The sequence below is a fragment of the Phocoena sinus genome, chromosome 10, assembly GCF_008692025.1.
Source record: "Phocoena sinus isolate mPhoSin1 chromosome 10, mPhoSin1.pri, whole genome shotgun sequence".
Taxonomy (NCBI): Eukaryota; Metazoa; Chordata; class Mammalia; order Artiodactyla; family Phocoenidae; genus Phocoena; species Phocoena sinus.
Genome location: NC_045772.1, coordinates 48,567,612 through 48,683,746, shown reverse-complemented (window position 1 = coordinate 48,683,746; position 116,135 = coordinate 48,567,612). Strand labels below are relative to the sequence as shown.

Genomic DNA, 116,135 nt, shown 5'->3' with positions numbered 1-116,135 from the left:
TGGACTCTACCCACTAGATGTCAGTAATACCACCCCCGCCCCCAAGTTGAGACAAGCAGAATTGTCTCCACACATTGTCAAGTGTCCTCCAAGTTAGATTCAGGGAAAGGGGAGAGGGGTGTTGAAGGGCAGAATTGCCCCAGTTGAGAACTGTTGATCTGGTGGGAAACAACACATTAATTACAGATGAGTGTTAGGGGTACAAAGCAGACAGTTTAGGGCTTCCCTGGTGGCGCAGTGGTTGAGAGTCCGCCTGCCGATGTAGGGGACACGGGTTCGTGCCTCTGTCTGGGAAGATCCCACATGCCGCGGAGCGGCTGGGCCCGTGAGCCATAGCCGCTGAGCCTGTGCTCCACAATGGGAGAGGCCACAACAGTGAGAGGCCCGCGTACCACAAAAAAAACAGTTTACTATAGTGAATAAGGATGGGCTCCAGAACCAGATTTCCTAGGTTTCTAATCCCAGCTCTGCCACCTCCTAGCTTGTGACCCTGGTTAGTTTCCTCAGTTGCTTTACCTGTAAAATGGGAATGATAGTAGCATCTACTTCACAGGAGTTAAAGAGAGTGAAGTACATGGCCAGTGTCATCCTCCAGGTCAATATTTTTGTTGCTTTTTATTTTGTATTTTGCTAACAGAAATGGGGCTGTGGTTTTGGCAAAAAGCACCATTGTCTCCCATACAAAATAGTAACTGCAGCTTAGGAATGCAAATCATATGTAGATTGACTTTTCTGGTACTTAAATGGACAAAAATATTAAAATAATTAAGTCAGAAAACTAATGAGTCCCTTTTTATGTCCCCAAGGATACTTGGAGAAAAGCAAATTTTTGGAGAATAACAGTGGTATTTCACGTAATTTTTCTAAAAAGTGTAAAAACCTTGTTTTAACTTGCATGTTGATTCAGTTCTTTTCCTTAAATATATAATCTTTACCACACGTGGATATTATGAGTAGGAAGTTTTATGAGAATAACTTTGCTTTGCTTTTTTTTAAATCGTCTCTAGATGTGGGGCAGATAGCTGAGAATCAAAACTCATTACTGCAACATTTTTTCTTCTGGTTTGTCTGTCTGTGTCTTCATTGAATTTAATCCCCATCTATTATTCTGCCACTCTTTAAATCATGGAAATGTAGAGTTACAGTATTTTATAATTAATACTCCTACAACCTTATCTTAGAAATAATCATAGTGTTTGCAGTCTTTTTTTTTTTAATTTTAATGTTATTTTTTGGCTGCATTGGGTCTTTGTTGCTGCACATGGGCTTTCTCTAGTTGGCGGTGAGCGGGGGCTACTCTTCATTGTGGTGCGTGGGCTTCTCATCGCAGTGGCTTCTCTTGTTGTAGAGCATGGGCTCTAGGCGCGCTGGCTTCAGTAGCTGCGGCACTCAGGCTCAGTAGTTGTGGTGCGCAGGCTCAGTAGTTGTGATGCACGGGCTTAGTTTTAGTTGCTCTGCAGCATGTGGGATCCTCCTGGACCAGGGATCAAACCCTTGTCCCCTGCATTGGCAGGCGGATTCTTATCCACTGCACCACCACCAGGGAAGTCCCAGTGTTTGCAGTCTTTCTCTCTCAAACCAGCAGTGAGCCTTAACAAATTGTGACTTATAAGACTCAAAAATTTTTAAATCTGTTCTATAATTTGTTACAGTGCGTCAGTACATCTGGTATTTTGTGAATGTATGAGAGAAGTGAAATAGAAAACAGAACTAAACTTCTCTTCCCTTAACTGACCATTGAAAGAAGAACGTGTGAGTCCTTTTTATGATATTGATGATACTTGTCAAAATTCTAAACCTATTAATGGAGCAACTAAGTTTGTAGGCTTGACATTAATTTATCTTTGAAAGGTAGAAATAAAATACTGCTGAATAGGTCGGTTTTCTAAACGCTACGGGAGTAATCCATATGTTGCACATACTTTGAACTTGTTCCCTTAAAACACCCTTTGTGTGGCCTATAGATTACCGACCTTAAAAATTAAAGATTTTTTCCAAAATTAGGTATATCCACCTGATTTTTGTATCTTAAGAACCAACAAACACATTGAGTATTGCATATTTACCATGGTTCAAGCACTGTTCACTATGCTAGTGTGGATACAGCAGGGATATTCTGCTCACGTGGAGCTTACATTCTGTTGGGAGGGGGGAGTCAACAAATGAGCAAAACTCAATTGGTGTAAAACAAACTGTCTCAGAACTTTCTATTTGGGACAACTTAATGATTTTAGAAAAGCATGGTATCGTTTTTAATATGTATATAGATGTTATCATTTGTAGGCAGTTAATTTCTCTATTCTGATTTATTTGAAAGGGTGTGGAGAGAATTTTTACGTTTTGTTATATTACAAACCTAGTTTAACCAGATTTTCCTGATACAGTGGCTTAAATAATTATCCATATTCAGCATTTGGGTCAAAATGCAGGTTTTTTTCCTGAATACTAAACAAGGCAGATCATACAAGATTTTAATGTGAATAGAGTATTCACTTAAATCAAAAGGGTACAGCAGTTTTTTAAATAGGCAGAGATCAAAGCCTTCAGTGTTTTTGTCATCTACCATTATTACCCATTGAACTTTCTATTTATAGTGTGGTAGTTTATGCCCCCTGGGAGCACTAAGTTCAGAACAGGAAACTCTATTTCTGTCAGACGTGAAATGTGCTGTGTTTGGAGAAGAGGGGAGTAGGAAAAAGTAAATGAGAGAATAAACCCAGTCCCTGCTGGCAAGGTGCTTTATGTATCAGTGGTGGGGAAGGCCAGTCAGAAAGTATCTCATAAGCAAAAATCTAGTACCTCATATCTAACCACAGAGAGTTCATGCTCCATTATCCACACTAATCCAAGTGACTAAGAGTAAAAATTGTATTTTGCTTGTATGGACTATTTGATTTATATTTCTATGCGTTTTACTCAGGTCAGTGTTAATTAGATTCTCTGAGCAAATCAGCCATTGATGGAGAACTGCATGGCTGGCAGAAAGAAATGAGTGTCTTTCCATACTGGAAATGGAGCAAGATCAGATGGCTACAGCATAGAGTGGGAGCAATATGACTCATCAGCAGATTTTGACAGCTGTGTGAAAGATAGGAGGTGAAATGGTCGAGCTGGAGGTAACCCAGCCAGCTTGGAGGCTGCTTGGGTGTGTACGCATGAAGTGATAGCGTTGGAGCTGTGGTGAGGAGAGCCCACAATGTTTTAAAAAGGAATAACTGGAGAACTGTTTAATGGCTTAGATGTGGGAGCTGAAGGAAGGAGTGAAATACCGGGTTATATGAGCCAAACCAGAGGGATTGAAACCAATGATGATAAAATACAGAAGCCAACAAGGAATCGTGGTTTTTAGTGCATGAGCGAAACAACTTTTTGGTATGATGAAGTTTATTTTAAGTGAAATGTTTTAAAGGGTATCTTCTGAGGAGAGGTGGATTTTAACAGACTTTGAAGTCATTGAGATACAGGAGGCAACTGAAACCATGAGTGTGAATGAAATTATTTTCATAAGGATTAAGTATAGAGAAAGAAATATAAGAAAGCCTGGCCTCAGTGGGATGGGGAGGAGAAAGGTTGGAGTGCAAAGGATTGCTGTTACAAAGACAAGGGCGTAGAAGGCAGCAAATAGCCTTCTATAGCCAGGGAATACAGCATTCTTAATGGCAAGACAGTGTCCCCCTCTACTTGGTTTACAGTGGTAAGGCCAGCAGTAGTTCATTCTCTCGTTGCATCATAATTTATATCTGTCTCTTTATATACTTCTTGGTGGGAAATTAGCTACTAATCTAAGGAGATGATAGGATAGTTTTAGAAATACCATCCTCGGATTAGTACCAGGTCTATGGATGTCTGTTCAGCAACTACAGGCACACCTCAGAGATATGGCAGGTTTAGTTCCAGACCACCGCAATAAAGTGAATGTTGCAATAATGCAAGTCACAAATTTTTTAGTTTCCCAATGCATATAAAAGTTAGGGCTTCCCTGGTGGCGCAGTGGTTGAGAGTCCGCCTGCCGATGCAGGGGACACGAGTTCGTGCCCCGGTCCGGGAAGATCCCACATGCTGCGGAGCGGCTAGGCCCGTGAGCCATGGCCACTGAGCCTGTGCGTCCGGAGCCTGTGCTCTGCAACGGGAGAGGCCACAACAGTGAGAGGCCCGCGTACTGCAAAACAAAACAAAACAAAAAGTTATACTATACTGTAGTCTATTAAGTGTGCAGTAGCATTATGTCTAAAACAAACTACAAACCTTAATTTAAAAGTATTTTATTGCTTAAAAAAATGCTAGTCATCATCTGAGCCTTTGGCAAGGTGTAATCTTTTTACTGGTGGAGGGTCTTGCCTCAGTGGTGATGGCTGCTGACTGATCAAGGTGATGGCTGCTGAAGGGTGGGGTGGCTGTGGACATTTCTTAACATAAGACAGCCATGACATTTGCCACATGGATCAACTTTTCCCTTCATGAATGATTTCTGTGTGGCATGCAGTGCTGTTTGATAGCATTTTACCCACAGTAGAACTTCTTTGAAACTTCAAGTCAATCTTCTCAAACCCAGCCGCTGTATTATCAGCTAAGTTTATGTAATATTTAAAATTCTTTGTTGTCATTTCGACAGTCTTCACAGCATCTTTACCAGGAGTAAATTCCATCTCAAGAAACCACTCTTGATCCACAGAAGCAAATTATCAGCCGTTGAAGTTTTATCATGAGATTGCAGCAATTCAGTCACACCTTTGGGCTCCACATCTAGTTCTAGTTCTTTTGCTGTTTCCACCACATCTGCAGTTACTTCCTATACTGAAATCTTGAACCCCTCAGAGTCATCCATGAGAGCTGGAATCAACTTCTTCCAGATTCCTGTTAATGTTGATATTTTGACCTCTTTACCCGAGTCAGAAATGTTCTTTCTTTTTGCTTTTCCATTATGGTTTATAATTCCCTTTGGTATACAGTAGGACCTTGTCTCTTCATTCTGTATATAATAACTTGCATCTGCTAATCCCAAACTCCCAATTCAACGCTCCCCGCTGCCCCCTACTGGCAACCACAAGTCTGTTCTCTATGTCTGTGAGTCTGTTTCTGTTTCGTAAATAAGTTCATTTGTGTCATATTTTAGATTCCGAATATAAGTGATACATGGTATTTGTCTTTTTCTGACTTCACTTAGTATGATAATCTCTGGGTCCATCCATGTTGCTGCAAATGGCATTATTGCTTTTTTATGGCTGAATAGTATTCCATTGTATTATATGTGCTACATCTTCTTTATCCGTTCATCTGTCAGTGGACATTTAGGTTGCTTCCATGTCTTGGCTATTGTAAATAGTGCTGCTGTGAACATAGGGGTGCATGTGTCTTTTCCAGATATAGTTTTGTCCAGGTATAGATCCATTAGTGGGATTGCTGGATCATATGGCAACTCTGTTTTTAGCTTTTTAAGGAACCTCCATACTGTTTTCCATAGTGGCTGCACCAATTTACATTCCCACCAACAGTGTAGGAGCATTCCCCTTTCTCCACACCCTTGCCAGCATTTATTATTTGTAGATTTTTTAATGATAGCCATTCGAATCAGGCATGTTCTTTTTTTAATATATTTAATTATTTTTGGCTGCATTGGGTCTTCGTTGCTGTGTGGGCTTTCTCTGGTTGCAGCAAACGGGGGCTACTCTTCGTTGCCGTGCGTGTGCTTCTCATCGCGGTGGCTTCTCGTTGCAGAGCACGGGCTCTAGGTGCGTGGGCTTCAGTAGTTGTGGCTTGCGGGCTCTAGAGTGCAAGCTCAGTAGTTGTGGCACACGGGCTTAGTTGCTTCGCGGCACGTGGGATCTTCCTGGACCAGGGCTCGAACCCATGTCCCCTGCATTGGCAGACAGATTCTTAACCACTGTGCCACCAGGGAAGCCCAGGAATGTTCTTAATAGCATCTAGAATGGTGAATTCTTCCCAGAAGATTTTCAAATTACCCAGATCCATCAGAGGAATCACTATGGCAGCTATAGCCTTATGAAATATATTTCTTAAATAATAAGACTTGAAAGTCAAAATTACTTCTTAATCCATGGGCTGCAGAATGGATGTTGTGTTAGTGGGCATGAAAACAACATGAATCACCTTGTACCTCTCTGTCAGAGCTCCTGGGTGACCAGGTGCATTGTCAATGAGCAGTACTGTTTTGAAAGGAACATATATATATATTTTTTGAGCAGTAGGTCTCAACAGTGGGCTGAAAATATGCAGTGAACCGCGTTGTAAACAGATGTGCTGTCATCCAGGCTTTACTGTTCTATTTATAGATCACAGAGTAGATTTAGCATAATTCTTAAGGGCCCTAGAATTTTCAGAATGGTAAATAAGCATTGGTTTCAACTTCAAGTCACCAGCTGCATTAGCTCCTAACGAGAGTCGGCCTGTCTTTTAAAGCTTTGAAGCCAAGCATTGACTTTTCTCTAGCTATGAAAGTCCTAGATGGCATCTTCCAATAGAAGACTGTTTTGTCTACATTGAAAATGTGTTGTTTAGTGTAGCCACCTTCATTAATTATCTTAGCTAGATCTTCTAGATAATTTGCTGTAGGTTCTACATTAGCACTTGCTGCTTCACCTTGCACTTGTATGTTATGCAGATGGCTTCTGAAATCTCAAGAACCAACCTCTGCCAGCTTCAAACTTTTCTTCTGCAGTTTCTTCACCTCTCTCAGCCGTCTTAGAATTGAAGAGAGTTAGAGCTTTGCTCTGGATTAGGTTTTGTTTCAAGGGCATGTTGTGGCTGGTTTAATCTTGTATCCAGACCATTGCAACTTTCTCCATATCAGCAATAAGGCTGTTTAATTTTCTTATCATTTGTGTGTTCGTTGGAGTAGCACTTTTAATTTCCTTAGCACCCACAATTTGCCTATCTGGTACAAGAGGCTTTGGACATGCCTTCCTCACTAAGCTTAATCATTTCTGGCTTTTAAAGTGAGAGACATGCAACACATTCTTTCAGTTGAACACTTAGAGGCCATTGTAGGGTTATTAATTGGCCTAATTTCAATACTGTTGTGTCTCAGGGAATGGGAAGGGCAAGACAGGAATGGCCAATCAGTGGAACAGTCAGAAGACACACAACATTTATTAAGTTCGAGGCCTTATATGGGCATGATTTGTGGCACCCCAAACAATTAAAATAGTAACATCAAAGATCACTGATCACAGATTGCCATAACAAATATAATAATAATGAAAAAGTTTGAAATATTGCAAGAACTACCAAAATGTGACACCAAGACACGAAGTGAGCAAATGCTGTAGGAAAAATGGTGCCAGTAGGCTTGCTTGCTGCAGGGTTGCCACAAACTTTCAGTTTGTTAAAAACACAGTGATCTGCTAATTGTAATAAAGTGAGGTATGCCTGTATGAAGTCTGTTTCAGAGCCAGTATTGACAAACTTCTTTTAAATTCAGTTGTACCACGTCCCCAAGGCATCTTTCAAATACATGTCATTGAAATATTTCTCCACCTGCATTTCCAATGATATAAACATGTTTGTTCCTCTTTTAAATGGCACTTTGGTGTTTTACCCGCAAAAATGCATTAGGGTGGTAAATTATTATTTATTAAGTGGGTTCTCATATGTTGTCGACTTGTTTCTGTTATTTTCTAAAAAGACATTGGTGTCCTAGCTAAGCAGTATGTGTTAGTTCCTACCTAGGGCGACTATAACAAATTACCACAAATTTGGTGACTTAAAGCAATAAACTTTCTGTGACGGTTCTGGAGGCCAAAAGTCCAAAATCAAAGTGTTGGTGAGGCCTCGCTCCCTCTAGCGGTTCCAAGAGAGAAGTCATTCCTTGCTGCCAGCAGTCCTGGGCATTAGGCCGCAATCACTCCAGACTGCCTCCATCTTCATATCGCCTCTGTCTCTCATCTGTCTTTTAAGGACATTTATGTTGGCATTTAGGGCACAGCCGGATAATCCAGGATAATCGCAAGATCCTTAATCACACCTGAAAAGACCCTTTTTTCAAATGAAGGTAACATTCACAGGTTTGGGGATTAGGATGGGAACATATCTTTGGAAGCCTTTATCAACCTACTACACAGCGTTTTACTGATTTTGCAGTAACAAAGACCAGCATGGGTCTACTCTAGGATAATCCGAAACATGCCAAATTGAATCAGCAGACCTAAGGGTCTCCCTAGAGAGATCCCGCCTAGGAAAGCCCCAGAATTAAGCTACTCTGCAGGGATCCTTCTAAGGGAAACCTAAAGTCAGAGGAGACCTTCATGAATCAATAAGAGGTCCGGTCTGGGCTAGTTCCACAATTCCAGAACCAATATAGTGTCCATGAAATGCTGTTAATCATTATCCCACTGAATTACCTTCCACTTGGGTTAGCACACATCCAGTCTAGCCGACATTTTATATTATTCAGTGATAACAGAAACTTCCCCCTTCTACTGACTTACTATTACTATTTGTAAACTTTATTTTCTCGGCTTTTCATTTCTAGACACAACAAAAAGGGTTTTGCCTCCACCTCACCCCCTCACCTTCAGTCAGACATACATGATTCATATTAGAAGAAAATGAGTGCTTCTGAAACCAGTGTCATGATTTAGATTTTATTCAACCTCTGCACTGAATTGCATGTTTCTTTTACTGCCTTTCTTTCTTTGTTTTTAGAAATGGGAGCAATGGATGGGCACAAGAATTAAATGATAAAAATTCATTTGGTTGGAATAAAGTACATTGAACATTCAAGCAAATAAGGGATTAATTCAACCCAGTGGCATTTGGGGGTTTTATATTTTTTAGTACATCCTGCATTAGGTTTCTGTGAGGTTTCTCAAAAATGAATTTGAACCTTCTCCAGATAGGCCTTATCTGTTCGTTATTTCTGGTAACTATTTGAAGTAATGGTAAAAGGGGACAGTAACCATCTGTGGGGTTTATGTGTTTAAGATACAAACTTATAGTTCCCAGAAGTTCATTCAGTCATTCTCTATCAGAACTATTCTGGAAAAAGTTCTCACTTTGTTCATTTATTCCTTTGGGTTTTCTGACTTCACTAAAGCATGACTTGGATTGTGCAAAATTTTCACTGGAGACATAGAGTCTATTTTATTAGACTAAAAGACAGTCATGATTCTTGAAATGCATCTTGGGCTCCTGCAGAAGCTAGACCAGCTGGTAATTACTATGTCAAACACCTAACGGCTAGCTCTTAACTTGTTCAGAAACAAAGAGATGATACTAGCTAGCTACCACCATGCCATTAATTTCATTCCACCAGTGCTGTCATAGAGGATGGCACTAAAGAAGGAAGAGGCACCCATCACCCCTCCCTTCATCCTTCCATTCTGAACCAGTACAGGATATTCTGATGGGCAGGGCATCCTCTCCTTAGCAGGATGTGGCTAATCCAGATACAGAGTTAGCCCTGGGCCCCCTGCCAAGGTTCTTGTTCAGGGAGGGTAAAGAGGACAGGTCTCAGGATGTCATCCAAATAAGTAAAATGTCAAACCATGTCAGCCCTGGAAAGTGAAGACAATTTACAGTGCCACCTCCCTGCCCCACTGTCAGCCGGAAGAGAGCTATAGCTACCCTAGAGTTCATCTCCCCAAGGCTATTACATCATAAGGAAGTACTTTTTTCTTGGCTCAGTTGCTTGTGAAACTCACTGAGAGGAGCAGTAGAATTAGTCACCATTGGCTCAACTGCTTTATCTCACTTCGAGGAAGAAAGGTAACAAATTCTAGGAAGCAAAAGATTTTTGTGACAGGTTTCCTTGACCTGCACACAATAAATTCAAAACCACCCCATGAGTTAAACCAAAACATATTCAGTATCTAGCCTTAAACCTAGTTTGACTATAACATCTCTTTTCCAAAGGAAGGTAACCTGTGGAATGATAATGATTCCAGAAATTGTTGTTATAATTATGTAATAATTTTTATTTTTTAAGCTGTTATTACATAATAACAATCTATGGAATCATCCCCAAACATAGACTATTTCTCTGCTCTCTTTTCCTGTCATCCTATCAAGGTGAGAGAATCACAAATAAAAGCTTAAGAAACCTGTTACCCATGCTCCCCAAAACCAATTTAAATGCAGAATGATGAAAGAATAAGAAAAACCAGCAAGTGATAGCTGAATTCTTGTTCTTTGGCATGATGTTCTGATGAGAAACTTGGGATTCAAGAACTCATCAACTCTGATAGTTTAGAAGTAATAACAATATTAGTTATTTCTTGGACCCCTACCATGTGCCACCCACTGCTCTGAGCACTTTACAGGTTTTTATTTAGCCTTCAAAACGATGCTATGAAATAGGGGATATTAGTGTCCCCAATTAGTGCTAATGGATGCCTTAAATCAATAGAATAAAACATAAACACTAGAAAAGGAAGTTATTATAAATAAATACTTGAAAAGCTCAAAAAGTCAATTAGAATTATTCAGGAACTTAGGAAGGTAGCTGGATACAAAATAAATATGCCAAAAATCAATAGCTTTTTTTTTCTATATTCACAATAAGCACTTAAAAGTTGATAGGAGGGTAAATATTGTAACAGACAAAAATTATAAATGTCTCAAGGAATAAAGTAAACAAGAAAGAGCTACTAAAAAGTCATTAAAGAACATAAATCAAGATCTGAACAAACTATATTCTTGAATGGGAAGACAATATAAAATTATTCCCCCAAGTTAACATTTTAATGTAATATGATTCCAATTTGAATTTCAACTGGTGAAGTTTTGAAATTGAACTAAATGATCTTAAAGTTCAAGTGAAAGAAGAAATAACATTAAGGGACTTCCCTGGCCCTCCAGTGGTAAAGAATCCACCTTCCAATGCAGCAAACGCGGGTTCGATCCCGGGTCAGGGAACTAAGCTCCCACATACCACAGGACTACTGAGCCTGCACACAACTAGAGAAGCCCGTGTGCCACAACTAAGAGCCTGCCTGCTGTGACTGAGACCCAACACAGCCAAAAATAAATAAATATTTTTTTAAAAGAAATAACATTAATTAGTAGAGTAGAACTGAGTCCAGAAGTAGATTCTAGTATATAACATTAATATATGACAAAGTTGTATTTCAGTAAGAAAGAATGTTTCTTAGTAAATGCTGGCACAACTAGCTATCCATTTGAAGAAAATGAAAGTGCAACCCCTATATCGCACAAAAAGCAAATTCCATATATATTAAATTTTTTTAATTAAATATAAAGTAAAACAAAAATAAATCTAAGAGACTGGAAGCGTAGTCTAGAGATAGGGGAGACTTTCTTAGCCAATTTAAGAAACTAAAAAGCTATTTTTTAATTAAAATATTTTATATATTTATGGGACTTCCCTGGTGGTCGGTCCAGTGGTTAAGAATCCGTCTTGCAATGCAGGGGACGCCAATTCGATCCCTGGTTGGGGAACTAAGATCCCACGTGCCAGGGGGCAACTAAGCCCGCGCACCACAACTAGAGAGGAGCCCGTGCACCACAACAAAGAGCCCACACACCACAACGAAAGATCCTGCATGCCGCAACTAAGACCTGAAGCAGCCAATAAATAAATATACTAAAAATATTTTATATATTTAAGATAATGAAATTAAAGAATTTATAGATTTAAAATTTGACAAAATATATTACAAAGTTCATGTGGGAAAATATAACAAAATATATAGGGTTAATATCTATAAAATACAAAATGTTCTTAAGGATTGAGACGAAACAATCCAAAAGAAAAATGGGCGAAAGATATTACTAGGCAGTTCCGAAGAGAGCAAATTCAAATGGCCCATAAACATTAAAAAAAAAATGCTCAAACTAACTTGTAGACAGAGAGGTGCAAAACAATATACCAAAGAACCCAACACATGGGGAAAATTTGCAAAGAGATAACACTACAAGCCCAGAAGAGAGGTTAGAGGGCAAGAAAGGAGTCATATATTGCTGATGGAAATGTGCCTTGTAGAGCCTTTGGTAAGCAAAAATTTTAATTTGCTATCTGCCATTACCTATTGAAAGTCAAAGTGGGCTTATTTGACCCAGCTATATCCTACTCCTCATAGCTACACCAAAGAAATAAAAGTATATATATATATATATATATATATATATATATATATATATGTACTTTACTGCTACAGTGTAGTAGAAAAACAGAAATAGGGTGAATGACCATCAAAAGAATGATTAAATAAATTATGATGCATTCATAACATAGAATATTATGCAGCCATTAAAAATGAGTTTGAGGGGATTCCCTGGCAGTCCAGTGGTTGACTCGCCACTCTCACTGCGGAAGGCCAGAGTTCAATCCCTGGTCGGGAAACTAAGACCCTACAAGGCAAAAAAAAAAGTTTGATTTTTGTTTTTTTAATTAATTATTTATTTTTGGCTGCGTTGGGTCTTCGTTGCTGCAAGCAGGGGCTACTCTTTGTTGCGGTGCAAGGGCTTCTCATTGCACTGGCTTCTCTTGTTGCGGAGCACGGGCTCTAGGCACACGGGCTTCAGTAGTTGTGGCACACAGGCTCAGTAGTTGTGTCTCACAGGCTCTAGAGCACAGGCTCAGTAGTTGTGGCGCACAGGCTTAGTAGCTCCGCGGTATGTGGGATCTTCCCAGACGAGGGCTCGAACCCGTGTCCCCTGCACTGGCAGGCGATTGTTAACCACTGCGCCACCAGGGCAGTCCAAGTTTGATTTTTAATGGTTGATTTAGAGGGATTTCTATGAGGTATTTAAAGTGAACAAAGCAAAATACATGGAAGGATTGTGTTATGTTTGTGTGTGTGTGTTACATGAGCCTGGGAAAGGTACTGAAAAATACATCCCAGGTTGTTAACATGGTTTTAGAGGAGGGGAGGGTTGAGGAGGTTAGAGTTAGGGGGATCTGAGTAGATAAGGGAAGAATAGCAAAAATACAGCTGTGGGAAAACAAAACAGGATCATAAAGGCATAGAGAATTCCTCATTGTCAGTGTCAAGTAAATAACAGTTTCTGGAATATAAATTTTAAAAGCTATATGAATCTCATTGCTATATGTAAAATATGAATATCAACATATGGGGGAATAATGTGCTATAACAAAAATAACTGTCCTAGCCATAGTAATATGGATGACTTTTGAATTATTTCTTTTTCCCTAACATTCTTATGCTATCTTTAAGTAAAAAATAATTTAAAACAAAATTAAGTAATAACTTCATAGCTAAATCAGAAAAAAATAAGTCATCATTCAAAAAGCAAAAGGAGTTTAACTTTCTTCTGTTACCTGAAATTCAATCTTCTTACACAGCTGAAGAACTTCAGTTGATCTTGTGAAGGACAAAGAAGCAGAAGGACTCCCCTAGGATGGCAGGCAGTTTCCTGAAGATTAAACTCAATCTTTTAAAAATTGCAAATAGGAAGCCAGGACAGATTTCTAAGCACAGACGTACCTAATGCCCTTTCGCGGCACAGACTGCAGCTTCCTAACAAGTTTCAAGGGCAGTGTTCAAGACAGACGCAGGTTTTTCTTGGCATTATGGTGCACTGCCAATACTTACATTATATCATTTTATGCTTTTAAATGCTCTTCTATTTATAGAACCTGCAGAGTTGGCTCTTATATGTCAATATGTTTGTAGCTCAAAATATCCTCAAAGTATTTACAAACTAAATATACTACATTTTCAATCATTAAAATAACCCCTTGGGACTTCCCTGGCGGTCCAGTGGTTAAGACTCTGCACTCCCAATGCAGGGGACACAGGTTGGACCCCTGGTTGGGGAACTAAGATTCCGCATGCCGCACAGTATGGCCAATAAATAAATAAATAAATAACCTCTTGAAAATTGTGTTGTTGTTAAAGAATAGATTTATAGCATACATTTTCATAGATGATCTAATTAGAAGATATTTACTTACAGAAAAAGATAACTGTACATATATGGGATCCATTCAAGTTTTTAAATTACTTGTTATATTGTTTCTCAAAAGGTTTTCATTTAGATAATGATGTGTTTGTTTTCGCTGTGTTCTTTTAACCCCTCCCTACCCTCTTCCAACTCACTGGGTATGCAGCATCTTTCTGACTGTCAGACACAGAGACCTGGACAATGACCTGCATTTGGTAAAGTGGACTGACGGCTGAATGCCATTATCTGTGTTCTTAGCACCATAGGAGCCACCGCGTGGATTCTTATGCAAACCCTAGAGAAGAGGAAAGACCCTCTGTGATGTGTGAGGTTGAATTTCCCGCCTTCAACCCACCAAACCAGGGAGGATGAGGGCTCAGTCAGAAGTAAGACCATTATAAGAAAAACAATTTTTAATGTGACTTTTCTTAGCCAGTCGAATTTATGGGGTAAGGTTCATGCTAGCTACCTTCTCTTCATATTAAAAGCTAAATAGAGTATAAATCATGCTATTTAGAGAAAAGAGAACAAAGCAATGCTGTCTCAAAGGCGCTAAGAAATCATTCATCAGGAATGCGAGTGCATATTTGATTTACAGAATTTCTTTGCCAAGCAGAGAAGTATGCGAAAACAGCAAAGCAAAATGCAGAAGCTGCAATAATAGTTTCGTTTAGCTGGAGCATGTCCTGTATCAACAGGGATTAACGATTTTAGTTTTTTGATCGCCCCCAAGATCATGTTCACTATTGATGACAGCTAAGATGTCTGTAAAGAGTCACTGCAATTGATTTATTTGTCCAGCAAACTTTTTGTCAGCAAATTCACTACCACCTTAAAAATGTCACTGACTGCTCTATGCTTTCAACACTAGAAGCACAAGCTGCAGTGAAAACTGTATGGAGCTCACCCTTACTGTCAGAGTTCTAAGAAGCAATAACATATTTATGATTTCATGTTAAAAATCTCCCAGACATCACTGTTTAAATCACAATTTAGCAATAACAGAGTAACTTGAAATTATGAAGTTTTACATTTCACCATTCTGTTTTCCTCTTCACATTGAACAAAATTTGAAAGGATTAAGAGGAGAAGCTATAACATATAAATTATTCAAGAGTTCTTCCTGTTTTTAAGCTCCACAAGACTGAGATGACAACTCTTTTGAAGTGGTAGAGAGTACTGTGAGGTATCTATATATGATAGAATATAATATAAATGAAAATAAATTCAGTCTGATTATATAAATGTAGATATTCTTATTAGAATATTTGTTGAGGAATTGAATGCAGTTGTATTGATTGGAAATGACCCACTCATTCAAAAAAATTTGAGCACCTACAAAGTGACAAAAGGTAGAGATGAATGAAACAGATATGGTCCCTGCCTTCTTGGAGCTGAACAAAAGAGCAAACACATACTAAATATTTACTATACGTGGTGCATTATAATATTAGTCTATGTTTATTATTATAGACCAAACGCTGTTCTAAGTGATTTGTCTGTGTAAACTCATTTAATCCTCAGGTAAGTACTATCATTTATGTTATACGGAAACAGAGAGGTAGTTTGTTCAAGGCTCCATTGATTAAGTGGAGGAGCCAGGATTCAACCCAAGGAGTCTGTGTTCTGTGCCACCTCTCAAATTGCTACATAATTATACTCCAATAAAGATGTAAAAAAAAAATTGCTACATAAATAATATTTAATCACGAGTACAAACTTCTGAGGACAGTACTCTTATCTCAGTTTTGCAGAAGAGAAAACTGAAGTGTAAAGAGGTGAAATAACTCATCAAATATGAACTAACAAGACCCTACCCACCACACTACACTACACTACACTCTCTGCTTTACAGGCAAGATAGACACACAAGGGTCAACTAGGCTCCGTATTTAAACTTTGACCGCATTTGACCTCAAGGTAAAGCATTTTCCTTCAAACCAGATACTAACCCCACCCCACCCCCAGCAAAAAATGTCATATCGGAAAAGACATAATGTACTCAATTAATAGCTTTGTGCTATCACCACCACGACCACATCCTTTCCTAGACTCCTATCGATGTCTCAGGAAGTCCTTCCATTAGCATTTCTCCTATATGTGAGGTTCCGATAACACATCTGAATCTTCGAGGGCACACAAGGTTTACGCTCCACACTTAAATATTTTTTTACTCCCCTGATTCATGAGCTTCTTCTTCTTGAAATTTAACATTTTTTCTATCTTTTTTGCTCCCTGATCTCTCCGGACCAAACTCATATCTTGCAGATTCCCCCTAAAATCCATTCGAAGCTCTGTTTTCCTTCCCATCACTGATGTATAACTGCTTTACAGCATCACTGCTACTTATGCATGAAATGTGTGTCAGCATTTTATTCTGACTACCAAGATCTGATGCATCTTGAGCAGGAAGCCAAATTAAATAAATAATTTTGGATTTATTTTGGTTTATAATTTGGTTTCTATGTTTAAGGCTAAAATATTTCCTTGCACAATAATGTGAAATGTACCTAATGCCACTGAACTGCACACGTGGAAATGGCTAAAATGGTAAATTTTATGTGATATACATGTCATCACAATTTTTTAAAATAAATAAACAAAAGAGCTGAAAGAGCTGGTCGACATCAAAAAGGAAAAGAAAAAGAATAAAACATTGCCAATCAAGCCCTAATATCAATTTACGAGATCTAACGGTTTTACCTCATAACAGGTTTTAAATAAGAATATTTTAAGAAAATAATGGCCAGGGAATTCCTTGGAGGTCCATTGGTTAAGACTCCACAGGGACTTAAGATCTCGCAAGCCACAGCACGACCAAAGGAAAAAAAACAAAACGCCAAATTTTATTTGGTGACTATAATGGTGATCTAAAATATTTATGTATTCCAAGTTTGTGATCAATTATGTATATTTGAATAGGTAAGTTTACATGATTTTTTTTTCTTTAATCAGCAAATGTCCTTTTCCCCAGTCAATATCTCCCAGCTACAAGCACAGTGCCTGGTACATAATTGACACTTGATAATTATTTGTGAATGGTTGAATAAAGGATTCTTCAGGATTATAACCACTGAGCTACTTTATATGGAGAACAAAAGGAGACTTTGCAATTATATTTATATTTATCAATATAAAGTATTCGTTATTTTGAGATCTTTATATAAACAGGGAAAAATGCTTCTGCATCAGAAGTGAAAAATAAGGATTGGAATTAGTTCAATTCAATCTATGTTACTAGTGTCTCTTTCTCTATGTCTTAAGTTTGATGTTGCAAAATGAACTGATAATTATTGTAAGAATAAGATAATTTTTGAACATGTATAATATGCCACACATTTAATGCCTGGTACTATTCTAAGGCTTTACACATATTAACTCACTAAATCCTCCTAACAACTTTATGATTTCATACTATTTTTACACCCAAAAAGAATGAGGCACACACTTGCACCCAAGGTCATGTAGCTGGTATGTGGTGGAGCTAGGATGTAACCCAAGTCAATCCAACTCTCAAGTCTGAGCTTTTGACCACTTTGCTCTATTGCTATTTTTGTGTTTAGTCCTCACAATTACCCTAAGAGAATATTTTCATTTATAGAGGTGGGGTTTAGAATAGTTAAATAGCTGATAAACTGCAGAACTGAGATTTAAACCTGGGAAAACTGATTTCCAAGACTGCTCTTAACAGGCCAGCCAATATTGTCTCCTGAGCCAAGCTAGGTCTTAAAACCTACATGTGGTTTTGGTTCAGCCAAAAACTGGTATTTGCATTTAATTCATGATTCATGTTATTTACTATACTTTTGGCTTGTGATTCAATTTAGCTCAAGTCCATGACCTGAAGTAAATTACTTAATCTTACTGTAATTCTACTTCTTTAGATAAAAAGAATATTATGAAATTTTAATAGCATGTTTGCAATGTTTTGAGCTCAAAGAAGAAAACTGCTGTTTTAGAATTCGAACATGTTAAATTTCAGATACTCTGTATCCTCAAAGTGGACATGCCCAGTAAGCAATTGGATGTATGAGTCTGGAATACAAAAGCAAGATATGGGCTAGAACTATAGATTGGGAATCTGGGAGGAAAGAGTTGGTAGTTTAAAGCCTGAGGATAGTGCAGAGTTGAAGAAAAGAGAGCTTAGGTCAGAATTCTGGAGAAAATGAATTAACATTTAAGGGAAAGGCAGATTTCAAAAGCCCACATTGGAGATTAGTCAAGAGAAGCCAGAGAAGACTTAAAAAAGTTCATGAGGAAAGTCATGAGACCTAGGGACAGGACTGTGTCAGAGAAGAGAGTGGTCTGCAGTGTCAAATGCACCCAAGATGATGAGAGATGAAACACAAACTTTTACTGACAAAGAGAGCATTGGTGACCTTGTTTGGAGCAGTTTTCTTTTAGCAGTGAGGGTTGAAGTCAGACTGTGTTAAGTTGCATTGTCAGTGTAAATAGAGACAAAGTTTCCTCTTTCAAAATATTTGGCTAAATTAACAATGTTGCAGATGAAAAATATTTGATATGATTAAAATGTTCATACTGTTAAGTGAAAAAGCATTTATAAAACAGTGTTATAGTCTGATCCCACTTGTTCCAGTTATCTATTGCTACATAACAAGCCACCCCAAAATGTAGTGGCATAAAACTGAAACAGAAAGGAAGGGGGCAGGGCACATTAAAAGAATGCCTAACCATTGAGGACAAGACATAAACTGGTTAGAACCAACTAGGTCCAAGATGGCAGAAGATTCAACTTCCAGTAGACCTTCAGTCTCATACACTCATTGTAATTGTAATACATTAGCATCTAAATGACACACCCACAGATGCCATGACAGTTTCCAGGCCTACCATAAAAGGCCAAAAAGTGGGCCGTGGCCCAGTTCCTGAAAATCCCCGTCCCTTCCCCAAAATAGTTGGAATAATCCTCCCACTTGTTAGCCTATGAAATTACTCAGTCATAAACTAACCACCCCATATTTCGGGGCTCACTCTCGCCTTTTGAGGTGGACTGCATTCTGTTTATGGAATGTGTCTCTCTCTAAATAAATCCACTCCTTACCTATCACTTTGTCTCTCACTGAATTCTTTCTGTAACGAGACATAAAGACCCTGAGCTTCATTAAGTCCTGAGACCAGGTGTCGGATTTCAATTAAAAGTGGGTTCAAGGGTTTCCCTGGTGGCACAGTGGTTGAGAGTCCGCCTGGCGATGCAGGGGACACGAGTTTGTGCCCCGGTCCGGGAGGATCCCACATGCTGCGGAGCGGCTGGGCCTGTGAGCCATGGCCGCTGGGCCTGCGCGTCCGGAGCCTGTGCTCCGAAACCGGAGAGGCCACAACAGTGAGAGGCCCGCATACCTGAAAAAAAAAAAAAAAAAAAGTGGGTTCAAGTCCCAGTCTGAGTTCTGGCTGGGTTCGAATTCCATCCGAGTTGTGCAGTTTCGGTATGGTGTTTATGCCTACTAGTCGATTGTTTCAAAAGTGAACCTCAGTGCACTTTTTAACAAGTGTTCCCTCTTTGCATATGAACTGAACACTAAGCTAATCCTTTGCCCAAAGCTGCTCTTCACTTTTATTGTGTGCCTTAAGGTCAATCACTTCAAGTACATTACATGAATAAAACGCTTTGGAATTCACTTGCCAGGGGACACATGGCAAAAACCTGAAACACTGGCTCATACTTTGAATAAACCTGGCTCTGGCACTGACAAAAACCATTAAGACCACATTTCATTTTCCATAAGAGAAAAGTGTTCTTCTGTACAAGAAAATTAGGATATGGGAAAAATGAGAGAGCACTAGGGTGAGACCCAAGTAGTTATTGGAGGAGGAGAAAATTAACATTTCGATGAGTACTATGTGCAGTGCACATCTGACATCTCGGTTTTTAAAAAATTTTTTGCGGTACGTGGGCCTTTCACTGTTGTGGCCTCTCTCATTGCGGCACACAGACTCCGGACACGCAGGCTCAGCGGCCATGGCTCACGGGCCCAGCCGCTCGCACACAGGCTCCAGACACTGAGGCTCAGCGGCCATTGGCTCACAGGCCCAGCCGCTCCACGGCATGTGGGATTCTCCCGCACCGGGGAACGAACCCGTGTTCCTTGCATCGACAAACGGATTCTCAACCACTGCGCCACCAGGGAAGCCCTGACATTTTGTTTTAATCCTCCCAACAACTCTTCGATAAAGGCGTTACCTCTGTTCTACAGATGAGGAATCTGCAGCGCAGGGATTTCGAGCCTAGATGGAGCCCAAAGCCACGTTTCTTCAAAACCCCACGTCGTCTCAGCAGAAATTAGCAATGAAGAAGCCTTCCTAGAATGACATTTCCCAGGATTAGAGTGGAATGTAAATGCCTAAGGCAAAACTTCGACTGATTCCTTCAGGGCCAGAATATTCTTTTTGCCTATCCTGCACTTTGAAATAGAGGGCAATACCAACATCTTTTATGCTTTTTTAAGACAGGTGATCCTTTTCTCCTTAATAGGGAAAAATACCAAGTAAAGAACAAATAGCCATTATGGAAAACAATTTCAAAAACTGTAGGGGGTTTACACTACAGTTCAAACAAGGTGAGTACAGTAAGAGAGAGACAGGGACCCCCGAGGTGTAGCGCAGAGACTGCACGTCAGAATTCCAGGTCCAGGCTGTTTCTGACAGAGAATACCAGGAAATGACTTCACATTTTTCTAGACTATCAATATACGTCAAGTATCCCAGCAGGATAATCCAGGCGCCTGGACCACGCCCATAAATGCCAGTCAAGCAAAGGGGCGGCCGCACAGCGAGGCGAAACGCTCCTGCCCCGCCCCGGTCCTGCCCCGCCCCGCCCAGTGACGTCAACCGCCGGCACACCTTTGCTCCTGCGCAGACCGGACAAACGGCGGCGGGCTGAAGAAGTCGCGCATGCGCCGAATGGGAAAGTTGTTCCTTCTCCCCTCCCGCCTCTCGCTTCTTTTTTCTACAGCGGCTTAGCGAGGACGTGCTTCCGGGTCAAAGGATTTGCTTCCGGAGAGCGGGAAGGCTGAAACGCGGCGGTTAAGCTGGGACTGAGTTTGCAAGGTTCTCGGTGGGAGAAGGCTATAGCCATGGACAGGTCAGTTCTGGTGGTGACGGCCGAGCCCGGACACTTGTCCCTCCAGGGTGTTGGAGGAACGAAACAGGTGAAATCCGACTCCCAGAGGAAGCCGACGAGGGCCCGGGTGCTGACCCTAGGACTCCTTTTCCGGGCTGGGGGGACTGCAGCTGATGGGAGAAAGGCCGCTTGGGTCGGGAAGGGATACGGCTAATGATAATCTCCTGGTTCGCACGGCGGCTCTGCCATCTACTCACTTTGGCGCAACATTTTTCGCTCCTGGGTTGGGCGAGGTAGGAGGTGGCCCGGCATTCGAGATGCTGAGTGACTTGCCGTAGATCACAGAGCCAGTCAGTGATGGAACAGGGATCTCAGCCCAGACTTTCTGATTACAGGTTCCAGCACCATAGTTACTGAGTTCTTTCTATGACCCTAGCACTATGCCAGACATCTGCGTTAAAGATGAGTTATTCAAGGTTCTTGGCCTCGGGGGAATGTGTAGTGGAGGAGACAGCCGAGCAGTACGGAGCGATAAGTGTTTTGTACTGCTCTGTGGGAAAAGAAATGGGGAGCAATGAAGTCTCCCTGTCATGGGAGGTATCAGGAAGACCTCTCAAAGGAGAATACTTTCTAGTTGGTGTTTGAATAGTAGCAGTAGCCTACACTGAGTAACTTAAACGCTTTAAATATATTATTAGCTAATTTAATCTTTCTAACAATCCTGTGAGGATAGCTACTGTGATCCTCTTTTTACACCTAACATTGGGGCTAAAAAAGGTTAAGGAACTTGGTCAGTTAGGAAGCTAACAAATAGAAGAACCAAGTTGCCAACCTGGATCTGTGTGTCTCTAGACTCCAGGAGGCTGTTTGATGAGTAAGTATTCACCAGGTAGACCAAGGGGGCAAATGTAGGCCTCTGTAAAAGAAGCAACATGTACAAAGGTGTAAGGATATGAAAGCGTAGCTGAATGGTTACGTGCAGTGTATGTTTGTATGGAGTGATGTTTTGGCTGAATATAAGGCTGAACTGGTAAGCTGGGGTCAGATTGTAAAAACCATGCTAGGAAATTTGGACTTGATTCTGTAGGCCAGAGATAGCTATCTGAAGATTTTCAAGTGGAGGAAATGCATATTAAATTCTTGTCTTAAGATACAGGCCTCTTAATTCACACAATTTATTTTCTAGACTTTGGGCAGAGAATGACAGGGGCATTGTGACTACAGTAGTGCTGAGACAGGAGACACCCTTAGTGTAGTCTGGGGAGAAAAAACTTGAAGGATCATTTCTCTCCAATTTACTAGATTTCTTTTTTACTTAGCCTCCCAAGTCACTAACTTAAATAGTGGTATCCATGGTTTGAAGTATTTTGGAAACTACAGAAGATCCTTTTAAGAGTTCCTGCAGTTTTAGGGACCTCAATCCAAAGAGGAAAGGTTTACCTTCATGAAGCAGTTATCTAAAACAGTGTTATAATATAGATTTAGATTCCACGTGTTAAAATAATTCCATAGGAGAAAATAACAAGTAAGTATTTGAAAGTCATAGAAGTCTTTGTGCAGGTAAAATTTGAGCAGGACTTTGAGGGATAAGCAGGATTTGGAACCATAGGGGCATTGTCAACAAAAATATCAAAGACTTGGCTACTGGGATGATCTGCATCTTGACTGACTTAGGATCCTTCGGTCCAATCATGATGATAAAATTTTTTTGCAAATGCTACATTCTCATTTCATTCACATGAGCTTGATTATGCCATTTTAGGAGTGGCTTTGGAGAGATGGCATCTCCTGTGATCCGGGAGGCAGAGGTGACTCGGACTGCACGAAAACAGAGTGCTCAAAAAAGAGTTTTAAGTATCCTTTGCATTTTAAGCATGATTATAAAAATTGCAACATGTTCGGAATCAGGATTATAGACTTTTCTTTTTATGAGAGATATTAAACACTAGCTATAATAATAAAATGCTATGGACATTAGTTTTAGGTTTGTTTTTTTTTAAACTTCCCAGATGTGTTATTTTGTAAGTATAATGCTGAAATTCAGTGAGATTCATGTTTCCCTGAAAATAAGGATGTTCCATTTTACTGCTAACCATCATACTGTGTTAGCTTCTGCTGAGATTAGATTTTTTTTATTATTTGAAATCTGACTAACAACTTTTAGTTCAATGTGTAGTAACCTAAGACTGATAACGGAGAATTTAAAGGGGAGAGGGAATTATTTACTCTTTGCATAGAAAATGTGGTAGCCATAAGATACTTTGCCCTTGAAAAATGTATTCACATATTTTGTATAGTGTAAATATGGTTCACTCTATCTTTGATGGTGTCTTTTCTACATGAAAAACTTTTCTTAACTTTTCCTGTAGTTCGGGCATCCCAAGATGAAATTTTTGCTAATACTACACCAAGAAACCAGGTTATCCCGCGAACTCCCAGCTCACTTAGACAACCTTGTAAGATTTTTTTTTTGCTTTTAAAGCATTTAATAATGATAATAATAATAGCAACTAATACCATAATATATATTATATTTTATAAATTATCTCTAATTAAGAATAAATAATAATGATTGCAGTTACTATTTGTTGAACTCTTACCATGTGTAAGTCACTATTCTTTACATAAATGCATACTAACTATGACATAGGTATTATCTCTATTTTGCCAAGACTGAATGTGAGACTTAGAGAAGTTGATTAACCCAGATAACATAGCTAGGTAAGTATGTAAGTAATGGAACCAAAATTCGAACCATAATCTGCTTACTCCAGGGCCCATGTCCTCTATACTATAGTATGCTTTATAAAATTAGAATTTGGCAAATTCATGGACTCATTTGTGTCCCTTTTTTTATGCTCAGTTGTGCTGTAATGAAATCATCTCTGTTTGCAGTAAAGTTTTTCTTGGTGGGCTCAGTAGTACCAAAAATTCATGTTTAGAAAAATAAGTTGAATCTTCGTATGATGGAAATGTTAATATTGAAAGTATTTATTTGGTTAGAATCTAAATAATTGAAAAGTGAAAATTATTCTTTATTGTTTGTTTGCTTGTTTTCTTCCATGATCAAGGCTCACGCATTTCGAATTCTTTTTACTAACCTCTTCCTAGTAGTTACTCCAACAAACCGAAGCTTACTAAGGCAGCCAGATGTTTTCTGCATTCTTGGAACTGGAGGGAGGTCTCCTCGGCTTCCACAGTCTTCAGGGTTCTTGGGAAATCTGTCTATGGTATGTAGAAAGATGGAGCTGAAATTTTCTTCCTTTTTATTAACGTAAGATATTTAGCTTAAAAGCTTTTAATGAGAATTGAAGTCTTATTTGTCATAAAGTAATTTGGTTATGTTAATTGAAATCAGGTTTTGATTAGAAAGACTTTCAGAAAACTGAGACCCTTAAGCATACTCATGTCATAGGTGGAAGCTGTGGCACCAGCGGCAGTTAGTTGTCTACAAAATGTGTTAATCTGACAGTTTGCTGATCAGAATAAATCAATTCTGATTGGTTGCTATTGGTATAAAAACTGAGCCCAAGAAGCATAGAAGAGAAGGAAGCCAGGAGTAATCAATGAAGACTGTCATAAGGAAGGAGGACAAAGCATTAAAGGAAAGACGAGAAAATTTTGGGAGAAGCAGATGAGACACTCTTTAGGAATCACTATGGTACAATATTTAAAATAGCAAAAGAAATATCTTATAAACTATGATACAGAATGACTTGACCTAGGTGCTTAAAATACCCTATAGAAAAAGAAAGAATTGTGTCTAACTGAGAAGAAGAAAATGGAAGACTTTTGTTGGAGTAGTAGAGTATTATGGCCCATTTAGTTCCAAAAACAAGATAAAAATGGCTCTTTATTTGGCTCTGTGCTTTTTTTTTTTTTTGCGTTACATGGGCCTCTCACTGTTGTGGCCTCTCCCGTCGCGGAGCACAGGCTCAGCAGCCATGGCTCACGGGCCCAGCCGCTCCGCGGCACGTGGGATCTTCCCAGACTGGGGCACGAACCCGTGTCCCCTGCATCGGCAGGCAGACTCTCAACCCCTGTGCCACCAGGGAAGCCCTGGCTCTGTGCTTTTTAAAAAGAGGTTTTGCATGTTAAACCTCTCCTTGTCTTAGAAGGTTAAATCCATCTTAGCAATGTTTATTACAGTCTTATGAATTTTAAGAGTGTTAATATCTAACAGTGTTCTAGTCATTGAACAGTTTTACTTTGCTTATAAAACTGGTTTATTTTGGCAATGTTTATTCTTATTCTTCTTAAAAACATGAGTGAATTGACTGCTTCTGGGTTTAAGCAAAAGAAAATGAGTTTTATTATTTACTGCTTCAGAACTGCAAGATTAATAGTAAAATTGTTACTCTTTTAAAGGCCAGAATAGAGTAAATATGTATTGATTATTACAAAATGTTTGGAAATTACTTTGTAGTCAAAGATATTGTCTTGATTTGTTTTGCCTATTTTATTTTATTTTTGAATATTTATTTTCCTTATTGTTTTGGCTGTTTTGGGTCTTAATTGGGGCACACGGGATTTCTGTTGGGGCATGCGGGATCTTTTCGTTACGGCGCGTGGTCTCTTTGTTACGGCGCGCGGGTTTTCTCTCTCTAGGTGTGGCACACGGGTTTTCTCTCTCTAGTTGTGGTGCGTGGGCTCCAGGGTGCGTGGGCTCTGTAGTTGTGGCGTGCGGGCTGTCTAGTTGAGGTGCGAGAGCTCAATAGTTGTGGTGCATGGGCTTAGTTGCCCTGTGGCATGTGAGATCTTAGTTCCCTGACCAGGGATTAAACCCACATCCCCTGCATTGGAAGGCGGATTCTTTACCACTGGACCACCAGGGAAGTCCCTGTTTTGCCAATTTTAATATCAGCTGTGAGACGTGGTCTTAGATAGCCCTGAAGGAAGTACAGTTATTTGCTATGTTGATTTTACCATGTGTCTACCTGCCAAGATTTGTTTATGGACCAAAGTATTTTTCTGAATGCAGGATATCACTGCTGTGTAAGATTTTCAGTTTGATCTTTATGATAATGATGATTAGTATCCAGAAGGGAGTAAACTATCAATCAGTCTTCAGTAGCTGCAGCTAAGCTCTCCTCAGCCCATAGTTACTACCTCACTAATATATAGGGCCTCAGCACCCATCTTTAGCATTTTTCCTTGGGGAGACTGATTTAAAGGTACATTTTTATTGTTGCTCATGCCTAGATTTTAAGTAAAGATAAATTTTAAAAAGCTTTTTATTACTATTTTTTAATATGTCCAAAAATACAATAGTAGAGTAAGCCTCCATGTATTTATTGCCCACCTTCAACAGTTATCAGCATATGGCTGATCATGTTTCATCTGTACCCACAAGCATTTCTCCCACATTATAGTTCCCAGGTTTCACACCATTTTATCCATAAATACTTCAGTAGGTATCTCTGAAACATAAGGATGCTTTCTTTAACGTAAGTACAATATTGTTAACACATCTAACCCCTCCCTACACACACACAGAGTAATTCCTTTATGATTTCAAATAGCCATTTTATGTGTACTTTTTCCATTACAATACGTATTTCATTAAGTGTTCATACTTCTTCAGTTGTGTCAATTTTTTTTTTTTTTATTACGGTACGCGGGCCTCTCACAATTGTGGCCTCTCCTATTGCGGAGCACAGGCTCTGGACGTGCAGGCCCAGCGGCCACGGCTCCCGGGCCCATGTGGGATCCCCCCCTGGACGGGGGCACGAACCTATGTCCCCTGCAACAGCAGGCAGACTCTCAACCACTGTGCCACCAGGGAAGCCCAGTTGTCGGTTTGCTCAAATCAGAATCCAAACAAGCTCAACACATTGCATTTGCTTGGTATGTCTCCTAAGTATTTTAATCTATAAGTTCCTCCATCATTCTTTTTTTCTTTACCATTTATTTGTTGTAGAAACTGGATCGTTCATCCTGTACTATTTCCCAAAATTAAAAAATTGATTTGAACTAGTCCTAGAGCAATAGAACTAAAGCTGATAATAGTTTACTTATTAATATCAGCTTAAATATTACAAAATGGAATCTTTATTGGCTTTTTTTTTTTTAAGTATGGAGTAGTACAAAGAAGAAAACTAAAAAGCTGGGACTGGGACTTCCCTGGTGGTGCAGTGGTTGAGAATCTGCCTGCCAATACAGGGGACATGGGTTTGATCCCTGGTTCCAGAAGATCCTGAGCGTGTGCTCTAGAGCCCACAACGACTGAGCCCGCGAGCCACAACTACTGAGCCCGCATGCCACAACTACTGAAACCCATGCGTCTAGAGCCTGTGCTCTGCAACAAGAGAAGCCACCACAATGAGAGGCCCGCGCACCGCAACGAAGAGTAGCCCCTGCTCACCGCAACTAGAGAAAGCCTGTGCGCAGCAAGGAAGACCCAGCGCAGCCAAAAATAAATTAATTAATTAAAAAAAGAAGGAATATACTGCCTTTTTTGAAAAAAAACCCACCAGGACTTCCTTGGCAGTTCAGTGGTAAAGACTCCAAGCTCCCAGCTCAGCGGGCGCAGGTTCAATCCCTGGTCGGGGAACTAAGATCCCACATGCCTCATGGCATGGCCAAAAAAAAAAAAGCCATGATTTCCTTAATAAAATGGTCCCATGGCTCTCTTTTAAAAGTGAAAAACACATACCTATGGTCTTTAAAAGGTTTTAATAGTATTAAAGTCTTCATTCACTCAGCAGCAATAACCACATTACTTTTCTGTATCTTCCTTTTATTTTTTCAGGTAACTAATCTGGATGACAGTAATTGGGCCGCTGCATTCTCATCACAGCGTGCAGGGCTCTTCACAAACACAGAGCCCCACAGTGTAACAGAGGATGTAACTCTCAGTGCTGTTATGTTACGGGAGGACGATCCTGGAGAAGCTGGTAAAACTTCGTTTGTAACAGTAGCTTGTCGTTTTACTAAGATCAAGGAAATTATCTCCTATTCCTGAACATCATAAAAAAATATTTTTGGGGGCTTCCCTGGTGGCGCGGTGGTTGCGAGTCTGCCTGCCAATGCAGGGGACATGGGTTCGTGCCCCGGTCTGGGAAGATCCCACATGCCCAGCGGAGTGGCTGGGCCCGTGAGCCATGGCCGCTGAGCCTGCGCGTCCGGAGCCTGTGCTCCGCAACGGGAGAGGCCACGGCAGTGAGAGGCCCGCGTACCGCAAAAAAAAAAATTTTGTTAAGCCAACTAGTTATGGTAATGGTTACGACATTTGATGTAGCTCTAGGAGGTTGAGAACCTCACGTTAGTTCTCAGTTGGAGCGGCATTTTGCCGTTTAATCTTTCAGTATAAGTAGTAGCCTGTTAGGGTATTAGACTAGTCTCTAATATTTTTATTTCCATATTTGTGCTGTTGAAAGAGCTTCTCTTTTTCTTTTGGTTTAATTTTTATCTGACATTGTTGACGTGTTTTATTTGGCCTGGATGCTAGTGTTGTTTCTTCAAACAGTACTGTGACTATTCTAACTTTACGTTGGTTATTACCATTCCCTTCTGAAAAAAAAATCTGCTTTTAGTGTCTCTGTACCTGCACATTATGACATAGGTTCTTCTTCATTTTATTATTATAAGCTAACATATATGAGTGCTAGTCAGTATGCTTACCACTGTATGAACACTAACTCCTTTCATGGTCCATTAAATAGATACAGTAACTGTTTCCATTTTCAGGGAAAGGAAACTGCTGCTTAAAAGGATTAAGTAACCTGTTTGAGCTCACCTGGCTGGGAAGTGATGGCACCAGGATTTGAAACTAAGCAGTTTGATTCCAGAGCCCTTCTCTCTCTCTCTTTTTTTCTGAATAAATTTATTTATTTATTTATTTTTGGCTGTGTTGGGTCTTGGTTGCTGCGCACAGGTTTCTCTGGTCGCGTCGAGCAGGGGCTACTCTTTGTTGCAGTGTGCAGGCTTCTCATTGCGGTAGCTTCCCTTGTCGCGGAGCACGGGCTCGAGGCGCGCAGGCTTCAGTAGTTGCAGCACGCGGGCTCAGTAGTTGTGGCTTGTGGGCTCTAGAGCGCAGGCTCAGTCATTGTGGCGCACAGGCTTAGTTGCTCTGCAGCATGTGGGATCTTCCCAGACCAGGGCTCAACCTGTGTCCCCTGCATTGGCAGGCATATTCTTAACCACTGCGTCACCAGGGAAGTCCCAGAGCCCTTCTCTTAACTCTCTGGTGACCACTGCTTCTTTGTAGTATTTGCCAGTTATAAGTACTCAAATACTGAGTGACTCAAAAGTACTTTGTACTTAATCTATAAAATATTTCATTTTTAGTGTGAACCATGGCTGAGGCCTTAAATATTATACAGTATTGTAGTAGAGTATATGTATTTTCCCTGAGTAAAACATGTCATTTTAGTATCTATTATAACTTTCTCAGCTACTTTGTTATGGTGTACTTAAATATAATTCAGATGTTTCAAAATCTGGCTCATGGTTTTGTAGTAATGGTCAAAAGACTACTGAATAATACATTTTGGAATCTTTAAAGACTTGTAGGTAACAAAAGACAAAATAACTTGGACTACATCAAAATATGTGTCAAAAGAACAATCAAGAGAGTGAAAAGGCAGCCCACAGAGTGGGAGAATATATTTGCAAATCATATATCTCATAAGAGATTAATATTCAGTATGTAGAAAGAACTCCTACAACTCAACAATAACAGAAAACAAACAACTCAGTTGAAAAATGGGCAGAGGACTTGAATAGACATTTCTCCAAAGAAGATATAAAACTAGCCTTGGGCTTCCCTGGTGGCACAGTGGTTAAGAATCCGCCTGCCAAGGCAGGGGACATGGGTTCGAGCCCTGGTCCAGGAAGATCCCACATGCTGCGGACCAACTAAGCCCATGTGCCACAACAACTGAGCCTGCACTCTAGAGCCCACAAGCCACAACTGCTGAGCCTGTGTGCCACAACTACGGAAGCCCGCACGCCTGGAGCCCGTGCTCCGCAACAAGAGAAGCCACTGCGATGAGAAACCCGTGCACTGCAAGGAAGAGCAGCCCCTACTCGCCGCAACTAGAGAAAGCCCGCGTGCAACAAGGAAGACCCAACACAGCCAAAAATAAATTAAAAAAAAAAACAAAACTAGCCAATAAGCACATGAAAATTTGCTCAACATCTGTAATGTTGCATTATTAAGTAATAATTTGCATTAAGGAAATGCAAATCAAAACCACAAGACACCACCTGAACGCATTAGGATGGCTGCTGTCAAAAAACCCCACAAAAACAGAAAAACCCCAAACAAACAGAAAATAACAAACGTTGTCAAGGATGTGGAGAAATTAGAGCTCTTGTACATTGTTGGTGGGAATGTAAAATAGTAAATAGTGGTGCTTCCTTAAAAAATTAAAAATAGAGTTACCATATGATTTAGCAATTCTGCCTCTGGATATATACCCAAAAGAAGTGAAAACAGGATTTTAAAGAGATTTGTGTTCCCTTATTTATAGCCCCATTATTCATAATGGCTAAAAGGTAGAAGCAACCCAAATGTCCATTGATGGATGAGGGATAAACAAAATGTGGTATATACTTAAAGTGGCATATAATTCAGACACATGCTACAACATGAATGTACTTTGAGGACATTATGCTAAATGAAATAAACCAGTGGCATTGGGACGAATACTGTATGATTCCACATATGTGAGGCACCTAGAGTAGTCAAACTCATAGACATAGAAAGTAGAATAATGGTTGCCAAGGTCTAGGGAAAGGGGAGAATGGGGAGTTATAGTTTTAGGATTTTTTTTTCTTTTTTTTTTTTGAGGTGTAATTGACATAACATTCTGTAAGTTTAAGGTATACAACATATTGCTTTGATACACTTGCATATTATTAGTGTTAGCTGATACCTCCATTGTACTTTCACATCACATAATTATAATTTCTGTGGTGAGAACATTTAAGATCTAGTCTCCTAGCAACTTTCAACTAATACAGGTTTATTGATTATAGTCAATGCTGTGCATTAGATTTCTAGAATTTACTCATCTTATAACTGCAAATTTGTACCCTTTAACCAACATCTCTCAACTCCCCCACTCTCTAGCCCCTGGAAACCACCATTCCACTCTCTGTTTCCATGAGTTTGGCTTTTTTAGATTTCCTCATGAGTGATATAGTACAGTATTTGTCTCTCTCTGTCAGATTTATCTTACTTAATGCCTTCAGGGTCTATCCAGGGTCTGTCCTGTCACAAATAGCAGGATCACTTTCTTTCTCATGGCTGAATAATATTCTGTTGTATATATATACCACTTCTTTATCCATTTATCCGGTGATGGACACTTAGGGTTTTTCCCTGTCTTGGCTGTTATGAATAATGCTGCAGTAAGTGTGGAAGTACAGATACCTTTTTGAAAGCCTGTTTTCATTCCCTTTGAATATATACCCGGAAGTGGTATTGCTGGATCATATGGTAGTTCTATTTTTAATTTTTTGAGGAACCTCCATACTGTTTTCCATAGTGGCTGAACCAGTTTACATTCTCATCAATAGTGCACAAAGGTTCCCTTTTCTCCACGTCTTCACCGACACTTGTTATTTCTTGTGTTATTGATGATAGCCATTCTAACAGATGTGAGGTGATATCTCATTGTAGTTTTGATTTGTATTTCCCTGATGATTAGCGATGTTGAGCATCTTTTCAGGTACCTGTTGGCCATTTGTATGTCTTTTGAGGAATGTCTGTTCAGTTCCTCTGCCTATTTTTATTGTTTTTTTTTTTTTGCTGTACGCGGGCCTCTCACTGTCGTGGCCTCTTCCGTTGCGGAGCACAGGCCCCGGACGCACAGGCTGAGCCGCCATGGCTCACGGGCCCAGCCGCTCCGCGGCATGTGGGATCTTCCCAGACCGGGGCACGAACCCGTGTCCCCTGCATTGGCAGGCGGACTCTCAACCACTGTACCACCAGGGAAGCCCCTCCTCTGCCTATTTTTAAATCGGATTGTTTGTTTTTGAATTTTATGAATTCTTTATATATTTTGGAGATTAACTTCTTATCAGGTATATAGTTTGCAAATATTTTCTCTCATTCCATAGGTTGCCATTTCATTTTGTTGATTGTTTGTTTAGTTGTATAGAGCCTTTTAGTTTGATATAGTCCCACTTGTTGATTTTTTGCTTTTATTGCTTGTGCTTTTGGTATCGTATCCAAAAAGTATTGCCAAGACCAGTGTCAAGAAACTTTTTCCCTACTTTCTTTTTCTAGGAATTTTACAGTTTCAGGTCTTATTTAAGTTTTTAATTCATTTCAAGTTCATTTTTATGAGTGGTGTAAGATAGGGGTCTGAGTTTGTTTTTCTGCATGTGATTATCCAGTTTTTCCAGCACCATTTATTAAAGAAACTATCCTTTCCCCATTCAATATTCTTGGCTCCCTTGTCAAATATTAATTCACCATATATGTAGGAGTTTATTTCTGGACTCTCCATTCTTTTCCATTGGTTTATGTGTCTATTTTTATGCCAGTACTGTTTTGAATACTATAGCTTTGTAGTGTAGTTTGAAATCAGGAAATGTGATGCCTCCTGCTTAGTTTTTTTTCAGGATTGCCTTGGCTATCCTGAGTTTAGTTTTGCAAAATGCAGAGTTCTGTGGTCCCATGGTGGTGATGGTAGCACAGCACTGTGTATGTACTTACTGCTACTGAACTGTACGCTTAAAAATGGTTAAAATGGTAAATTTTGTTATGTATATTTTACCACAATTATATATTTTTTAAAATATAGCAGTTTAAAAAAAGGATTTGTAGCTATGTTTTTAAGTTTTTAAAACAAACAGAATTACCTAGAAGTATGTCATTTAACTCTTTCTGTTCCTTTTCTTTTTACTGTGTTCTAGCATCCATGAGTATGTTTTCTGATTTCCTGCAGTCTTTTTTGAAGCACTCTTCAACTACAGTTTTTGACCTTGTGGAAGAGTATGAAAACATTTGTAGTAGTCAGGTAAGTTAATTTCACTGCGTTGCTGGTCAGACTTCAGTACTCTTTAAGTTTTTTTTGAACAGCATCAACTTGTGAATTTCTATACTATATTTAAGGAGGATGTCTTGGGGTGTAGTGACAAGTGTGGCATGGTTAGAAGGTCGGCCAGAGCAGCTCTGCTTTTTACACGTTGAGAGTCCATATAATATTTCTTTTAAGGACAAAAGGATTCTGCATCTTTGAAAAAGGAAAACCCAAAATATACAAAGAACTTAAAACTCTACAGTAAGAAAATGAACAATCTAACTGAGAAATGGACAAAACATGTAAACAGACACATCACCAGAGAAGATCTACAGATGGCAAATAAGTATAGGAAAAGATGCTTAACATCATATGTCAACACAACATTATAAATCAACTATACTCCAATATAAAATAAAAATTAAAAAAAACACATCATATATCATTAGGGAATAGCAAATTAAAACAACAAGATGCCACTATACACCTGTTAGAATGAACAAAATCCAAAACACTAACAAAACCAAATGCTGGCAAGGGTGTAGAACAAGAATTCTCATTCATTACTGGTGGGAGTGGAAAATGATACAGCCACTTTGGAAGACAGTGTCTCAGTTTCTTACAAAACTAAACATACTCTTACCATGTAACCTAACATTCATACTCTTTGGTATTTACCCAAAAGAGTTTAAAATATATGTCCACACAAAAGCCTGCACATAGATGTTTATAGCAGCTTTATTCATAATAGCCTAAATGTGGAAGCAATCAAGATGTCCTTCAGTAAGTGAATGGGTAAATCAACTGTGGTTCATCCAGACAGTGGAATATTATACAGCCCTTAAAAGTAATGGGCTATCAAGCCATAAAGAGATGAGGATTAACCTGAAATGCATATCACTAAGTGAAAGAAGCCAATATACAAAGGCTACGTATGGTGTGATTGCAACTATACGATATTCTGGAAAAGGGAAAACTTAAAGAGAATAAAAAGATCAGCAGTTGCCAGGGTTCAAAGGGTGGTAAGGATAGAAAGTGGAGCACAGTGGTTTTTTATGGGAGTGATATTATTCTGTGTGATATTATTATGAGGGATACATGTCATTATACGTTTGTCAAAACCCATAGAATGTACAACACCAAGAGTGAACACTTGTGTAAACTGTGGACTTTCAGTAGTAATGACATGTCAATGTAGCTTCAGTGACTGTAACAAACGTACCACTCTGGTACTGGATATTGATAGTGGGGGGTTAGGTTGTGTGTATTTGGGGGCAGAAAGTAACGGGAACTCGCTGTACTTCCTACTCAGTTTTGCTGTGAACCTAAAACTGCTCAAAAAATTAAGTCTCTTTTAAAGGAAAGGAAAGGACTTCAAGAAACTATTGCATTCAAGAATAATTGAAATAATAGTAATAGCCAACATTTTTTGAGCATTTAATATTAGTTCAATAATCAGTTTCTGAATTGTTCCATTATAAAAGCAGTAGCTTCATTAAATAACAAAAGCAATAATAATCACCTAGTGAATCACTGGAGTTAGGATTCCAATAGAGAATTTATTAAAGGAATGAGAAATACAGATAATACTTTTATTAAACACTGGCCTTAAGACAGAAGTAACATTACTTTGTGAATACTTTTTAAAGGGTGGGGAAACCTGTTGTTTTGGTAGTGATTCTTCATTTTCTGAATGAGACCAATCCTCTTTCTTAATTGCTTAATTTCTTAATATTCATAACCTTTGAGAAAGGTTTCTTTTACCTTGGGTCCTTAAACCTCCTATTAAATAATTTGGTGTGTGTTTCTGTGAAGAACATCCATATCTTTCATTAGACTTCTGCAAAAAGTCCTCAAATGGTTAAGAACTACTGTTGTACAGAAAGGAGGGATTTTGGTTAAGGTTTGGTTAGAAATGACAATGTTTTGGTACCAGTCTTAGGAAAATATTTTTCTTGATTTTTTTTATATGGTATAAATTTTTCAGATAAAATTTGCAGATACCTTATTTTTAATTTTCATTGCTGTTCTGTTGGTTCATGTTATGATTTTGTTGGGCGTAGGTTAGATTTAGCTTATCTTCTGGGTTGATGTACAAGGAGAAAAACGCACTCATGGCTGTTATTGTTGAATCTGAACTCTAGAGTCTGTTAAACTTTTACATATATACTCACATAAACACACCTTACTTCAAATTAAGGCCATTTCTAGTGGGAATGTTATATTACACTCAATTTAAAAAAGACAATAGACAGGAAAAATTTATAATATAAATATGTACATATATAATATATATATAATTAGTTTTAGCACTATGTACTTGAAGAATACAAAGTTGTGACTCAAAATTATAGAAAACCTTATTACATTTGTATTTTTAATTCAGGTGAATATACTGAGTAAAATAGTGAGCCGAGCAACACCTGGACTTCAAAAGTTTTCAAAAACAGCCAGTATGCTCTGGCTTCTTCAACAGGAGATGGTCACATGGAGGCTGCTGGCTTCTTTGTATAGGTAAAGTTGTGTAGGACTTCAAAGAGAAATAAACTGGCAGATTAACTTGGAAGTTAGAGTAAGATGTGTTTGGAAATAGGTTCTGCCATTTTGTGATACTTATCATTTCTAATGCCTTAGTTGTCAGAAGTGAGTTAACAAGGAAAGGGGAATATTAATCATAAGCTGGTAGCTACCAAAAATTGGATACATGTAAAGATTTAAGGAAAGTGCTAAAAATACGGCAATATTTAGAAGAGGATAGATTAAGAAAAAGAACTGACAGATATACTTTATGTAATGTAGAAGTTCGAGAGAAGTTAACCAAATTTTTCTTCTCTCAGATGCTCCTTGGTTTTGGCTCTCATTCTGTTACTTTCTCATCCTAATGAGAAAATCTTGAGAGGAAATTATATTTTTTCATTTGGGCCCTGTGAAAACATTATATTAAAAAGTTAGGTGTATGAATTAGCAGGTAGCCACTAAAGACTTTGCAGTTTGTCTCTTCAGTAAATATCATTTTTGTTCAGATGTCAGTATTAGATTCAGAAGGCATTTACTACTTGATTTTTGCTTTTAAAAGCATGTTGGCTAAGTTAATTGGAAACTCATTTGTTTACAGTGGATGGAATGCAGGTTTCTGCATGTATCTAGCTTAAAAAGGTGATTTCATTTACTCATATGAAATAAGGCTTTTTCATTTTGTGTTATTTTTCCTCAGAGACAGAATACAGTCTGCATTAGAAGATGAAAGTATGTTTGTAATTACTGTAAGTTTTATATTAAATTTTTTCCTTTATAAATGCTTAAAATTCAAATGTTTTTAGTAGTAGAATTTGATTTTTGACCCTCCATCTAGAGTTTCTTCATTTTAAAAATTTTACAAGTAAAGATACAATAATCAAAATTGATTTACATTATAGAGTGAAAGGTTAAAGTTCTCTTTTATCCCTCATACTGTTCAGTCTAACAATTTAGTACATATTCTACCAGACATTTTTCTCTGCATCTTTATACATATATACACATACAATTTTGTGGGGTTTGTTTTGAAAATCAAGTTGAGAATGTCATTTTGAAATGTTTAGTTAAACCTTGAGAAGGTCAACCACAGTGTTCTAGAGATGCCTTCCTTCAGACAAAGGATCCTCCAAGACAATGAAGGCTATGCCTCATTATCCTCGAAATCAAACATTGACCTCCTAGGTAATTTGAGGGAGTTGTCCCTCAGGCCATTCAGCAGAAGCCTTTTTTTAATGCAGTCTGGGTGAAGTGTTGCAGGATTCAGTGACTTGGGTCCTAGTAAAGGTATTAGTCAAGTTGTTAAATTGTGCAAACTTCTCTGCAGTGCTAGAATATATTTTGTTCTCTCCTAGAGACTCCAAGCAGAGAGAAGATAGAGCCTGAAGGGAATGAGTCCCCCGGCTCTGTCTCATTCTGTAAATGGTCTTTCCATATTTTTCTTTTCCTCCCAGCAGACCCAGGGGAACTCAGCCACGTTGCCTCCCTTCAAAAGTCAGCACCTTCTACAGTTAACGTTTGAACAACACGGGTTTGAACTGTGTGGGTCCACTTAACACACAGATTTTTTTCACTAAATACATGCTGCAGTACTACATGATCTGCAGTTGGTTGAATCCTCAGGTACAGAACCTTGGTTACAGAGGAATGAGCAGTACAGAGAGCTAACTGTAAAGTTACATTTGGATTTTCGACTGTAAGGAGGATCAGTGCCCTAACCCTTGCATTATTCAAGGGTCAGCCGTATTTCTTTCTTTTAAAGAAAATAATTTTCAAGCACTGTAACTCCAACCTGTCAAAAGTCAAACCCACTTTTGTCTTTCAGTGGATGGCACCATAGCCAACTTTCCAAGGAACCCGAATGTTCCCTAAGCCAGCACTTCTCAAACTTTACTGTGCACATGAGTCACCTGGGGATCTTGTTAAAATACAGATTGTGGTTCAGTAGGTTTGGGGAGGGGCCTAAAATTCTGCTTTTTTTTTTTTTTTTTTTTGAGGTACGCGGGCCTCTCACTGTTGTGGCCTCTCCCGTTGCGGAGCACAGGCTCCGGATGTGCAGGCTCAGTGGCCATGGCTCACGGGCCCAGCCGCTCCGCGGCATGTGGGATCTTCCCGGACCGGGGCATGAACCCGTGTCCCCTGCATTGGCAGGTAGACTCTCAGCCACTGCGCCACCAGGGAAGCCCAGATTCTGCATTTTTAAGAGGCTCACAGGTGGTACTGATGCTGTTGGTCTGTAAACTACACTCTGAGTAGCCACGGTTTAGACACTGCTCTCTGCCTCATCTCAAAATTTAGTCCATCATCAGATCTTGCTCACTTTAGCTCTTCTGTTCCAACTCTGACCTCTCATCTCTGTTCCTCTTGCCACCACTTAAGCCAAAGCCTTCATCATTTTTTGCAGGAATTATGTCAATAGCTTCATCTAGTCTCCCTGCTCTATACATACATGTAGTTTTGGGTGGTGGGGGGGTTGGTTTGGTGTTTTTTTCCTTTTTACTGTATAGTATGATTTCATTTATACCTTATACTGAGAGTTTTTTATTATTCATCAATATTTCTTAGTTTTTTTCATGTCAATTTGTATACGTTTACCTTATTTTTTCATAGTATGCCAAAGTATAAATGTGCCATAATTTTTTTCAGACATTCTGCTGGACATAGTTGTTTCCAGTATTTTTGCTATAGTTATAATGCAATGAACATTCTTCACACTTACCTACATATTTGAGTATTTCCTATATTTCTGGAAGTGAATTGTTGGGACAAAGTTTGATAGAGTTTGTCATGTTGCCTTCCTAATGAAATGTACTAGTTTACACTCTCACAGTGTGTGAAAATGTTTACTCTGCCATCAATCATTTGATTTTGCCAGTTGGAAGGAAGGTACCTTGTTTTTTGTTTTTTTAATTAATTAATTAATTTATTTATTTTTGGTTGCGTTGGGTCTTCATTGCTGTGTGCAGGCTTTCTCTAGTTGCGACGAGCGGGGGCTACTCTTCGTTGCCGTGCGCAGGCTTCTCATTGCGGTGGCTTCTTTTGTTGTGGAGCATGGGCTCTAGGCGCGCGGGCTTCAGTAGTCATGGCACGTGGGCTCAGTAGTTGTGGCTCGTGGGCTCTAGAGCGCAGGCTCAATAGTTGTGGTGAACAGGCTCACAGGCCTAGCCGCTCTGCAGCATGTGGGATCTTCCCAGACCAGGGTTTGAACCCATGTCCCCTGCATTGGAAGGCGGATTCTTAACCACTGCGCCACCAGGGAAGTCCTAAAGTTTTTAAATGTTAATTTCCTAATATGCCCCATGACTGCATCCTGCCCTTTATTATGATTTGTTTCATTTTGTTTTGTATTTTATTTTTCCCAAAAACAACATCTCTGGGGAAATAGAACTTAAAAATTTTAAGCATAACCAAGAATTAAAATATCAAGTAAGAGCAGCTGCACATTGATCTAGCAGTTTGAAACTTACTTATAAAATTTTTTCAAAGGTGAATATACAGATTTGCTATGTTAAAATGGTTATAGGTGGTTAAGTATACTTATTTCAGATTCTCTTACCTTTCTGTTGAAATAATGTTCTTGAGGATCTTCTTTTCTTTCTTTCCACCATTTTTTTTTTTTTATAGGTTCTTAATGCCAGTGAAAAAGCAGTTGTGGAAGCATTATTTCAGAGAGATTCACTTGTCCGACAAAGTCAGGTATGACTAGAATTTTTACATTTGTTTTGGTGAAATATGGAGAAAGGTAAATGACATAAAAGAAATGAAGTTTTTTTGTTTTGTTTGGTTTTGGGTTCTTTTGCGGTACGCGTGCCTCTCACTGCGGTACACGGGCCTTTTTTTTTTTTTTTTTTTTTTGCTTTCCTGTTGCGGAGCACAGGCTCCGGACGCGCAGGCTCAGCGGCCACGGCTCACGGGCCTAGCCGCTCTGCGGCATGTGGGATCTTCCCGGACCGGGGCACGAACCCGTGTCCCCTGCATCGGCAGGCGGACTCTCAACCACTGCGCCACCAGGGAAGCCCCTGAAGTTTTTTAAGTCAAACTTTTTTCTTAATTTTTTTCTTTTTGATCTTTTAATTTATAATTAAAAAGAATTAAGAACCTTGTTTTTTGTTTTCAAATAATAGCTCCACCATTTCCAGGAATAGCCTGTTAAAAACTGTATTATTCCTATAGAAAATACCTTTTGCCATAATATTTATACATCTTTAAAAAGTAAAAACAGTGATAGAAAAAATTGTTACTTGGTATTTTTGAATTAGAAACCTTTTTTTTTAAATTAATGGTAGGAGTAATACTACTTCAAATAAAATACTTACAGATTTTATAGTTAATACTCTTTTTCCCCTCCTTTCCTAGCTGGTGGTAGATTGGTTGGAGAGCATTGCCAAAGATGAGATCGGAGATTTTTCGGATAATATTGAGTTTTATGCAAAGTCAGTATATTGGTAAGTCACTAAACTTTTATTGTTGAAGTCATTTAATGTTGGTTTTGTTTATTCATCTTTCAACAAATATTTATTCAGTTCTTACTGAACTCAGTCTGTGAGCAAAACAGATAAAAACCCTGCCTTTGTGGAATTTATAATTGTGTAGGAGAGTTAGACAGCAAATAGGTATATATCCTATTGGGTGCTAAGAGCTTTGAAAAAAAAATAAGAATCAGAGTTGATGGATAGAGGATGGTAATGGGAGTTACTTTAAGTAGAAGAGGTGACCAGGGAAGGCCTCTCAAAGGAAGTAACAGGTAATAAGAGTAAGAGGTTTTTAAGAAATAAAGGAGGCCAGACATGCAAAAATTTGAGGGACAAGTGTTCAGGGCAAGAACAGGAACTACAGAGACTCTAAGAAGGTAAAGCATTTGCACAAGGAGGCCAGTGTGAACACAGCAAAGAAAAGAATGGTAGGAAATGAGATTGAAGAGAGCCAGCTCATATAGGACTTTTACAGGTAGCCCAGGTAAGGGTTTGGGACTTTATTTTAAATGTGATGGGAAACCTTGAGAATAAAAGAATGACATGGTCTGATTCAAGTTTTCAAACAATCACTGCCATATTTTCTTAATAATCATAATTGATTATCAGGAAGACAATTCTCCCATGTTTCTAGCTACTTGTATGTGTTTTTGTGTTTGTTTTTGAATTGCTTTTCCCTGCATCCTTCAGTGCTTCTAAATTATTGTAAGACCTTGAAACCAGAAAGCAAGTACCCCTAGGTTAAAGAGACAGTTTATTTCAAGACTTAAAGAAAAAGTTCAGTTTGCCTTTGAATTCAGTAACATTATATATGTATCAAGTCTATAAATCAATTGTTTTTTCTCTGCTTAACTAGGAAATTAGTGATACCAAATTTTTTTTTTTAATCTTAAATCTTGGTTAGTTGTTTTTGAGAGAAACAGAAATTTTCATTTTCAGAAAAAAAAATTTTTACGTTAATATGTCCTGTTAAGGTTTTTACAAGTTTTTTACGAGTTAGTCTCCTTTTCTTCGTGGTCAATAGAAGAGAATAGAGAATCCTAAAACAGAGCCACACTTCTGTGGTCATTTGGTTTTTAATGAGGCATCAAAACAATCCAGTAGGGAAAGCAATGTCTTTTGAACAAACTGTGCAGGAAAAAACTGCATATCTATGTGAACAAAGATTAGCCTTGATACCTCCCTCACACTGTACCCAACAGTTAATTCAAGATGGATCATAATCCCCAATGTAAAAGCTAAAACTGTAAAGCTCTTAGAGGAAAACATAAGAGGACATTTTTGTGACTTGGCGAATAAGTGATTGTCACAGAAAGCAGTAATCAGGAGAAAGAGATTGATTTGACTTCATCAAAATTAAAACCTCATTAAAAGACATCATTGAGAAAAGGAATTGGTGGCAATCCGCAGACTGGAAGAAACATAAAGAACCTGTAGTTCATAAAGAACTACAACTCAGTAGCAAGAAGACAGCCAGATTAAAAAGGACAAAGATTTGAACAGATTCCTCACAAAAGCAGATAGGTGAATGGCCAATAAGGCATGAAAAAATGCTCAACATCATTAGTCATCTGAGCTAAAATGCCCTTTTATATTAGCGTTTTGCATGTTTTTTCTGAGTTTGTACTCTCTTTCTTTCCTTGACTTGATTTTTTTAAGTAGACCTATTAAAATTCCTCATTTAAAAAAAAGTTGTACTTATTCTTTCAGGGAAAATACTCTGCATACCTTGAAACAGCGGCAGCTCTCTTCTTACATAGGAAGTGTCCGTCCTCTTGTCACTGAATTGGTAAGTGTTCTTTGAAATGGAAGTTGCCTTCAGAGTTAAGTGATTTTTATTCCTAAAGGCTGAGAATTTTTATTTTCTTGGATCCTTGTTTTAGTTTCCAGAAGGATTGCATATACTGTTTAACTCTAAAAATTACTAAGTTGTGTTTGAATTTGATGGCATATATTTGAACCCATCTGTGGCCTATAGATTGTAAATTGTAAAAGAAAGTATAGAAAGTGTTCTTGATTTGCCAGCATTAAAACAAATTAATTTTGACTTTATAGCAAGGTTTGACTCTGCAGCTGTAAGGTGGTGACCTATGAAAGTTCTTTTATATAGAAAGCAGAGGAAAAAAATAAAGCTTTGTGAATTAGCTTGAGGTTAGAAGGGTCATTCTAGGATATGAGTTATAGGAGTAATAGTGGATTTGAAAAGAACGGGAGTCTAATTATTGTAGAAATGAAGGAACAGAGCTTTGTGATAGGTGGAGGCATGTGAATTAAATGTTTATAGTGAAGAGTGAGAGAAGTAAGTAACAGTCGAAAAAATAGGTAAAATTCCATTTGGTAACAAAAGTGTCTTTTGATGAAAATTATTTGGAAACTACTGAAAGTTCTTGTAATAAATTGTAGCATAATTACCCCTGTAGCAAGCAACTAAAAATCAGTTACCCTTAACATCTGGAAAGTGGTGATTTCCTTTTGCCAGAAAGAAACCGTTTGTTCCAAAATTGAATGATTATATCTGTCTGCAAAATATTTGTGAAACTGGCCAATTGACCTATTATGCCTTCCAGTTTTTGAATTGATAATCATATTACTCAGTAACATTTGGAATAAGAATTACTCCTCTTTTAAAGTCACATTAAAATAGCTTTTAATCTGAAATTCATCATGTAGATCAGGGGTCCCCAACCCCCAGGCTGTGGACTGGTACCGGTCCGCGGCCTGTTAGGAAGCGGGCCACGCAGCAGGAGGTGAGCGGAAGACGAGTGAGCGAAGTTACATCTGCCGCTCCCCGTCGCTCCCCATCGCTCCCGTTACCGCCTGAACCACCCCTTTCCCCCACCCCCACCCCTGCCATCTGTGGAAAAATTGTCTTCCACAAAACCGGTCCCTGATGCCAAAAAGGTTGAGGACTGCTGATGTAGATCATGTGTGCTCTTTGCCGCAAAAATGAGGACACTATGTTATCCCCAGTGTTCAAAGGCCCATTTCTTTTTATTCTTGAAAGGTAGTTGGTAGGAATAACTGAGGGTGGAGGTATTTATTAGAAATCTGTTTTAAAATTTCTTTTGTTGGGTGTTGGTGTGCTTTGTATAGCATTAGTCCCATACTGGGTTCTCTTCTCATATGTTCTGAGAAAGAACCAGCTAAGCACCTTCTAGTCATAGAGTGCATTGTGATTCCTGCAGTTTCTCCTCTGCTCATTCTCCATCTAGGCCTAATTCTGTTTAGGATTAACTGGGCCATGTAGTTGCTACGACAGGGTAAAGCTCAAGTCAGCTTGAATTATGAGTGGAATTTCTAGAGCTGCTGGGCTGGACTAGGGCTGTTTCCAGCTTGCCTGACTGAAGTATGCACCTTTGTGGACCAACAGAGTCTGTTTTGAATGGGCAACAGACAGCTGTGTGGCTATTTGGGACACTTGTGACACTTTGTTCCCTTTGTTACTTAAGTAAATTCAGTGAATTTATTTCAGTATGTAATTCAGGAGACATTTATCATCTCTTGATGTTTACATTGTATGTGCATATAAAGAATTTATAGTTGATGATTTAATTAATTAATTAATTTTTGTAGGACCCTGATGCTCCCATAAGACAGAAGATGCCCCTTGATGATCTGGATAGAGAAGATGAAGTCAGATTACTTAAATACCTTTTCACTCTGATTCGTGCTGGAATGACAGAAGAGGTAAATGATGTATATACCCTGCTTGTCCAATATCAAAAAGTCACAGACTGTAAGTTGGAAAGGATCTTTGTGACCACTGAGTATGCCTCCTCAATGCAGTAATCTTTTTCACAGTATTTCTGGATCTAACTCCTGTTCCAACATTTCTAGTGATAAAGAACACATTGCTTCAGAAAGCAGTGCACTTCAGTTTGCACAACTCTGGTAGAAAATCCTTTGTAAGAAGTCAAACTTTGCCTTCCCATTAGTGTACTGCATACCCTAGGCATAGCCCCATTATTTCTAGTTTGGATTTTTTTTTTTTAACAAATTGAATGAAGACTTTTTTTTTTTTTTTTAGTAAATTTATTTATGGCTGCATTGGGTCTTCATTGCCACACATGGGCTTTCCCTAGTTGTGGCGAGTAGGGGCTACTCTTCATTGCGGTGCGTGGGCTTCTCATTACAGTGGCTTCTCTTGTTGTGGAGCACGGGCTCTAGGTGTGCAGGCTTGGTAGTTGTGGTGCATGGGCTTAGTTGCTCCGCGGCATGTGGGATCTTCCTGGACCAGGGCTTAAACCCGTGTCGCCTTCATTGGCTGGCGGATTCCTAACCACTGCGCCACTAGGGAAGTCCCTATTTCTAGTTTGGATTTTTAAGAGTTAAGAATAAGTCTGACCCTAATTGCTCTTCTAGTTGACACTGTCTAGCATTTGAAGACTATGGTCCCCTCAAATTTCTTCCTTTTAACTTCACCTCTTTAATATGTAACCTCCTGGGCTTCCCTGGTGGCACAGTGGGTGGGAATCTGCCTGCCAATGCAGGGGACCTGGGTTTGATCCCTGGCCCGGGAAGATTCCCACATGCTGCGGAGCAGCAAAGCCCATGTGCCACAACTACTGAGCCTGCGCTCTAGAGCCTGTGCTCTGCAACGAGAAGCCATGACAATGAGAAGCCTGCGCACCACTCGCTGCAACTAGAGAAAGCCCGCGCACAGAACAAACACCCAACACAGCCAAAAATAAAAACAAATAAATTTATTTAAAAAGAAAAGTAACCTCCTTTGTGATAGTTAAGGTCTTGTGTGTAAGGTGTGAAGTATCTGATTAGACAGCTTACTGGATGGCTCTGTGGACTTTTTTTTTTTTTGCGGTACGCGGGCCTCTCACTGTTGTGGCCTCTCCCGTTGCGGAGTACAGGCTCCAGACGCGCAGGCTCAGCAGCCATGGCTCACGGGCCTAGCCGCTCCGAGGCATGTGGGATCTTCCTGGACTGGGGCACGAACCCGTGTCCCCTGCATCGGCAGGCAGACTCTCAACCACTGCGCCACCAGGGAAGCCCTCTGTGGACTTTTTAGATGAGGTAGTCTGATGCATAGGAGCTTCAAGCTTCAGATATTATGCTATACCTGTTTTGCTGTACTCTTGGCAGTGTTCTTTAGATAGAAATATGTTAGCTCAAAGTGTTGTTTGTTCTTCTGTGTTACAAACCACTAGCATGTATTAAGTAATTCTTATAGTAGTAAGTGTTGGATTATTAAACATCATTCTTATTTTTTAATTAAGAAAAGAAGGGGAATTCCCTGGTGGTCCAGTAGTTAGGCCTCTGAGCTTTCACTGCTGAGGGTTTGGGTTCAATCTCTGACTGGGGAACTAAGATCCTGTAAGCCACGTGGGTGGCGCGGCGCCCCCCCCCAAAAAAAAAGGAAAGAAAGAAAAGAAGTAACACGTACTCATTTGTTCAGAAAATATTTGAGTCCCAGCCACTCTGCCAGGTGATGTGCAGGATACTAGGAATCACAATGGCAAGTAAGGATGTATTTTTAAAAACAAAACAAAAATATGATCACATTATTGAAAGCCTTGAAAAATAAAAACTCTCAAGGTCCCACTACCTTTACATAATCACAGATAGTGGGGTTTTAAAATTTACTTACAAGCCTTTTTTTGTACATCTTTTTTTTTCACTTTACATGAGCCTCTCACTGTTGTGGCCTCTCACTGTTGTGGCCTCTCCCATTGCGGAGCATAGGCTCCAGACGCGCAGGCTCAGCGGCCATGGCTCACGGGCCCAGCCGCTCCGTGGCATGTGGGATCTTCCTGGACCGGGGCATGAACCCGCGTGCCCTGCATCGGCAGGCGGACTCTCAACCACTGCGCCACCAGGGAAGCCCAAGTCAATAGTTTTGGTATATTACAGTAATTGATTTTTTCATTGTGATAAAAGATATATAACAAAATTTGTCATTTTAACCATTTTCAAGTGTAAATTTCAGTGACATTAATTACATTCACAGTGTTGCGAAACCATCACCACTATGTTTCTAAAACTTTTTCATCACCCCAAGCAGAAACTCCATAACCATTATGCAGTAAGTCCCTATTTCCCCTTTCTCTCAGCATTTGGTAACCTAATTTACTTTCTGTCTCTATGCATTTGCCTATTCTAGCTATTTCATGTAAGTGGAATTATACAATATTTGTTCTTTTGTGTCTGGCTAATTTCACTTAGAAAAATGTTTTTAAGGTTTTGCATTCAGATTTTGTCCTGCCTTTTTTAGATAGCATATCAAATATTTTAAAAATATTTTTCCATGTTGCTACATAGCTTTCATAATTTTTAAAAGTCATAAATCCAAAATGATGTTTTGGGTATGATACTTTTTAACTGGTTCAATTTTTTTTTAATATTTATTTATTTTTATTTGGCTGTGCCGGATCTTAGTCATGGCATGCGGGATCTTCATTGTGGCGTGTGAGATCTTTTAGTCGTGGCACGTGGGCTCTTAGTTGCAGCATGCGGGATCTAGTTCCCTGACCAGGGATCAAACCCTGGCCCCCTGCATTGCGAGCGTGGAGTCTTAACCATTGGACCACTAGGGAAGTCCCTTAACTGGTTGTATTAATCAGATTCTGTAGGTTCAAATGACAGAAGCCCAACTCAAATTACTTACAGGTCGGGGATTGATTGTCTCATGGAACAGAGAAGTATAGAGGGTTATATCTGGTTATAAAAGCAGGATTCGGGGACTTGAAGATGTCCTTAGGATACTGTCTCTCCCAGGCTCTTGACACTCCTCTCTGTGGCTTCATTCTCAAGAAGCCATTTGTGTCCATGATGGCCACCAACAGCTCCAGCCTTACTTACATCCTCCTGCAAGTTAGCAACCCCAGCAAAAGGAGTGTCTCTCTTTCCCAATATCTCTGGCAAGGGTCCTGGGAGTGATTCTTGTTACATCACATGCCTAATCCTTGAGTTCAGAGATGGAATCATATGACCTATTCAAACCATATGAACTAAATGGGGAGAGATGGTTCCTAAAGAGATGATGGACCAACAAACATGTTTCTATCTCACTGGTATATCAAGCTCATCTGATTGGTCACATTTAACATGAAGAAATATCATCTTTATGGGCTGAATGAGCAATAGCACCCTGTCATTATAGAGACTAACAGTGCTTTTGTAATACTTTTACATAAATCAAGGGTCATCAGCCTCTTTAGCCCATTTGTCTCTAGCAGAATTACATGCCTGTGGGCACCGTGGGCACCTAGTGGTAAGCCCAGAATCAAAGAGCAAACGGATATTAGGGAAAGAAAGAAAGGAAGGGAGGGAGGGACGGAGGGACGGAGGGACGGAGGGAGGGAGGGAGGAAGGCAGGAAGGCAGGCAGGCAGGCAGGCAGGCCCGCGGGCGGGCAGAGGCCACAGAAAGACATGCATATGGCTGAAGGGAAACGCCATTACTGATTGTCTACACCATCCTTTGTCACATCTATGCCATAGGTTATCTAATCCTCATAAATTGCTTGTACTTTTCTATAAGGCACAAGTACTTCTTTAGTACTGCATTGGTTATATGACCAACCACTGTTTCTTGTTTCTAAAGGCACAACGACTCTGCAAACGCTGTGGTCAGGCATGGAGAGCTGCAACACTTGAAGGCTGGAAGCTCTATCATGACCCCAATGTTAATGGAGGTATTTTAATTGATTTTATTCTGAGAGTTAGCTCTAAATGGCAATTTTGTGAAGTATAGCTTTTGTTTTTAGAAATTGTTGAAATTAGGAGATCTCATTTTAAACTATAAACTTTATTTCTTTTACTGTTTTATAGGAACAGAATTAGAACATGTTGAAGGGAATCCATATAGATGCATTTGGAAAATAAGTTGTTGGAGAATGGCGGAAGATGTAAGATATAATAAAATATTTACTGATACTGATTTTTACTCATAATTCACTGAAGGCCTGCTGAAGATGCTATGAAATGTTGAGAGTAGTTTAAGACTAAAGTTCCTGTTTTTGAAGAACTTCCAATCAAACTGAAGAGCAGGGCAGACTTTACGAATCAGAGTTATTCAGACACACTGAGTACTAAGAATTAAGCACTGAAATAAGGCAAAAATACAAAAAAAGGTAGCGGATGAAGTCACAGAATAAGCACTGGGCTGGCTTCCAAAGAGAATTGAATCGATCTTTTAAAAATTACTAGGATTTGAGTTGTTGGGCATGAAAAGCAGAGAAAGGAATTGTCGGTAGGATGCCTAGGTTGGGAAAAGTCAAGGGAAGGTAGGTTTACCAGGTTGGAGCAGAAGGCTCACAAGAGGAAATATAGTCAGTTCTGTCATGACACCACCTACGCATTCCTAAAAATCACTACAGCATGACAAATTGTGGAGAAAATCCACAGGGATTTTAGGGAAAATAGAATTAAGAGCACAGTACTCAAAAACCACCAGTGACACATAAAAAGTTAAAAACTTAATAATAATAGCACAGTGTCACATTGTTAAATAAACACATAAATACTGCAACAAATATGGCAGTTTACCTTGAAAAAGAACTGGAGTTTGCTTGTGGAATGAGGTGTCAGAGGGTTACAGCTTGTGAGTTATTGAGAGGTGATAGAAGGAGGTTATCTGAAATGAAACAAAATTGTAACAGTTGATGTGGATGGATTTAGCTTATCATACACCTGGAGAGCCCAGGGAGCTGGTAGATGTTTGAGGAGTGTCAGTTTTGTGTATTTCCAAGTGGCTTGGTTCATTTAGGTGTTTTCAGTATTCAGCTAATGTTTCTTGTACACAAAATTGTGCATAAGGAAATGGGAAGTTTATATTATGTTCAAATCGTTCCTTGATATATCAATTGCATTGGAACAAATTCACATTTTCAAAACAAGCATTGTAGCAGAACTGACTGTAATGAGAAGATGACTGAAAAACGTAAATTAAGAGCAGGCAGTGGTGGTCCTCAAGTGCTGCTCTAAGGAATGGGAACTTTGTACCATAGATAGTGGTGAGCCATCAAAACCTTGAGGGCACATGACAGCAGTGCTTTAAGAAAATTAGCATGGCAGTGGAAAATAGGCTTAAAATTGAATGAACTAAAGACTGAGAAACTAGTTAGGAGACTGTCAGAGTTATTCAGACACTAAGTAATAAGGGCCTGCCCTGGGTTAATATGGAGAGTACAAAAGAACGGAACAAAAATGGTCAGGACCAGAAACTGGAAACAATGCAGAGGAGGACTCAGTTGTATAGTGAGAGTCTCTGAAGTCTCTTGTTTGGATGATGAGAATACAGGAATGTCATTAATAGAATCCAGAAGTAAAATGGGATAATTTGATGAATATAATTAATTCTACTTAGGAATTTGATGCAAACTGATGCGTGACAGGCTCCAAGTGTGCCTTGTTTGGATGTTGTTCTTAGGTCACTATCAGGTAGTATTAGGTATTTAGAAACTTTATAGGGGAAAACACCTATACAGAGTCTATCTGGAATAGAATTTGCCTATAATAAATAATCAAAGCATCCATTAGATTTGAATCTGCTTTCACTCTGTATTTGAAATTTAGATATTTGACTTTTCAGGAAGATTTCAGCATTGGCTATATCAAACTAAGGGGTCCTTCCTTCTTATTCCCCTACTAGATCTTTTACTAAAGTTTAGAAACTGTCAGGTGAGTAAATAAGTTCATTTTAGAAGACACTGCAGATTTCCAGATTATGAAAAAGTTGACATACTAAGAAAAACAGTAGTTCAATTTTATTTATATTCATTATATTTCAGGAGCTTTTTAATAGATATGAGAGAGCAATTTATGCAGCTTTAAGTGGGAATCTCAAGCAGGTATGTGATTTATTTTAATAATTCTTTTTTTCCTATGGAATGAAATTATATATAATATATGTTATATATATAACCATATATAATAATCGTATAAGCTTAAGCTACTAAGAATAGCAATGATAGAGATAATCATGAAATAGAATAGTAACTTGACGTACTTAGTTTGATGTATCTCATACACCTAATGATGTTTTATTTATTTATTTATTTTAATCTTACTTTTTTTAAAAAATTAATTTATTTATTTGGCTTCACTGGGTCTTAGTTGTGGCACGAGGGATCTTCTTTGCCGCATATGGGATCTTTAGTTGCGGCATGCAAACTCTAAGTTGCAGCTTGTGGGATCTATGGAGTTCCCTGACCAGGGATCAAACCTGGGGCCCCTGCATTGGGAGCGTGGAGTCTTAGCCACTGGACCACTAGGGAAGTCCCCCAAATGATGGTTTGATACATGAAATCAAATTTCAGTTTCTAAGAATTGTAAATTTAATTCCAATTCACATTTATTGATGACTTATGATTCCCATAGCTTTATCCAGAAGTGTTCCATAAAGGCACAATGACTGAATTGTCTCACACATGTGTGTGTGCTGCTCACAACTCCTACTACCCCCTACATTTTACAGCGGTTTTGAGGAATGTTACCATAACACTGAAACACCATCTTATATCAGCATGGAAAATTGATGCTATTGTGTGCTCATCATGGAAAAAATCATAATAATTCAGACTTCTTAGAAGATGTAGTTTGAGGGACTTCCCTGGCCGTCCATTGGTTAAGACTCTGAGCTTCCACTTCAGGGGACACGGGTTCAATCCCTGCTTAGGGAACTAATATCCCTCACCTCATGCTGTGCAGTGCAGCCAAAAAAAAAAAGGAGCTGTGGTTTGAGGGGTGGAGAGAGGAGGTTATTTTGGTATGATATTTTACAATACACAATGTCTTATATCATTATAGTGACTTTATAGTCCATATAAGTGGGTGTAACTGCTTTTCCTTTCTTTTTTGTTGACTGTGTCTGCATGTTTCTGTTTTGGAATGGGGTAAAGCTGCTTCCTGTCTGTGACACCTGGGAAGACACAGTGTGGGCCTACTTTCGGGTGATGGTGGACAGTCTGGTAGAACAGGAGATCCGGACATCAGTAATAACTCTAGATGAAACTGAAGAACTCCCTAGAGAATATTTGGAGGCAAAGTGAGTGAGTTGGTTTGTTTTTCATCATGAGGATTTGTAGTATTCTCTGTGAAGTTTCATTTTGTAGTCTTTGTTCATATTATTTATTAGCGTTATTTTATCCCTTTCCTTGTTCTTTCTTTCAAAGTTGGACTTTAGAAAAGGTTTTTGAAGAACTTCAAGCTACTGATAAAAAGGTAAATATCAATATTTTAGGATAACTGGAATACGAAACTAGATGTTACATTGTGCACTGTAGCTGAAAGGCACAAAAGTATGTGAAATCTTGTTATATTCTCTTTTTGTTTCCTCACCTCTTATTCATATAAGATATACTCTTTAAAAAGAAAAAACTTAACTGCATATTTAAATGATACATCATTTCTGTTTATTTGGTTTAGGATTGGTTTCATCTAAATATATGGTATGCATGTAAGCTAATTTATCCCTTTCTTTTTGAAAAATTAAAATATATAATGGCAAATTAGCAAGACTTTCTTTTCCTAGATCTCAAAATAATCCAGTATTTTTTAAAGTAATATTCTTTTTTTTTTTTTTTTTTGCGGGGGGTACGCGGGCCTCTCACCACTGTGGCCTCTCCTGTCGCAGAGCACAGGCTCCGGACACGCAGGCCCAGCGGCCATGGCTCACGGGCCCAGCCGCTCCGCGACATGTGGGATCCTTCCGGACTGGGGCATGAACCCGTGTCCCCTGCATCAGCAGGCGGACTCCCAACCACTGTGCCACCAGGGAAGCCCTAAAGTAATATTCTTAAAAATTTTTTTAAATAACCAAAGTATGTACTTGAAACAAAATAATCTAAAGATGTATAAGTAAGGCCTTTATAAAACTTCCTCCCAACCTCTTTATGGTTATTCTCATTCACTGAGATGATAAAACATTGATATGTATCCTACATATCCTTCTCCATAATCTTACAAATATATGTAGATAATGTAGATATTCCAGTATAGGATTTTGGTTTTTGAGGTTGTTTTTCACATCATTCTACCTACATTAGTCTACGGCTTTTTTTCCCCCCATTTAATGATACTGTCTTTGAGTTAGTGGATATAGATTTAACAGCCTAACTTATTATTTTTAATAGGTATATAATGTTCTATAGAATGATGTATCCTTTTTTTTAATCATTCCCCTTTTGGTGATATTTAGGTTGCTTCTAGCACTGCAATGAACATTCTTATTTATTTATTCTTATTTTTTTATGCTTATCTACTAGTCCTGTTTCTTTACAAGTTTCCTGAAAGCAGGAATGTTGGGTTAAAGGGTATATGTATATTAAGTTAATTTCCTTGTGTAGCAATTAATTCATACTCCTACAAGTAATTTATTAATGTGGCCATTTCCCTGCATTCTCACTAGTCCCAGATATCACAGTTTTTTTTATTTTTTGCCAATCCATCAGATTAGCTGGGAGATAGAAACTCACTGTTCTTCTCATATTTCCCTGTCTATTCATAAGGCTGAGCAAATTTTCCTGTTTATTGACCATTTTTGAATTTCCTATTTAGAGCTTTCACCTATTTTTCTGTTGGATTTTATCTTTTCCTTATTATTGTATAAGAGTTCTTTGTATAGTAAAAAAAAATGTAGTGCTTTCTCTATCAAGTGTTTTTTTGCCAGTCTGTTGTTTTGGAGATTCCAATGAATGAAAATAAAACAAGAAAGTCAAGGAATAGATACAAATTTAGAAACAGGGGAGCATTTACATATGATGAGAGTGTAAATCTAGAAACTCAAGATGCAGTAAGTTACTAGAATTAATAAGAGAATTTTTAAAGTATCTAAATTCAAGACAAAGTTATGAAAAAAATCATATCCTTTTTGTAATTGTTACAGCTAGTTACAAAAGGATTTAGCTCCCTGTAAAAGTCCCATTTAAATTATTGACCAAAACTATAAGATACCCAGGAATAAAATTAACCAAGGGTTTGAGGACCTTCATAAAAAACTATAGAATCCTATTGAAAGACACAAATAAATAGATATACCACATTCCTGGATGAGGTGATTTGATATAAATATCAGTCATTCCAAAATTAACATTGAAACCTAATGCTTTGGGGCATTATTTCTGAACAGAAAATTTCCAAGTAGAAGAATAAGTGAGAATGGCGAGAAAAGAACAATAATTAATAGGGTATTTGCCTTCCTCAATAATAAAACAATATAAAGATACAATAAAACAGTATCGAATTGTCACAGGAATAAATAGATCATCGGAATACGAAAATCCATATTAGATTCAAATATATATGAGAACTTAATAGTTGTAGATGACAGAGATGACGTTTCCTTTCAGAGGAAGAGGGATGGTTTATTTACATACATGGTATGGACATAATTGACTTTCCATCTGGAAGAGAACAAAGCTAGATCTCTGCTTCATGCCATGTATTAAAATCAATTCCAGAGGGAGCAAACATTTGAATGTAAAAAAGAAAAAATATTGGAAGAAAATTTAGACAAATAAAAATCAAAATATATTTGACCAAAAATATATGAATTATTTGCTTCAGAAAAAAATCCAACAGCAGGTTACTTGTAAATTTTGTCTGCTCTGTGCCTTATCATTATTTTGATTGGTTTTGTTACTTTTGGTGCCATTTGCAGAAGAGAATACCCAAAGAATGCTTTCAAGAACCACTGTTTATGTTGAAGGAAATCTTACAGTTTATTTTGATTTGGTCACATGTGCCCTTCTTTTCTGGTTCACCATGGACTGCCAAGGAAAACTGTAGTAAAATATAAAAAAAAAAAGTTTCATAACATTCACAGAGATTAAATTGTTTTATCGCAATTCTCTGCTTTCAAAGATAACGTTGAGCCTTGAGTATATATTTCCAAGGGCAGTATCTTTCTCATGTTTTACTCTTTTTTGGTCTCCTAAGACCCTTCATCTCCAGCTTTTTCTTTGTATATGTTCCTTCAAAAGTTGACATTTTTAGCTTACCAATGAGTGCATACTGCAGAATGACCATAGTAGATTTATGGAAAATGTAAAAACTTTTTCAGAGAGTTCTGGAAGAGAATCAAGAACATTATCATATAGTTCAAAAATTCCTTATCCTGGGAGACATTGATGGTAAGATATATTTTATTTCACTTTGTATGAGTTCTTTGTTTTCTTTAGTAATTTTGTAAAAAGTTATCAAAACAGTGCATATGACTTAACCACATTTTGTCATCTCTATAAATATCAACGTATCTGAATGCAACTATTTACTTAATTTTTAGAAAATAAAGTTTGAATTTAATCCAGAGTCTGTTTTATATGATGGTTCTTAACAATGAGATAGTGAACTGGTAGTGGTATAGAAATACAGTAAATGTCCTTGGATAGTGTTTATATCTCTTCTTTTGATTTTTATCCCTTTTGTTGCATATTTGCTTTGATTGCTTATAGGTCTGATGGATGAATTTAGCAAATGGCTTTCCAAAAGCAGAAACAATCTACCTGGACACCTCCTTCGCTTCATGACTCACCTCATTTTGTTTTTCCGCACTCTGGGACTACAGACCAAAGTAAATAAAAATGAGTTGTATACCCTTCTCTGCAAGACTGATGCTTTATACACCTATTGTCAGGAAAACATGCTACTTTTTGGTTGTTGTTGTCTGGAAATGGTGACCATAGTCTCATATGGTCTGGTCACTCGATGATAATTCACTGCAGGTTACGTGTTAGGGTTCTAATCTGTGGCTGCAGAATGCTGGTGGTTACCTGGATTTTGGACAATTTATAACTTTAATCCTCATCAGTACCCAACTCTAAATCAACCAGCTAAGGTAACTGAGCCAGACTAAGTTCTCTGAGATCTTAAACCTTCTTCTGTCCTAAGTGGTAACACTTTGGTCAGAGTACATGTAGAAGGCAGAATGATACAGTAGTTGAAAGCTTGGGTTTTGGAGTAAGAATCCTGGATTCATATTCTTACTCAGCGGCTTCTAGCTGTGTAATTCTGGGTAAATCTCCTTAGGTCTTAGTTTCTTCCTCTGTAAAATGTGAACAATAATAGTAACTACCCACAAAGAGTTAGGGTAAGGCAATACATGAACTTTGCTAAGCACTTAGTTATTACATGTAGTTATTGCTCAGTGGTAAGTATTAAAAGTCATTAAATCATTATAGCGGAATTTTTATTAGATATATTGCTGGTATACATAAGCAGTTGTATTTATAATTTAATAATTATATCTTTTTTCCTGTGAAGGAAGAAGTTTCCATTGAAGTTTTAAAGACATACATACAGGTAAACTTTGAGAAACCACAATTATATATATTTTTTTACCATTTTAATGAAAACAAAAATCAGAATGATAATATTTTAATATCTAGTGGCAGGAGAGTCATCAAAATCCATAAAGGTCTTTTAATTGTCATAAATACTTTCTTTTGGAATTTAAAATTCTGTTTAGCAGCACAAATCTATATCTGTATGAATCTCTCCTAAATATATTTGAAATTTTGAAGTGAACTTTTTAAAAAGCACTGTTGATCCTAGAACTTGTTTAATTATTGACATACTTTGATCCTTTTTTTGTTTTTTAGCTTTTAATAAATGAGAAACATACAAATCTCATAGCATTTTATACCTGTCATTTGCCTCAAGACCTCGCTGTTGCCCAGTATGCATTATTTTTGGAAGGTGTTACAGAATTTGAACAGCGCCACCATTGCCTGGAGCTGGCTAAAGAAGCAGGTAAAAATGGTTGAGAACATCTACTGGGCTTTGTAGGCAGATTATCATTTTGGCTTTAGTTAACATTTAGCCTTCTAGTTTTAAATCCTATTTCTCTTACGAGGTGAAAAAGGAATGAGGTTTTCAGTGAAATTCTGTTTTAGGAATGAAATAACCTATACTGTAACTCGTGTGAAATATCTTTTAATTTTGGCATTTTCTTTTAAAATGTCTTTCATATTTTACATATTTTTAAAGAAGTGTTATCCCAAATTTACCAAATCGTTGTGACTGTTTAGAGGATATTAGTGTGAACGATTAATTCTTGTTTTTGTTTCTTCAAAAAATTCTTTAGATTTGGATATTGCAACTATAACAAAAACCGTAGTTGAGAATATTCGGAAGAAAGATAATGGTGAATTCAGTCATCATGACCTGGCCCCAGCCCTAGATACTGGCACTACTGAGGTAACATGAGGGGAAGAGAGAGGTGTGTTATATAACTCCTGATAATCCCTCATGTTATGCTTTTGTGAACTTTACCTTAAAATACTCTGGCTTCTTTCTTTTTTAAAGAATTTTTCTTTGTCAGCCAAGTTATAAAAATTGGCAGCAAATTTAAGGTCTTGTGTAAGGAATTGCTTAATAGTAGTATTATGTTAAGGGAAGTTTCTTTAATGGAAAAAACCTGAGCATTGGATTTTTGCTCATCAGATTATTCTAGATACTTGATCAGTCACTAACTTTTTTTGTTTTTTGGCTGAGTCGGGTCTTAGTTGTGGCACTCGGGATCTTTTCATTGTGGCATCTTTTCGTTGTGGCGGGTGGGCTCTTCGTTTTGGTGCGTGGGCTTCTCTCTAGCTGTGACATGTGGGTTTTCTCTCTCTGTTTATGCCGTGTGGGCTCCAGAGTGCATGGGCTCTGTAGTCTGCGGCACACGGGCTCTCTCATTGAGACACGTGGGCTTAGTTGCTCTGCAGCATGTGGGATCTTAGTTTCCTGCATTGGAAGGTGGATTCTTTACCACTGGACCACCAGGGAAGTCCCGATCAATCACTAAGTTTTATGTAGCTTACTTATTCCTATTTTCAGAAAAGAATAGAAAGTTTTATCTAGGAAAGAAAAAAATTTTAGAGTAGCACTTAAAGGAATTACATGATTAAGTTGGTGGGACATCGCATATATAATTCCAGATTCACAGTCCAGTAAGTTTTTTCTATAATTTAATAGAGACCTATTAAATGTGAAAATAAACTAAGAAAAGCTATTTTCTTTCATTATTTTGTATAACCTGAAGGAAAGTATTCACTAGAAGTACAGACATAAGCTGATTCTACTAATTTGTAGAATATCGTAGAAAAAACACAGTTGACATTTCTTTTTTCCAATTAAATGAATAGGAGGACCGTTTAAAAATCGATGTAATTGACTGGTTGGTATTTGACCCATCACAGAGGGCGGAAGCACTAAAACAAGGCAATGCCATAATGAGGAAATTCTTGGGTATGCTGTATTTTTATATTCTTTTTTTTTTTTTTAAGTTTTTGTTCTGTTCTAGAACTTTGTTGTTTGTTTTTCCAACCCTTCCAGTAGGGTAAGGTACAAAACAGCCACTGTTACGGCTGGTATTGTGAAACAAAACATATTTAATAGTGACTTTTCATATCCTACTCAATTTTGCATATAATCTCAAGGCTTTGAAAAAATTGAATTGCCTTTTTTTAAGACACAGAAAAGTATGTAAAAGTAATTGCATTTAATGAATCCTTTTGTGACTGTTACATTGAAATAAGGAAAAGCCCAGCCATTAAGTAGAGAGATCACCCAGACCTTTAACAGAAGTACCTTGAGACATGAAATGGTTACAGGTAGCTGTGAAAGTTGCAAACCAATAATTTGATTCCTTTAGAAACCATTACACGGAAATCCATATGTATTGAAAAACTGTATATCTTTTTCACAGCATCAAAAAAGCACGAAGCTGCAAAAGAAGTATTTGTGAAAATTCCTCAGGATTCAATAGCAGAAATCTATAACCAGTGGGAGGAGCAAGGAATGGAGAGCCCACTTCCTGCTGAAGATGATAACGCTATCCGAGAACACTTGTGCATTAGAGCTTACTTGGTGAGATTGTAAAAACCACAAAACCTTTCTTTATGATGACTTTCCTGATTCACTCTCAGACCTTGAACTGTTTTTCCAGAAGTGGTGATTGACTCATTATCTTAGCTCCCTTGCGACTGTGGGACTGACTGATCCATAAGAACTTTGAAGACAAGACCTGGTCTTCATTTGCTTGAGCCTCTAATCAGTGCTAACCAACTAAGAACGTTTCACATGGTAGATAGTGTGTGTGATATCTGAAATGTATGTTTTCTTAAGATTCTTTGAATGCTTCTCTCAACTTTAACATTTCTGCTTTTGGCAATAACTGAAAAAAGCAAGATATTCTGTATTGTGACTAAAATAACAACACACTCATTCAAAATTCATTCAACAAATAATGAAGTGATTGGCTAGGTTCTAGGACTAATTCTGGATGTCTTTCTATCCTTGCCCTCTAGAAGCTAATAGGCTCGTCAAGAAGACAGACAAGTAAATATGTGAACATCACAAACAAAACACTTATTCACCATGATTTTTTTTTGTATAAAAAAGAAATATTAAACGATTTTACTTCTTGCTACTGAAAAATTATTTCTAAGAATCAACTTTTTAAAAACTTTGTTGAACATATGTGAACAGTTTTTTGTTTTGTATTTCTCTTCTATTTTGCATTTTAGGAAGCCCATGAAACCTTTAATGAGTGGTTTAAGCATATGAATTCAGCTCCACAAAAACCTACTTTGACACCTCAAGCAACTTTTACTGAGAAAGTGGCTCATGAACACAAAGAAAAGAAATATGAAGTAAGTTGAATGTAGATGAGACATGTCTATTGCATCTCAAAAATACATGTCATATATTTAAAGAGATCATTTTTTCAGCAGTTATATTCCTATTATAACAAGTGATCTTCCTTACTACTGTTCTACTTTGAAAAAAACCCATCTCTTTAGTTACTTTTCTGTAGATAATTAACCAAACATGAAACATACCTTCAGGTGACAATAGTGCTCATTTACATGGTTAACATTTTAGCGTTTTATTGAACTGCAATCCGTCGATGTTTGTTTTTATATTTGGCTTACTGAATGTCAACTCTTTAGAATGATGTTCCATATATGTATATTCCTGTCTGTACTTTACAGATACATTATAGTCTGTTATATATCTGCCTTATGTTTGTTTTGCAGATGGATTATGGTATTTGGAAAGGGCATTTGGATGCCCTAACTGCTGATGTGAAGGAGAAAATGTACAATGTCTTGTTGTTTGTTGACGGAGGGTGGATGGTGGATGTTAGAGAGGTAAGCTGTGTGCATTGTTTATAGCTAAAAGCAAAAATAATGTCTTTTTTAAAAAGTTTTTTGAATAGGAGCAGCTACAGATCCTATATAACCTTTGTACTTATAACTAAACATCCCATAATTTAACCTGAAATACTTGTTAGGGAATATAGGAATGTTTGACTCTTGGGTAAACTATTTTTCCATATTTAATATGTTCACTTAGGATAGTAAAATCTGATTTTTAAAAAAGTATTTATTTGATTGTGCTGGGTCTTAGTTGCAGCCAGTGGGCTCCTTAGTTGTGGCATGTGAACTCCTAGTTGCAGCACGCATGGGGGATCTAGTTCCCTGACCAGGAATCGAACCCAGGCGCCCTGTATTGGGAGCGTGGAGTCTTAACCACTGTGCCACCAGGGAAGTCCCAAATCTAATTTTTTAAAGTTCTGGACCTAAAAATTAATTATATATGTATTCAACTCAATTTATGGATATGAAGATAAGTCTAGTAGAATGAGTAAGACATATATAAAGCAGTGGTTCTCACCTCTGAGCTGTCGATTTAAATGATCTGGAGAACTTTTAAAAAATACTGGTTTGGTTCCACTAGTGGTTACCACTAGTGGGGAGTGGGGAGGGAGGGGCAACATAGGGGTTGTGGAGGGGGAGGTAGGAACTGTTGGGTGTAAGATAGGCTACAAGGACATACTGTACAGTATGGGGAATATAGCCAGTATTTTGTAATATCTGTAAATGGAATGTTGCCTTTAAAAATTGTATTTAAAAAAAAAACTTTTAAAGAGTCCTGAAAAGACATGACAGTTAAATGTAGTATGTGATCCTAAACTGGCTCCTGCATTGGAGGAAGAAAGATGCTATAAAGGAGAGTGTTAAGTCAGTGATGTTAAGGTATTATGTCACTGTTAAATTTCCTGACATCGTTAACTGCATTGTGATTATATTAGAGAAACTTCTCTTTATTAGGAAGTAAACACTGAAGTATTTAGAGGTAAGGGAACATGATTATGCAGCTTGCCCTCAAAGGGTTAAAAAAAATGTGTATTTATAGATACACATACAGATGCAAATCATAAAGCAAACAGGGCAAAGACTGAACAAAGGGTGAGGGTATTGAGATATTCTTTGTACTATTGTTGTAATTCAGTTTGTTTGAAATGATTTTCAAATAAAATATCTTTTTAAATACTAGAAAAAAAATACCGGGTTCCACTTCCAGAGATTCTGGGTTAATTGGTCTGAGATAGGGCTGGCTGGCTTTTTTTTTTTTTTGCAGTACATGGGCCTCTCACTACTGTGGCCTCTCCCGTTGTGGAGCACAGGCTCCAGATATGCAGGCCCAGCAGCCATGGCCCACAGGCCCAGCTGCTCCACGGCATGTGGGATCCTCCCGGACCGGAGCACAAACCCGCGTCCCCCGCATCGGCGGGCGGACTCTCAACTGCTGCGCCACCAGGGAAGCCCTATCTGGAGAGCTTTAATGTGTAGCCTGGGTTGAGAAACCAGTTACAGAAGTAATAAATACCATAAGAAAAGCACAGATGAAGCATTTTGTGAGCTTAGGAAAAGAAAAGGTTCCTTCTACCTGGAAGAGATCTGGACAGAATGCTTGAAAGGTGTAGCATTTGACTGAATCTTGAACGAATTGGGTAAATTTGGATGAGCTGAGGTGGGAGAAAGGAAGGATGCTTTAGGTAATAATGGTGTGAGGGAAAGGCATTGAGGCTTGCTCATGGGGCATGACAGAAACATGGAGTAACTCAGTTTTACCTCTGCAGACCTGATGATCTGTCCAAGGATTGTAAATGCTGGATTCTTGGATATTAGGTATATTATTTTGAACAGAAAAATCACAGGAGTATGTTTGGTATCTTCCTTCTGCATTCCCTGAATCTTAGTATAGTCACTCCTTTTTCACACTTGATCTTAGTCAAAAGGTTGAGAAGCGATCATCACTCCTTTTTTATTGTTTGTTTTGGTTTTTGCTACTACATTTTTCTAGTTCCTCTAGCTTCCCTTTTTGACCAGAAGCAAAAACATTAGGGACAGGAGACTAGATTTGAGCCCCTATTTGCTACTATTCCTGATACAGTAACTCTGCTGACTTCATAAATAGTTTTGAACCTTTAGCAGGATCCTTGGGTTTTCTCTTCTATTTCATGCTGCTGCTCACGAAGATAAAATTTTAGTGTTGCAAAATGCTAATTAAATGGTATTTAAGGTTTGAAAAGACTTGATGCCTTATTTATACATAAATCTTTGTTATTCTAAGTATTAATTAATGTTAGTTTAGGGACTTCCCTGGTGGTGCAGTGGTTAAGACTCCAAGCTCCCAGTGCAGGGGGCCTGGGTTCAATCCCTGGTCAGGGAACTAGATCCCACATGCATGCCACAACAAAGAGTTTGCATGCCACAACTAAGGAGCCCGCCTGCTGCAACTAAGACCCAGAGCAACCAAATAAATAAATTTTAAAAAAAGATAGTGAAAGTCACAAAACAGACACTCCGGAGTGTTTTAAAAATAGAGTAGGAGTGGAAGGCTATGAATGATACCATTTTGTTTTACCAAACATTTAAAAATCAATATTCAGTCTCAATCATGTCTTCAAATCTAATCCAAACAAGAAGAGATTTCTTGAACAATCAAATGATAAATAATGATATTTTGAGTTGAGTTTAGCTTAATACTCTTACATACTCAGCAAAGCAGGAAATTATTCAGGGCTCCTGATAGCACTTATATCACTTGTATAAAAATTAGGAAATGGTATCCATTCTCTTACACAGATAGATTCCATGCCAAGTGCACATGACCTGTAGACTGGAGCATGGATTAGATTTCAGCCCCCACTCACTCACCTGGCTAGCACCATGTGCAAGGCACAGCTGTTCAACAAAGCCCTGACCTTGTATGCTGACTCTTACATCTGTACCTCACTTTTTATATAACTGCAGAACGGGCCCATTCGTGTTGGAGGCTGGTGGCACACAGGGATGGCAGGGGGAATGGAGGAGGCAGCTCATCTTTACCTACTTTTCGCCACCTCTGCCTCAACCACATTCTAGTTGAAGCCTCAACTGTCTTTCCCTTGCTTCCACTCTTCCTTATGCAGTCCCTTACTCAGAGATCAGCTAGTAATCCTTTTAAAATCAAAGAGGTATGACTCTCCTACTCAGACCTTTCTGATGGCTTCTCGGTACACTTTGAATAAAACCCAGAGTTCTTTTCTTGACCTACAAGATCACACATCTGCTGGCCCTGACTGCCTCCCCAGTCTTGTATCCTACTGCTCTCCCCTCACTTTGCTCTAGCCTTCTGGCCTCTTTGCCGTTCTTCTGCCTAGAGTGCTCTTTTCCCCCAGATATCTGCATGGATGGCTTCCTTCCTTCAGCAGTCTGCTCCAGCGTCATCTCTCTTTAGAGACCCTGCCCCACCCCCAAACCCCCTATCCTAAATAGGACATATACATATATGCACATATATGTACATAAACACATCAACACATATCAGTTAATGAGCTTTTCTCACATATAAAGCACTACATGTCCCTGATGGAAAGAATCTTTTTGTTTTATATATTTACAGGATTTTTCAAATTTTTCAAATTTACAGGATATTTTATTCAGATGAGAAAAATATCATAGGTTGTAGCAGAGCAATTTATTCCCTTTTCCTTGTGGCAAATTGCTGGGCCCATCAGGCATGATTCTGGTTGGTTGATGGTTGATAGCAGCCAACCCACTGGTATGGAAATCACCTATAGTCAGCAGAAGAGATCACACCCTGATATTTGGCAGCAACTGGATTTCGGAGAGGCAGGTGCCAGAATCCATCCTATGAAACGAGGTTATCAGTAAGCAGGTGGAAAGGAGTCTAGGGGCCAGGGGTACTTTGCTTCTTTAGCATAGGGGGAAAGAGTACATTGGAGCACAAATGGAGTGACCCAGAAAGAAGCAGTCTTCTTATTCTTACTAGGCCCCTAGTAGGATTCATTAATATGAATTATGAGTAAGACCTTGAGGTGTTTTAAATGCACCTCCAAAGGTAGTAAGTTCCTATTTGAGAAAATAAATGAAGGTGCTTTCCCTTTTAAAGCTAAGAACATACAAAGCATGCGTTTTAATATTTGCTTCTATGTATCTATATCTCAAAACAGGACAAAAAGGTTGACACTAAGTTTTCGTATGTGTGGAAACCTGACCTATGTCAGATTTAGTACAATTATTCCTTGGTATAATTTCCAGATTACATTCTGTTGCTTCATACCTCCACTTACATCTACCTTTGAAAATGTTTTAGCAATTTAATATTATAGTCTCTCACATGAAGAGATTTTTAGTGATTAATATTGTCATAAGGAAAAAATTTTTAATTAATTAGGTGTCTTATTAGGCTTTTCAAAGGACCAGTTGGTATTTTTGCTTGTCCTGTTTTCTGTTTTGTTTTACACTATGAGTCCTATGGATTTCCTCCTAATTTTTAAGATTATTTCAGAAATTTTTTTGTGGTTGGGTACCTTTTTATTATTTTAATTATTTTAGTTTTCAGTTTTTTATAAGAAAATGTAGTGGGCATGAAAGGTCTGTTCTGGGGCTTCCCTGGTGGCACAGTGGTTGAGAGTCCGCCTCCCGATGCAGGGGACACGGGTTCGTGCCCCGGTCCGGGAAGATCCCACATGCCGCAGAGCGGCTGGGCCCGTGAGCCATGGCCGCTGAGCCTGCACGTCCGGAGCCTGTGCTCCGCAACGGGAGAGGCCACAACAGTGAGAGGCCCGCGTACCACAAAAAAAAAAAAAAAAAAAAAGTCTGTTTTTTTTCCTGCACTCTTAGTACCCACAAAATTTTTTAGAAAGACCCCTGTATACTTATAAAGAAATGCTCACTGTTTTCTCTACAGTGTTATCCTCATGTATCTGTTAGTTCTGTCCCAATGCAAATCTTCAGATTCTTTTTTTTTTTTTTTTTTTATGTGGTACGCGGGCCTCTCACTGTTGTGGCCTCTCCCGTTGCAGAGCAACAGGCTCCGGACGCACAGGCTCAGTGGCCATGGCTCACGGGCCCCGCGGCACGTGGGATCTTCCCGTACCGGGGCACGAACCCGTGTCCCCTGCATCGGCAGGCGGACTCTCAACCACTGCGCCACCAGGGAAGCCCCCCAGATTTTTTTAATTTTTCTATTTTTAATAAATTTTATTTCTCTGTTTAAAGAAACAAAATATGTGCAATGAAGTTGTCCTCCCTGTGCACCTCTCCCCTCATCCTGATGCTTATTCCCAGCAGGAATCACTGCTGGTGGTATGAAGAGCCCTCTCAGTCCTCCTGGTATCTGTGTTTCCTTCTGTATATATCCAGGGCAATGGTTATTATTTTCTGTTCTGATTTTTGCTCTAGTCTCTGTTTTTCCTTTTATGCATGTTTTTACTTAAAACATAGTAAGTACAAATTCAGAAGCATTCTGTTTTCATTTTCAGACTTCTGACTCCTCTGAAGATACCATGATAGAAACCCTGCCTTGTTTTATTTTTAGTTAGCATGACAAGCTTTACAGAAACACTTTAGCTTTTACCTGTTGCTTTTTGGTTTGATTCATTGACTTCTTTGTAAGGGTATTTAGCTTAAAGTTGTTAGAATGACTACTTGATGTCTGTCTGTAGGATGCTGAGGAAGACCATGAAAGAACATATCAAATGGTTTTACTGAGAAAGCTTTGTCTGCCAATGTTGTGTTTTCTGCTTCACACCATATTGCATAGTACCGGTCAGTATCAGGAATGCCTGCAGTTAGCGGATATGGTATCCTCTGAGCGCCACAAGCTGTATCTGGTAAGTTCTAGAGCATTTGCACTTTTAAATTTTAGTGATTTGATAACCTCTGTAATAATATTTAGGTTTGTGAGATGTGTTTATATTCTTTAGATGTTCTTAGACTTTCTTAAAGTAGGGATCCAGTTTTAATGTTTGTGCTTTTATATCCAAAATCTGTATACATTTCTAAGCAGTTTGAAGTATATAGACTGGTCCAGAGAAGTAGCTTTGAAGTCCTGGGCTATCCTAATATACTGGCCTCTGGCTACATAAACCTTAAAGAGGAATTTCTTCTTGCATTAAGCTAATCAGGTTGATTAGATGACTGTAAATTCACACTCTTTTTTGTTGTCATTCTTAACATTTTTCTCTTTTTTAAAAATCAGGTGTTTTCTAAGGAAGAACTAAGGAAATTGCTACAGAAGTTAAGAGAATCCTCTCTAATGCTCCTAGACCAGGGACTTGATCCATTAGGATATGAAATTCAGTCATAATTCGTCTGCTGTTTGTAATCTCAATAATTTCCATGATAAATGGAAGTTTTTCTGTAAAATATATATATTTGTAATTACTGGGTTTTTTCTTTTGCCTTATGGGGAAAATGTTTATGAAATTTAGGCATTTAATTTTGTACTTTTAAGAATATTATGGTGACACTTTGAAATTTTAATGTATTATATAATTCCCTGTTTATTAATAAAACTATATAAAAACTAAAATTTTCTGTTCATATGAATTCCAGGAACGTCCCTCTATTATGTAATAAGAAATTAAATTTCCTGTTATCCTTTTTCCCTGTGATCATAAGTACTCTGAAATCTTAAAGAGGATGGAAAGTAGATACATGTTTAAGCCAGGTATATAAGTCCTCATCATAAAATTTGGTGTTTTTAAAATATTACAGTTAATTAGATGAACATAGCAAGAATGTTTTCTAAAATAATATTATGCTATATTCTTTATTTTGATGACGTTTCTAGTTTATTAACTCTCATTCAGCAAACCTGCTCTAAAATAAGTTGGAGCATGTACAGACTTAGAATAGTATCTGGCACACAGCAAGCAGTGAATAAATTGGGGAATACACAGTGAGTAAGATCTCATCTAGCCCTTCCAGTAGGGAAAATACAATAAATATATTTTTAAATGCCATTTTAAAATACAAGTAATCCAAGCAGGGAGAAACTATTTCCAGCTAAGAGGTTTCTGAGGAAGTAGCATTTGAGCTGGGGTCTGGGTAATGCACTGAATTTGCAAAGACAGAGATACAAGCACAAGAAGGGTGGGGCACTACAGATTAGGAAATCAGTGTAAGCAAGGCCTACAAATGGTAAATGCATGTTTATGAATCAGCATTTATGTTGAATTGACTAGCGTGTAGGACTTATAAATGAGAGATGACCAAAAGAGAGAATGTGACTCTAAGAGAAAACATGATGTAAATGGATTATAAACCTGAATATAAACGCTGAAACCATAAAACCTTTAAGAAAAATAGAGAATATCTTTGGGACCCAAGCAAGGGTAGGTAAAGATTTCCTATACAAGAGACAGAAAGCAATTACCATAAAGAAAAAAACTGATTACTTAGACCATCAAAATATAAAACTCTGCTCTTCAAAGACATTAAGAAAATAAGTAAGCCACAGACTGGGAGAAAATATTTGCAGAAGGATAACTGACTAAAAAAACTCGTGTCCCGGGCTTCCCTGGTGGCGCAGTGGTTGGGAGTCCGCCTGCCGATGCAGGGGACGCGGGTTCGTGCCCTGGTCCGGGAGGATCCCACGTGCCGCGGAGTGGCTGGGCCCGTGACCCATGGCCGCTGGGCCTGCGCGTCCGGAGCCTGTGCTCCGTGGCGGGAGAGGCCGCAGCAGTGAGAGGCCCGCGTACCACACACACACACAAAAAAAAAAAAAAAAAAAAACTCGTGTCCAGCATATATAAAGAACTCTTAGGCTTTTTTCCTTGAGCTTGCAGTCTTAGCTGCGATGCGTTTCTTGGGCGCCGCGTTCCTGTTCCTGGCACTCAGCGCCTCTGCCCTGGCCGAGCCGGTGCATTTCAAGGACTGCGGTTCTGGGGTCGGAGTTATAAAGGAAGTGAATGTGAATCCATGCTCCACCCAACCCTGCCAACTGCACAAAGGACAGTCTTACAGTGTCAATGTCACATTCACCAGTAGCACTCAGTCTCAAAGTAGCAAAGCCGTGGTGCATGGCATTGTGATGGGTTTCGCCATTCCCTTTCCTATTCCTGAGCCTGACGGTTGTAAGAGTGGAATCAGCTGCCCCATTGAAAAAGACAAGACCTACAGCTACTTGAATAAACTACCCGTGAAGAGTGAATACCCCTCTATAAAACTGGTGGTGGAGTGGGAACTTATGGATGACAACGACCAACGTCTCTTCTGCTGGCAAATCCCAGTACAGATTGAAAGCTAGAGCTATTTGATGCCAATATGTCCGTCTGGGGGTGAGAGAGCACGGGTGGAGGGAGAGGAGGAGAGATCAAGTCTAAACTGAATCAGTGCCATAAGATGAAAGGAATTTCTAGACTGCCGTTCTAGCCTCTCAACCTCCAAAAGCATCTAAGACCCTATTTCCTGAGAGCTCAGAACTGTCACCCCTGTGTTATCCTTTGTAAAAGGGTTGAAGGAAGGAAGAGAAAGTGAGACTGTAGGGATTGATTTGTCTTCAGGGGGAGTTGTTTGTTTGTTTTGGTTTGGTTTTTGCTTTTGGAATAAGGAGGGTCTAACCAGACATGATCCAAATGAGGCTGCTTGGGGGATACTGGATAACTTGCCCTAGGGTTACTAGCCCTTGCAGCAAAGCACGGGTTCCAAACCACATCCATCTAGCTGGGATATTACATCTGCAAGTTCCTCATCTCCACGTGCCTCGTTGAGTTCAGTGCATCTGGCCAATGAGCTTCCTCACATCCAGCTCCGCTGCTTCACTGGCTGTGACTTGCTCTGCAGTGGTGTCCAGCGTGGTAGTGGAGGGGAAGTATTCTACAACAGAAATTCTCTGCAGTTAGCTCATGTCTCCTTTACTATCTTAGGTGGTTTTCATTAAATGCATCACTTGATTAGCAAAAAAAAAATAATAATAAAAAGGCCAAAAAAAAATTAAAGAGCGGACAAAATAGTACAACAGATGATTCTTGAAGACATACCTAACCATGTGCCTGTGAAAAGTGCTCAAGTCAATGGTGAATGCAAATTAAAACCATGAGATACCACTATACATTCATCAGAATGGCTAAAATCAAAGACTAACAACCAAATGTTTGGGAGGATGTGGACAACTGTGACTGGGACATATTGCTGGGGAATGTAAAATGGTACAATCTTTGGGGAAAGTTTTGACTATTTCTATTCTTGTGGATAACTGTCTATTTTATTGACCTTTTCAAATATTATAAACAACAATTTACCCTTTAACCCAGGAATTTCACTCAAATGCATAATGTTTAGAATAAGTAAAGTGATGTGACAACAGATGAAATAAATTGAAAATATGGTAGAATACCATATACAACTCTGACCAAGTATATTAGAACATCTAAGTAAAATGGACACTTCTAGGACGATGAAAAACCAAACATTGATTCAAAAAAAAAATCTGAATAGTTTACTAACCATGATGAGTATATGAGGGTTCATCATACTGTCTACTCTTCTCTATGTTTGGATTTTTAAAATAAAATGTCTAAAAATATGGTTTCAAGAACGTAAAATGTTCAAGAAGTAATGCTTTCCCCTGTTTGGCGAGGGCTAAATTTGCTCAGCACCAAGAATACCTAGCAAGTCTACTCAACCGACACAGAAATACCAAACAAGAAAGGGGTCCCAGATTGGCGCACCCAGGTTTAGGTAACCCAGGAGGTAGTGGACCAAGCACGCAGCTCGCCGCACCCAGAGCTCAACGCGCCTGCGCAGGTAGAGGCCGCTTCCTGAACTGTTCAAGGGCGGAAGCGCGGGCTCCCCGAGTCACGTGGCCGAGGGCGGAAGGGGGCGGAGCGCGCGGGACGTTCTGCCGCGTAGTCGCCGGCTGAATGGGCGGTGGCAGAGCATGTGTGATCCGCTGAGGCTGCAGCTTGCCAGGGACCCAGAGGTTGCATGCCTCTCCCCGGCCGGACCGTAAAGCCGGGGGCTGCGAGGACGCGGCGGCGGAGGAGGAGGCAAAGGGCAGCTGGAGGTAGGCCGGGCGCCCCTTTCCGAGGGTGAAGGGCCCCGGCTCCGCGGGGGTCATGGCAGCGCTGGCCGATAGAGTACGAGGCAGAGGGCGCATCGCCGCCGGGCTCCTGCTCAACCTACTGGTGTCCATCTGCATCGTGTTCCTCAACAAATGGATCTATGTCCACTACGGCTTCCCCAACATGAGCCTGACCCTGGTGCACTTCGTGGTAACTTGGCTGGGCTTGTACATCTGCCAGAAACTGGACATGTTTGCCCCCAAAAGTCTGCCGCCTTCCAAGCTTCTCCTCCTGGCCCTCAGCTTCTGTGGCTTCGTGGTCTTCACCAACTTATCTCTGCAGAACAACACCATAGGCACCTATCAGCTGGCCAAGGCCATGACCACGCCGGTGATCATAGTCATCCAGACCTTCTGCTATAAGAAAACCTTCTCCACCAAAATACAGCTCACGCTGGTGAGTAGCTTCAGATGGGCGAGGCGCACCTCTTAACAACCCACCTCCTGGACAGTCTTTCTCCCCGGGAAATTTGAATGGTTAACCTTGCGCCACGCTCTTTCCCGTGGTCTGGAAATCCACTCGAGTCCTTTGTGAGCAAGTGAACTTCAGGCTTATTTGGGGAAGGTGAAAAAAAGCCATCTTGGCGCTCTGTTGGGCTTTTAGCCCAGTAGAGTGTGCTTGTGTGAGTTTTAATAACTACTGTTTGATGGAAATCCTTAAATGCTATATGATCGGTAAGAAAAGAAAGCTGTGTTGGGTGATGCAAATCTGTATGGGATTAAGTGCAAAAGCTCAAACTGAAAAGCGTTTATGCTAAACGTAAAATGTTAAGTCTCAGGATATGTTTGCGGCGACATACTGCAGAGGCTTCAGCGTCTTTAAAGAAGACTAAAATAATTTTAGCACTTCATAACTTACAGCATTTAAAATCTTAATGCTTTTGTTATATGTTTATATATTGTTTAGACACTGGTTTTGGGGTCCATTTACTACTATGTGCACGCATGTGGTATTTTCTTGCAAACTGCAGTGCATCGACTCATTTTACCCAGAATTTTACTTTAAATAGAATTAAATGTGAGCGTAAATATAGAATTATCATATTTCATTTTGAAGAAATAGGATTACCAGTCCGTTTTTTTTCTAATGGAAAAAATATTTATAGAGGTTCATTGTTTCCTAATGATGTTTTTATGATTAACCTTTCAAGACACTGTGAAAGGAATACTAATTTTATGTCTCATAAATTTAATCTGAACAACGTTTACCTCTTTTTCTTTACAGATTCCTATAACTGTAGGTGTAATCCTAAATTCTTATTACGATGTGAAGTTTAATTTCCTTGGAACGGTGTTTGCTGCTCTTGGTGTTTTAGTTACATCCCTTTATCAAGTGGTTGGTAATTTTTTTTTTCTTTATGTGCCCTTTTTAGCAGATTTCATAAATTTTGAAGCTGTGCCCCAAGGTTTAGACAATACAGTATAGAGACAATAGACTGTTGGGAAGAAAGCATAATTGCATAAATTGTCTGACTCAAGGTGAAGAGAAGAAAGGAGACAGAGAAACTTGGGTGTATGATGCACACCAAGTACCTCCCTACCTGTTTGTAAGTGTATATTACCCATGCTTAACAGTCTGAGTTTGGGGTGATGGTATATTATTTTCTGGGAAATCTTTACAAAATGAATAGTAAGACTTTTTACTTGAGGATTGAGTCCATTGGTTGTATTTACCATTTACTCTTTAATTAAGACATTACTGTGAAGGAGTGAGTACAGGTGCAAAAATTTGAACAGGAAAGGAAAATTTGAGATTTATAGATCTTTGCCTCAGAAGATATGCTGCTGTTACAGCTCGTATATTCTAATCATTTTTCTCAATATTTTATAGCAGTGGGTATTTCACTTCTTGCACTAGCGCGGTGACTTGCCTGTAACAGCCATTTATTTGACATTTGTTCATGGATTCACTTACTTCATTACCATAAAATCTCAACAAGTATTTTTGTTTGTTTCTTATATATTAGAGGAAAGAATAGTGAATGGCGAAGGGTACAGTGAAACAGTGTTTTCTCTGTACTGAAAACCTTGGACTGGAAATTGTGGTTTCCAGTGCCTGCGTATGGGGAATCAGAGCCAAAATGTGTGACCAGTTTTACTTTTTTCACAAACGTCCACTGGTTATAAACTAAGGCATTCTTGTTACGAATGTTAGGAGTTTAATAATACAGCTTTAGCATCTTAAATTTTCTAGTACTGGTCATTTCAGAAACATTGTTATGTGAAAATTCTGGGGTTGAAAACATTTCTTAGTGGCGGAGAAGCAGTTTAAATGAAAGAGAGCAGTGACATGAGAGGGTGGGGCACCCGCTCAATCTTGTCACTTGGCCTCAAGATATTCTGTCTTTTACTGCAGAGAGAAATCAGAGGAAGCTCAGGTTTGTGCTTTAAGAAAATTGCATTTGGGCATACTTCAGTGAGTTTAAAGTTAAATTTTTTAATTAGATACAGTCAGTGAACATTCCTATTTCTCTTTTTTGTTAAATGGACTTTATTTTTGACCCAGTATGGATTATTTATTAGATATAGCAAGAAATTTCATTTGTTGAACGTTAGAATTTCTTGTATTCCTTACACATCACTTCAATTCAGAGTACTCACTGCCCATGCCAATATGACCATTTTTGTTCACACAAGTTTCAAAATTGCTATAGGGTGGAATCAAAGGATTCTGTATCTCTCAGGTAGATATCTGAAATGAGATTGACCAAGGAATGATTATAGACTAAGTCATGGGCAGAGTTTTTGATTATCAGTAAATGGTAAAAGTACTGGTACAGAATAGGTGTATTCCCTCCCAAAATTCATTTTAAGGAAAGTTGTATTTTCCCATTGTAACCTGGTATAATTTCTAAGTTATTTCTTCTTATGCTGCTAGGGCATTAAAAAGAATTAAGAGATGAGTGACCAACTATTAGTTTTAGTGGTAGAAAGATGGTTGACTCCTTCATTCATTCAAAAGACATTTCTTCTGCTTTATGCTCAACCTTGATACAAAGATAAAGGGCAGCTATAATCCAGCATTGCAGAAACACATGGAGACAGCTGATAACAAGTGGTATAGCTCAGAGTATGAGGAAAGTTCTGAGGAGCACCAGGGAAGAAGGGGTAGTTCTGCACGAGGGCGGTAGTGAGGTAAGATTTTATGGGAAGGTTAACAATTTAAATTGAAGAATGCACAGGAATTCGCTTAGCGAAGAAATAGAGCAGAGGTCTTTCTTTGCAGTGATGTGTGAAAGTACAGAGCATTTTTGGAGAACTTGATTTGTTTGGTGGGACTGGACTGGAGTTGCGTGGTGGAAAGACAAGGCTGAGGGGTGGGTGAGACCAGATGGCAGAGTTTTGAGTGTTATGCTGAGGAAATGTGCCCTTTATCCTGCAGGTACCAGGAGAGGAGTTCAGATGGGCAGTGACTTGATCACTCCCTGTGTTTTAGAAACTTCACTCTGGTGGCAGTGAAGGATGAATAAGAGGGACGACAGGGTGACAGGCAGAGCAGTCAGGAAGTGCTCCATGGTTTAAGGGGAAGACAGGAAGGGCCTGAACAAGGACAGTGGTACTGGACGTGGAAAGGAAAGAACAGACTTCAGAGACCTTTTGGAGAAAGAATTAGTAGGACCTGACTGAATGTGAGAATGAGGAAAATAGGGAGTCTGATCCTTGGAGGAGATTATATCATTAATTATCAGACCAACACAGGAGGAGCTAATTTGGAGAAGGAATTAATCCGCTTAATCTTAAACAAGCTCCTTCAGGTGATACAACTGAAGATGGCCAGTAAGCTGTTTGTTGAAGGTGGGACTTAAAGGATGCTCAAGGAAGGAGGTCAGAGCTGTAGATGTCAGCGGATAGTCAAAAGATCAGTGAGGGAGATAAAAGAGGAAAGCCAGACATCTCCCTTACAGGTAGGTGAGCGAGGAAGCAGCGCGAACCAGCAGCCAAGTTCTTCCAAGAGAAATCTGCAGGTTCTGCAGAGGGCTGCGGCCAGAAGGGGACCGAGAGCAGTCCTTTGATGTGGCCACTGGAGGTGAAGGTGCCCTTTTGGGGAGCAGTTTCACAAGAGGGTTGGTGGGCAGAAGCCAGGCTGCACGGCAGTGAGGGCACGTGGTGGCCTCAGAGTCACCACCATTCCAGGCTGTCTGTCTTGTGTCAGAGACACACAGCGGCCCAGAGAGGCTGCTGGAGCAACACAGGGCTGTGCACATACCCTCTGCATTCATTTTTGCTTGCTGCGGTGTCCCAAGCAAAAGAATCAATTCTTTGTCCTTCATGTTCACAGCAGACTCTCATTAAGGCTGACAGGAGTATGCTTCAGATTTCTTGCTCTTCTATTTTTGTCTTGGTGAATTTCTATAGACTTAGAGTTTATGTAACAGTATACCCGGACCTACAGGAAAGAGGATTATGTAGGAGCAGTTATTCAAAAGCCTGGCTGTTCCTGCCAGATCTTATTCAGACAGTCCTATCAAGCTTTCTTTAAAGCCTCATTTTCAGTTATATTTGTGAAGCATTTTGAGAACTGATGGGATTTGAGGCTTTGGGGTGTTGGTTCTACCGAAGGATAGTCTTTTAAAGTTTGTGATTATCTAGTTTATTGAGGAGTATTGGTGTGGGATTACCCACCGAAACGTCAGCCATAAAGAGGAAAGTTCCTTCTACCATCGATTGGGTTTTCTCAAGTGGATGAAAAGACCTCACATACCTTTCTAGCCACACATATTGGCAGCCACCTGGGATAACTGAGGTTTCTGTCAATCTGTAATTAGAGTCCGCCCTGCCCCCCAGTCTTCGTTTTGGGGGCCATTTTTAGAAAGAAATGAAGTCTGACACTGCATCTGTATTCCTGCTTATCCTGCTTATAAATATTACCCTGCTTAGAAATTTCCATTCCTGCCTAATTTTCCCAAGATTGCTGATGCCTGTGGGCCCCGGTATGCATTGACTTTCCCCATCTACTCGGATCAGGAGGGAAAAGAGGATTTTTTTTCTCCTTTATAATTGAGAAGAAAATAGATTATCAGACATTGAATTTATAAAGCTCCTTTCATGCAGGGAGCTTAGTATAATATACATATATATTATTGATCTTTGAAATCTTATAGACTCATTAGGCATTTCCTCTTCCCCCCGCCCTGCCTCACATTCCCACGTTCTTCTTTTTTTTTTTTTTATAAATTTATTTATTTATTTATTTATTTATAGCTGTGTTGGGTCTTCGTTGCTGCGCGCAGGCTTTCTCTAGTTGTGGCGAGCAGGGGCTGCTCTTCGTTGCAGTGCGCGGGCTTCTCATTGCGGTGGCTTCTCTTGTTGCGGAGCATGGGCTCTAGGCACGCGGGCTTCAGTAGTTGTGGCACTCGGGCTCAGTAGTTGTGCCTCACGGGCTCTAGAGCACAGGCCCAATAGTTGTGGCACGCAGGCTTAGTTGCTCCGCGGCATGTGGGATCTTCCCGGACCAGGGCTCGAACCTGTGTCCCCTGCATTAGCAGGCAGATTCTTAACCACTGCACCACCAGGGAATCCCTCCCACGTTCTTAGCTAGAGTTGCATCTTTTGTTTGTTGAGTGATGCTGTTTTTTTCTGCCTAACTCGTTCTCTTTCCTAATTTTCAGTGGGTGGGAGCCAAACAGCATGAATTGCAAGTAAACTCGATGCAGCTGCTGTACTACCAGGCCCCGATGTCATCTGCCATGTTGCTGGTCGCCGTGCCCTTCTTTGAGCCGGTGTTTGCAGAAGGAGGAATATTTGGTCCCTGGTCAGTCTCTGCTTTGGTAAGTTATAATTGTTTTGGTGTCTAAGAAACAAGATAATAATAATTTCTCCATTATTAATGCAATTTTTAGTTTTCAGAGCACTAGCTCAGATCCATTCTCACATTTAGTCTTTATAATCACCCTTTAAGGGAGGCAAGGTAAGGATTATTCATTAGATGAAGAAACTGAGGCACAGAAAGATTGAGGGACTTGCTTAGGGTTAAATTGCCAGTCAGTGGCCAAACCAGGACTAGAATTCAGGTCTTCTGATGTCTGGTTACTGTACTGAGCCCGCCAGGCTATTGCCCACCAATACTTTGGGCATTTTTTTTGTTTCTTAAATAATGAAAATATAACTTTGTTGATTTTCTTGTAATAGTATAAGTAGTACATGCTCATTGTATGCATTTTTGAACATACATAAAATTATAAAGTGAAGGTCTCCCCAAATCCTGCCACACTAAGATAAACACCTTTACCGTTTTGGTGATGATCATTTCATGGATCTCTTTCATATACACAGACACACGCATGTGTGTGTATGTTTAATTTCATATGTATGTAACCGTATTATATATGCTGGGTTTTGGGGAGGTTTTTTTTAATTTATTTATTTTTTTTGCGGTACGCGGGCCTCTCACTGTTGTGGCCTCTCTCGTGCGGAGCACAGGCTCCGGACGCACAGGCTCAGCGGCCATGGCTCACGGGCCTAGCCGCTCCGCGGCATGTGGGATCTTCCCGGACCGGGGCACGAACCCATGTCCCCTGCATCGGCAGGCAGACTCTCAACCACTGTGCCACCAGGGAAGCCCTTTGGGAGGTTTTTTTGTGGCTGTGCCGCATGGCATGTGGGATGTTAGTTCCCCTACCAGGTATCGAACCCGTGCCCCCTGCAGTGGAAGCGTGGAGTCCTAACTACTGGACTGCCAGGGAATTCCCTATATATGCAGCTTTTATCATGGATTCCTTTTCCTCAGCCCTCCTACCCATACACACATCAACATCCCATTACCTCACCCATGTCCCTTGAAATAAGTCATGTTAACATTCTAGTGTTTGTTCTTCCGTGTTTTTCTCCGTGCTGTGCATACCCACATGTAAACACATACAACGTACACAGCCACAGATGCACGTATGTACACATAAATTGCACATTGGTTTTTTTACAGAAGTGGGATCATATTACACATGATTTTCTGTATCTTGCTTTTCTCACTTAGCAATGTCCCCTGAAAATCCCTTCAAATCATTCCTTCAGTGCCTGTATAATAGTTCCAGTTCTTAACGCTATGGACAGCATTACAGTAAACATCCTTGTACATGTGTCCTCATGAACTGGTACTTTGTATTCTATGGGTTAGAGTCCTAGAGTGGAATTGCCAGATCAAAGGGACCTGTACTTTGGGGACATTTTTTTAATAAAGTTAGAAAGTATAATCCCCCTATTTAGGAAAGGAACTCCTGCTTCCCATACTTTTAACACAGTCAGTGGGAACGTCTTTTTTGCTGGTGGTGTTGATTTATCAAACTTGCATAGCCCTTACTCTGCTCCAGGCACTATTCTAAGCTCTTTGCAAATATTAACTTATTTGATCCTCATAACAACTTTATTAGGTGTTTACTGATGAGGGAACTGAGAGACAAAGCGTTAAGTAACTGACTCAAGGTCCACAGCAGAGCCAGATTTTGAATCCATGCATTCCAGATCCAAAGTCCACATTCTTAACCACCCTGCGAGGCTGCCTGTGAGCAGATTGATCGTTGTTTTGAATTCATGTACTTTAGCATTTGCACTTTTTTCCCAAGGTAGAAATCAGTGGACCATCTCTCAGGTAATATCTCCTCTTACTTTTACAAAAGTTACCCATCTTGGTCATCTTGCCTATCAACCACTGCAGCTTGAGCACCTTAGACTAGGAGGGGAGAGGCTTTATGTGACTGGCCCTCTGACAGATTTGAAAACGAGGACCTCAGCAGAAAGGCCATAAAAAACGTCAAAGAAACAAGAGCGTAGCCAGTCTGAGGCCATTGAATAAGGGAAAGTCACCTGCATTCCTTCTTGTCCCTAGAGGGCATCATTGCCTCAAAGTAGAGCATGTAATTGTGTTTTTAATGATGTGCCAGGTCATCAAGAAATAGGCATGTGACATTCTGTGAACTCAATAAAATTAACAAGGACACATTTCTAGAAACAGTTTTTAAAATCTTTAAGGAGCAAGTTTCTCTTAGTTGAAAATTTAATGGAACTCACTGTTGTAAAACAAATAAGGTGTTACTATTTCTACCTAAATAGGCTGCAAATCCAATTGACCTGGTCTTCTGACTGCACTGATTTAAAAATAGAAAACCCACATGGGACAGAAAGAATCTTCAAATATGACATTTTCTTTGGAATTTAAACTTCTTACTAATTCAAATTGTAACTAATATTTTCTCTAGATTCTCTTATTTCAGAAATAGAAAATGGTTTTATAACTTTTACAATGAAATTGTGGGATACGTTTGGACAGAATGTTGTGTGTGTCTACAGTGGTACAGCTGCTTTGGTCCCCCACCTCAGCCAAGTCGGTTAACTCGCCATCCCATGCACACGCCTGGGCTTTCACGCCTCCATGCTTTGACCCATACTATTTCCTGCCCCTGTTATTTCTTTCTCTAATCAAAACATGCATTTGAAATCCAAAGACTGTTCTTGCTTTCGCAGCCCAGAAGGACATCTCCTGTCTAGAGTCCTACAGAACCTATCGTCTGTTTGCCTATTAACAAGGTAGAGCTCAGGACTCATTTTCTTTTCTTGCCTGAGCTGTTCATCTTGTATTGCACTCTCTCTTTCATGTGGTTAAGAGGTAGCATGGCAGAGCAGGTTAGGAGCAGGGACTCCAGTACCTTGGCCCTTCTTACTGGCTGTGTGTCTTAGGCAAGTTGCTTTACCTCTCTGTGCTCTGTTTTCTTGTCTGTAAAAAGGGAAGATATTTTACTCCCTCATGGCTGTTTGCAATGATTAAATGAGTTAATATATGTAAAATATTTAGAACAATTCTTGGTGCATAATAAGTACTATATAAGTATAAGCTATGATTATCAAGATTTTTATCATGTGCTCAAGCAGTTTCTAAGATCTTTGAGGGCAGGAACCCACTGTGTTCCTTACAAGGCCTGGCCTAGCTTTATAGATACCTGATGAATGCCTACTGATTGAATTTAAATAAGAATAAATATAAACAATTCAATGGAAAAAAGATCTGGAAGGATATATACCAACGTATTAATAGTGGTGAGTGGTTGAGATTTAAAGAATTCCTTATGAGTTCTCTTCACAAGGAAAAAAACTTTTTTTCTATTTTTCTATTATTTAATTTTGTATTCACATGAGATGATGGATGTTCTCTAAACTTGCTGTGGTAACTATTTCATAATGTGTGTAAATTAAATCATGAGGCTGTACACCTTAAACTTACGCAGTGCTGTATGTCAATTATATCTCAATAAAACTAGAAGGAAAAAAAGAATTCTTTATATTCTTGCTCATCTTTATTGTCTGGTTTTTCTGTAATGAATATATATTACTTTTATAATAAGAAATTATTACAAAATAATTTTTCTTTGGATAGATAAGAAAAATGAATCTGGAGATTTACATTCAGAGACAGGATATTGTTGGAGAATTTTCCATTGCATTTTGTAGACAAAATTACATTTGTGAATACTACTCATTCTGCTCTTTAACCCTCAGTTCTTGCTATCTCCCAACTTGATTCTCTCTTTTTAAAAATCTTGTTTTTAATGGTTGATAGAAGTGCCTGATGAAGTGTATTTTCACTTGATGATTGCAATGATTGCAGCTGCTTTGCATTAATGATTCTTCTGGTTTATTTGTAGCTGATGGTCCTGCTCTCTGGAGTAATAGCTTTCATGGTGAACTTATCGATTTATTGGATCATTGGGAACACTTCACCAGTCACGTATCCTTTTCCTAACAACTTACAAATGTGTAGTCTTTTATATTCTCCAAAACTCTGTCACATTGATTTCCTTATTTGAGTCTCACACTTTCTATTGCATGGCCTAAATTGAGTAGAGTGAGTTATTTTTAGTCTCTTACTAGAGTCTGTGGAAATTTAAAGAACTGTGAACTGGGGAAATGGGTTAGCTTTCTGTATGATAAATGCTTTTGAATTTTCTTTAAGGAATAGGTGACCTTTTCCCTTACCAGAATTAACATAGAGCACCATTCCTTGTGCATAGTGGGGTTAAATAAATATTTGTTGAGTGAATAATGGGGTAGATACTTATGTTTTCCATCACTTTTCAGTTCTCGATAGTTTGATAATAATAAGGTAAAGATGTGGTTAATCCAAATAACAGAAAATAATTTCAGACCAGTTGCTCTGACTTTTGAGCTTGGTTTTGTACTTGTCTGGCTATGGGTGTGCCTGCTTTTCTCAATATTACTTCAAATCAAGAAGTGGAGTCATGACTTGAATGTCTGAATCAAACTCAGCTGCCCATTTTTCACATTTTGCTTTTAATAAGTGAACACCGAGATGTCAACAAAGTAAAAAAGCAGCATATTTGCCCACTATCAGTAAATAACAGTGATAATAATGATAATTTTTTTAAAAAAACAATACCTGGGGACTTCCCTGGTGGTGCATTGGTTATGACTCTGTGCTCCCGATGCAGGGGGCCTGGGTTCGATCCTTGGTCCAGGAACTAGGTCCCACATGCCACAACTAAGTGTTTGCATGCCACAACTAAGGAGCCCACGTGCCGCAACTAAGGAGCCGGCGCAACCAAATAAATAAATAATTTTTTAAAAATTTATTTATTTAGGGCTTCCCTGGTGGCGCAGTGGTTGAGAGTCCACCTGTCGATGCAGGGGACACGGGTTCGTGCCCCGGTCCGGGAGGATCCCACATGCCGCGGAGCGGCTGGGCCCATGAGCCATGGCCGCTGAGCCTGTGCGTCCAGAGCCTGTGCAAAAAAAAAAAAAAAAATTTATTTATTTAGTTAGTTATTTTTGGCTGCGTTGGGTCTTTGTTGCTGTACACGGGCTTTCTTTTTTCCAGTTGCGGCGAGCGGGGGCCACTCTTCCTTGCGGTGCGCAGGCCTCTCATTGCGATGGCTTCTCTTGTTGTGGAACATGGGCTCTAGGCGTGCGGGCTTCATTAGTTGTGGCACGTGGGCTCAGTAGTTGTGGCTCATGGACTCTAGAGTGCAGGCTCAGTAGTTGTGGCGCATGGGCTTAGTTGCTCTGTGGCATGTGGGATATTCCCGGACCAGGGCTCAAACCCATGTCCCCTGCATTGGCAGACGGATTCTTAACCACTGTGCTACCAGGGAAGCCCAATAAATATTTTTTAAAAATTAAAAAATAAACAACACTTAATAAATGTTTATTTTGTGTCAGGCACTGTTCCAAACATCTTGTGTGTATTAAGCATTTAGTTTTTACAGCAGCTCGAAGAGATAAATTCTATCATTTTATTCTACAGAAGAGGAAATAGAGGCACAGAGAGGTTGAATAACTCACTTGGAGTTACCCAGCTGAGAAGTGTGGTGTCCAGATTTGAGCCCAGGTAGTCTAGCCCCAGGATTTATGCACCATGATGCTAGATCAAGGCATCCAAGTATGCACCCTGATTAAGAGCCTCCATTCATTCAGTCAACAAATACTTATTGCATGCCCCCTATAAACTGTTCTTTGACTTAATAAATATTCACATACTGAATATCTACTGTCTGTCAGGCACTGGAGATATAGTAGTGAACCGAAGAGACAAAAATCTTTGCTCTCACAGGCTTAAATTCTGGGAAGGAAGACAGGCTATAAACAAGAAAAATAAGAAATGGGCATATACAGGGCTAGATTGTGTTAAGTGATAAGGAGAAAAAGGTTAAGCAGGAAAAGGGATGTGAAATGTTGGGGACAGGGTTGCAGTTTTACAGAGGGTAGTTGGGAAGGCCTCAGCAAGACACGTACTTTTGAGGAAAGACCTGAAGGAAGTGAGGTTGCTCTGTGCAGGGCAGGATGGGTAGCGTTCCAGGCAGAGGGGACAGCAGGTGAGAGGCTGGAAGGAACAAGAAGTCTGTGTGGCTGGAGCGGGAAGAACAAAGAGTGGGTTCTTTGTCCCTGAAGAGTAACAGGGGGCCTGACTGAGCAGAACTTTCACACGAGGACTCCTACACCAAGTGAGAGGGGATGGCATTGGAGTTTTGAGCAGAGAAATGCCATGATTTTCTGTCTGTTCTAATAGGATCCTTCTGGGCTACTGTGTTGAGAACAGACTGGGGGTGCTTTTCAACTTCAGTGCTATTGGCCTTTTTGGTCCAGTGGACAGGCCTGTCCTGCCCATTGGAGCATGTTTAGCAGCATCTCTGGCCTCTACCCACTAGACGCCAGTAGCATCCCTTTCCCCGATTATGAAAACCAAAACTGTGTCCAGACCTTGCCCAGGTGACAAAATCACCCCTGGTTGGGAAAACCACTGTACTGAAAGTGGCAAGAGAAGAAGAGAAACCATCAGGAAGCCATGGCGGTTTGGTACCAGGACAGTCGCAGTGGATATAGTGAGAAGTGATTGGGTTCTGGATATATGTTCAAGTAGAGCCAGCAGGTTTTATTGGCAGACTGGATGTGGAGAATGAGAGAGGAAAGATGGTTGCCACCCGGTTTGGGCCTGAGCACCTGGCAGGGTGGAGTTGCCATGGACTGAAATAGGACAGCCCCCAGGAGGCTTGGGGGAGGGGAGGAAGACCAAGTGCTCAGTTTTGGGTAAAAAGAATCTGAGTTCAAGGTCGAGGTCTCTGTTGGAGGTATTCCGGAGAGAGTCGGTAGTGTGTAGATGTGGTTTGAAGCAGTGAGCCTGGCTGCGATTACCAGGCAAACAAGTGGAAGAAAAAGAGGTGCCCAAAGACCGAGTCCTGGGTCACCTCGGTGTTTAGAGTTTGGAGACATGACAGGAACCAGGCAGAAGGGGCAGAGAAGGAGTGATCAAGGTGGAAGGAAGGAGGACAGGGTGTAGAAGCCAAGTGAGGAGGAAGAGGAGTCAGCTGTGTCCAAGGCCGCTGACAGGTCAAGCTCGAGGAAGGCTGGAAAGGAATGGAGGAAGGGATGTGGTGAGGTGGAGGTTTTGACGAGAACTTCTGTGTGTCCAGGTGGAAGCTGACCGGAGCAGAGTGGAGAATTAGAGAGAAGAATTGGAGATGTCAGGTATAGACTGCACCTGTTTTGTTCTGTGTTATTTTTCTAATTTACAAAAGGATTCACTGAAGCATTTCTTTAAATTTGCCTTTCCTCTCATGTAAATATTGTTAACAGATCATGAGCACTTCAAAGCGAGGCTGAGGAGTAAGGAAATGCTGAAGTGCGGGAGCCGGTTCACTTGAAGATAGCTCGTAATTGAAAATGAAACCTGCTTTATTATGGTTATAATTAACGTCCTCGGGAAGGTCCTCCATCCCGCAGGAAAATTACCCTTCTTGGGTCGGGCCAGCACAGGTACCCTGGTGACTCAGCCCGTGCTCTCCTGCTCGGAAGCAACTTCCAAGCTGCTTAGTTGGGCTCAGAACAGAGGAGGGAGCCTGGGCTTTGAGGTCAGACAGGTCCAGGTGTGCCATCCCGGCCTCGCCGCTGCCTGTGGGCCTGCGTGACTTGTGGTAGATCTCGGGTCTCACTCTCATCACTTATGAAACGGGGGTTGGGGTACCTACAGAGTTGGGTGAGTGCTTGAGAGAATGTGTCCAGCACCTGGCAGGTGTTGATTATGCGTAAGTACTGTGTTGATAGCTGACCCATAGGGTGCTTACTGGGTACTCGAGGCCTCGCGTATATTAGCTTAGTTAATCCTCACAGTGATGCTGAGGCACAGGGTGGTAGCTCTTTCTGGTACTGTTTTTGGGAAGAGTAGATGGGTACATATCAGACCTCTGAAAAATAATAAAGTACTAATCCATATATAAAAAACTATTTAAAATACAGGAAGAGAATAATTTAGAAAGGAACCATTTGTGTGTCTTTAGTTTGTCTTTTAAATGAACAGTGATTTGGAAACATCCTAATCCAGCAGCAAGTTACTGGCAGTCTGCTCATCTCAAACATGGACTTTGGAGTTAAATAGACCCATCTATGTTTGGCCTCTGGCTCTGCTGCTTACTAACTCTGTGATCTAAGTTACTTAAAATCCTCAAGCCTCTACAGTTGTAGATGGGAGGAGTGATACCACAATGAAGGGAAATGTGATGCTTAAATAAAATGGTGTTATATATGCACCTGGCGTAGTGCCTGGCATGTATTGGTGCTCAGTGGTGTTCCATCCCCTGTCCCCGATTCCCTCTTAAACTTAAGCACACTGGCTGTGTTGACCTTGTGTCAGCCATCTGGCACCTTTCACGTCTCACCTTATTTGCCAAGGGAAGTTTAGAAATGGTGCCATGAAACAGCATCACAAATTGCTCTACAAAAGACCTTCTCTGTACCTTGTTCTGAATCCCTTCGCCACCCTTGTACTGCAGCCCCTTTTCTCTTCTTTGGAGAGGTCAACAAGGAGAGTTGAGGCAGTCTCCTGTCACTGATTACTTGCTAAAACCTACCTGAAGAAGCTAGGATCAAGCCAGCACTTCACTGAAGTTCCTGTTCTTTAGATGGGGTGGGAGGCGGGGCGATAGGGGCAGGGGTGGGGCCGCTGTTTAGTCTGCGTTTCGTGCACTTCTCTCCAGGCACAGGAAGCTTTTGCTTCGTGGTTGTGTGTGTGTGTGTGTGTGTGTTTGTGTGAATATAACATCTGGCTTGTTCTTTTTTATCCTTATCCAAAAACCTCAGCTATAACATGTTTGGACACTTCAAGTTCTGCATTACTTTATTTGGAGGATATGTTTTATTTAAGGATCCATTGTCCATTAATCAGGGTCTTGGCATGTTATGTACACTATTTGGCATTCTTGCCTATACGCATATTAAACTCAGTGAACAGGAAGGAAGTAAGAGTAAATTGATGCAACGTCCTTAATAGGTTTTCATAGAGAAAAGAAAGTTGCCTGAAGAAGATAGAAAAAGAAGTATTAAGTGTGCAAGTTACTTTCAAAGATGAAACAAAAATTATATTGCAAAATACATTAAATGATGGTTTGAAAGAAGTTAAGCAAAGGAGATTTTATTCATAAATATGACTTTCTTGGGACTTAACCTGGTGGTCCAGTGGTTGGGACTCCACGCTTCCACTGCCAAGGGTGCAGGTTCGATCCCTGGGAACTAAGATCACACAAGCCGTGTGGCACAGCCAAAAATTAAAAAAAATTTTAAGTAAAAATAAAATAAATATGACTTTCTCTTTTACAGTACCTTTTTTAAAAAACGTAATTCTCTAAAACATGGCTCATGCTTCTCTTCAAAGATGATTCTATGAAGTACACAGAACGTTTGCTTATATCAAATGAAGTACATGAAATTAAAGTTCTGTAATGGTGACAAAGGAATTCAGATCACTGTACTACAAACGTGTAGTGGTTTTTAAGGAAGGACACGTAGGACTCCCCCACTTGCTCTTAGGTGGTCCCCAATGTGAGCCCAGTTAGAATTTAGGCCAAAGTATTCAAGTCAGAATTTAAAGCTAGCATTTCTGTTGATATTTTAGTTGTTTTCGTATAACTTCCTGCTTTTTTCATTTATAGATATGAAATAACATTTCTAGAAAGCAAAGTGTAGTAAAGGGGACCATAAGCCAAAATCTGGTTCTAAAAGTACCATTTCTCTAGTAGAAAATTGATGTAAGAAGTCAGATGTTATCAAAAAAAACTACAGTTTCTGTAGGTATTTTCTTGTTTTGAGCTCTCGGTGAACTCTAGAAACTATACATGAAGTTAAAAAACAAAATAGCTCCGTGTTTAAATGGCTCAAAGAAAGGACTACGGGAGGAATTGAGCAGGTTTCTTCTTATCCTGGTGACTGTTCTTCTGGCCTCTGAGCATTTCGTGTTGGTAATTTCTTAAGACTACCTTCCTGCCGTCATTCCCTACCCACCACGTGTGAGGCATCCGTGGAGCTTTCTTTGGCACTGAAGGATTTGGAGTGAACTATGTCAGCCTTTCTAAGGGGGCTGAGGAAAATCCTTGAGCAGCAAGTCAAGGCAAATGTACTCAAAGACTAAGCAGAAGCTTGATGAAGATACGAGGAAAGATTTGAGAGAGAAGTAGAGAAGCAGTCAATATTTAACAAGTTCCATGAGTTTTTTAAAGGGATAATTAAAAAAAATGTTATGGGGGAAATACATGATACTGAAGGAAATAATTGTGCCACCTATTTAATTGCAAAATCTATCTCTGCCTTCCAACTTTTGACATTTGAGAATTCAAAGCAGTTGTTGATAACCTCTCACCATAAATTGACTGAAAGAGGTAATCCCTCTTGTAATAATTCTTTTTCTAAACATTGTTTAGAAACTTCAGGTGAGAACACAACACTTAGGAGGACAAAGAGCCACGTGTATAAAATATGCCGTTTAGGATTATTTTTTTCCTGGCCTGTTTGAAGTGAAAAGCCTCACTGAAAATCTTATTTTGACAGAATTTCAATGTATCAGTCAATCTGTTGTGTGATTTTTATGTGTGGTTTTCTGTTTTTGTTTTAAATACTTTTGGTTCTTCTCTGTTTCCAAAGATACATTTTATTGTGCTAAGAAATACAAAGCAGATTGTCTTGCCAGATGGACCTCAGGAGTTATGTTTGTCTAAGAAATGTTCTCTGTGTATGTTTAAATTAACATATAATTATTTCCCCAAAGCTGGAGAAAAGTATTTCAGAGGATTATGCGACTTCTGTGCACTAACAGCTGAGTTGATTTGTGCCATGTACAAATTCTTCTTAACTGTAAATACAACTTGGGGAGGGGATTTATAATAAATGTTGGGGGAGAGTTATAATAAATGACCGATGTCAATAGGAATGCAAGGAAGGTTGGAACAAGACAGCATGGGAGGGTACGTATTTATAAGTGAATAAAATATGTACTCCTGGAACTAGAGCCTGATAAACAGTTTTTGCCCTGAAGACCATCTTCCCATTGAAAAGGAAATTCCTGGGGGAAAAATGTTCCAGACCATAAGGACCAACCATAGAGACAAACCAGAAATGCAGTGCTATGGAAGAAAGCATGCTGGCTGTCCTTTTGTTACGGATGTAACTGCATTTGTTTTTTATTGTATGTTCGATGACTGGACTTCAGCTGTTACCTGTTATAAATAAAGAGAACCTGATGTTTTTACTTTCAAGTCGCATGTTAGGACCGGCAGAAGAAGGATGGCATCTGTGTATATGCAGGGGTAACAGTGGCCTGTCCAGCCCCCAAATATGCAGCATCTAATGAAACAAAATCCTCATCTCCCTTTTAAAATAACAGAAAGGAGAAATCTTTTTCTATGAAATGAAGCAAGCTTTTTCCTGTTGCATTTTTAAAAATACTTTTTAAATCTTGCTAGTTTCAAATCAGTGGTCATCTTTTCTAAAATAATCTACTTAAAAGTGACAGCACTAATCGACACTCCACATTGACCCCATCGGTGAATAGTTGTTGGGTGAATGAATATGCAGAATGGCCAAAGGAGAAAGTCTGATTAAACGAATGAAGACCAGATTTATTAGATAGATTCTGTTTTGCACTTTCTGTTTCCAAACTTGAACTGGATTATACTTGCTAACATCAGGAATACAATGATCATTTCATTCATTCAACAAGTTTTATTGAACATATATTTTGTGCCAAATACTGTGCTAGACACTGTGCAAAGACACTCCTGTGTTCCCTGTGATCTTAAGAAATATTGGTCTAGCAGAAAAGATTAATTAATTAATTAAAATGTGAGTTTATTAGTACAAACTCAAATAGTAAAAGGAACGTGGTTCTCTGGAGCATGTAACAAAAGAATCTGGCCCAGGATTGGCTGTCAGCAAAGGCGTCCACGAGGAAAGAACAACTCATCTGAAATCTGATGGGCATATAGAAGTTAGCTAAGCAAAGAGGGGGATTGCATTCTGATAAAAGGGAATAGCACATACAAAGGCCCATTGGTTGGAGGAGTTTATGATGAGTTTAAAGAACTGCAAAAAGGATGGAGCATAGCAGCTACATTTAGGGAAGGGGAGATGTGGTATGACACGAGACTGGAAAGGAAGGCCAGCCTCGGACCATAGAATACCTTGTAGGCATTGTTAGGCATCCAGTAAGAGCAAGAAGGGAGTGTTCTGAACGTCAACACAGTCGACCCCTTCGTTTTGAAACAGTTGGAAGAGAACCAGAGAGATGCTAGGAGACGTGGTAGCTTGAAGGGGTGGTGGTGAGATGACGAAGTGGGTAGATCAAGAGGATTTAGTAGATGGGATCAAGTAGACTTGAGATGGATTGGAAATGGAGGGCACGGGAGGGGATGAAGTCAAGAATCACACGTGTTTGATTTGGGCATCTCGTTAGAGGATGGCGCCACTCTCTGAGGTAGGAAACATGAGAAGACGGTTGGGGTGGGGAGGATGGAGCCCGAGTTCCTACATAGCCATCTCGATTTTGAGGCATCTTTGAGAAATCCAATTATTAATCAAGTAATCAATTATACAAGTCTAGAAGTCAGGAGTGTTTTCGTTTTATTGAGGTATAGTTGATTTACAATATTAGTTTCAGGTTTGCAGCTTGGTGATTCAGCATTTTTACAGATTATATTCCATTAAAAGTTATTACAAGGTTATAGCTATAATTCCCTGTGCTATACAATATACCCTTGTTGCTTATCTATTTTATGCATAGTAGTTTCTTTCTTTTAACCCCATACCCCTAAGGAGCTCCTCCCTGCTTCCCTCTCCCCACTGGTAAACACTAGTTTGTTTTCTATATCCGTGAGTCTGTTTCTGTTTTGCTATATACATTGATTTTTTTTCTGACTTATTTCACTAAGCATAATATTCTCTTGGCCCATCCACATTGCTACAAATGGCAGAATTTCATTCTTTTTTATGGCTGAGTAATATTCCATTTTCTGTATGTCTGTGTGTGTGTGTTTGTGTGTGTGTATGTGTGTATACACATGCACCACATCTTTATCCATTCATCTGTCGATGGACACTTAGGTTGCTTCCATATCTTGGCTACTGTAAATAGTACTGCTATGAACATTGGGATTTGTGGATCTTTTCAAATTAGAGTTTTCATTTTTTTCTGGATATGTACCCAGGCGTGGAATTGCTGGATCCTATGGGAGTTCTATTTTTAGTTTTTTGAGGAACCATACTGTTTTCTATAGTGGCTGCACCAATTTACAGTCCCATCAACAGTGCACAAGGGTTCCCTTTTCTTCACACCCTCACCAATACTTGTTATTTGTAGACTTTTCAATGATGGTTATTCTGACAGGTGTGAGGTGATATCTCATTGTTGTTTTGATTTGCGTCTCTCTAATAATTAGCAATATTGAACATCTTTTCATGTGCCTATTAGCCATCTGTATGTCTTCTTGGGGACAGGAGAGTTTTGGTTGCAGTGGAGATAACCTGGAGTATGCCTGATGAGGATGAAAGCATAGACCAGGATGAGCTTACCTAGGATGACAGTATAATGCAAAAAGTCTACAACTGAGCCTTCAGGAACTCCAGCATTTACTGGGAGTGGTAGGTAATTCTGCAAAGGAAACTGAAAAGGAAGAGTCAAAGAGGTAGGAGGAAAACAAGGATGATGATATAATGGGAGAGAGGATGGCCAAAGGTGACAGTTTTGTTGAGAGGTCAGGGTAGACATGCACAGAAAAATAACCACTGTATTTATTGACAGTTTACTGTGGACCTTAGTAAGGCTGTTTCAGTGGCGTGATGGAGGCAAAAAGTGGGTTGGAGAAAGCTGAGTGGTCAGTGTGTGAGAGTTAAGGTAATGGATCCCAGGGTATAGACAATTCTGTTGCTATTGCAGAACTGCAATATTTCAAGCAATATTGAATGTTGCTTGACATGAATGGGGGCTTTTTGTGTGTGAGTCTACGACTTTTTTCATAATGCTAATTTATTATTATAGGATTAAGATTGTAAAGCACCAAATATCCCTGCGTAATCCTGGAGGAAGTGCACATACTTCTGTAACAGTGATGATCTTTTACTCTGAAAAGGAGTTTTGTTTTTGGCTCCTGAATATACTTGAAATGTGGGTTGCTATTGATAAAATCAACAGTTAACTTTTGAGAACCACCAGCATACTTTGAAAAAAAATAATCTTGCAAGCCCACTAACGGGTGATCAGTTACGCATTTTCTTGTCTCTGTCACTGCTGAGATTAACAAAGGGGAAAGAAACCTGCCAAGAGAAAGGCCAGTCTGTTTGGGAGCAGGGCTGGCTTAGACATCAGGATCGTGGCTTCCAGTCCAGACTCTGCCTTTTTGACCAGGGTGGCCTTTGGCTTTGGACAACTCCCTTGCCTCTTGGGTCTCAGTTTGTTCATTTATAAAATGAGGGTTTGGATCCAGGTGATTTCCAAGGGACCCTCCATCTTCAAAATCCCCTGATTCTGCTTTTTCAGATTAAAATTGTAATTTCTCATTCACTTACATTGAGAGCATATTAGATTAAATTAATGAGAAAGGTTTTGTTTGGTCCTTATGTGAACTGTTTTCTTGTTCATATGCACTTCATTACTCATATATTGTTTTTTAAAAGTCTATGCAAAACATTAATTTTCATATTTGTTATATTAGAAGACATGGTTTCATTTGATTTATCCAGTCTGCTTTACACTTCACATGAAATCACTAGGAGGTAAATTATTGCCAATTCAACTAATTATTTATGGGTATTTGGAGGATTTTTTTTGTTTTGTTTTGTTTTTTTTATTTGCGGTACGCGGGCCTCTCACTGTTGTGGCCTCTCCCGTTGTGGAGCACAGGCTCCGGCCATGGCTCACGGGCCCAGCCGCTCTGCGGCATGTGGGATCTTCCCAGACCGGGGCACGAACCTGTGTCCCCTGCATCGGCAGGCGGACTGAACCACTGCGCCACCAGGGAAGCCCTGGAGGATGTTTTTTGCTATACTGTTTTTAATTTGGCAAACAGCACATCGCCCAAAGCATAGTAATTCACATAGTAATTCACATTTTTCTATTTAACTAAAAATATCTCATAAATACTAGGTATACCACAAGAACAAGCCTGCATATTTATTTAACCAACCAGGACTACGCCTTTTTTAAAAAGAATTTTATCGGAATTCCCTGGCAGTCTAGTGGTTAGGACTCCATGCTTCCACTGCAGGGGACACGGGTTCGATCCCTGGTCAGGGAACAAAAACAGGAATAGGTATTTGGTTAGGAAATACCAATACCACAATTACCACACAGCATGGTCAAAAAAAATTTTTTTTAATAAATAAATAGGACTTTATTTTTTAAGAGCAGTTTTAGATTCATATTCACTTGTAAATTTTGAATTTTTTTGTTACCTACATGAGATTATTTTCCCTTTTAAAATCAAATGATCTGTATCAACCAAATGTCTTCATTTGTTTCCTGTTTGTTCTTACACTCTCCGCAAAAAGTCAGTTTCCTGTTTTCTCAATTCCTGTTTTCTCAGTTTAAAATTAGAGACAGCAGTTCCGTGCAGGAGAGTGATGGGTGGGCCTTAACCCAAGAGATGGGAGGCTCGAAATCAACTAGCCTGTTGAGATCTCCTGGGATATCCAGAACTGCAGTTTACCACAGGAATGAGCAGACTCTCCAGGTTTTTCTCTGCCTGGAGTTTGGAAGCAAGACTAACCTTGGGACTGGAGTTCTTAGAGAATTATGGAGTGACGCCTTGGCCATATTTGTTAGAAACAGAATGCTTTATACAATTTACCAAAACATTATACAGAGAAAAATAGGCAAACATGCTATGGAAGACACAGTTGGTTTCCTAACCAACTAACCAAATACCTATCCCTGTTTTTTTTTTTTTTTTTTTTTTTTTTATGCGTTACGCGGGCCTCTCACTGTTGTGGCCTCTCCCGTTGCGGAGGACAGGCTCCGGACGCGCAGGCTCAGCGGCCATGGCTCACGGGCCCAGCCGCTCCGCGGCATGTGGGATCCTCCCAGACCGGGGCACGAACCCGTGTCCCCTGCATCGGCAGGCGGACTCTCAACCACTGCGCCACCAGGGAAGCCCCCTATCCCTGTTTTTGTTCACCTACCCTCTAGAGGCTAGACATGCTAAATTCTCTTATTACCATGTTGCCACATCCACAGAACGTGGATATCTGGAATTGTGCTAATTGGTAAAGGAGCGGTGAAGGAACCTGATCCAGAAGTGCTGAGCTGCTTAAGCAATGTCATCAGCTGCCTATCTCCAGTCTTCTTATTCTAGATGGAAATAAACCCTGATTTGTTTAAGCCACTTTTAATTGATACTTGCAGCTAAAAGTATGCCAGTGAACTTTTGAGGGTAAAAAGGGGTAAAAATGGAGGATTTGATCTATCTGATAGATTTTACAATCCAGGAAGCAATAAGTAAACGTAACTGGTTAAAAGTGAAAATAGGCTAGTGGCTAGCCTGACGCCAGCCATCTTGCATTCCATAGAGCGCCAAACCCCAGCGAGTGAGGTGGATGGAAGAGAGGGAATGATCTGATGGACCTGGGGACTCACGAATGGGGTCCAAACATGGGGCTATTGCTGGCTTGGGGTGAGTGAACCAGTTCCAACCAGGAACAAACTTTCCAACCAAGTGGGAGGTGGCCTACCTTGCCCTCCACCATCCTCTTTGTGCTCCCTGACTGTGGTCATCCCCAATTACCCAATGCTCCCCTTGCCCCAGCAGCCTTACACCTCTTCAGTCACTACCTCATCCCCACTACTTCCCCCGGTTCTTCAAGTTGAGTTGGTAGATGAAGGAAGCAGTATCACCAATGACTACAAGGTCATGTCTAGGTCTTGGAGCCAGGCATCAATATGAAGGTTCTACAGATATTCAATAAGAGGACCTGGGGCTTCCCTGGTGGCGCAGTGGTTGAGAGTCCGCCTGCCGATGCAGGGGACACGGGTTCGTGCCCCGGTCTGGGAAGATCCCACATGCCGCGGAGCGGCTGGGCCCGTGAGCCATGGCCGCTGGGCCTGCGCGTCCGGAGCCTGTGCTCCGCAACGGGAGAGGCCACAGCAGTGAGAGGCCCGCGTAACGCATAAAAAAAAAAAAAAAAAAATAAGAGGACCTAGGAAAAACTCACTCTAATAATGGTCCAGGACCTCCATAAAACCATAGGAAGAGGGAGCTTCACTAGAGGGTCTCCCAGTGACCACACACAGGACTATGGACATTGGTGAGAACCTCTGTGCTGAAAGGAAATGTCTGCTTATTATCGCAGAATGATTGTCATGGGGAATTCAGCCAAACAGAGGACCATTCTTCTGTAATCAAAGAACATCTTGAGGACATCCAGCGCTTGTACTCAAACAGCATTCCTCACAGGGGTGTCAAGCCTGCGAATTTCTTACACCTCGAAAAAGCTCAATGCTGTTCTGAAACTCAGGGATTTTGCCAAGGAAACTATGAGCTAAAACTTCTGTCCACTTTTCCCCTGACACAGCACTGTGTGGCTCCGGAGAAGTGTGGCCTCTCATCATGGGTTCTTGAATGTTGTCATGTTTATCTCCATTCTAACCCAACCCTGGTCTCCCCCTTTTTCCCGGTGTGAAGATGCACATCCAAGTGGGACAGTCTGAATTTCCCTGCCCTAAGGGATCAGAGAAATCAGGAAGTCAAGATGAACATCTAGAACCTGCTAGAAATGAAGTTCACTCAAAGAATGACCATCGCAGGGTTTATGAACTACTCCTGGATCATGCGGGCCATAAAAGTCCTCTAGGCCAGTGCCATTCAAGGTATGGTCTGTGGACCAGTGCCAGCCCATGAGCAGTTTGTTACCTGTTCAAACAAAGTAAGTACAGAAATTGAGAATAAGTGTTGAGAAACTTCTATAGCAGTTTGGTACTGCTATGATAGCCAGGCATTTGATTCTGTCTTTTACAAAAGTATCACTCTGCAATGGACTGAAAGTAAAAAGCTGGTCTTCAAACAGTTCGTGCAGGATTGCCTCCACCCATGTGGGGAGAATACGAAGGAGACGGCCGGAGTTTGGGCCATGAGGTGAGTTGGTTATGAGGAGCTTTGTGATTAAAGCCTGGCCTCTCGGTTACTTGGCTTACCGCAGGTCTTCTCTTAGGGGCTTTGAATTCCCAGACCTCGCCTGCCCACGAGAGTCTTGGGAGTTTAGTGGAGGGACAAGAAGAGCATGTGCAGTAGAAAGTTTGGAGCATCTCATACACAACTCGTTAGTCTGATGACCTCTTCAGCATCTCCGCTGGGCAGTCCAATAGATATCTCAAACCGACACACCCAAAACCAGGCTGATCTTCCCCCACCCCAAACCCACTCCTCCTGCAACATTCCCTTACCGTTTGCTCGGATGAAAAATCTCAGAGTCATTCTTGACATTTCTTTTTTTCTTACCTTCTTGCCCAGTCTGGCAGGCTGGTTGGCTCTACCTTCCCAACAGATCCAGAATCCAACCTCTTCATCCATTTCCACTTATATTGCAATGGCCTCCTAAAGTATCTCCCCACTTTTACCCTAACTCCCCACAGTTCACAATACAGCAGCCAGAGAGGTCCTGTTGTGTCACCTCTTTGCTTGCAACCCAGCAGTGATGCCCCCATTTTACTCAAAAATCCAAATTCAAGGAGTGGCCTCAGGGCTATGTAGCATATGACCTCATCTCCTCTCAGCCTTCAGCCCCTCCTCTGTCCCCGCCATTGGCCCTCACACTCTGTCCCTGCAGGCTGCAGGCATGCTCACAGCTTGGGGTGTTTGCTCCAGCTCTGCCTGGGAAGCTCGCTCTTTGTTGTCTGTGTGGCTAACTCACTTCCTTCTAGTCTTTCCTCAAAACCTCACATTTTCCATGAGGCCTACCTCACCCTCACTCCCAGCAATCTGGACTCCTTACCCTGCCCTATACTTTTTTCTTTTTTCCATAGAACTTGTAACTTTATACTGTACCATTTTAACATAGTCATATATTTATGGTTTACTGTCCGTCCCCACACCAGAGTGTAAGCTTCACAAAGATAGGGATCTGTTTTATTCATTGCTATATACAAATGCAGGCACTTAAATACTTGACAGATGAATGAATGCATTTCCCTACAGCAGCTTTTATTAATTCCGTGAAGAATTCCCCCTAAACCTCAATGTTACTTTAGAAGAAGGAAAGCAGAGAGAGAGAGAGAGAAGGAGGAATAAAAGAGCTATCCCTAAAATCCAAGGTTGAATTATCCACTAAAAACTACAGGAGCTGCCTGTGCTCTGCCTCACCCTCCCAGTCTCCCTGTCTTTCATTGCTCCTGTATTCCATTCTCCCATTCAGGAAGGGCCAGAAACGCAGAGGTGACAGGTGAAGGATGAGGACTCATCATCCTTTGACAAACTTCTGGACTTCACGTAGGCAAAGCAGGAGAGTGCATGAGGGGCTAAATCTATCTCTCCACTTTCAAAAAGTACATTTGTGCCAGAAGTTACTGGGTTTTTTTCCATCAGAGCAGGAGTTTGGAACAAGGCATCCAGATCCTCCCTTTGCATCTCTTCAACAGAAAGTTGGAAAAGAGGGGGGGAAAAAAAGCAAAGAAAAAGTGTAACAGAGAGAAAACAATCATGAACAACATAAAAAGCAATAATAAAATTAAAAGGATAATCGAGATTTTTAACACACCTCTATCAGCAGCGGATAGAGCAAGTGGCCTGAGAGTAAAGTTGTCTAATAGGTTTCATGAGGACCCTTTTCTCAACAAGCAGAGGACACACATTCTCTTCAAGTGCTTGTGGAACCTTTACCTTTAACAGTAGAGATTAACAGAGATGGCATTATAAATGGTTGGTAGGTTGAAGAGTTTTTTGTTTTGTGTGCATTTATTAAAATAATAAAAACAGGGAATTCCCTGGTGGCCCAGTGGTTCAATCCCTGGTCAGGGAACCAAGATCCCACAAGCCGCGTTGCATGGCCTAAAAATAAATAAACAAAAACAAACAAACAATTTAAGCCATCTTTTATTGTTTTGGGATACTTAATGCTGAGAATGGACTAGAATCTTTTTTTATATATTTATTTTATTTATTTGGTTGCCCCAGGTCTTTGTTGCGGCTCACAGGCTCCTTAGTTGCGGCACGTGGGCTCGTTAGTTGTTGGCAGGCAGGCTCCGTAGTTGCACTCGTGGGCTCCTTAGTTGTGCCGTGTGAACTCTTAGTTGCGGCATGCATGTGGGATCTAGTTCCCTAACCAGGCCCCCCCTCCCTGGCATTGGGAGCACAGAGTCCTTTTTTTTTACATCTTTATTGGAGTATAATTGCTTTACAATGGTGTGTTAGCTTTCTGCTTTATAACAAAGTGAATCAGTTATACATATACATATGTTCCCATATCTCATCCCTCTTGCGTCTCCCTCCCTCCCACCCTCCCTATCCCACCCCTCCAGGCGGTCACAAAGCACCGAGCTCATCTCCCTCTGCTATGTGGCTGCTTCCCACTAGCTATTTATTTTACATTTGGTAGTGTATATATGTCCATGCCACTGTCTCGCTTTGTCACAGCTTACCCTTCCCCCTCCCCATATCCTCAAGTCCATTCTCTAGTAGGTCTGTGTCTTTATTCCTGTCTTATCCCTAGGTTCTTCATGACATTTTTTTTCTTAAATTCCATATATATGTGTTAGCATACGGTATTTGTCTCTCTCTTTCTGACTTACTTCACTCCGTATGACAGACTCTAGGTCTATCCACCTCATTACAAATAGCTCAATTTCGTTTCTTTTTATGGCTGAGTAATATTCCATTGTATATATGTGCCACATCTTCTTTATCCATTCATTCGATGATGGACACTCAGGTTGTTTCCATCTCCGGGCTATTGTAAATAGAGCTGCAATGAACATTTTGGTACATGACTCTTTGTGAATTTTGGTTTTCTCAGGGTATATGCCCAGTAGTGGGATTGCTGGGTCATATGGTAGTTCTATTTGTAGTTTTTTAAGGAACCTCCATACTGTTCTGCACAGTGGCTGTATCAATTTACATTCTCACCAACAGTGCAAGAGGGTTCCCTTTTCTCCACACCCTCTCCAGCGTTTATTGTTTCTAGATGTTTTGATGATGGGCATTCTGACTGGTATGAGATGATATCTCATTGTAGTTTTGATTTGCATTTCTCTAATGATTAATGATGTTGAGCATTCTTTCATGTGTTTGTTGGCAGTCTGTATATCTTCTTTGGAGAAATGTCTATTTAGGTCTTCTGCCCATTTTTGGATTGGATTGTTTGTTTTTCTGTTATTGAGCTGCATGAGCTGCTTATAATTTTTGGAGATTAATCCTTTGTCAGTTGCTTCATTTGCAAATATTTTCTCCCATTCTGAGGCTTGTCTTTTGGTCTTGTTTATGGTTTCCTTTGCTGTGCAAAAGCTTTGAAGTTTCATTAGGTCCCATTTGTTTATTTTTTTTTTTATTTCCATTTCTCTAGGAAGTGGGTCAAAAAGGATCTTGCTGTGATTTATGTCACAGAGTGTTCTGCCTATGTTTTCCTCTAAGAGTTTGATAGTGTCTGGCCTTACATTTAGGTCTTTAATCCATTTTGAGCTTATTTTTGTGTATGGTGTTAGGGAGTGATCTAATCTCATACTTTTACATGTAGCTGTCCAGTTTTCCCAGCACCACTTATTGAAGAGGCTGTCCTTTCTCCACTGTACATTCCTGCCTCCTTTATCAAAGATAAGGTGACCATATGTGCGTGGGTTTATCTCGGAAGCACAGAGTCTTAACCACTGTGCCACCAGGGAAGTCCCCCTGGACTGGAATCTTGAATGATCAGATTTCAAGGTACAGGTGTTGAACCAGGTGATCTTGTGGCTTCAAGGAGGCTTTGGAAGTCACTACATGTGAGATTAGAAGTCTTAGGAGTGGACTCTCTGACCCAAGATATGTGTCTGGAACCAGAAAAGATGTAAGCAAAGCGTGAGGAAAACAGCTCAGGAGGAGGGAAATGGTGAAGCCATTTGCAGAACTTTTCAGGAAGATTAAAAGAATGAATGCATACATACATACATACATGTGATTAATAAATAAATAGGGGTTGCTGCTAAACATGGAGTGACCAAGAAGGACATTTTGGGCCACTTCTCTGGCCCCAATTTCTAGTATTATTCCTAATGTGGAACAGCTGGTTGTCCTAGATCTGTTACTCCTTCTATTTAAATTAGTTCTAAAATTTTATTTTAAAATCTCAATGCATAATTTCTAAAATTTTAATTAAAATTAAAAATGTTCCATATGCTTTTCCGGGAGCCTTCTTTTCTAATTGGAAGAGTTTTCTCCATGACACTTGAGGTTGAAGGAATGCAGTTTGCTGCCCTCAGCCTATGAAAATGAGACTTGTTTTCTCTGGCATCTGCCTCATAGGGCACTGATTCAGGCTCAAGAACCTCAGACTCTGGGCTAACCCAGAATGCATGCACAGTCACAACATGGACGACGGGAGAAAGTCTTGTTTAAACTCTGGTTGTGGCCAGTGTCTTTGGGGAAGAAAAATGCAAGTTGAGTTTATTAAGAGGATTATTTTTAAAAGTATAAGGTTTGTGATTGCACTCTAAATGTAAGTCCCTTTTTAAAAAATTCACTTTTATTGGAGTATAGTTGATTTACAATGTTGTGTTAGTTTCTGCTGTACAGCAAAGCGAATCAGTTATACATCTACTTAAGTCACTTTTGGAATGAACACAACGATGTATGTGACACAGGGATGAAAAATTAATTGTCATTCTTATTGTGAATCTGACAAAGTGTTCATAATTAGGGATACCTGTGGTATTGACACTTGCCCGTTAATTCAGGATGTTCTCGTATTGAGAATTCTCTGGGCAAGCAAGGATTCTCTATTAAAGGAAGAAAAGCAAGATCCTTTAAAGTAGTATTAGCGTGAGTAGAATCTCATTTTGCTGGATAAAACCATTACAGTTACAGTTATAAGAGGATTGTCTGAACATTTTGGCATGTAGCCCATAACCGCTCTGCTTTGCTCATAATAAGCAACACTGCTTGCAGAAATGTTTCTTTAACTAATGCATTTCCTAAGTGGTTTCCTGTTGACTTCTCTTTTTCTTCCTTGCCCCTAGCTTCGAATATTCAGCAAACCTCAATCCTCATCTCTACTCTTTCTTTATTCTCTTAGAAGCTCCTTGAGAGGGGCTTCCCTGGTGGCTCAGTGGTTAAGCATCCACCTGCCAATGCAGGGGACACGGGTTCGAGCCCTGGTCTGGGAAGATCCCACATGCCACGGAGCAACTAAGCCCGTGCGCCACAACTATTGAGCCTGTGCCTTAGAGCCCGCGAGCCACAACTACTGAAGCCCGCACGCCTAGAGCCTGTGCTCCGCGACAAGAGAAGCCACCACAATGAGAAGCCCGCGCACCGCAACGAAGAGTAGCCCCCGCTTGCCACAACTAGAGAAAGCCCGCATGCAGCAACCAAGACCCAACACAGACAAAAATAAAAGAATTTAAAAATAAATTTAAAAAAACAAAAAGGAAGCTCCTTGAGAGCAGAAACCTTGTCTGTCAGCCAGTGGGTAAACCAGTGTCAGATACTTATTAGACATTATCTTTCACTATCAGTTCTAAGCTGGTAATTCTCAAAACCACACCTTTAGTTCCATGTTCCTGTCCATGATATATTGTTGTTCTTTCCACTGAAAACTATGTCCATGAAAAAAGCACTTTACTCCAGCTCATAACTCAATCAGGAGTGAGTTCTTCCTGAAAATAACCAATGTACATACTTCAGTGTACAGCCAGAGTGTTTTATGTGTGCTTCCCATTTTATCATACAGAATTCTGAAAAGTCATGTACTCAAGGGTAATGACTAAATAAAATAAATAATTTTGACTGCTTCTTCGAGGACATTCTTAAGTGACTTGTAAGTGAAACTGGCTTTTTTTTTCCTGTGAGCACATGGAGGTGAAGAAGAATATAATGACTGCTAGTAAAGCTGGTGCCGCGGCCTTGACTTCATGCCAAGGGGCCAGCAGTTTTACCCACCATTGCCTTTGCACCATCAGGGCAGAAGTCAACACGGTGAAAAAGCAAAGGAAGTCTTACTATTATTATGAAGAGACTTTTGACCTTACAAGACCCTTCCGGGGGTCCATGGACCATACTTTGAGAACCACTGCCCGAGGCCTTCAGGATGTCATTGGCAAACAAGACAACAACGTCACTGCCCCTGTGGAGCTTAAGTTCCAGTGATGGAAGACGATCGACAAGTAGAGAAGTAAACAGGGGTGACTTCAGAGCATGATCGACTCTGTGAAGAGCATAAACAAGGAGAATGTAGGGGACTTCCCTGGCGGTCCAGTGGTTAGGACTCTGCGCTTCCACTGCAGGGGAGCACAGGTTCGATCCCTTGTCGGGAAACTAAGATCCCGCATGCTGTGCAGTACAGCCAAATTAAAAAAAAAAAAAAAAAAGGAGAGTGTGATAGTCTCGAGGGATAGAGGAGGGGCTGCTTTTAAGAAGGCCCCTCTGAGGAGGTGACATCTGAGCCCAGAGCTCAAGGATGAAGGGGGGTCTGCCACGCACAAGACTGGGGAAGAGGTTTCTAAGATGACACAGCAAGGGCCAAAGTTCTGAGGCAGGAAAGAGCTTAGCATTTGAGAGAGACAAGAAAGAAGGCAGTCAGGACTGGATAACAGCACTATTTTTTATGGCCCTTAAAATTCCTTTAGGGGGGGTTCCCATGTTATTATCATAAACAATAATAACAGTATATGTATTAACTTATTTAATCCTTGCAATAATCCTGTTATCCCCATTCTATAGATGAGGAAACTGAGGCATGCAGAGAATGGGAGAGTTGGTGTCAGAGCTAGAACACCATGCAGTATGACCATGGAACCTATACTTGTAATCTTTAGAGCCTCTTTTTTAGAAAACAATCACTCAATAGGTAAAACTTTCTTGTTAGTGCACATAAATGCATAGTGTGTGTGTGTGTGTGTGTGTGTGTGTGTGTGTGTGTGTGTGTGTGTAGTATATCTGATGTATCCCTCTTTACTTTGGGTCTGGAGAACTAGAAGCTATCAAGTCACAGACAGGAATCTATCATTTGAGGAAGGAACAGTAGCCATCAGCTCAGTGAAAGGAGTTTCTCTGAACAATTCTCCTAAAAATTTCTCTCTCGGACTTCCCCGATGACGCAGTGGTTAAGAATCCTCCTGCCAATGCAGAGGACACGGGTTCGAGCCCTGGTCCGGGAAGATCCCACATGCCACGGAGCAACTAAGCCCATGCGCCACAACTACTGAGCCTCCACTCTAGAGCCTGCGAGCCACAATTACCGAGCCCGCGCGCCTAGAGAGCCCGTGCTCCACGACAAGAGAAGCCACCACAATGAGAAGCCCGCACACCGCAACGAAGAGCAGCCCCTGCTCACCGCAACTAGAGAGAGCCGGTGCCCAGCAACAAAGTCCCAACGCAGCCAAAAATAAATTCATTAAAAAATTTTTTTTCTCTCTCAATGTGAGCAGTCCGAGATACATTGATTCTTTATGAAGCTTTTGTTTTATTCTAAATGCGATATAAACAAAGAGCAGTGAGCTTTGAAGCTGAGCAGTCTACTCAGCACAAGTTCCTCTGTGCAGATTGGTTGTTGAGTGACTAGTCTAACCTCCGTGGTGGTCTGATAGGGAGGTTACAAAAGGATGGTGTCCTACTGCCAAATCTATGCAGAGATGCAGGACGGTTGTAATTCCCTTTCTAGGAGCAAACCTGGCCTGAGATACCCCTCCACTCCCTCACCTCCACCCCAGCCCTCAGTAAAGGGACCTAACGGTCAGCTTTGATGGGAAAGGGCAACCTTCCTGGAAACAAGGGCAGTGAGACCACCCATGGCACATTCTTGAGATGTTGATGCTGACCCGTGGCATCTCTCTAATCCCGTCTTTGTGGAATCTTCTCTGCTTTGCTTCTTCTCAGTTCATCGCCACCCCAATCTGCAGGCACTGGGCGAAGGGTGGAGCCTGGCTCCAAAAGTCGCTGTCACTTGAAATCAGACTTACTCCCTGGTTGTGGGCACTCTGTCCTCTGGATTGCAACAGAACCGTGTTTCTTATAAGAGGCCAACCCCAGTCCAGGGTTTCACCATCTGTACCTTAGCCTGAATAGTAGACTCTGGCTTCAACTCACCAAGGAGCCCTGCTCTGGGCTTCTGGAAATTATGTGACTAAATCAAGGTGTGACACTATGCCTAGTCTCTCCTGACAATAAAGAAAATACAACATGTGCTTGATTAATTTTCTACCTCTGACTTTTGTAATATGTAGACTATAAGCTCCACGAGGGCAAGGTCTTGTCTGTTTCTGCTCACTTTTGTACCCCCAGCCCTGGCACAATGCCTGGCATGCCCTGTTCATTGATTATTCATTTAATGACTGAATAACTAAATGAGTGGTTTCACTGGACACATGGAAATAGACATTTGAATGTAGTAGAAAATTTATTCATCCACTTGGTCTTTTATTCACTATTCCACAAATATTTATTGAGCACTGATTATGGCAGACACTCTGTTAGATGCTAGGAATGCAAAATCCATGGGTGAAGCAATCTAACCAAGGGGACTTCCCCAACTAGGCAGACTCAAAGAAATAGTCCTTTATTCAGTGGGTAGCGTGAGTCAACCCACACTGTGCAGAGCTGTCAATCTAAAGGCCAGAGAACATAGCCCTATGCAAAATACTAAACTGTTGTGCAGTGACACATATATGAAGAAGAAAATATTAACATGTCCCCAAGTGCTGCAGCTCTCTGAGTAATCAAGTGATCATTACTCATGGTGTCTCTGTCAGAGTTTCTGTCTCCTGCAAAGCTCTCCCCACCCTCTGCTTAGATAGCTTCCCCTAATGCAGATCTCAGGAAGGCTGTGTCTACATCTACATCCAGATGCCCCTCTGTTAGTCTCTCTTTTAAGAACCCATTTCTTTTCCTTCCAAATCTTCATCCCAATTTGCAATTATATATTTACTTGTTTGTTTCTAGCCTTTCTCCTTCACTGCCCTGCAAGCTCCAAAAAGGCAGGGACTTTGTATGTCTTGATCAGGCTGTCTTTCAAATATCTTGCACTGTATAAATATTTGTTTTAAAAAAATGAGTTAAGGACCACAGCCAAATTCCTGCTTAAAATATTTTGATGCCTGGCTGAGAGGGTTGCAGTGGCAATGCAAGAGACTCCTGACACAGCTGGTCATGGTCGCTTTCCTTTCCACATTATTGCTAAATGGCTATGCCGGACACAGTTCTGATCTAGATCCTACTTTCCTTTTTATTTTTTAACCTTATTTATTTATTTTTATTGTGATAAGGACTCTACTTTTTTTTTTTAAATTGGTGTTTAAATTTTAAGGGACTTGTTTCCACAATTGAAGTCATATTGGCTTTACTGAAATTTTAGAAATAAATGTTTTTAAATATCCACTGATGTAGAAACATATCACAAATCAAGTAAATTGGTACCATGGAAGATGACATAAGTGGAGCCATTTAAAATAGATCTGGAGCAGGTATTCCAGAGGAACTGCCTTGCATGTCCTGTTTTCTGACTTCTGAACTGGACCAAACTGCCAACAATCCAAGAAGTCAGCAAAGAAACGAGAATATTCTGCTGAAAGGACCAGGACATATCAATGGACTTTGACCTAGAGACCGCTAGCTTTTCCTCATCTTTTACCAATGAACACTTCACCTGATCGATTACCTCATCTTACACCAACGAACTCCTCTTAAAAAACAACTTACCTCATCTTCCTCTCTTTTCCCCGTAAAAACCCTGAGCCCTTCTCCAGCAATCAAGACCCTATTTGGGTTTCTGTCTAAATCTGGGTACCCCAAATTGCAATTCTTTGATCCCGAATAGACGCTTTGCCTCTTGAACTGGATTCCTATTTCTTTAGGTTTACAATACTCTTTCTTTATAAATTTTATCGGAGTATAGTTGATTTACAATGTTGTGTTAGTTTCAGTTGTACAGCAAAGTGATTCAGTTCCGCACATACATATTTTCATTCTTTTTCAGATTATTTTCCCACATAGGTCATTACAGAGTACTGAGCAGAGTTCCCGGTGCTATTCAGTGGGTCCTCGTGGGTTATGTGTCTTATATATAGTAGTGTGCGTGTGTTCGTCCCCAGCTCCCGATTTATCACCCCCACAACGTTTTCCCCTTTGGTAACCGTTAAGTTTGTTTTCTGTGTCTGTGAGTCTGTTTCTGTTTTGTAAATAAGTTCATTTGTATCTTTTTAAAAAAAATTAGATTCCACATATGAGTGGTATCATATGATGTATGTCTTTCTCTGTCTGACTTACTTCACTTAGTATGATCATCTCTAGGTCCATCCCTGTTGCTGTAAATGGCATCATTTCATTCTTGTTTCATGGCTGAGTAATATTCCATTGTATACGAATATATGTACCACATCTTTATCCATTCCTCTGTTGATGGACACTTAGGTTGCTTCCATGTCTTGGCTATTGTAAATAGTGCTGCAAGGAACATTGTGGTGCATATATCTTTTCGAATTATGGTTTTCTCCGGATACATGTCCAGGAGTGGGCTTGCTACTATTTTTAGTTTTTTAAGGAACCTCCATTCTGTTCTCCATAGTGGTTGTACCAATTTACATTACCACCAACAGTGCAGGAGGGTTCCATTTTCTCCACACCCTCTCCAGCACTTATTGTTTGGAAAGTTTTCAGTGATGGAATACTCTGTTAAATAGATATTCATTGGTCTATCTTGTATTTTGTTTTGGGTTTTTTTTTAACTTGCTTTTATTTTTTATTTTTATTGAGATATAATTGACATATAAAACTGTGTCAGTTTAAGGTACAACATGTGATTTGATACATATATTGCAGTATGATTGCCACCATAGCATCAGCTAATACCTCCATCACCTCACATAATCATCATTTCTTTTTCGTGGTGAGAACATTTATGATCCAGTCTCTTAGCAGCTTTGAAATATATACTACAATATTGTCTATAATCACAGTGCTGTGCATTAGATCCCCGGAACCTACTCATCTTCTAACTGCAGGTTTTTACCCTTTGACCAACATATCCCTAATCCCCCTACCCCAGCCCTACTTTAAAAAATAGTCAGAAATGTACTTTTTGAAATTACTCTATTAATTTTTGTTCCTATTTTTATTTATTTATTTATTTATTTATTTTTGGCTGCATTGGGTCTTTGTTGCTGTGCGCGGGCTTTCTCTAGTTGCAGCGAGCAGGGGCTACTCTTCTTTGTGGTGCGCGGACTTCTCATTGTGATGGCTTCTCTTGTTGCCAAGCATGGGCTCTAGGCGCACGGGCTTCAGTAGTTGTGGCACGTCGGGCTCAGTAGTTGTGGCTCGCGAGCTTAGTTGCTCCACGGCATGTGAGATCTTCCCAGACCAGGGATCGAACCCGTGTCCCCTGCACTGGCAGGCAGATTCTTAACCACTGTGCTACCAGCGAAGTCCCTATTCCTATTTTTATGTGACATATTTAGTTTTGTGTCTCTAAATAACTTAAAAGTGATGAGACACTTTAAGTAAGGTGATGAAAGATAGAAAACAGCCTGACCAAGATTTTTAAAAGAAATGACAGCCTCTAAGGTCAAAAACAAAACCACGGTTAGATTGTAGCATTTTCTGGTAGTTAGAGGGAGACTTTGCTACTGTTGGTTTTCTAAACCTTAAACTTATTTATAGAGAAATTTCCTCTTCTGTCATCTTAAAACTAAAGCCTCTTCAAAGTTTTAAATTTTAGTTCAGTGAATTCCCTTAAAGGGGGAAAATCCTAAGAGGAAGAAAGAAATAAAATAAGTAGTCAACTGATTTCTTTTTCAACGTTCAGAAATGCTGCTTATTAGAATTTGAATTCATTCTCAGACTTTTCAGAGAGATTTGAAGGGCCCTGCTGTGTTTATTAACAACACAACGACCAGTTAGAAAACTAGAGAGGGAACCGTTGAAAAGGAAGGAATGACTAACGTCAGAGGGTCAGAGCCCTAGAATCCTGATTACTTAGCAAGTCTCAACATGTGGATTTTCCCTTTAAAGAAACATTCTGTGCTGATTTCTCATTTTGGCTCCAGTAATTACTCCTCAGCCTGTAATTATGCTTGCTCTTTCATTTCCTCCTCTAATGATAAAAGAAGCTGTAGTTGCTCAATGTTTGAACTGAAAACATCAGACAGGGCAACTACACAAGAAAGTGGGCAAGTACAAGCAGGGCACATGGTGGCAGGAGTCGGGCCCTCTCATGTCTCCATCATTTTCCTTTCTCACTTTTGCTCTTTTTGTCTCCATTTCCTATCGTATTACATTTTTGTCTTAACCTTTTCCATCTTTTTTCCTTCTAAGACACCTCTGCCTTAAACCCACAAGTTAAAGCGCACTTCTGCTTCGACTCAGGAGTTGTTTTTTTTTTTTCTCTTGGCCGGTCGAGTGGCATGTGGGATCTTAGTTCCTTGACCAGGGATTGAACCCACGCCCCCTGCGTTGGAAGCATGGAGTCTTAACCACTGGACCGCCAGGGAAGTCCCATCAACTCAGGAATTTTAATACAAACAAACAAGACTCCAGCAATCATTGTAATATAATGTAAAGTGAATTCCTTTTTCTATAAACACCATACAAGTTTTTTTAACTGATGAAAATAGTTCTGAAATGAAAAGGTAAATGGAAATTTTCAACATATAAAATTGGCAGACATTTTGTTTTCATTTTCATAGAGACCTAGAACTCCATATCTTTCCAAATTTAGTAATCAAGGGTATGGGAAAACAAGTACCCTCTTACAGCACTCATAAAACTGTAAATTGACATAGCCTTTCTTTGACCCAAAGAATCCACTTGCAGGAAGTTAAGATGTGCACAAAGATTTTTATCTAGGGAAGTTTATCACAGAACTATTGATAATAGGAAAAAATTGGAAAGCACCTAAATGTCCAACAGTTCTTGGTCCGCTAATCTGTGTGATTCCCCAGTCTTCTGGGAAGGGCTGGAGTTTTTAACTTTGTACTTGACACGCAAACCTAAGCTGAATGAGTGGGACCCTGGAAGTCCATGGTCCTCTCCAGTTAAGGACTGCTAGTCTTCTCTCATTTCTGAGTGCAGATAGCTTGGTTTCCCCACTGTGTTCAATCTGCTGCTTAGAACTTCAACTACCTGCAATTGCAGTTCCCTCTACCTTCCGCTCTGGTTAAATACAAGAACTGTGGTGGGTTTTGTTTTTTGGTTTTTTAATTGTATTCCCCAGAGCGTAGCACCGTGGTTAATGGGTACTTAATTTTTATTTTATGAGTGAGTAAATGAATGAGGTATTTGCGGTCTGCCTTGAATGTGATGAGCTCTACTTCAAGCTGCAGGCCTGTATTCTACTGCAGAAAGAAATCATTTACACGGTAATACTAGGGGGGGGAAACGACTGATTCATAGCATTTCAGCTGTTAACCTAACCAAACAACAGTGATGGTTTTAGCCATCCATTCATTCAAAAAATGTACTGAGTATTTTCTATATACCAGGCACTATGCAAGCACTGGAGATAAAACCACAGAATTAGAATTCCAGAAAACTGTATGGCTTGACCTGTTTAAACTACACAATTAAAGTCTCTTAAAGGACTGATTTGTACAACACAGTATCAATTTTTCAGTTCAGAAAGATAGATTTACTCATTTCTTCTTTATGGGCATCCCCTCCTTTTGCATCAAGGTACCTATGAAACTGGATAAGCTAGTTGAAAGTTTAATGGGCATATAATCAGAGAGAAGGGAGAAGACTAATGTAGAAAGCTATTTCTTTCAAACTATGGAAAGGCCTGGAAAATTTTATGTATTTCTCTAGTGAATTGATCAAATTCTTACTATTTGTTTCTCCTTTTTATATACCTCCTGTATATAAATGTAACCCTCCTTTACTATATAGAGTTGGCCCTCCGTATTCACAGGTTCTGCATCCGGGGATTCAACCAACCTCAGATGGAAAACATTTGGGGAAAAAAATTCCAGAAAGTTCCAAACAGCAAAACTTGAATTTGCCGTGCACTGGCAACTTTTTACATAGCAATCAGATTGTATGTACAACTGTTTACACATAATTGATATTGTATTAAGTATTACAAGTAATATAGAGATGATTTAAAGTTATGTGGGAGGATGCACATAGATAATATGCAAATACAGAATTTTATATAAGGGACTTGAGCATCCATGGATTTTGGTGTGGGGCTGTCCTGGAACCCATCCCCCGTGGATTCCAAGGCACAACTGTATTATTCCAGAGAGGCTCTGAAATAACTAAGTTACTATTCTCATTTCAAGGATACATCCTGCTCTCTTAAATAAGTCTGGTGTATTTGCCTAGTTTCAGCAGTCGACGTGTAAGCCTTTTCATAGTGTGGGTTATGCCTGCAGATGGCTATTTCACCCAAGTTAGAGTGGTATGTACAATAAAGATGGAGTCAGTTTCAGTGGGGAAGTTCTAACAACTCAGTAAATGGCTTTGGGACAGTTGATCATTTGTTTTGCTAAAGTTAGGTTCTCTACCTAACACCATTCATGAAAATAAATTCTAGAGGGACTAAAGACCCAAATGTAAAGAAACAAAACCATAAATATATCAGAAGAAAACGTAGGAGAATATGTTTATGGCTGGGAAGCTAGAAGTCGTTTTAAACTAGGCCCTAAATGCAAAAGACGTAAAGGAATAAATTGATATGTTTGACTGCATCAAGATGGATAAATTTGAACAGCATGTAAAAGTTCTCTACTACAAAAGGCATCATAAGCCTTCAATAATATGTCCAATATGTTTAAGTGTAGTTCAGAGACAAGCAACAGATTAGGAGATAATATTTGCCATACATATAATGCAGAAAAGATTAGTTTTTAGATCCATAAGACACACCTACAAAAATGGAAAACTCAAATAAACCAATGGGAACATGGAAAAAAATCATAGGATGTATTTATAGAAAAATAAATACAATTGGCCAATGGACATATAAAAAGAAGCTGAATGTCACCAATTATCAAAAAAATTTGATTATATTTAGAATATTGAGATAATTTTCAACCATTATACTGTCAAAAATTAAAGCCATTAATAAAACAGGTTGACATGGGTGTGAAAAGACATACATACACACTGCTAATGGGAATATAAAACTGACAGCCATGTTGAACAGGGAAATTTGGCAATATTGAATAAAATTAAAATATACATACGCTGTGAGCCAGCCATTCCAGATATTAGTCTCTACTTTTGAAAAACACTGGCACTTGTGCACAAGAAAACATGTACAAGCATGTCCATTGCAGAGTTCCTCATAGGGAGAAACAGGAAACACTGAATCATGAATAGAAGAATGGCTTATAACGTGTACACTCAAACTGTGTATGTGGTGGTTTGAGTTAAAGGGTATGGTAGGTCTGCGCCAACCTGGATAGCTCTCCACAGCATGCAGTTGGGTAAAAAAGCAAGTTACAGATATATTTCTATGAGGGACAGGAGTGTGGGTGGGACTTGATGGGGATTTGATCTTATCTATAATGATGCCCCCTTTTTTAACAAAGATAATTTGTGTATTACTTATTTTAATTTTATTTTTCAAAATTTAGTCTGTTTTCTGATTAATAACTGCTGTAGATGAAATATGTATACTCCCTTCAAACACCTAGAGATGCTGCATAAAACATCAAATAAAATTTAAATACATATAAATATAAATTTAAATACACACAAGTACATATATAGCATAACTTGAAATCAAGAAAGAGATGTTTTCTTTTGTACCAGAAATAAACAGGGAGCCCCCAAATCTAAGCAGTGAGTAAGTGATAAAGCCAAGGGGCTCACAGAGCAAGGGAATAGGGTTAGACTTTATTAGTAGGGTTGGGGCTATAAGCTCTAGATTGTGGCATCAGAAACTAACAGACTGTGGAATAGCCAGGTGGTCAAAGGACATCAGCCGGCTGGAAAGCAACAGATGTGAGCAGAATTGACAGAACAACACGTGCCAGGACCACCTCCACTCCCACCCCAATACTAGAATACCAACTTAGAAAAGCAAGGGGTGAGGGAGAGCTAAAAGAAAGATGAGCATTTCTATTTATCTACCTACCTACCTATTTATTTTTTAAAACCAGACTATTTATTGCATGACTAATCATTGAAATTCTTAGGATAAACTGTTAAATACCACAAGCTCCTATGAACATTTCTATTTTTTTTTTTTAATTCATTAATTAATTTATTTATTTTATGTTTGGCTGTGTTGGGTCTTCGTTTCTGTGCGAGGGGTTTCTCTAGTTGCAGCGAGCGGGGTCCACTCTTCATCGCGATACACGGGCCTCTCGCTATCGCGGCCTCTCCTGTTGAGGAGCACAGGCTCCAGACGCGCAGGCTCAGTAATTGCGGCTCACGGGCCTAGCCGCTCCGCGGCACGTGGGATCCTCCCGGACCAGGGCTCGAACCCGTGTCCCCTGCATTGGCAGGCAGACTCTCAACCACTGCGCCACCAGGGAAGCCCTGAACATTTCTATTTAAAAGAGACTGGACACTGCAGCAACATGGATGGAACTAGAGATTATCGTATTAAGTGAACTAAGTCAGACAAAGACAAATATCATATGATATCGCTTATATGTGGAATCTAAAAAATATATATATACAAATGAACTTATATACAAAACAGAAATAGACCCACAGACATAGAAAACAAACTTATGGTTACCAAAGGGGAAATGGGGGAGGATAAATGAGGAGTTTGGGATTACACACTACTATATATAAAAGAGATAACGAACAAGGACCTACTGTATAGCACAGGGAACCATACTCAATATTTTGTCATAACCTATAAGGGAAAAGAATATGAAAAAAAGATATATATGTATGTGTAACTGAATTACTTTTGCTGCACACCTGAACCTAACACAACATTGTAAATCAACTATACTTCAAGAAAAAAAAAATAATTATGACTTACCTTTAAAAATAGTAAAATAAAAGAGACTGGACACTGTTCAAATGATTTAAATAACCAGATTTAAATAATATTGGACATTTAATTAATTTTCCTATTAAATTCCAAGTACAGCCTCAGAAATAATTGTAGGCAAAATTAAAGTGTTATTTTTTATTTGCCTGTCTGAGCTGGGGTGAGTTAAATTTTCAACCTCATTAGTTATATAATAATCCATTACAATATTGTTTACAGATCTATTTCCCTCATCCTTTCAGTGCCGTCTATGGTCACAGCCAATTAGAGCTGGTAAGGCAGTTGTCCTGTTTGCTCCAGCCAATGAGAGTAAGTGTACTATGCTGCCAAGAGTCTCAGCCAATGAGTATCCTGAGCTATCCTCTGTTGAGCATGTACTGCAAGGTGGGTCATTCGTGCTTTTTTGGTTTAACTTTCTGCTGTTTATTTTGGGTTCTAGGGAACAGTTTGACCCAAAATGTCTGACATAATCTATGTAAGTGATAGTGTTGGCTCACAAGAAACAGAAAATATCATGGCATTAAAAAAAAAGAAGCCCACAAGTGTTAGGGTGACCTGAATTAGGAGCTAGACAAATAGAAGTTGGCTTCCCTTTCTAGGTTTGGCCACATGAGGAAAAACTTGAAGGTCCATGTGCCTATGAGGCAGTTCCTCTCATGGAGAAGGCACAGTGTCTTTTTAACCACTTTGAGCATCAACAGTGGAATCATCTGGAGCCAGTTGTAGATGCTAGACAATAGCAAACACGTCAGCAACCAGCAACAGTTTAAAGTGAGTAGTCAAGCAGAGACTGCTGACCTCCAGGGCAGGAATTCTCTGACCCACTCAAGGCATCCACTGAGCATGGCAACCACCACCCCAACTTGCCCTGGGAGGATGATTTTAATGCCGTCAAAGACTACTTCACAGTCCTGCAAGGCAGTACTACTTTCGTGAGATTTTAATTTGAAGTCCGTGTGGACCTGTCATTCAAAGACACTTATCTCTGCCTAAGCCAGATTTTTCAGTTCTGAGTTGTACCATAATTTTTCACTCAATACAAAATACAGTAGTCATAATTCTGAGTGGTAAGTCTCGGAAACTAACTGTATTAGTTTGCTATGGCTGTCTTAGCAAAGTGCCACAAATTAGATGGTCTCAGCACAACAGAAATTTATTGTTTCAGGGTTCTGGAGGCCAGAAGTCTGAAATCAAGTTGTCAGCAGGGCCATGATTATGTTACATCGCATGGCAAAAGGGAGATTGTCTGGGTTGGCCAATTCTAATCATAGGAGCCTTTTTTTTTTTAATTTTATTTTATTTTTGGCTGCGTTGGGTTGCTGTGCGTGGGCTTTCTCTAGTTGCGGCGAGTGGGGGCTACTCTTTGTTGTGGTGCTCAGGTTTCTCATTGCAGTGGCTTCTCTTGTTGCCGAGCATAGGCTCTAGGCACGCGGTCTTCAGTAGTTGCAGCACGTGGGCTCAGTAGTTGTGGCTCGCGGGTTCTAGAGCGCAGGCTCAGTAGTTGTGGCGCACGGGCTTAGTTGCTCCGCGGCATGTGGGATCTTCCTGGACCAGGGATTGAACCCATGTCCCCTGCATTGGCAGGCAGATTCTTAACCACTGTGCCACCAGGGAAGTCCCATAGGGGCCTGTAAGCTCAGAGTTTTCTCTGGCTGGTAGCAGAGGGGTGAGTCAGAGATTCAAAGTACAGGCATACCTTGGAAACATGGTGGGTTCAGTTCCAGAGCACTGCAGAAAAGTGAATATTGCATTAAAATGAGTCACATAAATGTTTTAGTTTCCCACTGAGTATAAACATTATGTTTATACTATAGAGTATTGTGTGCAGTAGCATTATGTCTAAAAATCAATGTACAAACCTTAATTTAAAAATACTTTATTCCTAAAAACTGCTAACCATCATGTAAGACTTCAGTGACTTGTAGTCTTTTTGCTGGTGGAGGGTCTTGACTGGATGTTGATGGCTGCTGACAGGTCAGGTTGCTGAAGGTTAGGATGGCTGTGGCAGTTTCTTAAACTAGGCCCACAGTGAGGTTTACCACATTGGTGACTCTTCTCTTCATGAACGATTTCTCTGCAGCACACAACGCTGTTTGATAGCATTTTCTAAATCCTTTGTTGTCATTTCAATGATCTTCACAGCATCTTCATTCCATCTCAAGAAACCACTCTCTGTTGATCCGTAAGAAGCAACTCCTCATCTGTTCAAGTTTTAGCATGAGACTGCAGCAATGCAGTCACATCTTCGGGCTCCCACTTCTAATTCCAGTTCTCTTGCTTTTTCCACCACATCTGCAGTTACTTCTTCCACTGAAGTCTTGAACCCCTCAAGGTCATCCATGAGAGTTGGAATCAACTTCTTTCAAACTCCTGTTAATTTTGGTATTTTGACCTTATCTCATGAATCATGAATGTTCTTAATGGCATCTAGAATGGCGAATTCTTTCCAAAAGATTTTCAATTGGCTCTGCCCAGATTCGTTGTGAGGAATCACTACCTATAGCAGCTAAAACCTTATGAAATGTAGTTCTTAAATAATAAGACTTGAAAGTCAAAATGACTCCTTGATCCATGGACTGCAGAATGGATGTTGGGTTAGCAGGCATGAAAACAACGTGAATCTCCTTGTACATCTCCATCAGAGCTCTTCGGTGACAAAGTGCATTGTCAGTGAGTGATAATGTTTGGAAAGGAATCTTTTTTTCTGAGCAGCAGGTCTCAGCAGTGGGCTTAAAATATTCAGTAAACCATGTTGTAAACAAATGTGCTGTCATCCAGGCACTGTTGTTCCATTTATAGAGTACAGGCAGAGTAGATTTAGCATAATTCTGAAGGGCCCCAGGATTTTCAGAATGGTAAATAAGCACTGGCTTCAAGTCACCAGCTGCATTAACTCCTAGCAAGAGATTCAGCCTGTCCTTTGAAGCTCTGAAGCCAGACATTGACTTCTCCTCTTTAGCTATGCAAGTCCTAGATGGCATCTTCTTCCAATAGAAGGCTGTTTCATCTGTACTGAAAATCTGTTGTTTAGTGTAGCCACTTTCATTAATGATCTTAGTTAGATCTTCTAGATAACTTGCAGCAGTTTCTACATCAGCACTTGCTGCTTCACCTTGCACTTTGATGTTATGGAGACAGCTTCTTTCCTTTAACCTCAGGAACCAACCTCTGCCAGCCTCAGACTTTTCTCCTGCAACTTCTTTACCTCTCTCAGCCTTCATAGAATTGAAGAGGGTTAGGGCTTTTCTCTGGATTAGTCTTTGGCTTAAGGGAATATTGTGGCCTGGTTTGATCTTCTATCTAGACCACTACAACTTTCTCCATATCAGCAATAAGGCTGTTTTGCTTTCTTATTGTTTGTGTGTTCACTGGAGTAGCACTTTTAATTTCCTTCGAGAACTTTTACTTTGCATTCACAACGTGGCTAACTGATTGGTGCAAGAGGTCTAGCTTTTGGCCTGTCTTGGCTTTTGACACGCCTTCCTCACTAATTTTAATCTTAGCATTTGATTTAAAGTGAGAGACGTGTGACTCTTCCTTTCATTTGAACACTTAGAGGCCATCGTAGGGTTATTAATTGCCCTAATTACAATACTGTTGTGTCCCAGGAAATAGGGAGGCCCAAGGAGAGGGAGAGAGAAAGGAGGATGGCTGGTTGGTGGAGAAGTCAAAACACACACAACATTTATCGATTAAGTTTGCCTTCTTATATGGGTGCGGTACATGGCGCCCCAAAACAATGACAATATTAACATCAAAGATTACTGATCACAGGTCACCATAACATATATAATAATAATGAAAAAGTTTGAAATAGTGCCAGAATTACCAAAACATGACATCCAGACATGAAGTGAGCAAATGCTGTGGGGAAAATGGTGCTGATAGACTTGCTCAATGCAGGATTGCCACAAACCTTTGATTTGTAACCAAAAAAAAGGCAACATCTGTGAAATGCAATTAAGCAAAGCACAATAAAATGAGATATGCATCTATAAGGGCGACTCAAAATACTGTTGCCGCCTTTAAGATGAAGGGAGCCATGTGTCAAGGAATGCAGGCAGCCTTCAGGAAGCAAGAGTGGCCCCCACTGTCTACCAGCAAGGAAAAGGGGGCCGCGGTTCTATAATCAACACAATCTGAATATGGGCCCAAATCTGAATGAACTAGAAAGCAGGTTCTTTTCTAGAGCCTCCAGATGAGAGCTCAAGCTGGCCAATCTTGAGTTCGACTTTGTGAGACCTGGAGCACAGAAACCCAGCTGAGTTCACTTGGACTTCTGATACATAGATCTGAGAGCTAACACATTTGTGTTACTTTAAGCCACTCTGTTTGTGGTGATTTGTTACACAGCAATAGAGAACCACTACATTACTCCTTTGGTATTGGGTTGGGAAGGTAGAAGGAGGGGAAAATGACTGCCCTTGAAGTTTGTTTCCCTTATATGAGTTGTACATAATCATGGTTCCTTTATATGAACAATCCCAGCTAAATGATGGAGACATTTCTGTCCCCTTTCTGTTGGTTGTCCTGGATTCCTGTTTAATACCAGTTGGCATCACATCAGTTCCCTCCATGTGGCAGGTGTCCAAAAGCTAGTTCTCCAAAGGGGTCCTATGGCTTGGTCCTGGCGGGAAGTTGGACAGGGGGGATCTGAACAAAGTTCAATTTCTTTTGCCCCAACTGAGCACATTCCACCATACATATCCTACAGTCTTTTGCTGCCAGGGTTCTATTACAAGGCTGTGTCCATCTTAGGGGCTACCAGTAAAACTCCTAACACCCCTGCCATCTTCTTAGGGACCACTGACCTGTGAGAAACTCCTGCAAACTTTCCACATCAAGGCAGAGGATGCTACTCAAACTCACTATGTCTCTTCTGCCAGTTGAGTGGTTCATCAACTTCCAGGCAAGATATGATCACAACTTTCAGATTTAGTTGGGGGTATGGGATGTTATAAACTCTCTGTTCCTCCAAAAGGTGACCTATTTTTTCATGGTCCTCCGTTTAAACTCTCAATGGTAAAAGTTATCAAACTGGCTGAACCTGTATTGCCCCTGTGGGAACCAGAGTCTCAAGTCAAGAACTGGGCCTAATTTGAACTTAGTCTTGGAGAACTGAGTAACTATTCTCAACAGGACAATATCCCCACTGAAATCCTCTAAGGACTGTAGCGTCTGGTAACCTCTGAGGACAGGATATCAGTTATGCTCCATATTATCCTGTTGCACAATTCTTGTTACAAATTTAATTCATCAGTGTCTTTAAAAAAGAGAGAAAAAGCCCTAAGTAACTAATAATTAAGTAGAGTTTATCTGAGTAAATACAAGCATGATTCAATATTATCAGATCTACCACTATAATCTTACCATATTAACAGATTAAGGAGAAAAACACTTAATCATCTCCAGATGCATAAAGAAGTATTTGATAAAGCTGAACACTTATTCATATATTTTAAAAATTAAAAGACCTGTGAATAGAAGGAAAGTTTTATAGTGTAATAAAGGGCAACTACCTAAAACAGCCAACATCAAACTTTAAAAGCATTTTTTATTGAAGTCCAGCATAAGACAAGGATGCCCACTATCATTGCTACTATTCCCTGAAGTAATAATTTTTATAATGATTTTAAGATAAGAAAATAAGGGAATTCCCTGGCGGTCCAGGGGTTAGGACTCCGTGCTTTCACTGCCCAGGGCCCAGGTTTGATCCCTGGTCGGTGAACTAAGATCTGCAAGCCATGCGGCCTGGCAAAACAAAAAACAAAAAACAACTGCATATATATATATATATATATATATATATATATATATACATATATATATATATACATATAATATACACACACACATATATACATAAGGAAGAGACAAATTGATGATTTTTACAGATGACATTACTTACATAGAAAATTCAAAAGCATCTACTGAAAAGCTAGTTATATTTATAAAACAAAATGCAGCAGTATTGCTGGCTCTAAAATCAAAATACAAAAATCAATAATTGTCCCATATGTCAAAAATAACCAACTAGAAATAAAACAGAAAAAAGATATAATTTATAATAGCAATAAAAATTATAAATTACCTCAGAAAAAATAGCCAAAGATACTAGAGACCTAGGGAGAAAATGATAAAACATTATTAAAGGATATAAAAGGGAGACCTGAAAAGAAAGGAACAAT

The 116,135-nt window shown here is 39.8% G+C and overlaps 3 protein-coding genes across 6 annotated transcripts; all 3 read left to right on the top strand.

Moving 5' to 3' along the window:
- Positions 1-20,862: 20,862 nt before the first annotated feature.
- NUP107 (nucleoporin 107) lies at positions 20,863-65,987 on the top strand. 3 transcript variants are annotated; one of them, XM_032646477.1, is made up of 28 exons: positions 20,863-20,983; positions 22,725-22,816; positions 23,332-23,418; positions 24,077-24,192; positions 27,714-27,858; positions 32,834-32,937; positions 35,327-35,454; positions 36,155-36,203; positions 39,079-39,150; positions 39,811-39,899; positions 41,637-41,715; positions 43,500-43,613; positions 47,483-47,573; positions 47,710-47,786; positions 49,671-49,730; positions 50,781-50,926; positions 51,054-51,102; positions 53,942-54,011; positions 54,333-54,451; positions 55,141-55,179; positions 55,479-55,629; positions 55,964-56,076; positions 57,009-57,111; positions 57,572-57,732; positions 58,392-58,517; positions 58,905-59,018; positions 64,670-64,837; positions 65,206-65,987. In XM_032646477.1, exons 1-28 carry the CDS (start codon positions 20,976-20,978, stop codon positions 65,311-65,313), a joined length of 2,778 nt encoding a protein of 925 aa, XP_032502368.1. In that variant the 5' UTR covers positions 20,863-20,975; the 3' UTR covers positions 65,314-65,987. The 3 variants fall into 3 exon arrangements, with proteins under 3 accessions (XP_032502368.1, XP_032502367.1, XP_032502369.1); XM_032646476.1 differs by having other exon boundaries at positions 24,074-24,192; positions 65,206-65,527; XM_032646478.1 differs by lacking the exons at positions 20,863-20,983; positions 22,725-22,816 and having other exon boundaries at positions 23,347-23,418; positions 24,034-24,192; positions 65,206-65,527.
- A 799-nt stretch (positions 65,988-66,786) lies between these two features.
- LOC116760931 (NPC intracellular cholesterol transporter 2) lies at positions 66,787-67,501 on the top strand. Its single transcript, XM_032646479.1, has one exon. It carries the CDS (start codon positions 66,808-66,810, stop codon positions 67,255-67,257), a length of 450 nt encoding a protein of 149 aa, XP_032502370.1. The 5' UTR covers positions 66,787-66,807; the 3' UTR covers positions 67,258-67,501.
- A 1,339-nt stretch (positions 67,502-68,840) lies between these two features.
- SLC35E3 (solute carrier family 35 member E3) lies at positions 68,841-86,087 on the top strand. 2 transcript variants are annotated; one of them, XM_032646648.1, is made up of 5 exons: positions 68,841-69,469; positions 70,298-70,408; positions 74,682-74,840; positions 78,702-78,784; positions 83,644-86,087. In XM_032646648.1, exons 1-5 carry the CDS (start codon positions 69,068-69,070, stop codon positions 83,828-83,830), a joined length of 942 nt encoding a protein of 313 aa, XP_032502539.1. In that variant the 5' UTR covers positions 68,841-69,067; the 3' UTR covers positions 83,831-86,087. The 2 variants fall into 2 exon arrangements, with proteins under 2 accessions (XP_032502539.1, XP_032502540.1); XM_032646649.1 differs by lacking the exon at positions 70,298-70,408 and having other exon boundaries at positions 68,884-69,469.
- Positions 86,088-116,135: the final 30,048 nt, after the last annotated feature.

Coding starts and splice junctions, on each gene's coding strand:
- SLC35E3 (XM_032646648.1), top strand. CDS start 69,068: ATGGCAGCGCTGGCCGATAGAGTACGAGGCAGAGGGCGCATCGCCGCC. Junction 69,470..70,297: donor CCAAAATACAGCTCACGCTG/GTGAGTAGCTTC, acceptor TTTTCTTTACAG/ATTCCTATAACTGTAGGTGT. Junction 70,409..74,681: donor TTACATCCCTTTATCAAGTG/GTTGGTAATTTT, acceptor CCTAATTTTCAG/TGGGTGGGAGCCAAACAGCA.
- NUP107 (XM_032646476.1), top strand. Junction 43,614..47,482: donor GTGCTGGAATGACAGAAGAG/GTAAATGATGTA, acceptor TTGTTTCTAAAG/GCACAACGACTCTGCAAACG. Junction 55,180..55,478: donor TTTTAAAGACATACATACAG/GTAAACTTTGAG, acceptor TTTGTTTTTTAG/CTTTTAATAAATGAGAAACA.
- LOC116760931 (XM_032646479.1), top strand. CDS start 66,808: ATGCGTTTCTTGGGCGCCGCGTTCCTGTTCCTGGCACTCAGCGCCTCT.